Below are 121896 nucleotides of genomic sequence, written 5' to 3' on the forward strand. Positions count from 1 at the left end.
GGTTTTTTTTTAAAGGCCCTCAAAATATTATAGGTTATTAGACAGATTTGAGAGCCCCAAAAAAGAATTTCAAGCAGTGTTAATGTTGCCCAATATTGTGACCATGTGATTCCAACGACATAGGACGACAAGGACCCTACAAAATTGGTCCTCTAGGCTTGCTGAGAGGTGATGTAGGGACATTTTACAAGATTGATATTGTATGTGCAAAACTCAATGTTTGAAAACAGTACAAATATTTTAGTTTGTTCCCCATAATTACAGGAACTATATTGACATCATTAGTTCCAGAACACGTCTGGCAATTCCCCTATACAAATTTGTGTTCCGAAATGCGATGCTCACAAATTACTATTCTGCGCAACGTTGGATTGTTTAGTATAATGCTCATGGTAGAGCTTCGACCATATATCAACGAAATGCGTGGGGGCGATGACGACATCTGAAGGGGGGGGGGGGGGTAGGTAGATCGAGAAGTTAGCCTTGAATGTCAAGACAATGAGGCTGACTGATTCGGGTTGAGATGTTTAAGGCACCGGACCCCTTTGTAATTGCCACAGACCGTGTATTTTCATTTGGTGTATCCCAGCATAATACATGCATACAAAAAGTATGATTTGACTCAAATTGTCATCGAAGTTGCAAGAGAAACTAGAAAGAAAACGACCCTAGTTGCACAAATTTGTGTCCTTTCAATCCTTCAAAAGGCTTCAGGCCTGAAGTCTTCTAATAATTGAGTGAACAATTTCCTCTATCTCAAACTACGTTATTTCAGAGGGAGCCGCCTCTCAGAATGTTTTTTACTTTCAGCAGCTCTCCATTGCTCGTTATACCAAATAAGTTTGTGCTAGCCTTAGTGTCAAGTCTTTAAACAAGCTCAAGGTCTCATTGTGCGATAACGTCTTAAAGCCATTATTATACACTTTCCGTAAACAGTATTGTCCATGTCCCCCACTTCGTGTATCACAACTTATATAAAATAACAAACCTGTGAAAATTTAGGCTCAATCGGTCATCGGAGTCGGGAGAAAATAACGGGAAACCCAACCTTGTTTCCGCACGTTTCGCCGTGTCATGACATGTGTTTAAAATAAATCCGTAATTCTCGCTATCGAGAATTGATATTGTTTTAAATGTTTTCTCAAAAAGTAAAGAATTTCATGGAATAATATTTCAAGAGAAGTCTTTCACCATTACCTTCTGTAAACCCTGTTATTTGTAAATCTGTGAACTTTTTTTCTTCTTTTCTGTACCGAAAGTGTATAATGGCTTTAAGACATACAACACGCTGAAAGGCAAATTACTGTTTTATAACCAAGTATAGTGAATATTCTGCTTGGGATAGAGCAATCTTGGGATAGAGGTGGGTGGGGGGGGGGGGTGGGTCTGGGTATGGATCTGTTACTTTCCCCATGCTTTCCCTATAAAACCGGGTCCACGAATTGTGTATTTTATATGCACAAAGAATCTGGTACAGTCCATGAGGGTTACTGACTCGTCATACACGAGAGCGTTAATATATTCTAGAAGGCCTTACAACGTTAATTGGTCTTAACGGGTCGATGTAATTTTCTTGCAATTAATTCAAGTAGATCTCTGCAGGATACATCACTACAACCCAACATCGTATACTCAATACAGACTCCAGCCTTGGGCCGCTAGCATGCAGTTTCACTCTAACCTAACATCTTATACTGTACATAAACTCTAGCCTTGGGACGCTAGCATGCAGTTTCAGAATTAAGTGGTTTCAACTAAACGCAACTTCAATTTCCGATTTGAGATTAACAATAAGACCTTGTATATTAAGTATCTGCATGTAATTACTTCCAACAATAAAGACATAATTAAGTGATGCTATTGGTTAAAAAACGCTAAAAGGAGTTTTGTCATTTACGATTGAATAATATGACTACCAATGGTGATGATATTGGCTTCTTATATAGCGCATATCCGTCACTCAATGACACTCAAGGCACTTTAAAGGAACACGTTGCCTTGGATCGGACGAGTTGGTCAAAACAAAAGCGTTTGTAACCGTTTTTTATAAAATGCATATGGTTGGAAAGATGTTTTAAAAGTAGAATACAATGATCCACACAAGTTTGCCTCGAAATTGCGTGGTTTTCCTTCTACTGTGCGAACTATCATGGTCGGCCATTTATGGGGGTCAAAATTTTGACCCCCATAAATGGCCGACGTGTTAGTCGACGAGGTAAAAGGAAAACCACGCAATTTCGAGGCATGTTTGTGTGGATCATTGTATTCTACTTTTACAACATCTTTCTACCTATATGTATTTTATAAAAAACGGTTACAAACGCTTTTCAAAGACCAACTCGACCGATCCCAGGCAACGTGTTCCTTTAACATTCAGTATTTTCCTGCAAGGGGATGTGGGTATATGTTTGAATTATGAGATCTACAATTCCTTTTACAAAAGCAACATGTAATGGTTTACAATGCAATATGCAGCCAATCAAACTAGGAACACTGGGGCAACCCCTTCTCTTTTCGATAAGTGCACTGGGTTCTTTTAAATGCGTTACACAACACACGGGTCCAACGGTTGTACGTCCCATCCGAAGGACGAAGCAAAGTGAAGTGTCTTGCTTAATGACACAAGTGATGTGACTCGAACCAACACTCTGCTGCAAATTTAGAACTGACGATTCTTCTAAAAGGTTAACTACAAAACTATTTATGACAGAGTCTGTTAGTTAAGATCCTCCCATCCAGGGAAGGAACTTCGCAAACTCCCACAAGGGGATATAAACACCAAGCTGGCAACAGCCAATCTCTCTCATACAAACAACATTGGTTTCATGGCACGCCTATACTTACGAAGTTGTGTTTCAGTAACTAGACAACAGCACTTATTCTAGTCATTGTGAAATCAGTGGTTAGCTTGGTAGGATTCGAACCCTCAACATTGTGATGGCAAGTCCTGCGGTCTAACGATAACTTAATGTGATAAATATTTTGTTGATGCATGCACAACGCGTAACGGTCGATTATGTCCTTACTGTGCGGTTTCCATTTCATAGCAATGCCAACCGTCGCACTCAAAAGGCCATGCTACCCTTCGGGTGCTTACTGCACGAAATTGAATGACGTCACAATGTAAATCCACATCGAACATGCAAGATGGCCCAGGGTCCGATTACATAGAGCTGCAAAGCACAACAAATTGCTTTGCATAAAATGTCTTCATTGATAAAAACAGGCTTACCATCTAAATTTCCACGTGATTTTCAGGACCAACAAACAACAACTGATTACCAGTAACAAGTAATATGCAACTTTGGTTAGTAGCCCTGTTTTTATCAAGGAAGAAATTTCATGCTAAGCAAATTTTTGTGCTTAGCAGCTCTATGAAATTGGGCCCTGATCAAGGTGAGTCTATCCGATACGTACTTTATGACAGCCAGAGTAAACAGGCGCTTGACGACAAGAATCACGCGGGCAAACAAACGTATGTACACCAAAAGACCAACGGGGAACAAACGAGTAATCAAATCAAACGTGCGCTCGTGATTTCAAGATTTTCAAGGAAGTTAATATGCGGAAACCATAAAACCAATCAGGTCTAGACTTGGTTTCAAGTCGTTAGAGCTGCATATTTTGTAGGTAACAACATTTTCCTTGCGAGAAGCATTACACAGGGTGCACCACAATAAAGGGCAGACTGGTGCACCAAGCCTAACAATAATTTACTTTGAAATATTAACATGCACAAATTGTGATCACAAATTGTGTACTAAGGATAACAGCCGGGCGTGTTCATGCGTTTAAAGACAGTGGACACTATTGGTAATTGTCAAAGACTAGTTAGTTTTCTGCATAAAATAACAAACCTGTGAAAATTTGAGCTCAATCAGTCATCAAAGTTGCGAGATAATAATGAAAGAAAAAAACACCACTGGCTCACGAAGGTGTGTGCTTTCTGATGCTTGATTTCGAGACCTCAAATTCTAAACTTGAGGTCTCGAAATCAAATTCGTGGAAAATTACTTCTTTCTCAAAAACTAAGTCACTTCAGAGGGAGCCGTCTCTCACAATGTTTTATACTGTCAACCTCTACCCATTACTCGTCACCAAGAAAGGTTTTATGGTGATAATTATTTTGAGTAATTACCAATAGTGTCCACTGTCTTTTAACGTCTGAGGAGATTTGGTACATTTTGGCTTTTTTAAAGTTTGTCATATTTCGCTTGGAAAATGGAGGGATGTTTATGTAACAGACAAATGCAAGTTTGGAGAATCCTGAAACACAACTTGTGCGCCCTCTCGTGATACTGTGGCCAAATTATTTGTTTCATTAAAACAAATCATTTTTAAATCTGTACGACAGAATTAAGTTAATATAATTGAAGACTTTTGGACGCTAGGTGGCAGCATAATGATAATAATGTTGGATCCACTTTACCAGAGAGTGATACAGTTGGGTATTGGTCTGTATGTCTGATGTGCACGAATTATGAGTGAACATAGTTATTTTCGGTCCCTCAACCAAAACCCCAAACCTATCAACTACTACGGGACCTCATCTCCCTCCTAGATACATAGTGGAATGGTCCAGTATAAGATATCAAGTATCAGGGATATTGACTCGTCAATTAAACTTTGGAGAAAAAAGTGAAATAACTATAATGTGCCATGATTTAGTATTGAGAAGTGTGAGTGAACATAACTAATAAGAACCTCATCTCCCTCCAAGATACATAGTGGACCGGTCCAGTATAAGATATCAAGTATCAGGGATATTGACTTCTCAATCGGCCATTGCACTTCGGGCACTGCACTTTGGAGAAAAGGGTGAAATAAATAGTTTGCCATGATTTAGTATTACGAAGTATGAGTGAACATTATAAGAACCTTATCTCCCTCCTAGATACATAGTGGACCGGTCCAGTATAAGATATCAAGTATCAGGGATATTGACTCGTCAAAATGGGCATTGTACTTTGGAGAAAACAGAAATAAAAACCTTTGCCATGGTTTAGTATTACCAGCGCTCACTTTAATAAGATTTTTAACTTATTAAAATGTTAAGGCAAGTGACTCTCAGATTGTACGTTAATGATTTACCTCTTCATTTGGTGTACGTTGTGTATTGCGAGCTTTTACTTCTCGACATGTCTTGCAAGACATGAGTTCGGATTCAAACACAAGATATTCTCTCAAGGATTTCATACGGAACTGTTACCCTTGAAGATCTGAATCAAGACCAACCTTTAACATTGGAGTACTTTGAGACAAGACTAGACCCATCGCAAACGCTTGTTAAGACATTAATGAAGGGCGGCCTAAGTATTGTTTGAAGCTTTGCTCGCATGGTGTGGATCAGCTGGTGTGGATAAATTGAAAGACACTATAAATAATTAGTAAACTTGCGGGTACAACCATGTGTAACTCTCTTTTGTAGGGTGAGTGTTGGCTCTGAAAAGAGCCGGTGTGGTGTCGACGTTTCGAACAGTATACTCTGCTCGTCTTCATCAGGAGATACATTGGAAGAAACTATTTCATAGTAAGCTTGCGGGTACAACCTTGTGTAAATATCTTTTGTTGGAATGATGGCTCTGAACAGAGCCGGTTTGGTCTCGACGTTTCGAAGAGTATACTCTGCTTGTCTTCAGGAGAAGAAAAACAAGGTAGGCCTAAATGGATTTGTTCACCTATATTTTGTCAACTATTTAAACCTAAAAATAGTACCAGTCGTTTGAATTTCAGCAGATGTGTTGTTTCAGGTTAAGCGGATTAGTAAATAGTGATATCTTTATCATTATCACTAGGGACAGGCCGGACAGACTACTATATTATCATGATCTGACGGCATAATGTGGTTAACAAGTAACTCGGAGTATAGTTGCATCATTTACACAGCGCTGCCAGGGAACAAAATACGACGAGAACCATTGATGTGATCTTCGGCAGAGATGTTGTAGATCATTGTACAAGACAGACCTACAGAATATAACTTGGAGAAGTTGGCAGCTATATGAGTTTGCACATCACTCGAGTTTTACTTGGGCTGCGGTAGCTCACCAATGTGCTGAAGCCCTTGATGCTATCAGAAGCTACAGAAAAAACTGCATCTATTGCAATAGAGCGACATACATACAGCAGATGGAAACATTTTAAGGTCCAGGAAGACTTCTTGCTATAGAGTATCAGTCACAGACACTTATTCAGCATGGGTAGTACGGCAAGTGGCATTGCGAACTCATGCACACCTAACAACACATTGGATCTTTCTCTCTATGAGGACGAAGCCAATGAGTTCACGCTGTATAAGACAATCGACACCGTTATCATCATGATAGTCAACCCGTGTATTCTGGCTGTAGGCCTGCTTGGTAATCTAGGGTTCCTCTTCGTTATGGCACGCGTCCGTCGCATGTGGACGGTCACCAACATCTACCTGACCAACTTGGCTGTAGCGGACACTAGCTTCCTCGTCATCGGTGTCTCAGAGAAAATCGCCCGGTATCGAGCCAGCCCCTTGGCCGCTGATCAAGCCATCCTCGGAACAATGGGGTGTATTGTGGTGTACACGCTCTTAGACGTGTCGTATTTTGTTGGGCTGTGCCTCGTTACTCTAGTGACTATTGAGAAATACTACGCCATCTGCAGACCCATCCAGCACAGACTGATCGCTGGCAAGAAACGCACCATCAAGCTGGTCTCATTTGTATGGGGAATGGCATGGGTGTTCGGCCTTGGTTTACTCCCATGCTGGTCTAACTTCATGGGTTTGTGCACTATATGGCCCGACACTGAAGACTTCTCCAGACACCCAGCAGTCTTCGGTAGATGTCTACCAGAAGCATCCTGGTTGATCGACTTCCACAATGGTCTGCAAGCGGTTCCCTTCTTCGTCTGCCTCATCATCAACGTAACCCTATACGGCCTTATCATTAAGGCTCTCCATACCCGAATAGGCGTCGTGGGGACCGGGACTGCGAACGATCAGACCACGGCACAGAAGAATAAGAAAGCGGAACGCCAACGCGTTCGGAACCAAGTCACCCGAATGCTGATCGTGAACGGAGTGGTGTTCTTCACCCTGATGGCACCGTTCCAGTGTAGCTCCTTCGCCTTCGTCATCGTCAACCAAACACTAAACTACGTCTTGACTGTAGAACAAGTTGACAAACTCCTGGTGGTCAACCGTGTCTTGCTGTATCTCAACCCTGCAGTCAACCCGTACATTTATCTCATGACTAACGCCAGGATTCGACGTGCCTATAAACAAGCCTTCACGTTTTGCCGGAAGACTCGTCGAGTGGACTCAACCTCCATGCTGGACGTGACAACTCTCAATTCTTGACATTAAACAGAATCTTACAATTACTTTTCCTTCGAACTCGGGAAAGCACTGAGTATACAGTGCTAACAGTAACACATCGGCGTATATGGGTAAAACCAAAATTAGTATTCTTTATCCCCGCTGAAAATGTCCATTTGTTAAAGGATTTTCTGAGCAGGATAACTTTAACATCTCAAAGAACAGTTTTGCGGATTTCTCTTCCACATTAGAACATGAGAAAATAATCAAAATTGTTATTTAAATTGTATGTTAAACTAAAATAAATTTCAGACCTCAGTGGAAATTTGTCAAAAACATACCTTTTTGTTAGTATCAAAAGTACCATTTCGGTTCTACCACATTTCCCCCTCATTTTTATGGGCATCTTACTTTCTTATGTATAAATATATAAAATACACTGGGCTTGTCCCCTTCATTGCATCTAATGAGGTATGGTTGTTGCTACGAAAGCTTAATGCGTTGTTTTTATGTAGTTAGTTATAGTTAGTCATTACAGGCACCGGACACTGTTGGCAATTGTCAAAGACCAGTCTTCTCACTTGGTGTATCCAAACATATGCATAAAATAACAAACCTGAATATTAGGGCTTAATTGGTCATCGAAGTTGCAATAGAATAATGAAAGAAAACCCAACCTTGTTGCACACAATTTGTGTGCTTTCAGATACCTACTGAAGTACCTCAGCTGAAGTCTTTTATAATGTTTCGGTGAGAAATTACCTCTTTCTCAAAAACTTCGTTACTTCAGAGGGAGTCGTTTCATTCAATATTTGTTCTTATCAACAGCTCTCCGTTGCTCGTTACCAAGTAAGGTTTTATGCTAACAATTATTTTGAGTAGTTACCGAAGGTGTCCAGTGCTTTTAAGTGCTTATATTTTGTCCTTCCTCGGATTGAAAATGCAATCTCCTTTTTGCTGATCGAAATACATTGCAAAAAAATGTGTTTGTCTAATGACTCAACGGATGGATTTTACTTTAGAACCCAAAGTAATTGTATCCTTAAATCGTTTTATCTCACCATAACGGTTGAGTTTCAAGCTGAGGGAATTATTTATAATTAAAAAAAAAAATGAAATAATATTTTATCTCCACACCAATATTGATGATAATGAAGTGACAAGAAAACTTATGAATAAGTTTGTAAATTGCTGTAGTAACTCAGCAAAGTGGGTTCGAATCCCCAGCCGTGAGTGACACTTGTGTCCTTAAGCAAGACACTTGACCATTGCTTCATCCTTCGGATGGGACGTAAGGCCGTTGGTCCCATGTGTTGTGTAACGCATGTAAAAGAACCCAGTGCACTTATCGATGCACCGTAGCACCTTGTAAACCCTTATAAGGTGCTACATAATTGGGTCTCAGAATTCATCACTGCAATAACCTATCTTTCTGAAAGTTTGTATATACTCAGCGCCTTGAGTACCTTGTTTAGTAGATACGTGCGCTATGAGACTTTGATATTATTTGATTTCGATATTACTTTAAATGTCCCGAATGAACAAAGTCTACGAAATCTTCGTCCCTTCGATAATGTGTCAATATAATTAGAGGCACTTGACCCCTTTGGTAATTGTTAAAGACCAGTCTTCTCACTTGGTGTATTCCCACATGTGCATAAAATAACAAACCTGTGAAAATCTGGGCTCAATTGATCAGCGAATTTGCAAGCGAATAATCAAAGAAAAAACACCCTTGTTGAAAAAAATTGTGTTCTCTCAGATGCCGAAAAAGGGCACAATGTTAATATTTAAGTGAGAAATTACCTCTTTCTCAAAAACGTTATACTATATTCGTTTCTCACAATGTTTTATACTATCAACAGCTTTCCATTACTCGTTTCCAAGTATGTTTTTATTCTAACAATTATTATTTGAGTATCAATAGTGTCCAGTGTCTTTATAAGGGGAACATCGCGGCTTCGGGCGGGTTTTTGTGGGGCGGGCAAGGTGGGGGATGGAGGTAAGCAACAGATTGATATAAGCTTAATTTTCCTCCATGCAACTCACTAGATCAACCGTTCCGGGAATATAGGGGAAAGTGGGTCTGATTTCTTCTTTGAAAAATAGAAATGACATTTAAACCACGACTTCTCACCGTGCATATAAAGGAAACACAAACATAAATTATATGCTATGTTTGTTATCACCTAATTAAAACGCTCCTCTAAACAGAAGTAAATCAGTCTACAAGTACAACAGCTTTCGAAAGTAAAAAGCATTTTGAGAATCCTTTCACTTCGAAGTAATGTGGTTATGGAAATATATATCAGTTATTAAAGGCAGTGGACACTATTGGTAATTACTCAAAATAATTATTAGCATAAAAACTTTCTTGGTGACGAGTAATGGGGAGAGGTTGATGGTATAAAACATTGTGAGAAACAGCTCCCTCTGGAGTGCCATAGTTTTCGAGAAAGAAGCAATTTTCCACGAATTTGATTTCGAGACCTCAGATTTAGAACTTGAGGTCTCGAAATCAACCATCTAAACGCACACAACTTTGTGTGACAAGGGTGTTTTTTCTTTCATTATTATCTCGCAAGTTCGATGACCGATTGAGCTCAAATTTTCACAGGTTTGTTATTTTATGCATATGTTGAGATACACCAACTGTGAAGGCTAGTCTTTGACAATTGCCAATAGTGTCTACTGCCTTTAAATATCAAAATTGTAAACGTTACTGCCAAATTTGTACAGGTTAATTTAAATGGAATAATAAAACAATCGAAAGGTTCCAAAAGCCAAATGTATACTTTCTCTACAATAGGAAACTATTCTAAGTGTTCTGAGAAGAGCTGTTGGTCTCGACGTTTCGACCCGTATACTCTGCTCGTCTTCAAGACAAGAACGGTTATTGTCCTGTCATTTCAGAGGTTGTATACTTTACGGTGCAGGGGTGGCTTTCACAATTAGTTAAGACTAGTCAGTAGTCTTATCTCGAGTTAGGACGATTTACTCGTCCTAACATAGGACTATAGCCTTAATAAATCCTAGGACTAGCACCTAAGATCTAATTACGTTACAAATACGTTCTAAGTTACAAATACGTTACCCAAAAATTGTGTCATGTGTTAATTTAATTTGTACGGAGGCGTATTCTCGAATACAAGAACTCGTATCGTGTATGTCAAACTTATCATGTACGTACAGGATAAGTGTAGTTTATGTACAATTCAAGAGTTACCTTATACGTATACGATGACTTGTGCACGTACACAATAATTCAAAACGTACCTTGTGCGTACCTGATAAGATGTGGACGTACACAATAATTCCAAACGTACCTTGTACGTACAGAATGACTAGTGCACGTACACCACAATTCCAAACGTACGTGTACGTACTTGATAAGTTATGTACGTACACCATAATTCCAAACGTACCTTGTATGTACACAATACATATCGTGTACGTACACGATACTTCCCAACTATTGTACGCACAAGACAAATTTCAACTTGTCTTGTATTTATACATTAAGTTTAACTTATAGGATAACTTATCGTGTACGTTCACGAAAGTGTATGTACATGTACACGATAAATTATCATGTACGTACACGTTAAGAGAGATGTATTTGTTTTCATGTGGCGGTGCCAGCAGGAGATTATTCCCCCCCCCCTCGGAGATTCAGCCCCCCCCCTCCATATGGCAAACTGTGTACAAACGTTTTCTGAGAGCGCCCTCTTTGGATTCAACCTCCTACAGCCCATGTTAACTTCCCATGGGGGACAGAATTCCCTGAGACAGCGGCAATACTTTCCTGTACGTTTACACAAGTGCTAGCCAGATAAATTACTGTCAAGATTACCGGTACTAGAATTCGCCAATAAGAAGTTTCACCTTCACAATATAGAACACTCATCAACAAGCTAGCCTGGATGAAAAACAAAAAACCTAACAACTATCTCCCAGCAACTATCTTTGCTTAAAGGCGATTAGCGATGTGTTTCAGTGTATCCTTGGTCGGTCTGCATTTATAATACAGTCACTGATAGTGTGGTAGACCTAAACATGCTGCAATGTTAGCAACCGCCATAAGTTATACAGAGATAGTTGTCATGTCATGCTGATGCACATTGTAAACTGTGAATGTTTTCTTAAGAATGTGACAATAATTGGTTGTTTCAAGTACGCAAGAAGTTATGGTGATTCCTTCCTCCATGGTTTGATACAAAAACAATTGACTATTGTCACAGCATGGGAAGAGAAAATGTACACCAACCACAAGGCCGTCAATGACTCTTGAAACAAAATGGCGGACGAACACTGTGCTAAAGTAACAATCGGACTTTTGAATTTAACCGATGCGGATATCGCAGCTGACTACACGTACAACAACGCTGTTGCAATTTTAACTACAGTCATCAACCCTGTTATGTTTACCATAGGAATCTTTGGTAACTTTTGTTTCGTCTTCACCATTGCTCGTGTACGGTACATGTGGACAGTTTTGAATATCTACCTGGCGAATATGGCGTTGTGTGCTGTTTTGGTTTTAGTGTCGCTTCTATCGAACACACTGGTTCGGTATCAGGGTAGCGCAGTACCATGGGATTTCAGTCCCCTTGGCTCTATAGGATGTGTGTTCGTCAACGTTGTGCTTGATATAGCAATTTGGGCTGCGTTTGTTTTTGGCGGGATGGTCAACCTTGTGTTGTACCGTGCTGTACTCCGGCCGTTCCAGTTTCGTAGGCTTGGAGAACGAAAGAGCGCCATTGTGCTCTCCACCGGAACATGGCTGTGTAGTTGTTGCATTGGAGCTGCCTTCTCGCCGACTTGGTTACGTCTCGACACGCGGTGTGTTGCATGGCCTGACACGGAACAGTACTCCATGTATCCGGATTACATAGGAGTGTGCTCCCCTGTTGAGGAGTGGGTCCTCATTTTCCATGACTTAGCCCAGACTATTTGCTTCTTCGTCGGTGGACTCATTGGTACCTTCACTTATGCGACCATCTTTAAAAAACTCAAGCGAGTAAACCCTTCACCACCGGAAGGGAACAAGCAGCCATTACCCCGGGGGCGACAGCGCCACGTTGAGGTCATCAAAATGGTGATGATCAGCTCAGTTGTGTTTTACACATTCCCAATGACATACAAATGTACCCTGTTCGCTCGTTCCATAGCTAAACTGACAAACAACTACATACTTAGCGAAATGCAGCACAACTATTTGATGCTAGTTGCAAACAACATGATGTATGTTGCCCCCGCTATTTGCCCGTACATCTATGCGTTGACGAATTCGCGTTATCGCAGCGCGTTAGTTACGGCGTTTACCCGTGGATGCAGGAAAAGGCATCAACACTTTGTCATTAGGACAGACCGTACGTCAACCATGCATATGACGCAACAAAAATAACTCACACAATGTTCGCTAAAATAGGATACAGATTTCTATATGCGTTTTTATTGATATAATAATTCATGCATTAAGACTGTACAGCTGATCAGCTACAGTTGTTTGATTTGATTTGATTCGATTTGATTTAATTTAAAATAGTTTGAAAACAAAGACCATCGCAGCCAAGTGCTGAATTGCATTCATATTCAGGGGTGAGAATCATTACAAACGAAAAAGTCTGAAACTTGGATACAAATTCAAAGGTACGTTGAAATGATGGCATTTCTACCATTTGGTAACCCCTAGGGTTAAAGATTTCAAGGAGCTTGTGGGAACAGTATCCAAAGCATTAGAGAAGTCGACATAAAAAGGCCGACATAAAAAGTCTAAATTCAGCCAAAAGTCTGCACAATCTCATCCCTGCATATTACAAAGAGATACAGTCACAAAATTTCAATGAGTTACAAATACAAGAAAAAAATCTCTCTACCTTTTCATTCCCATTCTTTTAAATGTGCCACAGAAAGTAGGAAAAACACTGCACAAATTGTTTGTAAAAGGCATTTTCCTCTCCTTTTTGCAACAACAAAGTTTAATCTCAGTTATAAATTTGGTCGTCGTCGAGTCATTACATCAAAATAATAATAATAAAGTTGCCACTTATAATGCACCATATCTAAAAGACCCTCCTGGCGCAGGAGAGGTGCAGAAGCAAGTGTGCCTACAATGAGTTACAGAGATTTAAGCACAAAACTATTTTTTTCCAATTGAGTTTTAAAGCTGGTATAAGTTTAGTGACATGCTATTATTTTTGAGTAAAAACACATTTTTTATCAACTTAAAGACACCAGACACTATTGGTAATTGTCAAAGACCAGTCTTCTCACTTGGTGTATCTCAACATATGCATAAAATAACAAACCTGTGAAAATTTGAGCTCAATCGGTCGTCGAAATTGCGAGATATAATGAAAGAAAAAGCACCCTTGTCACACAAAGTTGTGTGCTTTCAGATGCTTGATTTCGTGACCTCAAATTCTAAATCTGAGGTCTCGAAATCAAATTCGTGGAAAATGACTTCTTTCTCGAAAACTACGTCACTTCAGAGGGAGCTGTTTCTCACAATGTTTTATACTATCAACCTCTCCCCATTACTCGTAATCAAGAAAGGTGTTATGATAATAATTATTTTGAGTAATTACCAATAGTGTCCACTGCCTTTAAGTGAAGATAGTATACTTTAGTATTGTTTATAAACAGCAGTTTGATAATCAACAAATTACTAATTAGTTTACAGCTTTTTATTTAAATGCTCTTGGATCCTTCGTCCTACTGAATGGTTACAGTGGGTTGGTAAAAGGGCCTGGTTTATAGAATAAGGGTATTCACAGGCCCTTTTCGAAACGACGGCTTCGACTTTGGATTCGGCTCAGGCTACCTTGGCCCCGCCGGTTGTTTGACAATTTGCGCGTGCTTTGCGTATACGCGCTCGGGGCTTCAGACGAGAGAATGGAGCTTCAAGCCGAAACCGTGGTTTCGAAAATGGGCCAGTAAGTAAGGGTGTTTAATTATGTTTTTTTTTTAGTCAACAACCCCAAAAGATAAACTGCCGTCACTCTAAATATTTTAATTTTGTAATTTATGCCACATAAATTTGTGGGGTACTGAAGATTCGTAATCGAAGATAGAGATGATATATGTTTTGGTGGTGGGTGTTGCTATTTGTGTTAAGGGTATGTTTTACAGTTGGGTTTGCATTTGAGGAAATGTATACATCATTCCGGATATATGTAACAAGAATATTGTGTCTATAAATTTGATTGTTGAACCAAGACTCCGCTCTACTATTTATTACCGCCGATCAATATTGTTCTCCAAATTACCAACGGCAGAACAAGTTCTGCAAAGAACAAGTTCTGCAAAGAACAAGCAAACGTCGCCGGTTTATCATTTCCTTATTGGTGGTCAGTATACAGAACCCAGTGTATTTATTAATACAATTTTGATACAACAAATAATACCACAAGAGCACTCAATGCCTTTAAATCCAATTGTATACGCTCTTAAAGCTCCCGGGTTACATTTGACCCAGATCCAGGGTCACGCGTGGAGCCTGACCCATCTGGATCAGTTTGACCTGGAAACTGGTTTTCAAAAAAATTGTATTTTAGCTCGGATTATGCTAATCAGTTGACCCATTCGTGGGTAATTTCCAAGTAAATTCCGGGTCAGAATGACTAAATTTGGGTCAATTCTGACCAAGAAGTTTAAACGACTATATTAGTGTAATACAAGGATTGGGAAATGTCTACTTGTGAATGTTTTACACATTCCTCTTTTAACTTAAAATTCCTGTAAAATAAAACAAACTACTTTGCGGACAAACACTTCAACAAACGCACGATCTAGTTTGTGATTTCCGCATTTGTACGAGCCTATTGTCCTAATAAAAATCGAACATAATTTCGCGACCATCGGAGTCGTAGCCATCCGCTACAGAAGCTTCCTGCAATGCCCGTTCGCGTTCCTCCCATCTGGCTTGTGCCTCCATGCTCTTTTTTACTCTCTTGCACACAACACATTTCTGTGTACGTAATCGCAGTTGATTGTTGCTGAAATCTGAGCGCTGGAAGTCCCGAAGACAACCGACGCACTCCTTGTTACGATGGGGAAAAACTAGGCTACCCTTTGCCGGAATAACATACATTGGTAAATACTCATTTGTTTCAAACTCGTCGAAATGCCTTCTTAATCGCGCTCGCTGAAAATCCAGGTATACTTTGGACGCAATGCGCAGGCGCTGCATTCCCTGCCCGTCAAGACCATCTTTCAGTTGACGGAACAGCTGGAAAAACCCTCTGACGTCACAGGCTGCATACTGTAACAGTACGTCTTTCAGGGGGCGGGCCAGCCAAACGCCGTCTGCAGACATCATGTATTTTCCCGCCTCCTTCTTCGCGATGAGGGTTTCATCTTTGACGTATCTCTTGAGACAGTATAAGAAGCTTCCAAGTAGAGGAATCTCATACCTATCTGGGTAGTCTGGATCTGGGTGTTCTTCACTATGAATAATCTACGTTTACAAATTGAGGAGAAAATTCAATTGAAAAAATCACCCCTACACACCAAACCATGCACATGCGGCCGTATTATTATTACACCATTTAATTTATACAGTACTAACCAATTTAAACATTTCCCGATCTCTGGGTAGGGGTGGCAATAGGGGGCGTACTGAGCATTGGGGAAGCTTCCCCTATAACTGTGAATAACATGCAAACTATACCTCCATAAGTTGCAGATCCAATACATTGGCCAGCCTGACACCAAACTGATGCCACAGACAGTCCGAGTCCTGGCGACAGTCGAACATGATCTTGTCTCGAGACGAGTCCTCCAAGATACTCTTCAAACCCTTATCAAAAACATCTCTACCCAATTTCTTGATGTCGAATAAATAGATGTCGTCATCTGTTGCTATGGAGACGATTGAAAGCTCTCCTTTGCGACTCAGAGATTCTCCTTCAAGATCGACTGCAAGAAATGGACTGGTATCCTGACTCCGAATGATTTCATCGAGGGCTGTTTTTATCTGGGAGTGTTTGTCGATAAGTTGATATTCAAGATGAGGTGTGTTACTGCATAAAGAGTGGGTACAATTGAGCTTATTTATTTCATGGCAGCGCCACATCCAAGCTTCGACTCTTTCTCACTTTTAAGAAACATATCACAGGCATTATTTTGCTAATATAGCCGCCGAAAACGCAATACGATTTACTGGCGAAGGATTTATTATTATGTATCAAACATCTGGATCAAATTTATAGACTTGCCCAGTCCCTCCGATTGAGCCTCCAGAAAATGTCGTTGTGCGCGCACCCTCTACAGGTGACTCTGATACGACCAACAGCGTATACAATCAAGGCTACATGTACCACTAAAATTAGACTTTGTTTCAAGTCTGCGATCGTGGTTTTTATAGTCAACCCGATAGCTAAAACATTATTTGTCTGAAATAGCGCACTCTTGTTATATTAACCTCCGTATAATAACCGCGACCTCAGACTTGAAATCAAGTCTACACTAACATTAATTTAGAGCAAACTGAACACAGAACGGTTACAAGTTTTTGTCTTCAAGGCAAAATACAACACAAATTTGGCTTAAAAGGCCATATTCAAATTTTTCTTGGAAGATCCCTAGACGATTTGAAAAAGCTTTCATTCAAAAAACAACGCCTCTATTTGTTATGATTATCATCAACATTCTTCAGATTTATATTAATTGTAAACTTACGATGGCTTGTTGCTAACACGACTTCTCACCGCGTCTTGTGAAGAAGCTGTGGCCATTTTAGACGGTCGTCTCAAAGGATTTAGTAACAGCTTTAAAGAAAAACATGGTTTCTTTTAAATTTTGGTTTGACACAGGGGCAGATATCACAAAGTAGCACGTATCATTTCACATTGATTTGCTCAAGCAATAGACATGTGTACAAATAAACCTACTAAACATGCATACGGTTAAAACTAGGGTTAAGCAATTGCTTTGAGTTACACCCGCATGCATTATGGGCTCGTTTACACTCTTGACATTCACTATTGAAAAAAATACATCTGAACGCATGCTGTACACACACGTACAAAATATTGATATCAAAAGTTAATCTTATTTCATCACAAACTGTGTAACTTTGCCAGCAACATTTTACAAACCAAGTAAATCAAGTTAAGGTGTATATAAGTCATTATTTCACATTTTTAAAACTGACCAGTCAAAAATATACTTTACCTTCAGAAAAACGGGGAAGAATCAGAGTGGTTTTGTACACTACGCACCAAGAAACAATAAAAGTGTCTGGTATTGCGTGCCCGGTTGGGGGAAAACCCGTAATCAAGGGGTTCAAGGTGACATACCAAATACTATAGAATGTATTATAAACAGCCAACAGTCATGTGATGCGTAGGCGTTCAGTTAATGGCAAATACATACATACATTTAATTATGTGAGTTGTGACTGTACATAAAAAAAACGCATTCGACCGTTTCCAAGTTTACTTCCAAATTAATCAGAAAATTAATATTGAGTAAATTTATTGTACACATTGGGCCATGGTGTTTTTTCTTCCACTCTTCTTGCAACTTCGATGACCAATTGAGATTACTGGTCTTTGATAATAACCAATTTTTCCCAGAGCCTTTAAGGGTTTGTTTTAGAGTTGCATTTGATGAAAGCTATACATTATTAAAGGATATCTGTAACAAAAATATTTTGTCTAAAAAATTGATTGTTACCCAGATTCTGTAATGTCTTGAGTTCTACAAGAGCTGTTGCTTCGATGCTTGCTTGGTTTATTGTGTCTCACACGTGTCTTGCTTATAATAGTACACATACAATGTAAGATATATACTTATCAATAGGCTACTGTTTCAAGGGTACAATCACTGTATATGCATTATTTATAGTTCGATCATGATATTGGAATAACCTGTAGACACAATGTCTATAGATTTGGGTAGCTCTATCAGTAATTATAGGATTTGAGTCATTGCATGGTGAGGTATCAATGTATATTTGGTTTGCGGTAACAGCATGTGTGTATCTACTTGCCAGGTAGAGTTGTTCTTAGGGAACTGTCTTGCTTTATTCTACTGCCGTGGAGTAGATAATCGGAGGTTCGGGAGACTTCTCAGTCTCCTGACGATGACTAGAGCAAGCTAGTCGAAACGTTGAGACCAATTCAGAACTGACTCCGCGGCAGTACAGTTATTACGATCCTATAAGCTAAAGTAGTAGTCCAGTCTAATTTCTATACCATCCGCCCTGGTAATAGTTAAAAAGCAGGACAGTTCTTTTCAGAACTGAGAAGTCTCCCGAACCTCCGATTATCTACTCCACGGCAGTAGAATAAAGCAAGACAGTTCCCTAAGAACAACTCTAACTGGCAAGTAGATACACACATGGTGTTACCGCAAACCAAATATCTATCAGTGTTAATGTGTAGTGCGAGGATACTACATCCCTCCCCACCTTGAAATGGAACTTTCCTCTGGGTGAAAGGTGACTGATATTTTAACAAGAGAACAATGTATAAAAGGGTTGAATAGAGAATAAACATGATGTTAAAATAACATAAACTTTAACCCATTGAAGAAGAGTTATTCAATGTTGAAGATTGATTAATCTTTTGAAGTTTTAGTGTCCATTGTTCAATATTCAAAGTTGGTTGAATAACTTTTGGATTTTAGTAACTTCAAAAGTGACCCAGTACTACACTCCTTAAAGGTTATGTGTACTTTTTCCAAACAAAAAACACAATGTCCACAGATTTACATTAAACTTACACAGTTTAAAGATTATGATAGCAGAAAGCTTCCCTTGAAATTTTACTTACCGAAGTGCTGTAGTTTTTGAGAAATGAGTAAAAGTAATAATTTTCGTCTCAGTTTTAGCATGTAAAAATGTATTAACCAGTTATGCTGTGGTTTTGGTATAATAATATCATAACTGATTAAGGGGATTTTACATGCTAAAATAATTTTGGTCTCATGAGACCAAAATTATTTTGTTACTTGTTTAACTCATTTCTCAAAATCTACATAACCTTAGATAGTACTATTTGAAGGGAAGCTTTCCACTATCATTATCTTCAAATCCTGTAAGTTTAATGTAAATCTGTGGACATTTTGAAAAAGTACCCGAATCCTTTAATTCTTTGTATAATAATATTAGTGTTTTGATCATTAGTGTTGTTATTACCACGCTTATTTGTTGTTCGTTTGTGTTGTCGTTAACACGCTTATTTAGTTGTTCGTTGGTGTTGTTATCTATCAGTGTTATACTGTGTAGTGCAAGGATACTATACATATTCTGCTCTTCTTCATACCACCTAGTGTTCTCCCAATAACAAGCAATTAAACTTCGCCGGTATATAACTTTCTTATTGGACATCACAGAACATTCATGGATTTATTATAAATTCGAATATGGAACACAAATATCACAAGATCACTTAATGCTTTTAAGGGGAAGGTATTCACTCTTAAATTTCATGGCAATAAAAACGTTTGGTATGAAGCTATATACGCCTCTCTTAATATTTATGCATGACGTCATAGTTCGTACTCAATATGAGGCAATGGGCGCACGTCCCCCATCACTTGCAGTGGCTGCGCCCATCGCCTCGTTTTGAGTTAGCATTGTGACGTACCTCATGCATAAATTTTATGCATGAGGTACGTCACAATGCTAACAAATATTAAGAGAGGTGTATAGCAGTTTTCGATGAGCACAAAGTATGTTGAGAGTAATTTCGCTTAAAGTACATGTAATGTTGTTAGCCTATGAAAAAAACGATATAAGTTTTCACCGTCAATACTATGATTGATGAGGAAATGAATATTTCAGACAGTTGATCCTCTTTCAACTTAAAATTCAAAAGTGATTGTAAAATAAAACAACTATTTCATTGTAGACAAACGCTTCAACAAACGCAGCATGACAAATACTGATTTCTGATCTCCGCATGGGACCTATAGGCAAATTCGGTACCCACTTTGGTGATATAAACTTACATTAATTGGTTTACAGAATTACAGGATTGGCAGTGTCAGTACTTTATGTAATCCACAGCATCTGACAAACCTGTAGAAGTTTGAGATCGATCGGCCATCTGAGCCACGAGAAAATAGTGAAAAACGATTACACATTTCTCGACATCGATTCAATTTTTTTCATTTTTTATAAAGCTCTCACTGGGCGATTAACTCCAAACGGGAAATTGGTTTTATTTATTTCTCATCAATATGACATTACAGACAGAATATTTCAAAGGATTTTTTTCTACTATCATCATCATAAGATTGTGTAAGTTTGATGTAAATCTGTGATCTTGGACGATTTTGTTTTCTTACCAATTCTATAATGTTCGTTCAATAACCCGTTCCCTCTAGTCAGAATCGGAGTCTAAACTAACCCCCTTGGCAGCTGCGGCATCGCGTGCCTGGCAAAAGAGCCAATACGCATGTGCGTCCATTCTCTGTTTGACTTTAATGCACACAGCACATTTCTGTGTACCATTTCGCAGATGATATCTTTTGAAATCTGAGCGCGGGAAATCCCGTTTGCAACTGATACACTGCGTGTCGCAAAGGGGCAACCGCAAGCTGCCCTTAGCCGGAATTACGTACATCGGTAAATACCGATTGCTTTCGTACTCATCGTAACTCCTTGTCTTACGCGCTCGCTTTAAGTCCAGGTATACTTTGGACGCAATGCGCAGGCGCTTCATGTCATGGGGGCCAAGACCATCTTCCAGTTGACGGTACAGCTGGAAAAACCCTCTGACGTCACAAGCTGAATACTGTAACAGTACTTCCTTCATGGGGCGGATCATCCAAATACCGGCTTCTAACATGATGTCTTTGCCTGCCTCCTTTGCGTCGATGAGGGCGTCATCATGGACGTATCTCTTGAGACAATATAAAAAGCTTCCAACTCGAGGAATTTTATCTTTTTCGGGGTACTCTGGATCTGGGTGTTCTTCATTATGAATAATCTACGTTTACAAATTGAGGAGACAAAAATTGGTTTCAAGTGTTATCCTAACACGCCAACCCATGATGAACATGCGGCCGTAAGAAGTATAATGAAACTTGAATACAGAATTACATACTTATTTTGATACTATACTAAGGAATGAATCTGTATTTTTGGGGTTTATACTCTATCTATTATTTCCAATCATTCAAATAAAATGATGATCATTCAAATAAAATGATGAACTGGGGGCTGACCCGGGTGAGCCCCGTCAAAGCTATTCGAACACCGGGGCAGACCAGGGTCGACTCAGGGAAGCTTAACGAACGCACCCACTATAATACGGTGCTTAAGCAGCTCAATGCAAACGCTTGACATGCTCCATAAGGCCTGGCCTGAGCAGCCCAGATATGTGGTGAGCAGAGCCGTGAAGTTGATAGACTTGATTCAAGTCCCAATCCCGTTAGAGTCCTTTTATTTGTATAGTCCCATCGCGTAAAATGATGATCATTCAAATAAAATGATGAACTGGGGGCTGACCCGGGTGAGCCCCGTCAAAGCTATTCGAACACCGGGGCAGACCAGGGTCGACCCAGGGAAGCTTAACGAACGCACCCACTATAATACGGTGCTTAAGCAGCTCAATGCAAACGCTTGACATGCTCCATAAGGCCTGGCCTGAGCAGCCCAGATATGTGGTGAGCAGAGCCGTGAAGTTGATAGACTTGATTCAAGTCCCAATCCCGTTAGAGTCCTTTTATTTGTATAGTCCCATCGCGTAACCCGTGCTGCGCCACACTCGGAACCACAATAGCTAAAATTTAACGGTGAGGGCGCACTGTTATACGGATGCTAGTTGGCGCGATAATTTTGCTCACGGACCTCTCAAACGAGACTTGAATCAAGTCTATGATGTTGGGCTCTAATTTCGCGCGTGTGTTTACTTCCATTATTTTTGTAGGCCTATAATTTATCAAGCTTACAGAGACGCACTTGAAATAGTAGGCTACTAATCGCTTTTCACATTTTCTCGATATCTTTTGGTTGGGGTTGGGGATATGGGGGGGGGGGGCGCAAGTGTACCGAGTAGGGAGGCTTCATGACAGATATGAATAACCATGGAATGACAAAATACCTCCATAAGTTGCAGATCCAATACATTGGCCAATCTGACTCGGAACTGATGCCATAGACAGTCCGCGTCCTGGCGACAGTCGAACATGATCTTGTCTCGAGATGAGTCCTCCAAGATACTCTTCAAACCCTTATCAAAAACATCTCTACCCAATTTCTTGATGTCGAATAAATAGATGTCGTCATCTGTTGCTATGGAGACGATCGAAAGCTCTCCTTTGCGACTCAGAGATTCTCCTTCAAGATCGACTGCAAGAAATGGACTGGTATCCTGACTTCGACGGATTTCATCGAGGACTGGCTTTATCTGGGAGTGTTTGTCGATGAGTTGATATTCAAGATGCGGTATGTTACTGTGTTATAAAGAGTTGTTAAAATTGATCTAGTTTGTTAGAAAAAAACGAAATAAGCATTTATTTCTTGTATTATTCATCACTATGACATTGCCACATCCAAACTCCGAATCGTTCTCGCATATTTTTTTTTATTTTAAAGAAATCACGTATAAGAATTAGTCTCGATTGGCGACGTTTATTTGTCATCGGAGTAACCGATATCGCAACACGAATTACTGGAGAAGATCTGTATTACACAAACATCTGGATGAAATTCATAGACTTGCCCAGTCCCACCGAGTCAGTCTCCAAAAACAGTCGACGTTGTGTAAACATGAAAAGTCATGTTTTGTAAACACAACAAATGTCCCGCAGGACACAGCTCGTTCAACTGGTCTTGACAATTATCAAACGTGTACCTTCCCTTTAAACATTAACAGCTTTACAAAATGAAACGAGTTATCTAGTTAATAATTACATTATTGTAAACTTACGATGGTGTGTTGCCTTCACGACGTCTCACCGCGTCTTTTGATGAAGGAGCTGCGGCCATTTTAGACGATCGTCTCAAAGGATTAAGTTACAGCTTAAAAGGAAATCATTATGAAGTTGATTTCAATTAGGTTTGTTGACATCTAAGATCATAATATCACAAAGGACCTATTATTTCAAATTGACTTGCCCAAATAGGCATTACTGTGTGCAAAAACACCCCACAAAGTTGCTTTGAGCTTTATAGCTAAACACGCAGTGCGCACGCATGGACTCATTTAGACATTGACAATCATTATTGAAATATGCATTGAATGCGTGCATTGAATTGAACATTTCTCAACCAACCATTACAATGATTGCCATAAAAAAACTTTTCTGATTATAGTGTGTATGATATTAAATTGCAATATCACAAAATTGATTGGTCGAGATGATTTATAACTAAAATAATGTATTGACTTGAATGAAGTAAATCAAGTTAAAGGCAGTGGACACTATTGGTAATTACTCAAAATAATTATCAGTATAAAACCTTTCTTGGTGACGAGTAATGGGAAGAGGTTGATGGTATAAAACATGGTGAGAAATGGCTCCCTCTGAAGAGCCATAGTTTTCGAGAAAGAAGTAATTTTCCACGCATTTGATTTCGAGATCTCAGATTTAGAATTTGAGGTCTCGAAATCAACCATCTAAACGCACACAACTTCGTGTGACAAGGGTGTTTTTTTCTTTCATTATTATCTCGCAACTTCGATGACCGATTAAGCTCAAATTTTCACAGGTTTTTTGTTTTATGCATATGTTGAGATACACCAACTGTGAAGGCTAGTCTTTGACAATTAGCAATAGTGTCCACTGCCTTTAAAGGCACAGGACAATTAATTTGGTAATTGTCATAGACCAGTATTCTCACTTGGTGTATCCCAACATAATGCACTAAATAAAAACTCCGTGAAAGTTTTGGGCACAATGATCATCAAAGTTGTAAGAGAATAATATTATTGAAAGATAAAACACCCTTGTTGCACACATTGAGTGGGGGTGCCTTCAGATTCCTGAGAAAGGCTTCCAGGCCTGAAATCTTTCTCAGTTTCAAATATTTTAGTGAGAAAGTCCTTTTTATACTACATTACTTCTTAAGAGGGAGCCCTGCTTTCATCTGCTGCCATGATAGGCACCATGGAGAAACTACATCTTTCTAAAAAATAAAAAATCACTTTTTCATGGAGCCGTTTCTCACATTGTGTAATACCATCAAACTCTCAATATTGCTCGTTACCAAATTAGTAAGCTTTTATGCTAAAAGTTATTTTTGAGTACTTAAAAATTAGTGTCCACTGTCTGTCCAGTGCCTTATGAAAGTCATTATTTCAACAATCAAAATAATTATATACTTTACCTTCAGAAAAAGGTGAAGAATCAGAAGGTTTTACGCACAATTGGAAGTGAGAAAAATAATTATCTGAAGTTGCGTCGCCCGATTAAATCAATAAGATATATAAAATTGCGTGCTCGATTTGGGGAAAACCCGCTACCCAAAGTTCAAGGTGTTTTGACCCATTACAAATGAACAGAGTTGCACTCTTTTTTTTAGAACTTTAAAGGGAGGGTACACTATTGGTAATTGTCAAAGACCGGTGTTCTCACTTGGTGTATCTCAACATATGCATAAAAATAACAAACCTGTGAAAATTTGAGCTCAATTGGTCATCGGAGTTGGGAGAAAATGATGAAAGAAAAAAACACCCTTGTTGGACGAATTTGTGTGCTTTCAGATAGGAATAAAATACTTCTAGCTAGAGGTCTTTTATTTTTTTAGTGAGAAATTACCTCTATTTCAAAATCTATGCTACTTCCGAGAGAGCCGTTTCTCACAATGTTTTATACTATAGTTAACAGCTCTACAATGCTCGCTACCAATTAGTTTTTAAGTTAATGTTTGTTTTGAGTAATTACCAAACGTGTACCTTCCCTTTAATGTGTATAACAGCTTGGGCCTACTTTGTAGTATGCATGTACAGTGTACATACAGTTATCGTATTCAAAAAAACACAGATTCTTTATACCGTCCACATACCCTAACCATGGAAACCATGTATAAACAACTTTTGGCGACCCTGTTTTTTTTTTAGTCACTGGTAGAAGGCGCTACATCGACTGTTTCAGGGCTGATATGGAAGGACTGAACAAGTCTACACATCTGATCCAGATGTTTGTGTGATACAGACATCTCTTCTCCAGTAATTCTAGTGTAAGTGTGCGATACATATAGCTCTATGGATATCGGCAACGACGTTAACAAAATGAACGTCGTTGAACAAGACTACTCAATAACAAGCTAAACAATACACGGCAGGCGACACACACCCCAAACTGACCAATTACTTTACATTAACTCGTTGACGTCATAACAAGTGGCCTTTTTACAATACTTTTAACTATTTGTGTTTCATATTTTATCCATTATTGAGTATCTATGACATTTCAGTGAAATTGAACGAAATTTCATCAATTTGAATTGCATGTAAATACTTAATCATGTTTTTCTCCGAAAGTTTAAAAACCAATAATTAAACGAACATTATGTACGTCAACCAAGGTGCAACTGTATACAACAGTCGTCGGCTTAATGAAGCGTTACATCATCTCTATTTTTGATCTCAACAGAAAAAGCTAGCTGGTTTTCGATTTTGTATCCATTCTACAATGCGTGCCCCGTACTAACAAAGTACCAGCGAAACACTACGGTGGCTCAACAAACCCGACAGAAAAAGTTCAGAGTAGCTCTCAACAATGAGAGTAAAATTAGGGGTAACAATTGATCCTCTACCCGTGATCTACCAAATAAAGCCAAGATGATGTGCAGGGGGTTTTACAGGGGTAAGTTTGATGGTGATTTTGTTACGTTTGTGCTCAAATTTCAGTCCAATTTGACGCGTGGATTACTGCCATAAAAACTCAACTTCTCCCGTCCGACGTCCCTCATCACTTTGTGTGACGTGTTTACCGTTCCATTCTCTACATTGGGTCATGTGATTTATTCCTAAAGTTTAATAAGGGATTTAAATTTAGCGAAATATTTTTGCCCTAGTCATGGTAGTCTGTAGTTAATTAAGGTATACAAATACCAACAATTAACATTGTTAATGTATTTCCAGAACAATATACATTCACGTGTCGTGTTAATGGAAGTTGCCTCTAGTCTAGCTCTATTCTAGCCGGCCCTGCGCTTTTTTTTTTTGGGGGGGGGGGGGGGGGAGGGGCTCTGTGTTGGCACTTGGCAGTCCAACATGCACTGATAATAATGACATGATTCAAATCTAGCCTAACTTGTTTTTGCTTAGGGTTGCGTTACAAGGCTCAAGCCAGCGGAACCCATCCCCCCTGGAATGGGAATGGCAGCCAGCAGAGCACCAGACCGGACGATAAAATCAGGACTGGTTTTGGAGCAGCGTTCTTGAACACCGAGTGCCCACCGACAGAAAATAGGTACAATAAAGGAACATCAAATATCAGGCTCGGAATTACACACAGGTCATGGCCTCTGTTGCCCCGGGTCTTACAGGCCTGTATGCTTACGTTTTGAAAGGGCAAGGGCACCAAGGCATTTTCTCCTTGGTGAAGGGCACCCCATGAGGAAGTTGTCAATATCTGCTCGAGCATTTCAAGGGCAGTCAATAGACATTTTACTATCCTTGTAACGTTCAAACAAGCATTTCAGATACACAGATGCACAACTGATTGTCTAGGTACTGCACGCTGTGTGATAGTCTTCGGACTATCACATGGCAAATGACTATCACACAGCCCCTGGGTTTCTAGTGAAACTAAGAAAAATTATGTGATGCGCTCTACACCAATGAGAAGGCAGTTTTTGTTAGGGGTGTTATAACAGAAACTTTTTAAAAAACATATCTTCCTGCAGAAAACAATGGTGTTTTTGTAAATTTCCTGACAAGGAAACCCATTTCTTGTATACAGCCATGAGACTACAAAAACCTGTATATTTTTTGTAAACATCAATGCATTGACTCTATGCAGGCAAGCCCATTTGTTGAACCAAAGTGGAACCTTTGACAGCCTTATAAGACCACTACACTGGAAATGGGATGGTTGGAGAAGCATTATACGAAAGAAGTGCTGGGAGTCATCCAATGGCAAAGATAAAAACCATACATCCCAGGATGCACTGGAATGGGTGAGTTGGTTTTATTTATATGATGTACCTACAAAACAAGGTGATGAGAAAACGGACTTCATTTGTTTTCCTGAGTGTTACGTGCAAGGGTGCAACAATGTTCAAACTGTATTGCTATTGGAGAAAGAGTATTAATCAAACGAATCAAGGGTTTTGTTTGACATTTTAATAGAATTCAAACTAACAAAAAAGAACTTTAATGCACCTCAAATTAAACAAAAATGCTGTTGCCCGTTTTAAAAACAATGAAATTGCTGTTTTTCCCTTTTATTCTAGAAAAAGCATGGGTGTCCTTTTGAACATATAGTTTGAGACCCGTTATTTCTTTAACAACCTCTGCAAGTCGCCAGACACACAAGGCTTGAAGGCCACTTCAGAGTGTGGGTTAGTGTTTTTCCAGGGGCCATTACCACCTAATCCTGGGGCTAAAACAGGGAAACCACCCCCCCCCCCCTTTACAGTCCATACAGGTGTAAGCTTTGGTATCATCCATCTATCATCCATCCATCTTTGGTTTCATTATTGAAAAGTGGATGATTAAAGTGTTTTTTTTTGTTTGTTTTTTTCAAACAGGGTACAGCTCTTATGTTTAGCCTTCATCTGTGCCGAGCAGTAACGGCAGCGACACTACCGGATGATAGCAGCGATGGGAAAAAGAAGCTCCTACATGCACTTGCAGATAAACTTCCTACCATACTGTCAAAACCGGCTAGGACCTTGAGCTTAGTGAGTCAACAGGACAAAGAGAAAGCGGTCAAGGTTGAGACTCCACAAAAAGAGGTGAGTGTCAATGAATTTTTTTTATTTTACAAACAGATTATTTAATTCTTTTGGTTAGAATTTCAACAAAGAAAAACAGTTGGCTGAAGAAAAATCCCCACTGGTGCTATGACAAGGTGGCTACAAAACATAATTAAAAACAGTTGGCTGAAGAAAAATCCCCTCTGGTGCTATAACTAGGTGGCTACAAAACATAATTATTTGTCACTACAAAAATATATGGTTTACAGGGATGAGATTGTTCAGACTTTTATCTGAATTCAGACTTTCTCTGAATTAAGTCATGCTCTTGGATCGACTTCTCTGCCAGTGAGAATCAGGCCGGATACTTCATGGAGGCAAACGCAGACGATTGCCTCCATGCCACCTAGGTGCCCTTGAAATTCTCAAGTAGAAATTTACAACTTCCTCATAGGGTACCCTTAACCAATGAGAAAATGCATTGGTGCCCTTGCGCTATTAAAAGCGAAGCACACAGGCCTGCAGGATACTGTTCCAAAAAGCTCCTTGGAATCTGTAACTCCTTTCAAAAGATGGAAGTGCCATCATTTCAATGGGTACCTCCTAAGATCTGGATCCCGGTTTCAGATTTTTTTGTCAGCAATGACTCTCATTGCAGGAGATATACTGAAAGCTAGTCCTAAGTTAGGACTAAATAGACTAGTCTTAACGCTTTGTGAAATTCACCATTGGTTTAACAAAATTTGAATTTGTTTTTTGTTTTCAAAGGTTCCCGAATCAGCTGCAGTATCAGCTTTTGATACGGCCATGGCCAAGCTCCTAGCCGTTACTGATGATAGTATTGGCCAAGCCCACAATTACCTTGGAGTGCAACAAGCACAAGAGGGCCACCTTGAGAAGGCTGTCCAGCACTTCACTCAGGGTAGTGAAGTGGGATTCAGCAAGGCTACATTTAACCTGGCCGTCTGCTATGAGCAGGGCAGAGGGGTGGATCAAGAGCTTGAAAAGGTAATAATAGTGGCTTCTTAGATAGCGCACATATCCATAACTCAGTGGCGCCTAAGGTGCTTTTACATACAGTGTTTTCCTGCAATGTATTTGGGACCAAGTATGAATTATGAGACCTACTTTTTTTACATACCACCGTGTAATGGTTTACAAGGTGCTGTGGTGCAATATGCTGCCAATCTAACCAGTAATACCCGGGCGAACCCCTTCTCTTTTCGATATTAAGTGCACTGGGTTCTTTTACAGTGTAAAGTCTAATAAAACTAAAACATGTGCTACACAACCAACAACTTAACGTCCCATCTGAAGCATAATCATGGTTGAGTGTCTTGCTTAAGGACACAGGTGTCACAACTGGGACTTGAACCCACACTCTGCTGGTCAGAAACACCAGAGCTTGAGTCCAGTGATTTTACACGCTAGGCCATGACACAGGTGTCAAGACTGGGACTCGTACCCACACTCTGGTGATCAGAAACACCAGAGCTTGAGTCAAGTGCTCTTAACTGCTAGACCATGACAAGCCAAATAACAAATGTAACCGACACTGATCTATTGTTAAAGACTAGCATTTAAAAGAAATGGTTTTAAGATAGTAAAAAAATATGGGTGAAATAAGTTGGGTAATTGTTTGTATTAACAGGCTGCTGAACTGTACCAGAAGGCTGCAATGCAGGGTCATCCTAGAGCAAACTACAACCTGGGTGTTTTCCATCTGAAAGGTATTGGTGGAGTCAAACAGGACGTCACCTTAGCCATGAAGTATATTCACTCTGCAGCGGCAGCGGGAATCAAACAGGTACAGTAAAAACTTTTTTAGTAAAAAAGAAAGGCCGCATTTTCAAATTTGTAATGAACCAGAATCTTTGTTCACTTAAAAGTGGCTTCTTATAATATCACGCATATCCATCACTCAGTGGCGCTCTAACGTACAGTATTTTCCTGCAAGGTATTTGGGACTGCGTTTGAATTATGAGACCTATCATTATAGCACAATGTAACTGTTTACAAGGTGCTGTGGCACAATATGCTGTCAATCAAACCAGGAACACCGGCGAAAACCCCTTCTCTTTTCGCTAAGTGCACTGGGTTCTTTTATGTGCGTTACACAACACACGGGACCATCAGCTTCAAGTCCCATTGAACACAAATGTCAAAACTGGGACTCGAAGCCACACTCTGCTGATCAGAAACACCCAAGTTTGAACCCAGTGTTCTTAACCGATAGACTATTAAACGCCATCACAGTTATCAGTTAAAACATTTATATGATTGATTGTTTTTCAGGCAAATAGTTACTTAGGCATCCACTTCCTGAACAGTACAAGTGACAGAGATGTGGGAAAAGCAGCTTCATTTCTACAGAAAGCTGTGGAAAAACAAGTGAGTATGGTTATGTTTGGTTGCAATTTGTCTAAACTTTTTGTTTGAAGTGTTTGCAAACACTGCAGGCCTTGCTCTTAAGCTTTTTGTTAAGTAGCCAACCGGGTTTAAATTGCCACAGGAAGTTTTAGTAGCCCTGATTTTAAACATGTATTTGTCATAAATGTATCTATCTGACGCATTAATGGTAGCAATCACAACCAGTGTAATGGCGTATAAAGTTACACTCGAAAATAAATTATTTCTCATTTAAAATAATGTGTTATTCACATCTGAATGGAAGAAATATGAGAATTTTAAAGTAAGTTGAGAGGTTGTTTTTACTAGCCCGTAGCATTTTATACTAGACAATGTTTGCCGGCCTAGTTTTAAGGGCAAGCCCAGAACTGTACCAGGGCCCAATTTCATAGAGCTGCTAAGCACAAAAATTTGCTTACCATGAAATTTCTTCCTTGATAAAAACAGGATTACCAACGAAAATATCCATTTGTTGCATGTTACTGGTATTCAGCTGTTGTTTGCTTATCCTGAAAACCACGTGGTTGGTATTCCTGTTTTTATTAAGGTAAAATTTTCATGCTTAGCAAATTTTTGTGCTTTGCAGCTCTATTAAATTGGGCCCTGCACAGTTGTGAAAGTGTTTGCAACTGTTGAACACTGCCATTTTGTTCCATACTGATTTTCAGTATTTGTATTTGTAATCTGTTTGTAGGACACAGAGGCTCAGTACCACCTGGGCCTTTGCTATGAACATGGTTGGGGTGTTCCTATGAATACTGCCATGGCAGCATCCCTATATCACAAAGCAGCTCAGAGCAGTCATCCAGTAGCTCTACATAGTCTGGCAAGATTCCATGAAATGGGCTTAGGAGGTGAGTTAAGCCCCATAAGGATAATGATTTAGAGATTTTTTAAGTGCTAAGTGAAGGCGTCCTGAATAGTTACAATAGTTGGTTTTCCAACAACATCATCACCCCTGGGGCCAATTTCATAGAGCTGCTTAAGCAAAAAATTTGCTTAGCACGAAAACAGCTCGCTTATTTTACACATGTTACTGTCAAAAAATTTATGTCATATACATTGATTGTGGCTGGTATTTAGCTGTTGTTCACTTAGCATAACAATTGAGTGGAGTCTTGGCCGGTAATCTGATTTTACTAAGCAAGGATTTTTTTGCTTAAGCAAAATTTTGTGCTTAAGCAGTTCTATGAAATTGGGCCCTGGTCACTAGGCCTCAATTCTTTCCTTGAACCATCTCAGCTCCCTTGGGAGTTTACAGCCTGTGCAACAAATAAGCGCTACTAAGCTCAATCAATCACAAGAACCATCTCTGCCCTCTACAAGTACCAATTTATCCCTGGGTGGAGAGAAGCAGATACATGTACAGTCGAGTGTCTTGCTCAGGGACACACGTGTCATAACCGGGACTCAAACCCAAACTCTGCTAATCAGAAACACCAAAGCTCGAGTTCAGTGCTCTAACCGCTCGGCAACAACACCCCTTACACACCCATTATGTCAGTCTCACCTACATGTATAAAGTAATTATTGTAACACAGCTCTTTCTATATATTTCATGTTTCACAGGTTTACCAACGAATAGAGAACAAGCGTTGGAACTTTACGAACAAGCCAGCCAAGGAGGACATCAACCAGCTTCAGAATATCTACAGAAACTCCAATGTACTAGATCCACTTCCAACACCCAAATATCAAATGTCAACACTGATATAGAATACAAGACAAAATCTTTAACGCACAATGACACTCTAAATGTATCAAAAACCACTGAACTAACAAATTCAGAGATTAGTAAAACTCTTCACATGTCCGTGTCAGCACCAAGCCTTCAACGGTCTGACCAAGCAACGGATATTCACAACTTGGAAGATCAGCGACTGAACTACAAGAACAAGACGTTTTCCATATCCAATCTGAACCTTCTGCTCCCATACTACTTCAATCTGCACTCCAGATCATCCTTGACAGTAGTACCAAGTGAAGGTCAGAGTTCACAGGTCATGTTTCAGGTCGGAGGTGATGATGAGAAGTCAAGTGAGGATAGTAGACTTGATGATGGAGCATTCAGCATTGCAGGGAAGGGATTCCGTGGATCTCCTCTACTACAGACAGTGTCATGAGTTTTTTATAAAATAAAACACAACGTACATGTATACACATGTATTAGGTGCTTAATACAGTTGTTTCTAACCTCACATTCAGTATTTTCCTTGTAATTGTTAACAAGGTGCTGCTGGCGCAATATACAGCCAATCAAACCAGGAACACCGGGGGGAACCCCTTCTCTTTTCGATAAGTGCACTGGGTTCTTTTACGTGTGCTACACAACACACTGGACCAAGGGCTTTATGTCTGAAACGAAGGACGGAGCATCATGGTTAAGTGTCTTGCTTAAGGACACAGCAGGTTTCACAACTGGGGTTTGAACCCCCACTCTGCTGATCAAAAAACACCAGAGTTTGAATCTGGTGCCCTTATTACAGCTAGGCCATGACATACCAACAAATCACAAATTTGTAACCTTAAATATTGTTACACTTCCTGGAGAATCTTACAGCATTATGGTACTCGTTACACATGCATTCGGATTCAGATAAATGCTTTTTAAATGCTGGGACCCATGCCAATGGACCGATCCGGCCTGTCAATCAAACTGTGCGCATTCACCCATTTGACCAATTACAGCAATGATTGTGGTCGGACAAACTCGGTCATGCGTGCGCGTATATTTGGCAAGCGCAGCAGAATCGTGCAGAATGTCATTGGGAGTGCTCGTACACGTGTCTTAATCACGTGCGCTGTGGGCGGAGCTTAGTGGAAAGCCGGAACGGTCCATTGTAGCTAGCCGAAGGTTTGGTACTGAATTCTAGGGTAGAGGACCAACCAATCTAAATGTACAGATTAAAGATCTTTGATGGAGGATGTACATGTAAAGTGTGGATTTATGTGTACATTATTTAAATTTCTGGGTGTTCTAGAATGGTTTTAGCCAGGATTTGGTCAAAGCGTGTCCAAATGGTATACTTGCAACTTACAATACAGTTTACACATGTTCATGTTAATGACATCTAGATACCTCAGGGTGTCAACATTTATAACGGGGTGTCCAAAAGACGCATCGACACCCATCTGGTCAACACTATGTGCTCTGAAGAGAAACTGGTGAAACATATTGGCAGAGCATAAAAACTTACAGAATAATATAGGGTAACACATGTACGATACATGTAGAGAGGTCTATTGCTGTGGATTTGCAAAATTTAGTTACAATTTTGGTTTTATCATTACTTTCAAATGATTGTAAAATGGTTTAAGATTGTAAAGGAGTCAAATTTGACTTTACGTTGTATGCAGTGAATAAAACTGTGTTGTTGCATGCGAATGCAACAGCCGCTTTATATGTACATAATAACACCCACAGTACTTTTTAACACTACAGAGAGAACTTTTGCATAAAGTACTGTACTTATAATTGATGTTAAGTTTAACTGCAACTTGGTTAATGCAAACAATACACTAGTTAGCAAGTATATTCTTTCGCCAACTCTCAAAATAAACACACCAAATTGGAACAAGAGAAAATTCCAAAATTAAAGCATTGTTACTATGGGACAAAAACCTTCAGGGATAAATTTATGTTGTAATTATCTAAGGTACGTGTATAATGCTACAGTATGACTTTCACTGTGAAAGTGACCATGGCCGCCAACAGTTCCTCAACTTCCTTTTACTTTCTCAAAAAACCTTTCCTGCATAAAGTATTCAAGTAACTTTGAGGACGTGATAGTATCTAAAGCCCACACATTCTTAATTGGCCAAAAAGACGAAGAATACAAATAATTAGAAAAAGTAAAGCATCTACATTTATCTGCTTCTCACATTCAATAGCATTAGCCAACACAAGTCTTAGAATCCCTTGTTTGAAGAAAAAAACAATCACGCACAATGTCCAAACATTGGAACTCAGTGACTTTTACAGTACACAATCTTTTTTAACAAACTTTGATTGCGTCGAGTTAAGATAATTTTACCTGTAAATAATGTTTTTGTTATTTTTTACACAGAATCATATTAGTTTTTACAAATTTTCACTAATTAACTCCGCTGACTCATTGAAAGTTTGTAATGCTCTTCATAAGTTTTTATTCTGGTAGTTTGTATACAAAATAATATTTTCAGATAAATACAAAGTAGTAAAGAGTTATTGACCGATCATGATTTAACAGTTGTGACTTTTGTTTATCCAACTCAATATAAACATGTTTTATTTTAATTTACAACTTCTTAGAAGTTTGAGGATTTACATATTTATATTTCCATGAATAAAAAGAAATGCTGTTTTTATCTTACTAAAACTTGATTTTTGTTTTTTATTGGTTTACATATTTTGAGGTCCGATTCTTTTTAACCTTTAACATATCATATGTGAAAAGGAACAATAATTGCTATAAACTAGATGTTTATGTAAGCAGGGTTTGCCCTAAACTTTTTCAGCGACTAGCCAACAGGACCAGCTAGCTTGTCATTTCGCTAGCTTTTTCACTGGTCTGTATTTTTCAACATCCTTTCAACATTTCCTAGCATGGGACTATGAACCAAAATTAGCAATCAGTGGTATACGTGTAGCACTATCAAGAAATCAACTAGCCAGCTGGAGTAGCTGTGTCTGACTTGGTGTTTTAACTTGCATTTGGCCAACGAACCACTGTTTTAAAACCCTTTAGAGACCAGAACGGCTGGTAACGGCTTGTACCAAAATGCCCTGAGAGGCCGACTTTAAATGGCTGCAAGAGCTGAACAACTTCCACTCAAACAAATAGATAATATAAAGTTCATGACCTGAAATAACATTCTCCAAGTTCTCCATGTTAACATATTATCTCTGTTTTTAAAACAATACAAAATTTCAGGGTGATTTGTGGGTTTTATCCGAACAAAACAAAAAAATGGTTTCCAAAAATCAAAAATCACACCATGATGTCTGGACATATGGTGATGCTATATAGATAATCGGTCTCTAAAGGGTCAAGGGAGAACACTGGTAGGGTTCTGAATTCAGAGTCAGTGACACAGTTTCAAGATAACTTGTGACCCGAATAAAATCAGATTTTCAAACCAACGACAAACGAGGAAAGTTTCCTCAGACAGTGCCTGACTTTTTGTGCGTGATAAAGATGACACTCTCTTGGTGCCTGAACTTTGAGGAAGACCTAGTGCATCATTTGATGCTTAGTCATGCTACCAAATATATTTATTGGTTAGCGAGTAGCGACTACTGGCGAACAAGATGATGCCATTCAAGGACATCTTGAATCAAGCAACTGGGTCCACCAAGTCAAGTTGACAGACTCTGGAACCTAGCCACGAACCGTGGACTAGGAGATCAATTAGCGCAACGGGCCCTAGCTGTCTAGCTGGAGTGAGTGAGTAACTACTGAGCACTGAAACACTGGTTTCCTTTTCCCCCATACAACTGGGCTTTATACCAGGTAAGGAGTTTCATATGTTGAAAGAGCAAGGCCATTTTCATTTTGCAAAAGGCACTTCTATTGGTAAATCTTAAAGTCAAAGTCAATGGGAAACTTTTGAAGGGCACCAAGGCCAAGACCAGGGGCAACAGAGGCCAAAGGCCTCCAAGGCCTGCGTGTTCTGCCAGGCCTGTTTATACTCCACAGGATAATATCCCAACTAACATCAAGTAAGACAACTTCCGCCACTGTCGCATCTACATCATACTCAGGTTTTCCTTCCGCCTGTCTTTCATATGCGCCTGAAGAATCGTGCCAAATTCTTTTCGGCCGAGGAGCATATACGCCAATGGTAGAATGTTCAAGATGATGCGATCAAAAGCGTCAGAGCCAAACATGAACAGATCGATTCCAAGCTCATACCCCTCACCATAATCGCATTCATCATTGGCAAATTGAACAAAACTGATGATCTCGTCAAGGGGTTCCAAGTGCTTGTTGCGTTCGTAGTCATTCTCGCTGTCAACAACTTTCTTGAAGATACGTTTCAGGTTGGCTGCATTGAAGAACAAATGCAAATCGTCAGTATATAGTAGCCGCTAAATATGCTAACCTAAAATTTAGAGGGATGGTACAATCATGAAGTCTTCACTTTTCAAATACATCAAACTCTGATAATGTTGAAATAGTTTCCCAGTAGATATAATCACTTTAAATACTAATGGATCTCTTTCTTTCTGATAGGCCGATCACAGAGGGTGGTGCTTGAAGAGCAGACATCAACAACAGCTGCTGTCTAATCTGGAGTTCTGCAGGGGGCAATTTTAGGCCCCCTGTTGTTCCTTTTGTATCAATGGTCTATCGGAGAAACTGCTGTCAACATCAAGACTTTTTGCCGACGATTGCGTGCTATACAGAAGTATTTCATCACCATGTTATGCCAGGCTCGCCCTTATGTACAAGATCAACAACAACTTATTGGACATGACCGTTACCTAATGCCAGCCACCCGACGCTCACGTCATACAAATAGTATCCTAGTACAGTGGTACGCCCTTGATGACTCATTAGTGAATACATCAAGCTTGAACAACTTTAAGCAACTGCTCCAACAAAATCCCATACCCAACAAACAAGCCTGGCTTTCAAATTTTATTTTAATTTCTTGCCTATGTGTAGAGTTCTCCGGTATTTTAATGTTTATGTTGTTCTTGTGTGTTGTAGCGGTTGGTTAATCATTTCTTTTAGAATATAAGACAGATTGTGATGAGAGTAGTTGGCCGCCATCTTTGATGTAACAATGGGATACAAAATGCAAGTGTGTACGCGCTACGCGCGACTCTCAGCCAGTGATGGCTCTTCACGCGTACACATTCATCATGGATGGAGGACGATGACACATGTTGCGATTCGTCTATTGTGCATTGCCTAATGTTTATTTTTAAATATTTTACGGTACACATATATACTGATGCAATTTAGCCATTGGCTACAAGTTCAATTTTAATAAACCATCAATAATAATCATACTCTCATCGAGACCAGCCAGTACAAGAGTGAAAGTGAGATATGCTAGACATGGTGAAATCGGGCGTCATTTGGATGCGTGCACACCTTCATCCCGCTCACAGCCAACGCATTACCAGAATTTAAGTGACTATGGTCACATTACAGAAATTTCCTGAACACCCAGCAGGGTGGATACGTGCGCATTACAAGTCTTATTATTATTATTAAAGCCTTACGCTCTAACCAGACCAAACCAGTTTAAAGATTTTTTTTCAGGACAAGTTCACATGTTTTGAGAACTAGGTTGGTGTGACCCAGCCTTTACCGTGTAAGCTCTCTAGTCAAAAACCAACAACCAATAATTGTATAACTGAGCTCCATTAACATTATTAGTAGTTTAGTAAAGAAAATAAAAGAACTTACCATCGGTTTCTGGAAGTTCCCGATACCCAACACCACTGGCGTCCACTGGTACCACAATACCAGCTCCATGGAATGTTCTCGTTACTACTTTCTTATCTCTTGCTTTCATGTCTTTAGTCTTCGTCTCCAGAGAGTGGCCAGACTTCTTGGCCCAGTCAGTGAGTGGCTTCTGAAGGGACTGGATTCGACTTTGCTCAGCTTTGTCTTTACTTGTTTTGCAAAGCTTGTCCATGTGTGCTCTGAAATTGAACAAAGTTTGAAATTGGGGGGTAATTGTACGTGTTACGGGCAAACTCAGAAAACATTGTGTTTAGATAGAGGGCACTATTGGAGTTCAGCTGTTACACGGGGCCTTTCTCAAACCTTGGCTTGGGCTCCTGCTCAAAGCGCCGTCGGATGTTCGAACCACTGCGAGCCAAATACACGCTCCTCGAGCTGCATACGCTGTGAGGATTACTCCATAGCATAACCAATACGAGGAGCCCAAGCCAAAGAAGGAGCCCAAGCCGGGGATTGAGAATAACCCTAGGGTTCTTAAAGAACATGGTTTTGACTTAATAAATGTGTGCAACTTGTGTGCTTATTTTGTAATGCAAAGTAACAGTCCCACCAATGTTTATTAAACGTTAATGATAAATCTGCCAAAGATAATGACAATGCTGTGCCTTATCACCATGTACAGCTATATAACTACATGTGTAACAGAAGTCTGTACTACAAAATTGGCCACTTGACTAAGACAGATTGTAAGATTTAACCTCCCAAGTTTCTTCAAGTAGTTGCCTCTGTCGGTGTCCAGAAGCCAATTGCCAAACCACTTTCTTGGGTTTGGATCACTGACCTCTGGACAACCCTTCCTCAATATGCCGTGATTGGTTGCAAAGCCTGCTACCAATCACCCGCTCATCACACACCACAAGGCAACCACCCACCCCTAGACCAACCCTAATCCGAGCAGGATGTAGGTATTGACCCAATTCACCTGACGTCATCATCAGAATAATCTTAGATGCGCCATTGTGGTGGTCAATGTCAACGTGTGTTATTCAGTGAAGTGCACATTTTAGTCGTCGCGGCGTTTACACGTAAACCTATTGACCACCAACATGGTGAGCGTGGCATCAGTCGCCGCGTGTGACGCGCAGGCAAGGGGTCAATACTAGGAGTAACAATAAAGGGGCCTGCAATATCATCCCATTACAAAAGTTTCTGGATTTCCAGCCCAGCATTGTCGTTAACTTTAGCACATTCAGTAGGGAATCATTAAAAATCTGGAAAGCCAAGGATAATCTAGTCATTAAATTTAATAAAAAAGTCAATTTGTTTCATTTTCTACATTTAGATCTTTTGTCTTTTATGAACAGAATAAAAATGAATACTTACTTTATAGCAGCAAAGATGTTTTCTCCTTGGGGTGAAATAATGCAGTTTTTCTTTGCAGAGTTGGCTCCCACAAACGATGGCAACTTACTTGGTTCATCCCTGAAGAAAAAAAAGTACAAAAATGTATTAGACTTATCTGTTGTGTCAGTATAAAAACTACTTGTTCCAAAGACCGTCTTTATTTAGCTATGCCTAAGCTGAATGTAACACTAACACACAGATCACATGTTTTTGGACAGATTTCTTCAACTGGGATAAGAGGACAAAGCCCAATCAAGATACAATAGTGCACCATACATCTGTACAGTCAAACAAAAGTTACAGTACAGGGCAATAACATTATTTTAGCATTTGGGGAAACACAATTGCCTTCTGAAGTTTGCTCTTATCACTAATTAGGCCTAACGTTTTTTTAAAAGATTTGGTCTCTTTGCAGACTTATTATAGAATAAACCATTAATCATATAAATTAATACTAACATAAATACCTAGCTAAACTAACTTGGAAACCTAAAGTCAAATGCAGAAAGCATTGTGCAAAACCAGTTTTGATAAACTATTCACACAAAAACAATCTGATTTGAGCACTAAACAGACCTCAAAATATGCAAAATATAAATTTCAAATTGTTAGTCAGGGTGTAGATTATAAAAACACACAAGCATTGTATATAAAAGACATGGAACCAGGCTAGAAGAAAAGAAGAAATCAAACATTGAGATAAATATTGACAAATAATGAAGTGGCACATCAAGCATACACAACATATTATAAATGCAGTACAAAGTAACTAAATTTCTTATGGCTTGTTTTGTCAACAAACAGTTTCATGACAAATAAACACAATAATGCAATGATAAATAAGTTTGTCAACACACCGTTTCATGATCAATTAAAACAATAATGCTTTGATCAAAAAGTTTGTCAATACAGTTTCATGACATCAATAAATAAAACACAACAATGCATTGATCAGAAAGATTGTCAATACACAGATTCATGATGAAAATACACACAATAATGCATTGATGAAAACAAAGTCAATACACAACTTCATGGCATCAATAAATACACACAATAATGCATTGATCAAAATGTTTGTCAACACACAGTTTCATGGCATCAATAAACACAATAATGCAATGAAAAAAAATACACAATTTCATTGTATTAATATCAACACAATAATGCACGATTGATCAAAAAGTTTGTCAAAACACAGTTTCATGATATTATTCATAAACACAATTATGAATATCGCATACAAAGATACAAAGTATCTAGACATGGTTAGACAATCACATGGTATGTAAAAGTCACAGGAGAATGTATTGTGAGCATGTCCTTTTTGCCCAGGACAAAAAGACTGCCATACACTAGTCAGTGACTAGTCAGTGACTAGTCACTAACTTGTCACTAACTAAACTAGTCACTGACTAGTTTGTGACTTGTCACTGACTAGTCACTGACAAGTCACCGAGTCATTTCATAGAGCTGCTTAATCATGCAAAGTAGCTAAGCACAACAAAATTATGCTTACCAGAATAAGGCTACAAGACAAACTACCAATCAACATGTACAATTTATGGCTGGTAGTCTGCTCACTTCTACTGAGCAGAAAATTGTTAAGCACTATTTTCTGCTTTTAAGCAGCTCTATGAGACTGGGCACGAGACAAAGGCCATTTTAAGTGGTCCTTGGTATTTGGCCAGTGGACCACTTTCAAGGAAGATCAACAAGACTGCATCTTTTATGTAGGTTTAGCTGCCTGTTCCACGTGAACAAGACTGTAAGAAAGTTGTGTCATTAAAATTCCACGTTTTAGCATACGTGAAGTTACCATTTTTCAGTCAGGTACGAACGTGCGCGCAGACGTTATGTGTGAGCATGCAATAAGCCCAAAGTGGCTACGACACCAACTACATGTAAGAACACAATTTTTAGACATCCATGTTCACGTGTTTGCTCGCGCAAAGTGCAGCTAAACCTCCCTATTATGGTGATAAAGAACACCCCTTTTAACACAGAAAACAAAGAGTTAAAGTACCCTCATGACTTTACCTGTAGTATCCAAGGTGATGCTGTGTTTCATCGTCTCCACGTACTACTGTCTGGAATTCTGGAGGATCGTAGTAGTACCTCCAGTGAAGGCAATAAGATGCTCTCTTAGAATCAGAGGTTCTCTTAAGGTCTCCTGCTAGAACATCATATGGACCCACCAACTGCAATCCTAGTGTCTCCTTCAGGGCATCTGCAGAAAAAATGAACAGTTAAGTTAGTATTGTTTGAAGCTTTGCATGGTGTGGATAAATAGGAAGAAACTACAAATAAATAGTAAACTTGTGGGTACAACCATGTGTAATAAACATGGAAGTGTTGGCTCTGAAAACAGCTGGTGTTGTCTCAACATTTCTAACAGCATACTCTGGTCGTCTTCAGGGGATACAGGACTTCTGTTGGTGGTGGAGCTTATAGCTGGCTCTAGACCACACCGGCTCTTTACAAAGCCAACACTTCTGTTAAGAGATTAACACATGGTTGTACCCACAAGTTTACTATTTATTCATAATTCCTTTCTAACAATTTCATTAGTTGATGAATAAAAACATTTTGTCAGGGTCCAGAATGAACAAAGAATTCCCTTGATGGGTCAATTTTCCCATTGTGCAAAAGACTCCACAAGGGGGGGGGGCACTCCCAAAAGCTCACACCCACACACACAAAATAAAATACTATAAACAAAGGTTAATATAATAAAATGGAAATAAAAACACAATAATGCAGTGGTCAAAAAGTTTGTTATAGCACAGTTTCATGGAATCAATAACCACATTTAGCATTGATCACAAAGTTTGTAAATACACAGTTTCCTTAAATAAACACAATAATGCACAAGTGATCAAAAAGTGAGATATACCGTAGGGCAGTTGGACTATAGGTATTACTTATAAAATAAAAAACAAGGTCAATACAGTGCTATGATATCAATAAACACAATAATGCATTGATCAAAAAACATCAAAACAGATTCATGAAATCAATAATTATGCAGTGATAAAAATTGTTGTCAACACAGTTTCAAGGAATCTATAAACAAAATAATGCATTGATCAAAAAGTTTGTCAATGCACAGTTTCATGGTATCAATAAACACAATAATTAATGCACAAGTAATCAAACAGTTTTGTCAATACACAGTTTCATGATAACACAATAATGCATAAAAGATACAAAGTATATGAAGCACACTTTTTTTCTGAACTGGTTAGACATGAAAAATCACAGGAGAATGTATGACAGGAGTCATGTGCTTTGTCACTGTCTAGTCACAACCAGTCACTGACTTGTCCCTGAAAACGAAGAAAACAAAGAGAAGAAAAAACAAACAAGTTTCTACCTTTAGGATTCTTTTTGTCAAGACTTTTGCAGAACTTCCAAAGGTCATAGAAATCTTCTGGCATCTTCATCTTAAACTTCCATTCAATCTCCTCCCTAGGGTTAAGATTGGTGGGTGTGGCAGGCAGGGTGATGTCTTCAGATTCGTCTGAATCATCAGATTCTTCTGCATCATCTAACAGTAAAGAAAACCATTTTACAAATTAACAGATTGGTACAAAACCACAGGCCAACATAAGTTATTACACAAGCGCGAGTGTAATACAGAAAAATATTGCGCTTCTACATCTCCCAGTCTCACATGCAACGCGCAAAGTTCACAAAATTCCGAACGTTATTATGAATGTTATTTTTGCACTGTCCGTATATGGAGCGTGATGCATTGACACTCACAATACGCACGGTGCAATAAAAACACTGAAATTAGTATAGGTTTTTATACCACCCTCCAGTTTGAGCATCCGATTGGTGGATTAGCGCGCACTGGAAGATAAAAGTATATAACGTGGACCAGGGAGGCCTTAGCCTTTTGAAAAGTCCTTTGTAGCTGGGACAGCTTCGTAGAGACGTGATCCCAAGCATCTGGAAGGAAAGACAACATGTGCAAGGCCACAAGGGCCTTTTACAACTTGTGTTCGTTTGGTGGATAATTGTTGTTTTCCCAGGCACTTGGGCAGTGTGCATAACTCATCACTTTGTATTGGTTTGGCTTTTTGCTACCAAAATGGAAGCAACAGAAGAGGAAACATAAGAAACCCCAAACAAGTTGTAAAAGGCTCTCATGGCTTCCCCACTCTGGACGTGATCTTCCCTTCCAGTTGCTTAGGATAGGCTTTACGAAGCTGTCCAAGCCACTAAGGCCTGGCTTTACCAAGCTGTCCAAGCCACAAAGGCCTGGCTTTACGAAGCTGTCCAAGCCACTAAGGCCTAGCTTTACGAAGCTGTCCAAGCCACAAAGGCCTTGATTTGGACTTGGTGCCCCATCAAAAGTTTTTCCTAGGCTTTAGCTGGAAGTGCACTATATGCAGAGTGAAAATGGCCTGTCGCCTTTAAAGATAAAATTCCAGGCCTGAAAGGAAATACAATTTATTTACTAAAGTGAATGTCACAAATGTTTTCCCATCATTTCTTAGAATAACAATTATGCGACAAAAAGTATACAAAACAAATTCAGCTGCAGCTGAAGGCATCAAAATACGATTACGATACAAGTAGTAAAAAGTACTACATAATCAAGAACAATTTGGTTCTTTTGTTTTCAGTTACTGCTACCATGCCCACCTGTAAACACACTTTCAAAAATTATTTTGTCAATGGAAACCTTATGAAACACTTGCTGGCAGTTGGCAGCAGACTATCAATGTTTTTCTTGAAAATGTAATAAGTGGATCCAGTTTGTCTACTGTCAACACATACATGTACATGCAAAGTGTCGCCAAGACTAAAAATTTGTTTGTACCTTTTTCTTGTATCTCATCAACCTCATCTTCACTCCCGTTTTCTGGGGAGGCGTTGCCTGCTTCTTCTTCGGAAACCTTCTCTGTCAAGTCCGAGGCAGCATCAATCTTTCTCTTTTTGACAGAACTTGCATCATCTTCATCCTAAGTTATACATAATTCGGGAAAAATTAATCATCTACAAAAACGTATGCAAAACATGATGTGAAGCCTTGCATGTTGACAAGATCAGAAAAGAGGCTTATAAATGTGATTTAAAATTACAACACAATAACACGTATCGAGTGTCAAAATACAACTCCATATAATAAGGGAATAAAACGGTAGTGACGAGTTCTTTAACGGCCGTTTAAAACCGGCAGGGTTGTGGCCATGCCATAAAGGGCCCAATCCTGCAAGGTTTTAAACGGTTGTTTAAGAACGAGTCACTTCTCTTTTATTTCAGTTCATATGTAAATGCCCTTTTGTTATAAACAAAACAAAAATACATAAATATATTTTTTTTAACACTTTGGACAATCAATTCGAGGTTGAACATATTTTTTCAAAAACTTTGTTAAAAATCTGTTTGGTGCGCATGGGTTGTACGCGCGTTTAGAAATAGATTACGCCCTCTTAATAGCTATGAATTGCGTTCGGTTTCCGCGAAATAAAATTGGCGTACATGAGCTTTGCGCCCAACATGTGGAAGCCCGCCAGTTATAAACAGCTCTAGCTGATCATTATCAACTGTTTAAACACCCCCACGTGACGTGTGCTCTCCACCAATAGGAATAGCAAAACTGCCTGGGGTGTTTATGAATATATAAAAAAATACATGTTTACAAAAGAGCCAGAGAGCCTAAGAATAAGATTGCACTGTTAAGATATGTACTTAATCTTCTTCTCTGCTAAACTCAGGCATGATTTGTGCACAGCTAGCTCAATGGAAGAAACACTAAAAATCATATAGGTGGGAGTACAGGCGCGTACAAGCTACTCCTACCTAGAACTATGAAGTTCGTTCCACTATCGTTGTAAGTGGAGACGATAGTGTAACAAACCTCCATATATGTAGTTCTACCTACCCTAGCCTGTGCGTCATGAAATTGGTTAACAATTTTGTACCAATGTCAATGAAAAGGCCCTATACAAATTGGAAAGAAGGGCACGCAAGTGATACAGACACTACACGCACGTCATATAAACCTCAAAATACCTATGATATTGATATGAGACTAAGACTGTAAAAAAGTGGAAAGCTTTATTATTATTGTTGAGTTTTTGTGATATTTTTATTTATTATTTATAATATTTATTTATTATATTTTTATAAAAAATAAATGAACAACTTCTCAGTAAATAAGACACTACATGTTTCAAATAAATAATAGTATAAATAAAGACCTAAATCAAGTGCAGTTAGAGAAACAAGGCAACTTACAAGGCCAAGGTCACACAAAAAAAGCGAGGTTTGTTGGTGTTCAATTCGAACATGATTTTTGCAACCAATGCATTGGCAAATTGCAAATGTTTTACTTCTGTTCAGAAAATTTGTCGAGGTACCTGAATATCACTCTTGCGTTTTCCCTTCTTAGGATGCCAGAAGTTTGCCTGGTGCTGTACATTCTCACGATAGCATTCTGCACCGTACTTACACGGTGGTTTTCCTGAATTATTTTCCTCCATTTTTTTCGCAGCCGAACTCAAAACACTCGCCATTCCCGCTGCTGGTCAACCTCGATTGCATTTTAACTATTTACTCGTCCCCGCCGTGCAGTTCTTTTTCAGTCAGTACACCCAACAGCACGTGCTTCGCAGTTTTTATTAAGTTAATCTATCCCTGGGAACGACGCAAGATGATAGCCTTCAACATTGGACTTTGACCTTACATGTGTGCACAGCACAGACTGTGTCGTGACGACCGAATCTAATTGATGGCTAGAAAAAAACCCTTAAATTTCACCCATTTCTACCAACAGATCGGACACAGATATTGTCCACAGTGAAATACATGGAAGTATGGCATCTCTGAGATGCTTGAAAAATTTGCACGCCGGAGGGAAGGTGACTTTACAAGCTGTTAAATTTGGACTTGAAAATGTCCGAACACTCCGAACAAGTTCAGCGTGCGGCGTTGAAAGACTCGTGGGGCGAATTCAGTCTTTTCACCCGGGACTAGTCAGGCTGTCGGCGGTCCCTCCTAGCGGCGGTTGCGTGGAATCAAATCATAGCTTAGTGACAAATAATTCCATACTGAGATCTTCGATATCACTTGAAAGGTAGGTTGGTAGTTTATCAAAGTATCTGATCTGATTTGTCCTGCTGTTTTTCTTTTTAGAAATAATTCTAAATCTAACTTTTAAAATAAATCTAGGTTCTATTCTAATTTCTAGCTACCATTATCAATCATAAATCTGCACGTTTTTGCCACTATTTTAAGCATACGCATAGCCTGCACGGGCTAAGTTTTTAACAGCTTGTAAATATTTTAGCAATCCTCTTCATTCTTTGACGTGATTTTAATAAAAAATAATGGCCGACTTTTTAATATAAATTATGTGTACAAAAGGGTTTGGGGTCAATAAACAAATGTTTTTAATTTTATGTTCTTGTCAAACGACATATTTATAGTAGAACTGATTAATTCATAGCTGTGATAATAAACAAAACCCCCGACTGAGGTATGCAGAATGTGACTAAAGCCAAGAGCTATAATTGCACTATTCCATCCACAACATTTGGTTTGCATGGGCCAATTTTTGCTGTAGTGTAAGGAATTTGTTTGAATAATTTTCAATCTTAACGAGATTTGACAAAATTGACTAGGTGCCGTTTCAAAACAAAAAAACATGCAGGCATACGCAAACAATTTTAATTATGCCCAAAGAACAATGCACTAAAACTTAAACACACACATAATATTTTGTACATGGCTTGTGGGGATATGAGGTAATGTTTGACAATAATTCATTTTTAATTACGTAGACCAGTCTTTTGGTGGTTTCAAAGCATACTACATTCTCATTTTCTGTTGATTATTTTTTCTTCCACAAAAGGCAACAACGATGTCTACACACAAGTGCTTATGCAATGAGCAGAAAGTGGGAAAAGCATAACCGGAAGTTGTACCCACCGCAAAAACCAGGGGACCCTCCAAGAATGGCTGTAAGTAGAGGCTTAAAACCTCATCATTAATCTGTGAATGATGAAGACTATGAACCACTGCGGGGCTTTAATTTTACTCTGGACCACTGGCCCAAGGCCAGTGATTTAGGTGTCAGGCTAGTAAATCAAGAAATGACCCCTCTGGTGGTCTTTTTTCAATTCAACTTTCTTGTCTAAAACGAATGAGGTTCAAATGTTGAGTTTGGGGCAATTTTTTTTCAATTCTGCAGAGTATCACCCATTAAACAGAAGAGGTCAATCTTCCCATACAAATTTTCTTGTTCAAATGCAACAGTTTAGATGATAGATCAGTGTTCGCATTTTGATTTTAGTCTCTTCTCATTTTTGACCAACACTTTGTATTTCATGGAAACAAATCCTACTCCTCGAAAATTGACAAAACAAATTTTAATTAATTTCAATCTGAAACAACCATTGCTGTATTTTGAAGTCGGAGATTAATAATTGCATTTAAAAAAAAATATTGTAAATAAAAAATGCCAAAATAAGAATGTAATGTAAAATTTTAGTTTCTATCCTCATTACAGGAGGTTTACTACTCCAGACAGCAAATTAAGCACAGCATGAGAAAAATGTGGTACATCGCTACATTTGTAAGTACATGTAAATCTAAGTTCTGAAATTTTTGGGCCATTCTGAGTAAAGAAAACAAAACAGAAATCAAGATACCGACATTGCATAAACTAGACTTTGAAACTGCCTTTTTTTACAGGCTAAAAACATTCTAAGACAATTGACAGTACAATGTTCTTTGAAGATGGTCAAACTGATTAAGAGCAATAATAAAGGTATACAGGAGATATTGACTTGAGTGCATCATGTCACAAGCAAACACGGTTAGGATTCGCACTGATGCAAATTGCAAAGCTCGCCTAACCATCTGAACGCCAAATACCATCCTTTAGAACCTGGCAATTTTCTGTCAGATGAAGCTTTGACCTTGCATGCGATGCCATGCACACACAAGCTGCACTCACTTGTGTACAATGTACACTATCAGTCTTGCATTTAAGTGTCATTGCATAGGGGGCATATCTATCCAATGAAACCATTTGGTTTGTAAGACCAGGGGTTGATTTCACAAAGCAATAACATCCATTGTATGACAAAGTGTCAGAATATCACCATAAGGATTTGCATTGTGACATCACAGTTTACTAAGCAACTACGATTGATTTGCAGTTACGATCAATCTTATCTCTCTGGAATATCAGCCCCGGGGGCTGATTTCACAAAGAGGTAAGGTTAATCTTGAATGCAAATCAATTGTTGTTGCCAAGTAAAATGTCACATTCTGACAATTTATCTGGCAATGAATTTTATTGCCTTTTGACTTCGGCCCCAGTGCCTGTACATGTACATTTGCGGATCAAGACAGGGGTTCAATCAAACAAGTTCTATAACTACAATTCATTTTTTTTTTTTTTCAGGTGAAGGGGATGATGATTGATGATGCCCTGAATCAGTTGCAGTTTATTAACAAGAAAGGCGCTGGTATTGTAAGAGAGGTACGTTATTATACTTGGATTATCAGGGCCCAATTTCATATAACTGCTTGAAGCACAAAAACAAGCTAGGCACAACAAAATTATGTTTACAAGAATATGGATACCAGCTAAAATATTATGCCACATGTACAATTTGTGTCTGGTATCCTGCTCATTTCTGCTAAGCATGAAATCATTCCTGCTCTATGAAATTGGACCCAGGTGTTTAGTACATGGTATGCTTGGGTTTGTTATTTTTGTCCTGGATATGAAAAATCCATTTTCTTACATTGCGAGCTTCAGTGATTAAGTTCACTAATGAGGAATCCTTGGTTTAATTACCGGACATTTGGTATGATCAGGGTTAAAGAAGCTTTATCCGTTGCATTTTTTGACTAGATCATAAATTATGAATGACTATTATTTTCTCTGTGTGCAGATTCTACTTGAAGCCCAAGAGGAAGCTGTTAAGAATCACAACGTGGAGTTCAAATCCAACTTGCATATCGGTAAGTACAGAGAATCCACTCACAGCTCTGCTGCTAAACTATGTTACTAAATATTTACATAAAATAATAAACAATTGATTTGCTAGAGCAGGATTTTAACCAAAGTCCCATGGTTAGCGTGCTGGCGCTCTACCAACTGAACTATCTAGGCCTATGCTGGCGGTTTCCCTATTTTTGTCAATACCTTTGTTTGGGGGAGTAAATAGAAAATAACTAGTGTTTGTGCAGGTCCTTTGTAAGTACGAAGCACATGAAGCTAAAGGTAGGTAGGGTGGCACAAGTTGCTCATTACAAACTTGAGTAAGTTGGAGTATGCACCATGATTAAATCAAGGTCGACTATATTGACGCGGACCCTTCGGAACATTTGGAACCAGCCTCAAGCCCATGGTTCCTTCCGTGGTCTCGGTAGCCTGTACCATGCTTACATGTGTAAAGTGCAGAAGGGAACCAGTGACACTACAGCGAAAGGCAATGAAGTGTTTCCAATGGTTGACTAGACTTTCCAACAAGTTGTTCGAGTGAGTGCGTCACTGCGCATGTATGTTGCTGGGGAGTGGTCAATCACAGGGCGACTAAATGCTCGCACTCAAACTTGCTCTTTGCTGCAGAACTTCAGACATCCCTCCCTGTGTTACATTATCTCTTGTATTCTGAGCACTTCTGAAGCTGTCCTGAAGTGAGTGACTAACTGAAAAACCCAAAAACATCTCTCTTCTCCACAGCTCAATCCTTCGTTGGTAAGGGAGAGTACGACCACGCCATGCGAGTTCATGCCAAGGGTCGCTTCAGCATCTTGAACCTTGTCTACTGTCATTACTTCGTCGTCCTGAAGGAAGGACCGCCACCAACGAAGATTGAGACCACTGGGTATGATCAGGCACAGCATTATATCGATGCACTCCGTAAACGGACAGTTATTCACTCTCTGTGAGTGTGAGAGATTCACATCAAACCCAACTTCCCTGTTGAAGGATTCCTTAGAGAAATACCAAGTGAAAAGTGTTCACTGAAGAAACTGTTTTGGGGGACAGTTTTGTCCCACTCAGACAAAAACATATATGTAAAGACAACTGGGCACAATTTCATTAAGTCTGTAAGCACAAAAACTTGCTAAGCACAGAAAAGTATTGCTTAACAGAAATAGGATACCAGCCGAAATGACATTAAGTTTACACTGTTGTGACTGGTGCCCCATTAAATTTTTGCTTAGCAAAGAAATAAGTCCAGCAATATTTTCTAAAATTGGCCTGGTGTTTTGTATGCAACTATGTTAGGAGAAATCAACTTTTTCTTTTTTTGAAAACATTTATGAAAGAGGTTAGACAACCCAATTGCCAATATACCCTTTGCATATATGATATTACAGGCCAGAACAGCACCCTCACTGAGGTCAAAGGAAAACCTAGCCCAGAGTTTTGCGCTGAGTTACACACATGCAAGTTTCCATTGATCGCTTGACCTTCCAATGTCAACTTATGCAAGGGGTCTAGGGTCATTTGTAAAAGATGAAAGAAATATCACTAAGAACAGGAACAAAACTTTGTGATGTTATTTGTACAAATTATAACTATGGAAAAGATGCAAGTTAAATGTCATTATAACTGCATGTTCGGTTTGGTTTGGTTGGACTGAGGCCTGCACTCGTAAACTGGGCCCAATTTCAGCGGTAAGCAAATTCTTGTGTTAACTGTAGCAGAACAAACAGGTTAGCAAGAAAATCTTGCCATCTTGCTGCGCGTTCACCAAGGCTTTGCATTGTGATGTCATTAATTTTGGTGTAACAGGCACCGGTGACTAGCAACCTTTTTGTGTGTCTACAGTAAGCAGCGCTATAATAATAATAATAATATCGAAGTCTTATATAGCGCACGTATCTACCAAACAAGGTACTCAAGGCGCTGAGTATATACAAACTTTCAGAAAGATAGGTTATTGCAGTGATGATTTCTGAGACCCAATTATTTAGCACCGTATAAGGGTTTACAAGGTGCTATGGCGCATACAGCAGCCACAACCAGGAACACCGGGGCGAACCCCTTCTCTTTTCGATAAGTGCACTGGGTTCTTTTACATGCGTTACACATGGGACCAACGGCTTTACGTCCCATCCGAAGGACGAAGCAATGGTTAAATGTCTTGCTCAAGGACACAGTGTCACGGCTGGGGATTCGAACCCACACTCTGCTGATCAGAAACACCATAGTTTGAATTCGGTGCTCACAAAATGAAATGCTATGAAATGGAAATCGCACAGTAAGCTCCAAATTGGCTGTTCATCATCTCTATGAAATTGGGCACTGTACTTTGCTGAAACCAAAGCCAAAGCTAAATACACTTATTTTACACACCACTGTTTAGTTTTTGATTATTGATACGTACACTATTTGTAACAAATCAATAGACAATTAACCTCCTAAGAAAAATAAATTATACCAGTTTGAAAGCAGAACATTATTTTCAAGTGTTTTATTAATACAGTAACAATTTCTGAATGAGGTCTTTGGATGTAAACATTGTCTTTTTATTGGATTGAATTCTAAGTATTCATTCCTTTAAACAGTACATTGAATAACAGTTGGGCAATTTCACTTTCTACATGACTATTTCAGATACAAGTAGCTTCCTGAAATATTTTATGTTATTGCAAACTTCATTGATACGAAAAATTATTTTGAATCAAAGAACTTATGACATTGACAACCTCACTAATTTTTTTACATGGAATGATTTGATCCAACAGTTTTGCATGGCAAAATATTTCAACTGAACAGATTTTGTGCAAACTGAATGGTAATGTTGGGTAGCAATTATGATGATTTGTGAGTAGCAATGGAGACATTCTGTGCAGCATTCACTCTGATACTGGTTCACTGATGTATACAGAAGAAACCATCAATAGGACTTTGAAACCTGCAGGTTACTGCAAACCAACTAAATTTGATAACAAGATTTTGTACTGATGTATTTCAGAATGAATTGTTTGAATATACATGTACTGCCTTTGCAGCTAATACATGTAGCCCTTAGCAGCCAATACAACTATGCGGCCCATAGAAATGAAAAACCTGAAAATTACTTCAAACCAACTAAATTTGAAAACAAGATTTTGTTCTAATGTTTTTCAGAATGAATTGTTTGAATATACGGCTTTTTGGCCAATAGAATGTTGCAGCCAATAGAACTTTGAAACCTGAAAGTTACTTTTAACAAAATTGTGTACTAATGTATACCAGAATGAATTGTTTGAATAGACGGCCAATATGATTTTGAAACCTGAAAACTACTTCAAACTGACTAAAATATGAAAACAAGATTGTGTATTAATGTATGAATTGTTTGACTAGACGGGCGACCTGATGGGTTAAGCTAGCGTGGCTGATGTTGAGAACCACATGTCCCAGACATTTGACCAGGATGGTGGTGGCATTCATAGTCATCACAACATACTGCCACCCTGGAGCACTGTGGAAAAGAGAAACCAAGAATGGTGCAATGAGTATCGTCTCTAGAAAGAGTATTTCTTAGTCTTTTTAATACACGATTCTTTTAAAACACTTTATTTAACAAACATCTACCAGTCATCTCAAAATGCTCATTATTTGCACTAAAGTTCAATGCAGAGCTATGATTAAAGCTATGACTTTGTGTGAGTGCTGTGGCTCCATGCTAGGGCTAGCATAGCTGTATACTTCGCTATTGAGAAAGCTGGGCGAGACCAGGGCCCAGATTCATGGCCCTGCTAACCGCTGAATTCTGCGCTTACGGTCACCATTCGCTGCTTACCTGCAAGCGCGGACTATCTGCGCTAGCCTTGTTGGTGTAGAATGCTTAGAAACGTGGTGTACGCACGTGCAGAAGCCAAAATTCGCTAACCCGTGAAATATTCTTGCCGTTAGCACAAAATTCCCTGCTGCCGTAATTTCTGATTCTGTGCTTATGGTAAGCAGAGCCATGAAATTGGGCCCTAATGTTCAGCATGTGGTTGACTGTGTTGACTCTAGTGTCCCATCAAACCCATGCCAATAGACAACCTTCCCATCATCTCTGGTATCGCTACACCAAACATTCTTTGTGACTACATGTCTGTAAAACTTGCTCAGAAAAGCCTTAATCCACACAGCTTAGTGCCCTCCATTTTTTGATCCGCAAATCAGCAGCAGGTTGAACGGCAATTGTTTTGTCTCAGAAGCAATCCAAATCGTCACCACTTACTCTTTCCACATCAATTATGGACTTTGAATTGATCCTGGTCAACAACAGTTCTGGAGGCTGGTCTTGGACTCAACACCAGTCTCCCCTTAGACCAGATTCCCCTTTTGGCTCGGACTTGGAATTGGACTCAGACAACAGCCTACAGGGACTCGGACTCAGACTTGGGTCGGACAACAGGCACTGGGACTTGGACTCGGCTGAGTGGATTGACCTACAGCACTGCCCATCAAGACTCCTTGACTTCATATTAACCTCCACCCTTCAGACACACAGGTAAGAAGTTAAGAACTTCATTGTGGGGCCTGGGTCGTACTCAATCATCTGTCATAATACATGTGCCTAATTCCTCCACAGAATTGGAGCTACCAAACTCAAAGCTGTGTCACTGTCTGCGTCTCTTTCTCTAGTATAGTGTAGATATTGACATTTGCCTGTGGTCTCTTCAAATAATACCTTGCCTGAATCACTGGTACCGCTCCCACCACAGCCTGTCTTTCCAGTGCTGCTGCCTCATGATCGGTGACATAAAAACTCAACCATTTTCAGATGTTGTCCACCCAGCGCAACTTTGGTCAGCCTACGGAACGATGGCATCCCTCCCTGCTGTCATTGATTAAGTGGTTAGACTGCGTGACTTGCAATCACAGGGTTGTGGGTTCAAATCCCCCAGCTAACCACTGATTTCACAATGACTAGAATAAATATGGTCGTCTAGTTACATTTTCTTGATCTGTTCAATTCATAATCATAGACGTTAAACCAATGTTTGTGTGAGAGAGATTGGTCGTTGCCAGCATGGTGTTTATATCCCCCTGTGGGAGTTTGCAGAGTTCCCTTGATTGCAATATCATCTCAACAAACATACCTCCTTGTCAGTGTGGCAGACGACAAACTATCAACAACATTACTGCTCCGACTTCAGGGCCCAATTTTATAGAGCTGCTTAAGCAGTAAAAGTAGCTAAGCACAGCACAACACAATTATGCTTGAAGTGAGTGGTTTTCACCTTGGTTCTGAAATCTTTTATTATATGAACCTAAACCACATGTACACTTTTTTTTAATTAAACAAAAATGTAAATACAGACGGCAACTTGTATAATAAATACAGGAACACAAGGGCAGACCCCTTCTTGTAAGACAGGAGTACTGGGTTATTTTTGTGTGCAATTGAACAGTACACTGGACCTACAGTGTTTCTTAGATATTGCATTTGCATCTGTTCAAAACTTCGGGACCAAACCGGGGATATAACCTTCCGTATCCTGCCACCACTTTTTCACGAATTTTTACAAAAAGAGAAACCTCATTGAGGTAAATTAGATACTATATTATTTGACATCGAATGAAAAAGTGGTGGCGTCATACGAAAACTTTTCCTAACTATTATTTACTAGTACATTTCGAACACAATGTCATGTTTTTCCTGTGGCTCTGAAAAGAACCGATACCCAACGTTTCAAAATAGTATGGTGCTCTGTTCGTTAGTCGTGCACCAAGGAGAGTGCAGGCATGGCAGAAATCAAAGTCAATGAATTCACAATCTTCAATACCATTTTGTTTTTAAAATTCCCGGGCCCTAAAAAGGAAAGTAAATGTTGGAATATTCCTTACCGTATCGCCAGTTTTGCCGCACTTGAATCTATGGGTTTCCAGTATTTCTCTTGCGTCTGCAACGGCGTTTTTCATGGCCTGAAAACGCATGTGGTTTATAACTTCGGCGTGTGCTCTTGCTGCCTGTTCATCTTTATCTGCACGTCTTACGATGGTACCCTGTACGGCTGGCCACAGTGTGCAGATAGCGGGTACCAGCAGGATCAGGCTCAACGTCACAGAATGCATCGCGCCACTGAACACAATTTAAAAGGAGAAAAATACATGAGGCAATGACGGGAAAACCTTTTCTGTGTCCTGCCACCACTTTATCAATAATTTTTACAAGAAATATCTAATTTTGAGTAAATTTGATACTGTTTTATTTTATAACGAATGAAAAAATGTGGCAGGATACGGAAGCTTTTCCCAATGATGTAGGCTGCTATCTAACAACAAAAGTAAAAAGCTATTCATTAATTAATACGACAAAATATCACAATTTACAATGCCTTTCAGATTCACCAATAGAATTAGAATATAGCATTTTATTAATATCATAGTTTTGCCGCTCTTAGTCGCAATAGGCCTACACTTTTTTAAGACAAACATAGGACCACAAACTGCCGGCGCGGCGCTTTAGTTAGGCCTACTCTTTTTGTTGACAAAAAAATACTTTTTTTATGACAGAAAATGTTCCACTTTTCTAAAAGAAAATTATCTTTCTGAAATATTAATTGTTATAAAATTATTATATTTCTTATAGGCCCGTATTTGGCCTATACTAATTTGATAAAAGACTGATCCAAAATCTTCCGAAACCGTCGATTCAAATGATGCACCGTCCAAAAGGCCAAGGGAAACTTTACGTTTGTGAGTTCAGGTCAAATTATACACCCCAGTCACAGCTTTCCCAAGTTCTTTCTTCACACTTCGCATTGCTTACAAAAGGCACATGATGCTTATCAACAAAACGAAATAATGTTTGTCTTACAGTTTATCTGAACGTTGTATTATAAATCCCGTTGAACTCCCGAAGGCTTCAAGAAAGATGTTTGGCGATGGTGATGAAGGTCCGATCGTACGATGAGCCTCGATAAAAAGTAAGCTTTGTCGTACGTACCGTATAGTTACTTCGATTCCAAACAGTTTTCTTCCATAGATATATAATTAAAATAACTAGATCGGCCGTGCGTACATACGCGCCATTGCCTGTGTAGAAAACGTTTTGGTTCGCCATGGACGCGGTAAAAATGTCACGTTCGAAAGGCGACGCGCGGAAAATGAACACGGGAGATAGGCCTTTGACGCGCTAAATGTCACGTGCTGACGGCAAAAAGTCACGTGCTGACGGCAACGCACAGAAAATGTACACGGGAGATGGGCAATGGCAGCCCCCATGCCAGAACCCGCGTATGTACGCGCGGCCGATCTAGTTGTTCTATTCTATATCTATGAATCAACCACGAAAGTAACAACGCAAAAAACGACACGCGGGGGGGGGGGGGGGGGGGGGACGGGACGCGTCGCATAGTTATGCAGATGCAATCGTCATAGATGAATTGCACATGACGTCATATACCACCATCTTTGATGAAGAAACATGCAGTGCTTACACGCGTGCACCTTTTCATTTATCATCAAATATGGCGGTCAATGACGTCATGTATAATCCATCTATCACTAATGACACTATGTAGGTGCTGGCAGCGATTCACATACACAAAGTAATGGACAAAATGTTTACTTTTTACTTTATGTGAATTAAGCGTCTTCTTGAATGATTTACACAATATTCCCTGACAGGAGCAGCTTGACAAGATGGTGTAGAACTTTATTTAATTGGTCTGTACGTTTGGAATAATGGCTCTTTAGATAATGGCAGCTTTTGGATATTATCCTTTTCACTTTTCGTCCTCAAAATTTCGAATCTGAGAAGCGTCACTGACAGTAACGATTCTCAGATTGAATCTAAATGAGAAAAACGGAATCATGTGTGTGCACGAAAACGTAAATAAGTCCAATAACAGTTCAAAAGAAACACTAGTTTGAGTGGATTAGGGGGAAATGCATGAATTTGAATGAGTGTATGTATTTTTACTGAAATTGGCTGGAAACCTTTATACACTACTACGGTGTGTTAGTTTTCGAAAGGAATTTGGGAAAGTACATAGGGCCCCTTAGTTGTGTTTGTTATTAGGGACTTTTCGTTTTCGACGACGGATGGTTCTGCGACGGTAAAGATGACATTTGGCGTCATCTGCGCATGCGTCGGCTTTGAGGACGGTCGTCCCTCAATTTCTACGACAGTACTTGGGATGAATCTTCGTTGTGCTGAAAACGACAACGTTTAGCTGAACAACCGTCGCAGAACCATCCGTCGTCGAAAACGAAAAGTCCCTATTAACTGTAACTCGAGACATAAATAAATTAAATTTGTGACATTCCAAAAACGTTGAATAATTGTTTCAAACTTGCAGTTCAGTTACATTTGACAGAACTTGTATTTTAATATTCACATATCACTTAATATAAATTGTACAACATTTAAAAAATAATAATAATACAAATACCGGTTTATGACCATAATTTTTGAATACCTGCTAACAGATTTATGTACAGAAAATTAATTATAGATAATATTACTGATTATCTGTTTAATGATGAAATAATGAAAAAAGGCATTTATTGTATTGATAAAAAATATGCACTTATCATGACAAATAAAGATATGGCTGCACAATTCTTTGCAGATTTAGTTAAAGTCTCCATTATGACTTTTATGAACAGTTTTTTATCAAAAAGAGAGGTTACATGAGTCAATATTTCATTTCGATTTTAAATTGAATTGATTTGTTGATTTTCTTCTCCAAATTCCACTCATTCTTCTTCAAATTCCACTCATTACAAAAAAAACCCAGAATTTCTGTTATGAAAGCACAGTTTCACTGTCCAGAAATGACCATTTACCATCCAGCCTCGCTATGGGCCAGTGAATCAAGACCCACTTTCCTTACTGCCCTTTTCGCACATAGAAAAATTGTAACATGAAAATAACTGTGCATGTACAGTTGGCGCTCATTATAAAGCGAACTGTTAAGAAGAGGTTCTGCTTATAAAGAGTACATTCTGAAGTCCTGAATCTCATTTCCACTTTGTGTTTCTTTGTTTTGCTGCCCTCTTCTAACAACTTTCCTGTGTTAACGAGGTTATTTGGTCAGTCCAAGCGACCGCGGCCCAATTTCATAAAGCCTGTAAGCACAACAACATGCTTAACACAGAAAAGTGTATACATGCAAACAATATACCTTTATCATGCTGACTCCATCTTGGTCATGTTCCTCGTATCGAATAACAATAATGAATGCTAACAATCATTTTACAATTTAGAACCAGACAATTTTGTTCGTCCAGCCTCGGTTTGGTAACATTGATATCAATGGGAGAAATTCAAGATGGCTACAGCATGATAAAGGTCTATAGTTAATGGCCTGATGTTTCGACCCTAGCTAGAAAGACTCTGCCAGGGTCGAAACGTCAGGCAATTAGCTTTTTAAAACATTGTCCAAATTGCAGCTACAATCTTAGCAACAGCTTGAGCCGCTAATTCCAACACGCTTTATCTTTATGAAGCGGTTTTCCCTTTTTTGGCATTTTGTGCTCTGAAAGTAAGCCATTATGGTTAAAGGTCAGTTGGACATTGGCAGGTTTTATGTGGCAGTTTATAATTACAAAGCATTGTTTCTCCACAGAAAGTTGGATAATTTACATGAATAATTTACTGATAATCAAGGTATACTGAAAATATAGATATGACATTGAGTAAAACTCTCCTACGTACAAGTCTCTCAGTTCAGTTTAGAAAAGCAAGAGTACAATACAAAAAGCCTCAGAAATACAGCATTTGTTTCTCTTGAAATAATGTTCGACTAACATGTTCACTTTTGATCATACTATATTGTGTACGATTGTTCCTTAAAATTTGGCTCTGCATGTGTTTTTAGTGAAATCCCACAAATTTCCTTTTCTTGATTGCTTTCTTGCACATCAAGGGTGTGGGTGTTCCTTTTTTTTACAAAACTTGAAAAAAGCTCATGCAAATTGCTCAAAATTTTTGGCAGCGTTTCCAATAAAACTAGTTCTATTTTAATCTGAAAGAGTTTCGATACCTTTTGTAGATCAATTTTTTTTCTTCTTCAGATGTGTGTCATGTAATTAACCTGTGGAAATTTCAGCTTCGTTAGTCGTCAGGTTTTTGAGAGAAAAAAGTGAAAAGCACAGAGCAATGTTTTCAGGTGAAGGTACATGTATACATATGGTAATCACTCTTAAAGGGAAGGTTCACGTCTGGTAATTGTCAAAGACCAGTCTTCTCACTTGGTGTATCCCATCATAACCATAAAATAACAAGCCTGTGAAAATTTGGGCTCAATTGGTCATCGAAGTTGCGAGAAAATGTTGAAAGAAAAACCACCCTTGTTGAACCAATTTGTGTGCTTTCAGATAGGAATAAAAGACTTCTGGCTAGAAGTCTTTCATTATTTGAGTGAGAAATTACCTCTTTCTCAAAATCTATGCTACTTCAGAGGGAGCCGTTTCTCACAATGTTTTATACTATCAACAGCTCTCCATTACTCGTTACCAAGTAAGTTTTTATGATGATATTTGTTTTGAGTAGTTACCAAACGTGTACCCTCCCTTTAAAATGAATGGCAAAAAAACTTTTTGGTTAGAAAGAAGCCTTAGAAACCTACATCAGCTTTCAATAGTATAAAGCAATTTGATTATTAACATTTTACTTTAAGGTAAAATGTAAAAGAATATCAGATTTTATTCTCCAAAATTTGAATCTGAGAAGTGTTACTGCAGTAATGTTTCTCAGATTGTGATTAGGGATTATTCTTACTGCGTGGACATATTCGCTCTGGGTTTTCAGCAGTATCTCAAAAATGCAATCAAATTTTCAGATGTTAGTTTTATTGTATACATTCATTATATAAGATTAAAACAACCGAACGGTTCACAAACCAAGGGTATACTTTGACTTTAAAGGAACATTTTGCCTTGGATCGGTCGAGTTGGTCTTTGAAAAAGGTTTGTAACCATTTGTTATAAAATGCATATGATTAGAAAGATATTTTAAAAGTAGAATATAATGATCCACACAAGTATCACTCGAAAATTGCGTGGTTTTCCCTTACCTCATCGACAAACACGGTCGGCCATTTATGGGAGTCAAATTTTAACTCTAAATGGCCGACCGTGTTAGTTCGCAAAGTAAAAGGAAAATCATGAAATTACAAGGCAAATATGTGTGGATCATTGTATTCTACTTTTAAAACATCTTTCTAACCATATGCATTTTTAAACAAACGGTTATAAACGCTTTTCAAAGACCAACTCGACCGATCCAAGGCAAAGTGTTCCTTTAAGCAAAAAGAGAAAATGAAAACAGTGATGTTTTTTTTCCTTCTAATTTTGTCACTATTTCGTTTTGACTCGGATAAACAATTGGGCTTAAATTGTTAAGGTTTGATATTTCACATGTTAAGTTAAACCAAGTATGGATACTGCTTTATAAATTTACCAATATAATACTGGCATCATGCAATTAGGATAATACCAATGTTAATTGTTCATTTCTTGAACATTTTGATATGAAAAAATATTACCGAGTTGTCGATCAACATTGATCAACATATCAAACTGGAAATGCAATTGCAAAATTGAAAGAAAACGAACATCGAAAAAATTCAACAGAAAAATAGATCGCAACTTCCTCTCGACTTTGTTTTTAAATACACTCTGTACATAAATAAATTGAGTATTGTTTAAGTCTAACTTGATCTTGTTTATACATGTACCTGAATACCCCAAGCTGCTTGTTTATACAAATTACAATGAATTAATATTCATTTACAATATTGAGTTTTTCCATACAGTATTTCAAGCTGTACATTCCTGTAATCATTGTCTCTAATTCATAATTCTGTACAGACGTGTTTACGTTTCCTCAACAAAAATATATATATTTTGTTCATTTACATGAGCACAATGGTAGTTGTTTATTAACAATATATGAAGCAGGCAAAACAAAAGGAGTCTTTAAAGGCCGAGTTATAATCGATCGCGCGATGGTCGGGTGACGGAAATCTTGACACACGATCATAAAAAGACACAGTTTTTAGGCCTCAGCGATGACTATAAACTGTGTGTTTGAGGATCGCGCATCAAGATTTCCATCGTGCGAAACTGTGTGTTTGAGGATCGCGCGTCAAGATTTCCATCGCGCGACCATCACGCGACCGACTATAAGCCGGCCCCTGCTGTCCACTCTCCTCTACACAAATTGTTAAGGTCTTGCGCTTCTTCAAACAATTTTTAGGCATCATTGTTAGCTTATCTGATGAGTCTCAACATTGAAAAACACACAAGACCTGCACAGTCTATTATTACAGGGTTTGACAACAAATTGCACCTGATCTCCGATACCAAAATGAAAGTTTTCTTTGCGATTATTAAAATAATCATCCACTACAAAAATACATTTTTAATGTAATGCAATCATTTTAAACTACCCCGGACAGTTTATCCATTCTGATTGGTTGAATTTGTGACACCAAAAAAAGCATCGCATTCGCAGGAAGTATGAACCAGGTTTTTGTGACGTGTGCACAATTTTTTGAGCGACTGTTTCTAAGCCAATAAATTCTTAGCAAATTATTTTCCTATTTAGGTAATAGCGACTATTTTTGAAGTAGTCATGGCGACATGATTAATCGAGTAGTTGAATATCAACTCGACTAAGCAATTCATAATCGTGACTGCGACACTAGTCGCACTCGTCGCCCAGGCTTAGCTTACTTAGGGATGTGACATTGATTATTCAACACCATTTACAATAAAGAAATGGATGCATTTATCTAGCTTCTTTTCTTATAACCTCTTTTCGTTTGACTCAAATCTGACTTACTTCTGTCATTTCGTTCTCTTGCAATTGTTTGCATTAGTTTGAAAAAGTGCTTAATTTTAATTGATTTGATGACATCTCTGTGATAAAAAATCAGGCCTGATACTTCACGGAGGCATCAACGGTGATTGCCCCCATGCCCCCCTGGTCATTGCCTTGGTGCCCTTGAAATGCTCCAGTCGAAATTTACAACTTCCTCATTACAGGAAGTCCTTTACGAAGAAGAAAAAGCCTTGGTGCCCCTTGCCCTAACAAAATGAAGCACACGGGCCTGAAAAATGTGTGTCAAGTTTGGACGCCACAAAATGTCAATTTGATATGTGATAATGAAGTTCCTTCCTTGGGAAGAAAATTCAGGAAGTTTGTAAATTTATTCCACAACACGTATGTAAAACAACAAAAACATAAAATGCAGCAATCAATTTTTCAGCATGTAGGTTTTGTCATGGATTGTGTAAACAATCCTAATGCACTTATTTAGTGTTACTTTTAACCAGAAAATACCTGAAACTAACAGAAAATAACAGAAAAAACTTCCCAAATCGCACCAGAAGTTACACTGATATTTGCTGTTTTGCAGTAGTTTTCCAGTGTTTGCCAATCAGTAACAACCACTTGTTTTGAGTTGGAAAATGGAAAATTTAAACTGAGTGCTGGTTACGAACTTTCCACGTCAGTTTGGAACTAGACAAAAATGTTTGTAATAACAAAAGCTGGAACAGATTAACCTTTATGATTCAGCCGTCGGGAAGAGTTTTCGAAGACGGACTATCTGCTGATAGATCTTCAGTGATGGAGCTACCTTCATTCCAGTTAGCTTTGCTATCTGCTCCTTGGTCAACGACATGAACTTTCTGCCATCAATGTTCTGCAAACAAAGATATGGTGCATGTATATTTTGAGTAAGATTGAGTAAGATGCTGTGGCGGGAGTCATTGATGATACCAAAGTCTGAAACTTGGCTCAAGATCTTAAAGGAACACGTTGCCTTGGATCGGTCGAGTTGGTCTTTGAAAAGCATTTGTAACTGTTTGTTATTAAATGCAATGGTTAGAAAGATGTTTTAAAAGTAGAATATAATGATCCACACTCAATTGCCTCGAAATTGCATGATTTTCCTTTTACTTTGCGAACTAACACGGTCGGCCATTTATTGGAGTAAAAAAAAAAAACGTGTTTGTCAACAAGGTAAAAGGAAAACCACACAATTTCGAGTGATACTTGTGTGGATCATCATATTCTACTTTTGAAATATCTTTCTAATCATATGCATTTTATAACGAACGGTTACAAACGCTTTTCAAAGACCAACTTGACCGATCCAAGGCAACGTGTTCCTTTAAGAGGTACATTGAATTGATGGCATTTCCATTTTGTGTAACCCCTGGGATGGGGTGGATTTCACAAAGTTAAGACTTGTCTCGAGTAAGGACGATTTAATAGTCATCCTAACTTAGGACTAGCCTTAAGTTTTTAATATCTCCTAGGACTAGTCCTAACTCTTTGTAAAATCGGCCCCTGGAGTTATAGATTCCAAGGAGCTTTTTGGAATGGTATCTTTAGTGCTAGAGAAGTAGATCAAAGAGCCTGACTTATTTTATTTCGAGAAAAATACAACATTTTATATTCACCCGGTAGACTTTTAAAAGTCTGAAATATCTGTAAGATGACAATGATAATGATAAAAAGTTCCATCCTCATGTACAAGAAATGTACATCTTGACACTTTGTGTATAATTCTGATCTTATTTCACTTGGCTAACAAGACAAAAGATAAAAGAATGAAACCATAACAGAACAAAATCTGTCACTAGTTATTTTTTCTTTCTTAAAGGCAGTGGACACTATTGGTAATTGTCAAAAACTAGCCTTCACAGTTGGTGTATGTCAACATATGCATAAAATAACAAACCTGTGAAAATTTGAGCTCAGTCGGTCATTGAACGTGCGAGATAATAATGAATGAAAAAACACCCTTGTCATAAGAAGTTGTGTGCGTTTAGATGGTTGATTTCGAGACCTCAAGTTCTAAACTTGAGGGTCTTGAAATCAAATTCGTGGAAAATTACTTCTTTCTCGAAAACTATGGCACTTCAGAGGGAGCCGTTTCTCACAATGTTTTATACCATCAACCTATCCCCATTACTCGTCACCAAGAAAGGTTTTATGCTAATAATTATTTCGAGTAATTACCAATAGTGTCCACTGCATTTAAATACATGAGAACCAGCTCAATTGAATTCTAAAGATTATGTTTCAAGTGTAAACAAAATGTTTGCGTCCCCCTAAACAATATGCAATCTGTCAAAAGACGAAATAGACAAGATAAAACAAGATAAAACAAGTTTAAACTAGAAAAAAACACTAAAAAACTAAACAATTATTTAGCTGAAAAAATATTCACCTGTTTGCTGAACGTTTCTACACAGCCTCTCTCCCCAGCATCAATAAGAAACTGGATGACTTCACAGATACCCCACTTCCATGGATTCATTATTCCAATCTCTGGTCTCACCATCCGCTGGAAAGTAAACTCCTCCACGATGCAGCCAGGTCCAGACTCCGTTGGGGTGCCTGGGGTTGGGGGGTTACTCCTTGAGGTGTTGGAGGTACTCTTGGGTGTGGCTGGGTTACTACGGGGCGAGCAATTGGACGAGGGACTTGTAGGTACCTTGGATGGGTTGGATGCTTCCGAGGAGGTGCTTCCTGATTTGCTGGATGGGACACTCATTGGGAGTGTACCTGAGGTAGGTTGAAAGCCTGTTAGCTTGAAGCTAGACGTGCAGGACGCTTGCGAGTTGGAGGGTGAGGTAGGGAAGCTTGGCGTTGCTGGTTTAAACGTGGAAGAGGTTTTGGGTCTACTTGATGTTGGATAAATCACCGGTGAGGAAGACGGATTCTTGGATTTGATTGGATGGCTTGAGACGGTATCACTGGTTACGGTTGAGGTGGGTTTCGGGATGGTTGTCAAGTAGCTTGCTGAGGAGTATGGTAAACTTGCAGTGGATGACGTGAAGTTATTTAATGATGGCGGACGATTTAAGGATAAGTTTGGGAAGTTTGAAGCATCTGGAAAGCTATGAGGTCTTGCAAGCCTTGGTCTGGCGGGTCGCAGAGAAGGCGACAACATGCCACCGTGACTGTTCATTGAGACGTTAATTCCGGGTGTAGGGCTGATCGGTTTAGTCCCAGCATTCAGGCTTTTTAAGAGTGTTTCAAGCGGAGGAAGTCTATGGGTTATGTTTGGTGTACCTGGAGGTCCTCCGCTAACTGGGGATTTGTGAGGGGCTGGACTAACATGGTGTTGCTCCTTCTTGGATTGCCCATTGAGAGACGTTAGAGGTAGTGGATGGGCTGCATGATGAGAATAACCCAGCATTATGCTTGGCGTTGAGTCCTTCGGACTTGAAAGTACCTGTGGTCTTGTAATGAACTGCTGATGTACCATAGCATGCGGACTGGAAATCGGTAACGTGTTCATAGTGGGGGAAGCATGGGGGCTTGCCACAACCTGTGGACTTGGTACATTATTCCCGCTAAGTTTTGAATGTAGACTGACCAAAGTTTGTTGGCTTAATAGGGCGCCAGTACTTGAGAAAGGTCTCTGATTTGACAAAGTTACATCACTTGTACTTGCCCTACATTTTGCCAACATGACAGTAGGGCTTTGCCTTTTCAAGGATGACATAGATGATATCAGCATGGGTTTGTTCTGTCCATCCACTATTCTCTGGAAATGGTGTGTTTCTTTCGGAGAGCTCACTGGCAACATGGCCACACCTTCCGGAAGGTTCAACCGTGGTAGTTGATCAAAGCTTTGCTTTTTGGGGTTTGTTGTCATCATCGGCATTCGGTGTGAGATAACCCCCTCGGCTGGGCTGTGCACTGGTGATATCCGAATGGGATTAATCAAAGGGGGAACCGTCTGAGGGCTTTGCCTCAGAGCAGATACCTGCACTGTGGGCTCTGAATGCTGGGTCTCCGCTAACTGGGAACTTGGCAAGCTGCTGCGACTTGGTACGAAGGGAGTTGTGGAGGTACTGTGGGTTATGAATTCACGATGAAGGTTAGAGTCTTGCCATTGGATGGCTCGCAGGAGGCGCTGAGCGTCCTGAGGGAGGATATTAATGGGAAGCTTCCTCAACTCCATCAAGGCTGGGGTATGCGTCCGCTCGACAAAGGACTTGTTGTTCACGAGACTTTGCGTCTGCGCTTTGGAGAACAAAGATGCGGATATTGTCTTTTGGGTCAAATGAGGGGTTGAGGGTTGGGTTGATAATATTGCATCTTCGTGCTTGATGGTTTCACTGAAAGAACGGTTGGATTCTGAAAATGACCCAGCACCCTGAGAGGCGGTCATTCCCGATAAAAGTTGTTGCATAGAGTTATTCCGTCGCTTGGGTTTACTCACTCGCTGTTTCTTAACGGTTGACTTCTTTGGAGGTACATCAGACGCACAACTGTTCAACGCGGCTGGTTTGACATGCGTTGTTGATGGCTTTGAGGCTACAGTTTGTTTTGCAAGTAATTTTTCCGCGATCTCTTGTTCCGTTTCAAAAGCGAAAGGATCTTGCTCCGTTAGATCCATAGTCTTTGGCTTTGGAGGCACAGAAGGTACACTGCTTCGAGATGATGCATTAAGGAAACCATTAATTAATGGCTTGTTGTCTGGAAAGTGGATTTGTCCAGGGAGATTCAGAAGAGCAGCAAGTTTACTCGTCTTGCCTTCTGGGGATGCTTTCTTTTCATAAAGTAGGCTCTTCTCGTGTGCCTCAGATTTCCGTTTCTTCTCTTTCTCCTTCTTTTTGCATTTCTTCTCCTTCCGGCTCTTATCCTTGTCGCGGACTTTCTTGTTTTTCTTTGACTTTTTGCTCTTATGCTTGGAGCCGTCATGCTTGGAGTTCAGAAACGGAAATTTGTGAGATAGTTCCGCGTGATCTTTATGTGAATGTTTGGACGATACTAGCACACTGTTCGCAGACTCGTGTGTCTTTACTGGTTGCTCTACTTTGATTTTGTGCATCGTATCTGAGTTGGTCATCAGAGAGCTACAACTCTTCTTTGCCAGGACAGACTGGAAGCCTGAATCTAGAGGCAGCATCTGCAACGGATCCAATTGCAGACCTTGATGGAGAAAGGAACCTGTACTTCCGTTGCTTAGTGAAGGGAAGGAGTCTAGACTTGGCGAGAGCGGAGAGTCTGGAAGCAGCTTCAGAGTCAAGCAGCTCTCCGACAAGGAAGTGTACATGCCGTCGCTGCCTTCCTTTGCCTTCTTGGATAAGAAGCTATTGACTCTGCCCAAGTCTGGGGTGGACTGAGAAAGCAGCGCTTGCAGATCACCTTTGGTGTTGATCTTGTTGTTCTTATGTTTGATCTTGGAGTGGTTCTTCAACTTGGACGACTTCTTATCCTTCAAGGATGCAGCTTTGCGCTCCTTCTTACTGTGCTTGGTTGATTTGTCCTTCTTTGAGACCTTGGGTACTTTAGCTGGGACCTGATCTTCAGTATCTGAGAAGGAGTAGATGGCTTCAACCATGCTGGAGATGGACTTGGTCATCTCAAGACTTCCTGATGAACCACTCAAGGAACGCTCTGTGGAGAGGAAACATTCACAATAATATTAAGTCAAAGTCAGTATCCCTTGTGAAAAGTTTTAAAGACACTGAACACTATTGGTAATTGTCAAAGACTGGGTCTTCAGATTTGGTGTATCTGAACATATGCATGAAATAACAAACCTGTGAAAATTTGAGCTCAATCGGTCGTCAAAGTTGCAAGATATTAATGAAAGAAAAAACATCCTGTCGCACCATGGTCTCATAAAGTTGTGTGCTTTCAGATGCTTGATTTGGAGACCTCAAATTCTAAATCTGAGGTCTCAAAATCAAATTCGTGGAAAATTACTTCTTTCTCGAAAACTAAGTCACTTCAGAGGGAGCCGTTTCTCACAATGTTTTATACTATAACCCTCTCACCATTACTCGTAATCAAGAAAGGTTTTATGATAATAATTGTTTTGAAATATTACCAATAGTGTCCACTGCCTTTTAACTAAAACAACTATGTAGGAACTGGACACCTTTGGTAATAGACCCTATCTATGAAATATGCACATAGCACGTGCGCACTTACATTTTGGTTGGCAAAATAAGAGAACAGCGCGCTGTTTTAACGCGGCTAATGGCTGTGCGACGCAGACGCGATTGTGCAGCTGCTTAGTGATCATCTCTATGGTGTTTGCCAACCAATAGGGTCTGTAAGCATGCGTGAATGTAATTCATTGGAAGAGTCTTTAAGACAGGCCTAAATGTTTAAGACACTGGACACCTTTGGTAATTGTCAAAGACCAGTCTTCTCACATCGTGTATCCCAACATATGTATAAAACAACAAATCTGTTAATTTTTTTTATCAATTTGTCATTGAAGTTTCAAGAGAATAACGAAGAAAAAAAAAACACCCTAGTTGCACAAATTTGTGTACTTTCAGATGTCTGAAAAGGCTTCAGGCCTGAAGTCTTTCAATATTTGAGTGAGAAATTACCTCTTTCTACGTTACTTCAGAGGGAGCCGTTTCTCACAATGTTTTGTACTATCAACAGCTCTCCATTGCTTGTTACCAAGTAAGTTTTTATGCTAACAATTATTTTGAGTAATTACCATTAGTGTCCAGTGCCTTAATGACAGTGGACACTATTGGTAATTGTTAAAGACTAGTCTTCACAGTTGGTGTATCTCGACATATGCATAAAATAACAAACCTGTGAAAATTTGAGCTCAATCGGTCGTCGAATTTGCGAGATAATCATGAAAGAAAAAAACACCCTTGTCACACGAGTGCTTTCTGATGCTTGATTTCGAGACCTCAAATTCTAAATCTGAGGTCTCGAAATAAAATTCGTGGAAAATTACTTCTTTCTCAAAAACTGTCACTTCAGAGGGAGCTGTTTCTCACAATGTTTTATACCATCCATCTCTCCCCATTACTTGTAATCAAGAAAGATTTTATGATGATAAATATTTCGAGTAATTACCAATAGTGTCCAGTGCCTTTAAATAGAAGAAAGTATTTTACACTTAACAATAAGTATCACAAGAAATGAACATAAACTCACTTCTTTTTACGAGTGAATTCAGGGACGAGGTAGATTTGAGTTTCTTTCCATTCTTGCAGACAGGCGTTGGAAGAATGTGATCGATTGGATCTGCAAGAAAAATAGAAGAACCGTTCTAGATTAAAAATATATATTTTGAAATTTTGCCCCCAAAACATCGCCTGCACCAAAAAAGAGGAAACTACAAAACTTCAATGATTTTGTATTGTATTTTTCAATTTTGAATGGTAAAACTGAGATTAAAAAAGAGGATATTAGCTGATCCGAAGAAAAATTGCATGCCTGTTATGAAAAACAAAGTCTTGAATTGTCTCAGAGAGTACGTTCCTATTTGTTCAATCTCATTAAAAAATGCAAGTGCTAAGAAAGTTCAGTTTTGCGCTCCATAAATTTCCCCATAATCATGATTTAGGAACGCGAGTTCTGCAGCCAATTTTACAAAACGCTAGGATCATTTCAATCTGGATTTGGGACGAGTAACTTGTTCTAACTTAGGATGCGTCCTAACTAGTATTGTTACAGAACTTAACTCGTCCCAAGTCCAAATATTAATCATATTTTAAGAAGAGTTTGGTGAAATCAACAGCAGGGGTCAAGGGAGGAGATGTCAAAGTTCACCCACCATGAATTCTGGGCGGTTGCAGCGGGTATCCGACCATCTCGCACCAACCAACGGGATAGATGTCAGGGGATAGACAGTTCAGCCACTGGTCGTAACTATGGTCCCATCCGTCAAAGTTTACTCTCAGCAGTGGGCCAGCAATCTTGAGAATTGTACCTGTGCAGATGTAGCCAGACTCGATCAAATCTACCGCTTCAAGCTTCTGTCCGACACGGAATGAAGGGTCGATTTTCTTCTACATTACAGCAAAAAGAAAACAAGTAAGTGATCAAAACAACAATTATCAGATGATAAACCTCAAGGAAAACTGAAGCCCAGTTCATACTTACTGCGAGTGTGAATGCAAAGCGAATGTTGACGTCATAAAAATCGCAACGAATATTCGCAGCAGTTCAGCTCCGCGCAACACACTTGCGAATATCGCTGCAAAAGGCATTCGCAGGAAGTATGAACTGGGCTTGACTGAGAAAATTTGAAACGATTTGGAATTAAAAATAAAATAAAATACAGAGCGAGATTGAACTACTGACCTCTGGATTAACCAGGGCTCGAACACTTGACTGCAGGCCCGATGCCAGTGATTTTAGTGTCATGCCAGTAAACTTACGCTCGTTTTCTCCTGAAGACGAACAGAGTATACTGTTCGAAACGTCGAAACCACAATGGCTCTTTCCAGAGTCAACACTCCCTCAAAAAATAATTTTACACATGGTTGTACCCGCAAGTCTACTATTCATATTAATATTTATAGTTACTCTTATTCTCCACACCATGCAAAGCTTCCAACACCATTTGTTTAGATAGTGTTCTTCTCATTTTGATACTGGTCTTGTATCAAGTTCTCTGGTCCAGTAAAAGTTTTGAGATTTACAGTCTTGTGGATTTTCCCCCAAAATTTGAACCCTGTTAACGTGCCGGCGCTTTACCAAGTTAGATATTTAGCTCTTTGTTGGCGGTCTCCCTATTTTGTTAACATCTTTTTTCTGTGGTGCAGGTCAGAAGCCATACAGACAACAATTAGCCTTAAAGCCATTGGACACTTTCGGAACAGGCAAACAAACAAAATTCACAGATTTACAAATAACCTACAGGGTTTACAGAAGGTAATGGTGAAAGACTTCTCTTGAAATATTATTCCATGAAATGCTTTACTTTTTGAGAAAACATTAAAACAATTATCAGTTCTCGATACCGAGATTACGGATTTATTTTAAACACATGTCATGACCCGGCGAAACGTGCTTAAACAAGGGTGGGTTTCCCAGTTATTTTTCTCCTGACTCCGATTATTGATTGAGCCTAAATTTTCACAGGTTTCTTATTTTATATACAAGTTGTGATACACAAAGTGTGGACCTTTGGAAAATACTGTTTACCGATAGTGTCCAATGGCTTTAAGTAAAAGAGTTCTGTTGATTTGTAAAACTAGAAGAAAAAAATGTGTACACCATGATGTTGTAGAAATAGTAAGAAATTAAAATCTGCAACATACCTGATGGAAAAGCTCAACTGGTGCAGCTATGGAGTTGCTTGCTCTGAGGTAGTCATCCCAATCAAATTTGCCATCATAACCTGCAAAAAATAAACATTACATCTGTGTATATTAAAACAAAAAATGAGACCGGGAAACCAACATACACGCAAAATATGCTGATCAAAATAACGATAATATTAGATTTATATGGTGCATAATAATGAATACTTAGTTCCATAATATGCGCTCTACAAATGGGTGCTTAACAATTTACAATAACATATACTAATAAGATTACAAATACCACCACTAAATGCACATCGACACATCAAACAAGAATAGACCGATCCATTAGGCTCTGCCCACAACGCACGTGTGAGCAAGAACACGTGAGCCTCTCCAATGCCTTTCTGTACAATCTGCGTGCGCCAAACATACGCACGCATGTCAGACCTGGGGCCGATTTCACAAAGCAACAAAATTCATCACAACACAAATTTTCAGTATCACCATAGTGATTTGTATTGAGACATCACACTTTACTAAGCAACTACGATTGATTTGCAGTTACGATTAATTTTAGATCTTTGTGAAATCAGCCCCTTATTTGTCGGACCTTCGTTGCGTTGTGATTGGTCAATGCGCAATGGAGCAGAGCTTAATGGATCGGTCTATTGGTACACTACTGTAAGAAAAGATGTGTCTTTAAGGCTCTCTTGAAATCATAAAATGAAGATGTATTCCTTATTGTCAAGGACATAGAATTCCACAGAGCTGGAGCCAAAACCACAAAGGATCAGTCTCCATAAGTACTGCAAGGAGGTGTTGTGATGATGAAATGATGAACAAAGTGAAGGTTCTGAATTGTGCTTAGATGGATTAAATCTGACATATAAGATGGAGCAAGATTACGCTGTGCTTTAAACCACATGATAAGAATCTTAAGTACAACACATTTCTCAACCGGCAACCAGTGTGTCTGGCAGTACGACTTTCTTCAATCATGATTGTTATACCTCGGTAACATATTGTGAAGTTTGATTGGTCAAGAACCAATCACGTGCCGTGCAACAAATACGCATGTTACATGGCTCGGGGGTCGGGTAACATGAAAAGTGATGTACACCGGTGTACATCACCTTGATCGTTCCCAGTGTTGGTTGATTTCCAGCGCTGTGTACGAAACACCCGCGGGTTCGAGAAAACAGTCAGGAATTATTTCTTGTTCATCTGCTTAATATTAAAGGAACACGTTGCCTTGGATCGGTCGAGTTGGTCTTTGAAAAGCGTTCTATAACCGTTTGTGATAAAATCGGTATGGTTAGAAAGATGTTGTAAAAGTAGAATACAATGGTCTACACAAATATGCCTCGAAACTGCGTGGTTTTCGTGTTACCTCGTCGACAAACACGGTCGGCCATTTATTTATGGGGGTCAAAAACTTGACCCCCATAAATGGCCGACCGTGTTAGTCCGCGACGTAAAATGAAAACCGTACAATGTTCAGTGCTACTTGTGTGGATCATTGTATTCTACTTTTAAAACATCTTTCTAACCATATGCATTTCATAACAAACGGTTTCAAACGCTTTTCATAGACCAACTCGTCCGATCCAAGGCAACGTGTTCCTTTAAACAATGAATACTCCGTCGTAATAATGGTTGAAGATAACAACAGAACTTCGAGAAGAGGAATATACATGTTACCAAGGTATAACAAAACAATTGTTGCACGCTGTGATTGGGGTCATGGGTTTTGTACACCCTCATGGGAAAATGGCAACCCTTGGTTTCGCCTCGGGTGTACAAAACGCCATGAACCCGGTCACAGTGTGCAACAATAGACCAATCCACTAAGCTCCGCCCCATTGCATATTGACCAATTACAACGCAACAAAGGTCCGACAAATAAGGTCCGACATGCGTGCGCGTATCTTGGTGCGCGCGACAGAGTTGTGCAGAAAGGCATTGGAGAGCCCCATGTGTTCTTGCTCACACGTGCGTCGTGGGCGGAGCCTACTGGATCGGTCTATTGTATATGCTACACAAGAAAAGAAGAAGAACCCTGGGTTCCTGTTCGATGAAAGGATGATTACTTACCTCGTGGAGGGATCAGCTCAATCTGGTGGTATTCACAGAAGCCGATCGGCAGTAGTGATGTCGACGTTGCATGGTAGCAGAACCAACTAGCGACATCATGTAGACATCCATCAATAGCTATCATAAGGTAGCCATCACCAAGGGTTTGTACCACAGTAGCTACACAGATACTACCGAGCTTTAAGGGGTCGATGGCTTCTAGCTTCATACCTACACAGAAGTTCTGCTCATCGGGAATGGGTTTCGGCTGATTAAAAAGAGAGAAAAAAATAATAAATGGCAATTTAGTTACTTCTACCCGGTGTGGCGGTTTCAGTCTTCCGCCGTGTTCAGTTTTCCGGGTGACGTAGTCGGACATATCAGCACGTTGTTCGAACGGTTTTAGCTTTCCAGCGTGTTCAGTTTTCCGGATGACTTGTCAGAACACCGCCGCGAGTACGCGAGTACTGTTGTTCTCTCAGCAGTGACCCCACATTGTTGATATTACGATTCTTTTCTGTGTAGTCACATAATCTCTTGCCCCATCTTTCTGGGTACAACTTTAGGCAGGTCACACACTGCTTGCATAAAAAACAACTCATACGATCCACGCGTTTGCCGCTAGTTGTACTCGACTCATGGACGCCGCCATGACAGCTACCGGAGGGTAACGGATGACTCAATACAGCACTAAAAATGGACTACTTTCGCTTGCTGTGCGCAGGCATCGCATGACGTAATGCTACCGTATTTGGTCATTCAGAAAACTGAACACAGCGGAAAGTTGAAACCGCCACACCGGCTCCAATCTTCCACATCTCTCACCTTCAACTGATGCCTGATCCTGATGTGAAAACATGCTACGGTGACAAAGCTTTCTCCAATTAGAAATTTAGGAAATTCAATACATTCAATACATTCAATCTGAGCAGAAGACTCACCAAATGAAAGATTTCCCATGGTGCATCGCGGGAGCCTCCTTTCTTTTTTCTTCCTTTGTCCAAAGCTTCAGCCTTATACGCTATAACATGAAAACAAGTCAAGACATTTCAAACTAGTAAAAAGGGTACACAGTTCTTATAGTGCACTTAGGGTTAAAAAGTGACTGAAGAAAATGTTGATTTTTGTACCAACACTATTCAAGATAGAATTTGAATTACATGCAAACCCCCTTTACTACGAGCACAGATATAAGAAATATATAAAGAAGTTAAAAGAGTGTCTATTCTTTGCATTGTTTTTTCTCATAGATACATATATATGTATGTACACAATTTCAAGGGGGGGGTCTCCACATACAACAAGCTTGCTTTTAAGAGACCTCCCCACCTTAATCTATTAAGGTTTATTTCTCCTGTAATGTTATATTTTGTCATTTTAAATGATTTGAGTGGAAATAAATTGAACTATGAACTACCCATCTTAAACAGATGTATAATGCCTGCCGTAACTTATCTAACTTTCCAAAGGTAAAACAAAAAACACTGCGTCTAATCTAACGGTGTGAAAAGGCAGTGATTTGTTTATAGTTCCCCATCCTAAATAACATAAAGTGTTGGTGGGCATTAACCCCCTCTCTCCCAGCGTGTAACAGAGTCATGGCCATGCGTTAAAGAACCTTGCCTTCGGCTTAGTCCTTTATAACACGACCATGACCATCCCTGTTCTAAACAACCTCATTCCCTACTGTTTTATTCCCTTAGTAGTCCATACCTGCTGTAGCTATGAGGGGATGATGTACTCTCTGTGACCATCCCACAGGATGTATTAATTGTGATGTATGGTGGAACCAGAAATCCTTGCTTGGATCTTTACAGTTCTCATATTGCACGTAGACTCGGTCCGCTATGACCTTCTTGACTGTTGCTACGCAGGTGCTGGACACCTGTCGTTTGTAGATTACTTCGAGCTGCATATCTTTCTTGAAGGGGCACTTTAGGCTCTCCTCCAACTGTAGAACAAGAAACATCCAAAATAAATAACGCTGCAATGCATACAAATTTCTTACAGAGACAAATTCAAACCTTGCCTAAGGAATTTGACATCGAATTCAAAGAACTGAATAGATGCTAGCTAAGCACAGTGTTGTCCAGAAGCGCATGATGCTGCTGTTAGGGCAACGCGCTTTGCGATCACGCTGTGCGCTTGCTCAGTCCTTTGTGAAACCAGCTACTCATATCTTTTCACCTGCTACTTCAAAAACTGTGGACAACCCTGATGTATGCATCGGGGATAAAGAGTGTTTTCACCCTTTGTTTTTATTACCTTTAGCCAGGCTAGCCATAAGGCTAGCCTGGTCTCGTGGTAAGGTATTTGCTGTACCAATGCAAAGGCCGTGGGTTTGAATCCCACCCAAGTGAATTGCCAACGCTTGTTTTTTTCATAGAGCTCTAGAATACATTTTTTTTTATACAGTGCTTAATACACATCAGTGTATATTATTATTATATATAGGTTTATTATTATTATTATTTTTATTTAAGGGTCTATGTACTTTTTCCTAACACAAAACACAATGTCCACAGATTTACATTAAACTTTAGCAGTTTGAAGATTATGATAGTAGACAGCTTCCCTTGAAATTTTACTTACTGAGGTGCTGTAGTTTTTGAGGAATGAGTAAGACAAATAATTTTCGTCTCAGTTTTAGCATGTAAAAACGTATTAACCAGTTATGCTATGGTTTTGGTATAATGTCATAACTGGTTAATGGGATTTTACATGCTAAAATAATTTTCGTCTTCCCGAGACGAAAATTATTTTGAAACTGGTTTTACTCATTTTTGCAAAAACTACACAACCTCAGTTAGTAATATTTTAAGGGAAGCTTTCCAGTTTCATTACCTTCAAACCCTGTAAGTTTAATGTAAATCTGTGGACATTTTGAAAAAGTACCCGAATCCTTTAAACACAAAATTATAAAGTCAAGGAATGTTGAGCTGCAAGTTTTACCTTCTCTTTGGAAACGCTGAATGTTGGACTTCCAGAGTGAGCAACTCTCGTTGTATGCTCTCGCCAGTTGCTGCCAAGTTTTGCTAGAACATCTGCAATAAACAAAGTACATACCAATGATGACAACAAGTAGGATTTGAAACTTTTCCAGCCATTGCTCTCGACCAATAAGAATGAAGAAACTGTCCTTGTAAGCACAGGTACAAGCTTGCGGGTCACGCCCATGTTTCATCACTTTTTACTGGTGTTATATCATCCGTTCAAACACCCCCAGGTGATGCCCTCTCGACCAATCCTAATGGATAAATCGTCTTAGGTATTTATGAATGGCAGTTTAAGGCTGTTGAAAACTTCCATTTGGAACAGGTGAAAAACAGCACACATGAAAAATCAGAAGTACAATTTTGACTTGAGATATTGTTGTGAAAAACAGCACACATGAAAAATCAGAAGTACAATTTTGACTTGAGATATTGTTGAATATTTACCTGCTGGTGGTTTTAATTGCTTGCCAGCCTTCTCTGCACCATTGACTGGATAACATTCAGCAGTACACAGATGCATCCAGAAGTCAAGGGTGCTGTCCATACCATTCCCTTCAAATCGCAATTTAGCTTTATACCCTACAGAGAGAGCAAATACAAAATTACAGATCAGTAAATCAAGGCATGGTAGTTCATCTCTGCGAGAGCAAGGCCTGAAAAACTCCTTCAAATCTTACGAACTAGGTCCACACTTGCTCTTATAATAAACAAATTTATGTATTAAAAGAGATCAACTGTTGGTTGCAGACGTCGATCTTGTCATGAGCCGAGCCAATGTTAATGCTATGTTAGATTTCGCCTGTCTGAAACCAAAATTTATATGGGTCGAACTACAGTCGATCATAGTCTATTTAGTTCGGTGCGCTCTGGTGTGCCTGTCTGAAACGGGTGTAATCTAATTTAAGTAATACAAATAATATAAACTGAATTGGGGGCAAGTTCTATTAAAGTTTGTGTCAATTACCTGCAACTTTGATGACTCTAGCGATCCAGAAGCAGTCTTTAGTGTCCCCTGGGTCTCTATTGTGGACCTCTATTAGAGCACCAATAAGGTTTGCCTTCCACTCCTTGGCAAGGGGAGCCTAATAGAAAATACACAAACACTCTTCAAAAACTTTGGAAAATGAAAATGAACAGTTACCTTTGTCCCCAGGTTTAGATAATGCATTATATTTGTTGGATTTCAAAAAGGTAAATATATGACACTGCTCTAGAATTGCAAAGGTAGTGGGTTTGAATCCCAGCCATGTAAAAATGCCTGTGATTTTTTTCACAGGACTCAGGAAAGTACTGAGTATACAGTGCTACACATCGGTGTATATGGGTAAAAACCAAATATTAATAAATATATTAATATACCTGGGGCGGATTGCACAAAGCGGTCTTAAACCAGTCTATGCGTATAGCCGGCTAACTTGAGATGCGCTTAGACAGCCTTTAATTATAGACCGATTGCAATAGCGCGGTCTATAATTTTTGCCAGTCTTAAATCTTAAGCCTGCTCCGAGCTGGCTATAATCGGTCTATGTTTTGGTTTTTTAGAGATGGCGCTGCATTTGTTAGGTGTAGATAATTTGATACAAAGAGCTCTAGGATTAGATTTTATTTTAGAAATAGATTACACCCATGGGAGGCATTATGATGATGATCAAGGTGATTGTATCGTAAATGTATGTTCCCAAAAGTAAAAATGATACAACTCACAGATTTGATATCCGATGATTTAAACCAAAGCAATAAGAACAATACGGAACCGCCAGTGCCTGCAGAGTGCTAAGTATTATGGGACATTTGTTCGTATTTCATTACTTTTCACCGACTTATCTATAAGACCGGCTTATTGCAACAGGGTTAATGACTGACTAAGCTAAGACCGTCTAAGGCAGACAGCCGGCTTTAACTGACTGGTCTTAGACTGCTGACTAAGACCGTGTTATTGCAATCCGCCCCAGGTATTCGTGATTGACTTTTTGAAGCCAAGCAGACGTCCAAGAATGCTGTAGTATTTACCCCTACTCATCTGGGCCCATTTTAATGCCTCTGCTTACCGTAAGCAAAGAATCGGCGCTTGTGGAAGCAGGGAATTCTGCACTTACATTAAGCGTGTTTCAGGGGTAAGCAGAGATTTTCTGCTTGTGCGCATGCGTACTCCATGTTATTAGGCATTTTTCACTTACAAAGCTAGCCCAGAAATTTTGATGCTTGCCCTGCAAGTGGAGAATGGTGATCGTAAGCGCAGAATACCGCAGAGCCATGAAATTTGGCACAGGCTTTAAACTTTCCTGAAACAATCTCAACTCCTTTGGATTATGCAGCATCGGCAACCAAAAGGGTGTACAGGTTGCTAAGATTCACATCAACAATCTCTACCCTCACAGGTAGCCATTTATTCCTTGGTGCCTAGAAGCACAATTAAGTATTTTAATTGTGGCTTAGGTAAAAGAGAGCTACTTGATACTTACATGATGGAAACATTTCACAGGCGCAGCTTCTGCATTGAGACTCTCCAGATATGAAGGCCAGTCAAAGTGCTTGATGCTCTCCCCGTTGCCAGCAGAGCCGTTAGCGCAGACGCCTAAGCGTTTACTTTCTCCCTCTGGAGGGGGTTGTGATGATGGGAAGAGGGGTCTTGGTTTGTGTTTCTCAAACAACGTTGGAACCTGTGGATTATTAAAAGATTATATTTGAAATACCATTATAATGACGATGACTAAAGCGTGGCCGAGCGGTTAAGAGCACTGAATTCAAACTCTGGTGTTTCTGATCAGCAGAGTGTGGGTTCGAATCCCCAGCCGTGACACTTGTGTCCTTAAGCAAGACACTTAACCATTGCTTCGTCCTTCAGATGGGACGTAAAGCCGTTGGTCCCATGTCTTGTGTAATGCACAGAACCCAGTGCACTTATCGAAAAGATGGGGTTCTCCCCGGTGTTCCTGGCTATGACTGCTGTATGTGCCATAGCACCTTTTTAACCCTTATAAGGTGCTACATAATTGGGTCTTAGAATTCATCACTGCGATAACATCATTCTGAAAGTTTGTATATACTCAGTGCATTGAGTACCTTGTTTGGTAGATACGTGCGCTATATAAGACTTCGATACTATTATTTTATCAAAGCAAGCTAGTCATAACGTTACGACCAATTCAGAACTCACTCCGTGGTAGTGGAGTTTATAACAAGGAGTCCCCTCGATACACTTAAGACACTTAAGACAGTTCTTTCCAGTAAGCTTGGGCGGTTCCAGAAATTTGGGGCTCGGTTCCGGTTCCGAAAAAAAGCTCGGTTCTGAGACATACCCGGTTCCAATTCAATAAAAAACATAAGCTGCCCGTCCAGAGCTCACACACACACACAAATGAGCCGATCTATTTGAACTGAAAATAACCAAGTTAATCAGACATCGGTTCCGAGCTCACACACACACAATTGGAGCCGATCTATTTTTAACGAAAATACCAGAATACCCACCCCAATGATCAGACATCGTGCCACCGAGCACCTATTTTCCCTGCTCTGTCCTTACTCTATGATTTAAACAAGTCTTTGATTTAGCCGGCAGTATGATCGTTGTGTAGCATATGTCCGTAGTGTAGTACATCCGTAGTGCAGTACATTCGTAGTGCATGCAGTGTGTCGTCTCTGTACATACAAGTGTACTATGCCTGTACATGCCTGTACATACATACCTACAGCACTGTGTGTTTTGTGCACGGGGCTAGCTTTTATGAATATGGATATATCGGCAGCCAATCACAACGTGCTGTCTATACATGTTCATGTATATGCATGACATGTACATGCATACATGTGGTGGTTGTAGAAGATGCCTATGTGTGTGCACTGTGTATGCAGCAGCCACATGTGATAGTTGATACTCATGTCGGCTTGAAGCCTTTGCACACTGTATCTGCGGTCACCGCTTTCAACATCAAGCCTCATTTTCTAGAGCCGGTGCGTCGCAGGATCGGCTCCACAGAGCCTTTTATAATTGGGACTCGGTCTTTTAAAATCGGAACCGACAAAAGCGGGTACCCGGTTCCACAGAAGAGTGGAACCGCAAGTCCGGTTTTCAACTTGGAACCGGGTAGAACCGGGTAACCGAAGGGACCGCCCAAGCTTACTTTCCAGAACTGAGAAGTCTCCCGAACTTTGAAAATCTACTCCGTGGTAGTAGAATATATTAAAGCAAGACATGTTCTCAAAAGAACATAATCTATCTAGCAAGTAGATACACACATGGTGTAATATAGACTGTGCAAGTCTCGCGCGCACCGGAGCGAGAAAACACGACAACTGAAGAACTTTATTTTTTTATGAATCAAATCTTTGCTTTAATTTATTCTAAATGCCGAATCTAAACAACAAAAATACCCATTAGAGCTTGTTTAAATTAGTTTTAGCTTTTGAAACAAATACACAATTATCGGCTAAAGTCTATGCATAGACAAAAGTAAAACTCTGGGACAAGGATGTTTGTTTGATCTTAAATTTTTTGAAACCCCTTTTGTAAATCTACGCCCGAATGTGAAACTACTCAAAGCTGGTTTATACGCGGACGCACGATGGTCGCAAGGGCGTTAGATGAACGCGTGACGCAGTTTAAAGAGGAAGCCGACGCCTAAACGACCAATGAAAAGGCTTTTCACCCTGCGCGACCAAAACAAGCGTCTGCGTAAGTTTCGTGATCGGAGATGGGCACAAATTCTTAGTTTTTTAAAAGTAACCTGACCTAAGGTCAAGTTTAAATATCGGTTTGTCTTCGTTATTTTGTTGACTTTATTTTTACTTTTTTATATGATGTTAATTAGTATTACATTTTTAACAATATATGTCATTTTTATGGTCATAAACTACATTAAACTAAAGTAATGGACGAAACAAAATCTCCCCAACGTAAAACTCCATAAGGCTGGGACCACAATGGTCCCGGAAGTTCAAATCCGCGCGAGACTTGCACAGTCTATTGCAAACCAATTTTAATGAAAGTTGTACTGCAAATTACCAAGAGAGAAAGTCGGAAGGAAACTTAAGCCTTGATGATCAGGCACAAAGCAAAGTACTTCCTTTTTAATGTCTTGTCATTGTAGTTGTCCTAAACCTAAACTAAGCCTTTATTGGGCCATTTTATAGCCTTCTACAGTATGGGCAGTAAGCCTGTGCTACTAGTTTTGTGGTCGCAACTATTGATTGCTTAATCAAATCACGACTACAGTTTTTCAACGGCTGGCATAACTACTACAACAGTCACAACTTCCTGCATGGTGAACCAATGGGGAAACTTTAGACTATCTGCCAATCACCAAGAGAGGGCGTTCTTCACCAGGTAATGTCAACAACTTAGGAATATGAGAAGCATGAGTGACGGTCACTGACAGCAAATACCTTGTGTTTTGCGTGTTTTTGATTTTGTATTTTAGATTTAGCCAAACTGTATTTTGTTTTTCATAACAAATTGCCAGCATTAAACCAAACTGTTTTGGAACAGGGCGTACTGGACACGAGTTCCCCAAGGATAACAAGCGGTGTGCATGAGTTTTTGGGAGTGTTTCTTCTAGGGTAATTAGCAAAAATTCCAAAATGCTGACATACCAAAAATTGAGAAGAAATCTGAAGTTTAGTTGTATGACAATGTATATGATTCAATTTTCAAGAGGCTGAGAGACTTCTAAATATTTTTAAAGTATTTTTGAATTTTTAGCATTTACCATTGTTTGCTATAGGAGTTGTGCACCCTTACCTGGTAGGTCTGCTGCCCTCTAGTGGCAGAGCTTTCAAAAAGTCTCCCATTGTTCTACGACTATTCCCGACAACATAAGTTACTTGCGAAACAATCAGACCATCCTTCAAATCCTTTCAGCGTAATTTGACTATATTGCGCATGCAGCAAACAATATGCATCTGGGGAATATAACATTAGTTGCGACTTCAATTTCACTAATTTTGCCCAGGCTTACTGGTCAGTCATAATTTAAATTGAGGGAATGAATAAAAACTACACCTACTTTGAGTTTCCTAATGGCTTTGATATCTTCTGGTGTCTTCTCCGACAGTTCACCCCTCTCCCGTTTATACACAGCAAACTTCTTGGTGCAATACACACTGCAGAATGGGAAGCGGCCACAGTAGGACATAAAGCGGATTGTCCGCCACAGGTTACAGTAGGCACAGGGACCTGTCAAGATTAATCAAACAATGAGATAAATATTCAGACTTTGTAACAAATGAACAGACTGTATTGATCTTCAGTAATTATCATTTATCAATCCAGGGTCCAATTTCAGAGAGCTGCTTTGTAAACATATAATATTGCTTAACAATTTTCTGCTAAGCTGAAACGAGCAGGATACCAGTCATAAATTGTACATGTTGTATGTACCAGTCATAAATTGTACATGTTGTATGGTAGTTTGGTTGGTAACCTTATTCTTGTAAGCAGTTTGTTGTGTTTAGGCACTTTTTGTGGTTAAGCAGCTCTATGAAGTTCAGTTCAGTTTGTTATTTATACAGGAACTATTTGAACTGTCCGAGAAGAGCTATCACAGACACTGTAGATAGCAATACATGATAATAAACAATTAACACTAACGGTAATCTATCTTGGGAATAAATAAACAAATCAATACATTCAAGTAAAGCTCGGGTAATACGCCTTAGGCAAAAAGTTGTTTTTGATACAAAGTTCGTTTTTGGGATGAATGGGTCAGTAGACATTGTCTGCCTTGGGGCTATGTCGTCATGATCACAGCAGGCCTATTGCTGTGCAAGGAATTATGACCTCTCACCCAGTTACTGTGCACACGTACATCTATTAAGTTAGTTGGTTAGTTTCCTGGTCACAGACCTGATACTTCACGGAGGCAAGGAAGGCGACTGCCTCGAAGCCCCTTGGTCATTGCCTTGGTGCCCTTGAAATACTCCGGTGGAAATTTACTATTTCCTCATAGGCTGCCCTTTACCAAGGAAAACATGCCTTGGTGCCCCTGCAGGACTGCGGTCGTGTCGGTAGTTTACCCAGGTCATTATTTTAAATGTTGGAATGTGAACCCAATCTCTGTAAACATGTTAGTCTAATGCGAACACGACTTAAGAAAACAAGATACTTACCGACTTCTTTTCCCTTGAGTTCAGTGAATGGCATGCCCTCGAATAACGCATCGTAATGCCCATTCTCGAGCACCTTCTCAGGGCTCGGGTCCTTCACCCCGTCCGTTTCTACATCGATCTCCTCATCAGTATCCCCATTGTCCTTCTTGGTATCTTTGGCAGATGCTGCCGAGGATGATAGAGACGTCTCCAAGAGGTTCTCGCTGGTCTTTAATTGCTCACTGCTGGAGTCAGAGTTGAGGAGATACAGACTGTAGAGGTTGCCTGAGTTCATTAACTTGTCCTCCGAGAAGTCATGGCCCTTGAGAATCACATGGAAAATCACATGATCAATCACAAGAACAAATCACATGGCAAATCACATGACCAAAATGAAATAAAGCGCCAATACTAACCTATAAAATACATAACTCTCACTGATAAAAGTGTACAGGTGTACAACTTTCTAATTAAAGAGGAAATGGCCAATTGTAATAACTTTTGTACAGTGTTTTTCAGTTTTCTATGGCCTGTTTTGAAAAGAAAAAGAGGAAACACTTTAGAACCAAAGATGGTGTGTCAACATGGGATTTTAACAGTACAGTCTTAAAACACTGGACACTATTGGTAATTGTCAAAGACTAGCCGTCACAGTTGATGTATCTCAACATCTGCATAAATAAAAAACCTGTGAAAATTTGAGCTCAATCGATCGTCGAAGTTGCGGGATAACAATGAAAGAAAAAACACCCTTGTCACACGAAGTTGTGTGCTTTCAGATGCTTGACTTCGAGACCTCAAGTTCTTAATCTGAGGTCTCTAAATCAAATTCGTGGAAAATAACTTCTTTCTTGAAAATTACATTACTTCAGAGGGAGCCATTTCTCACAATGTTTTATACTATCAACCTCTCCCCATTACTCGTTACCAAATAAGGTTTTATGCTAATAATTATTCTGAGTAATTACCAATAGTGTCCACTGTCTTAAAGCCTTGATGATCAGGCACAAAGCAAAGAACTTCCTTTTGAATGTCTTATCATTGTAGTTGTCCTAAACCTAAACTAAGCCTTTATTGGGCCATTTTATAGCCATTTTTGGGCAGTGAGCCTGTGCTACTAGTGTTGTTGTCGCAACTATTGATTGCATAGTCAAATCACGACTACAGTTTTTCATCTGCTGGCATAACTACTACAACAGTCACAACTTCCTGCTTGGTGAACCAAGCAGGAAGATTAAATGCTCTTTTCAAATGTATCAACAACAACAAAATGGCTTTGGTCGACCAGCCACTCATTTTGCTTGATCGCATCGCATTTTGACAACCATTGCAGCTTACCGATCTTTGAAATTCTACTTACCACGTCAGTGTCCATGAGGCTCGCATAGGAGGGCAGTACACTACCTGGCTCCTGACTCAGCAGCGGGTCAGCCCCGCCCTTCATTCCTTCATCAATTAACGAACATTGTCTCGACAGCTGATGCCGCCGATCAATATTTTGGTTGCTTTCCCAATCTGGAAATAGGAAGGAAATATTTATTTCTTTTTTGTTGTTTTTGTTGAATCTACACTACATGTTTGTTTGACTGATCAAAAATAAGGTTCCACTCACAATTTTTTTCTTCTTCCTTTTTTTCCGGGGGATATTGGTTTATTTACAACATTTAACAAAGTCGTACATCAGATCGTCAAAACAAACATACAGTAATAGTGAAAGCAAGACACAGCGTTTTTAAAGAGAATTAACACTTAAAACCTTAATCTTGGAAAAGAACAGAAAAGTAATCCCATTTATGATAAAAACTGGCCAACTTATTGTTACAAGTGGAAATAAATTTTTCCATGGCATAATAATTTTTGAGTTCTGTTTTGAATACTAAGAAGGATGGTTTGTTCTTGGACATTTACATTTTCATTTTGTAAATATGAAAACGGCAAATTAATAAAATAAGGTTAGTAGCTTTACACTTAAAGTCTGTTTTGCCAAATAAAAACGCTTCATGGTCAAGGATGATGTTTAGCTTAGTCTTATAATTAATCCATGAAGCAACAGCTGTCCAAAAAAAAATTGTGGCTGCACATGAGCAAAACAAATGGATAAGAGTCCCCTCCTGATTATTACAAAAAGTACATAAATTAGAGTCCGGCGTGTTGATTTTGAAAAGAAAACTGTTTGTGCCCAGAATTCTATGAATAAGTCTATACCACTGGAACCATCTTAGTCTAGTGTCTAGTGTGCAGTTGAAAGGAATATTGAAAATTAACGTCTGTTCCACTCACATATTACTGTAAACCATACTTTGGCCATAATCAATGCACTTTTTATGGAAACGTTAATCAACCAACCTCGACTAAACAGTTGGGCTAGCGTGTGGCCTAATTCTGACAGTATCCTTTTGTCCTATTTTGCTCCACACAAAATTTGTTGCACTTTGATACGATTGGTACTTGTACAGAGTTAATCTCAGCTCAATTTAAGCACTTTGAAAACAGTTTGTCTCCAATCTCGCTGAGATTCAACCAATGGCTTTACACCACACCAATGTTTATTGGGACAGAATTTATGAAAGCATTTGTTGTTTGGGTCCATAGCTGTGACCGACAGTAAAATATCACAAATAATTAATGACTAAATATCACAAATATTTAAAAGCAGTGAACACTATTGGTAATTACTCAAAATAATTATTATCATAAAACCTTACTTGGTAACGAGTAATGGGGAAAGCTTGATAGCATAAAACATTGTGAGAAACGGCTCCCTCTGAAGTGACGTAGTTTTCGAGAAAGAAGTAATTGTCCACAAATTTGATTTCGAGACCTCAAGTTTAGAATTTGAGGTCTCGAAATCAAGCATCTGAAAGCACACAACTTCGTGTGACAAGGGTGTTTTTTCTTTCATTATTATCTCGCAACTTCGATAACAGATTGAGCTCAAATTTTCACAGGTTGGTTATTTTATGTACATGTTGAGATACACCAAGTGAGAAGACTGGTCTTTGACAAGTACCAATAGTGTCCACTGTCTTTAATTACTAATTTTTTGGCCTGATTATTCTTTGGCAAGTTGCACCTGAAACAAACTATCTTACCTCTTTCTAGACAGCTGGTTTCCTGAAAGAGAAATAAAATAAAATAAAAAGTTTGTTTAATCACAGGAGTCTCTTCTGTAAGTATTGAACTATTAGCCTACAATCCAACAAATTGAAATGTTTGGTGACAATTTTTAACAATTAAAGAATGGTAATGCTAAGTTGAGAGACAAAAAGTGGTGCTATGAGTCAGGCCTATATGCTTTGTTTTTGAAAAGGCAAGGCACCATGGCATTTTCTCCTTGGTTAAAGCCATGACACTTTTGGAACAGAAAAAAAATTAAAAGTTCACAGATTTACAAATAACTTACAGGGTTTACAGAAGGTAATGGTGAAAGACTCTTGAAATATTATTCCATGAAATGCTTTACTTTTTGAGAAAACATCAAATCAATATCAATTCTCGATATCGAGAATTACTGATTTATTTTAAACACATGTCATGACACGGTGAAACGTGGGGAAATAAGAGTGGATTTTCCTGTTATTATCTCCCGACTCTGATGACCGATTGAGCCTAAATTTTCTATGTTGTTTTTTCTGCATTTATTTGTTTTTGGTCGATTTTTTAAAAGTATTCTTGATTGATTTATTACACATTGAAGATTCAATCCATGTTTGGGAATGTGTTAGTTTTTAATAGTAATTTTTACAAGGGGAAACAATTTTGAAAATATGGTCACTTGTCTTACAAAAATGATCAAAATAAAATTTGACTTTGCTAAAATTTTGCTAAATTTGTATGAGCTTTTCTTTGTAGTTTGTAATTTTCTGCCAGCACTACTGTTGTTGGGGGATGGAGGGTTACGGTTATTTTTACCAAGAGCTCACTGGGGAAATAAAGAATAAGTGAAACATACCCTAATTTTTAGAGGAAAAAATACACAAATTGTTATCAAAATATCAATTTAGTTAGACCGTGCTTATTAAAGACGCTATGTCAGATTTTTGGCCCCAAACATTAAAAAACAATTTTTTTTTGAGTGAATGGTTTTTCAAAGAGTATCACCCGCTCTAACGAAAAAAAAGTTTAACTTTTACTTTTGATGGTCAGGAACCATGACAACAATTTAAAACGTTTCTTATAAAACACATAAGAATTGGTCACGTGATATATTGTCGGGATCCCGACAACAAATAATTTTGAGCACTTTATTTCACTGCTACTAATAATTGGCAGACTTTTTCGAGCAATGGCTCAAATGAAAGCTTGTAACTTTCTCGACCCCCATCAAAATACCTATTGAATTTTAAATCAAAATTTTGGGGTCAAATCGGCCAAAAATCTGACATAGCATCTTTAAATTTAAAACGTGAAAGGCAAAAACAAACTTTTAAATATAAACAAAATAGACATGATGTTTGTATGACAGCCAAACCAACCCCCATGATATAATTCTAGGAGTACTGTGTATTGTATTAAAGTTAGTGTTACTTTAGACATGCCAGATGTTATATAAGGAAGAAAACCAATAAAAAAACAATTAAAGAAGGGGTGAAAACTGCATAATTTTCACAAGACAAGTTCTCAAAAACAATTTTGAGACGTCTTGCATCTCTTGCAATGTGCCAAAGTCAAACAATAATAATAATTAAACAAAAGGGTATGACTTATATTATTACTATAAATATTTATTAAAAAGAAAATAGATTTTACTATTAAAGGAATGAACTAAAATTGAAATTTTTATTGATCTCGGCGAACGACTCGACCATTAATCCAATGCGGCCATGCACTATCGAGTCATCATGATGGTGAATAAAACGTAATCTATCATAAAATTGACAGCATGTTTATCCTTCAAAATTACACATTACAATAAGTACATTCTGCTTACCATGGTAATATTGTTCTTGTACACCCTACTTTCGCCTTTCACGGCGTAAATCGCCGTCAAAATACTGGCTACATCGACGAAAGTTCTCCCGCATTTCGATTCGACTCCAGCTTAGTAAAAAAAAATAGTCAACAACATCTAGTGCGCATGTCCAGCCTGGACCGAAGACCTCTATAAAACCGTCTCCCATTGGTTACTTTTTCTCGGGCCTAACAAATTGCTCAATGTGTTTTTAACTCAAAATTACACATTTAAAAATAGAAAAATCTTCAACATGCAGCAAATACAACATTCAATCCTTTTTACTAAAAAGATTTTCATTTTGGGGAAAAAAAATCAGATTTTCATTAAAACGGGCCGCAGCAAAAAAAATTAACCAATGGACGACGTCGTCTGCTTTCTGTCGAGGCATTTCCCGTAATTTTGTACATTTTCCCACAGAAGTCAACTGTTGAACTTCTAAAATCTTTATTTTTTTATTTTATCTCTCAGTTTAGAGTAACCCGAGCTTTAAACTTCCAACTTGTGTAAAAATTTGACTCAAATGCGGTCCCTTTTTTTTCACTATTTGCGTGCAGCCGTGATGCGATATTTCTTTCACAAAAGTTTGTTAGGTTAATCTCGGTCATTGACCCAACGACGGTCAGAGGTCAACTCTTCAAAAATAACAACATCAAGACAACTCTTTGACAAAAACTCATCCAGTGAACTGTGTGTTACACATGTGTAACAAGTGACAGGCCTACGGTGTACATAGCAAACAAAATGTAAGTAAAGTATACTGCCTCCTCAATCCTATACGTTGGCAAAGTAGTAGAGAGCTGGTCTCTAGTCTAGTGAACTGTTGTGATGCTTGTTAATGTTAGTTCATAGAGCTTACTCTATTCTTCAACTAACCATAGTCTATAGAGTCTATAGACTATGGTTAGTTGAAGAACATGCACAGTGACAGTGCAAAGTGACTGACTGAATGAGGAGTGTAATTTGGGGATGGTGGGACTTGGAATGGAAGTCGAACCATATGAATTTTGGACTTAATTTATTTCCCTCAAGAAGGATCGTTGAGAGAAACAAATCAGAAAAAAAATAAAAGGTTAAAATACAAACAATCTAAACTAAACTTTTAATTAAATAAAATTATAATAATTAAGACTAAGACTAAGTGTAAGACTACCTAAAATTGAACTGTGGTTGGGGTAGCCCACCTTGTTGAGCTGTTAATGGCTCCGCTTTTAACATCGGTCTCATCACTGTCGACAGTGATGAGACCGATGTTAAAAGCGGAGCCATTAACAGCTCAACAAGGTGGGCTAGGGTTGGGGTGAAACAAACCAGTGATACTTACCATGGTTAGGAGGGAATCAGATACTGCGGAACATGTGGTTGATAATTGTCAGAAGGCTACTCCTTGGCTACTCCAATACGCCTCAGTTTTGCCGGCTTTTTAAAGTAAATTTTGTTATTGTAGGAACTGTGATTCTGTTCCCTCATATGGTGAACTTCTTCCTCCTCCGATCCAGCCAGTGTTAATTTCCCTCGGGGGGGGGGGGGGGGGGGGGGGACCAGAATCTACGGCAGACAGAATTCCCAGGGACATATTTTTTCTTTATTTAATTGCTGCCCTTCTGGAGTCCTCTGCTGTTTACATTACAATGCAGCAAAAGACTGAGGGTCAAACCTGGGCTAAACCTTCTCTACAATATATCTAATATTTTTTTATATCAAACTCCCTTTTTTTTAGGGCTACTTACTGGAAGTCTCAGCCGAAGCATCATTGTGATTTCTGCAAGTGTTGGATAGCAGACAACAAACCTGTAAGAAATGTGTTTGAATCTCTCCTTTTGTAGAGACAGGTTGTCAAAAGATCCCAAATTCTGATCATAACAACAATACAGGCCTGATACTTCATGGAGGCAACGAAGGCGATTACCTCCGTGTCCCCTGGACATTGCCTTGGTGCCCTTGAAATGCTCCAGTACAAATTTGCAATTTCATCATAGGGTGCCCTTTACCGAGAAGAATATGCCTTGGTGCCCTTGCCCTTTCAAAAACGAAGCATAGAGCCCTGCAATACATTTCATTTATTTACTACTATTTCGCTGTTATTATTGTTGAAGTTCTTCTATCAAAGTTATAGTGTTAAAGACTTCATGATTATTGATGTTACATCCAATGACTACAAACTGTTCTATGTAGTTGAGACATACTCTTAAACTAGAACGATGAGGTTTGTTTCGGAACGTGGAGTCGATAGAGGAATGAGCCACATAGTTCTAAGAGTTGGGACAGATCTACTCCTAGAACTATAAGCGTATTTTCGCTGAGACTATAGTGGATCCAATATCATAGTAGGACGAGTTCAGTTGAGTTTATTAAAGTTTGGGGAAGTCCAAGAGTAAACTTTAGAGTTATACAACTCGGTCAAAAGAATGCCGAATATTTACTCTATATTTTCTCTGTTGTTTATGATATCATCTTTGTAGAAAAAATTATACTTGTTATTGTGGCTATATACACACATACTTTGTACAAACTTCTTTCAATGAATTCATTTCATTCAGAGCATTGATTTCCATGAACGAGGCAAGCGACACAAAGAAAATGTGGAGAAGAAACTTAAAGATCTGCGCCAGAAAGGACATGAGCAGTTCAAAATCCAGCAGACACTGGACCAGGACTTGATCAAGATGGAACAAGTAAACAAAAAAATATTTTGAGAAACTGTTTTAATTATGGTGTTTTACAAGTGGACCATAACTAACTGCAATTAACAGATTGTGGTGTGGTTTTAGCTAAAGGATAAAGACCCAATAGTGATTGTGAGTCGTAAAAATTCCGTAGTCATAATCTTGTTTGAAGTTTTCATTAGAGTTGTAACTTTAGTTGGCACTTGACACTTTTGGTAATTAATCAAAATAATTTTAGCATAAAAATTTACATTGTAATGAGCAATGGAGAGCTGTTGCACTCTTTTCTTGCAACTTCAATAACCAATTGAGCTCAAATTTTCACAGGTTTGTTATTTTAAGCATAAGATGGGATACACCAAGTGAGAACACTGGTCTTTGACAATTATCATTGAAAAGGTGTTAAATGCCTTCAAGGATAAATGATGGTGCTGTGTCATTTTCTTAGTTTCTATTATGATCATCTAGGCCTTTGGTTATAAGTTTGCTGAAATCATACCCATTTATTTTTTATTTTCCTGAAGGAGGCTCTTAAGAAATTCAAGAAAGACTTGGAAAATGATCCAGCGCTCGCTGCAGAATACAGAGCTAAAGCTGTTGCTGCTGCGGCTAGTGAAGCTGCCGCAGCTAAACAGAAGGAAGGTAAACAACAACAATGATACTAGGTTCTTATATAGTGCTTTACCACAGCCCTAATGGCGTCTCAAAGTGCTCAGTATTTTTTCCTACAAGGTATGTGGAGCTAGGTTTTAAAATACAAGGCCTATTCCTTTAAAGCACCATGTAGTGGTTTACAAGTTGCTGTGGTGCAATAAGCTGCTGATTAAACCAGGAAGACTGGGGCAAACCCCTTCTCTTTTCGATAAGTGCACTGGGTTCTCTTACATGCAATACACAACACACGGGACCAACGGCTTTGCGTCCCATCCGCCGGACAAAGCAGTGGTTAGTAAGTGTCTTGCTTAAAGACACAAATGTCACACTCTGCTGATCAGAAACACCAGAGTTTGAATTTAGAGCCCTCAACCGCTCGATCACGACACTTCCATGAGTTGCCCAGTTTCACATCTGTGGCGTTAGAGTCACCATTCTTTTATGCTGGTTTTCTTACCATCTTTTTTTAATGTGCCTTTTTCTGTTCTTGTCTCTCTTTTTTTGATAGGGCTATTACAAGCAGCTAGAAAACTACACAAACAAGGGTTAGCCAAGAAGCAACCTGAACAGGCAAACACCAGTAGCACCGAAAAAGTCACGCCAAGTACAGCCGAAGCAACAAGCAAAGCAGTTAAATCTGAATCAGACGCTACCAGTTCATCAGTAGAGACAGCGGCACAGTGTGTGTGGCTTGAGGGAACAAGTCCTGAGGGAGATACATATTACTGGAATAGTGTGACTGGTGGTAAGTCTAACTCAATCCTAGTGCACTGAAATCTATCTAGGCAAAGCATGCTAATGGAAACATCACACCAACTTTTTGTAAAGAAGTCAAGGAAGAAATTTCAGACAAGGGACTGAAAAACCAAATCCAAATGCAAGGGACCGGTCTGGGCTGAAACAAGCCAGACGACCACTTAAAGGTGAGGTCTACACTTTTGGGCTGTCAACTGTCACCAGGGGCACATTAACACCTACTCCTGGATGGGGCTGAAAGAGCGTTCTTCACAGTCCATAAGGATGTATGCATTGGTATCACTAGGAGCCTGGCTGGTAGAGCAGAATGCCTTTCGTTCTCAAGAAACATCAATACCCTTAAAAACTTTTTTCTTCTTTGAATTGCAGAGTCCCAGTGGGAGAAGCCAGAGGACTACATAGCAACAGACGAGTCAACTGCCTTCAAGAACCAAGGTGTAGAAGACGCAGTCAATGAAACAACCGAGCAAGGAGAGGACAAGCTGGTCAGCAGTGAATCGGATGAAGAGCAGGATACCGGTGAATCAGATGAAGAAAAGGTATGTTGAGATTGAGAATCAATTGTTAGGTCAACCAAAAGGAATTTCATAGCTCAGAGGTCCAAGGTTCCTTTTTCTTCCATTAGTCGACTCACGATTGACCACTGACCAGCACGTACATGCGCAGTGACGCACTCACTTGAACGAGTCGTTTGGAAGCCTAGTTTCATCGGTACCATTGTATTTAACACTCCATTGCCTTCCGCCTTTTTGCTTTTGGCTATAGTGTCACTAGTTCCTTCCAAGTTGACTAACCATCTGAAGTCAATTACCTGCAAGACTTGGGTAGGGACTGAAAAACCCAATCCACATAGTGCCCCCGGTAGGATTCGAACCGGGGTCCCAGAGGTGTAAGGCGAGGCAAGACACCACTACGCCAACCTAACTCCCTCAATATATTTATTTACAGAAGACGGTGGTTGCTGATTTAAAACCAGCTCAGGCATCTCAGAAACTCCTGCCCCCTGGAACTGAAGCTGAAAAATCTGAAGAAAGTGACAGTGATGAAGAGAGTGAAGAAGAACCAGAGAAGATTGAGACTGACAAGAAACCAGCCAAAAGGAAAATGAACAACCCCTATGGCAGCTGGGCTACCATTATTCCAGATAACACGTAAGTTTAACATAAATCCAGACCCGATACATAACGGAGGCCACAAAGGTGATTTCCTCCATGCCCGACTGGTCATTGCCTTGGTGCCCTTGAAATGCTCCAGTAGAAATTTACAGTTTCCTCACAATGTCGCCTTTACAAAGGAAAAAATATATTGGTGCCCTTGCCCTTTCAATAACAAGGCATAAAGGCCTGTAAATCTTTTGACCCTGCCAGGTGAGGGCAGTCAACGTACACGAAATAAAAAATAAGTAGGATTTGAAACTGTTATTTACTGTGACAAGAACTATTGTTTGACTTCCCGGCAGACTAGTAAAAAATAAAAGGAAATGACACACCTGCCGCTGTCAGTTTAAAAGTGAAAGGTTGAAACAACAATTTGTCAAAGTGAGAGTTTTCAAAAAGTCTGAACTGAAAACAAAGACGTTTTTTTCAAAGTCCAAAAGTCGGAATTCTACCAAAAGGCGGAAGAATCACATCCTTGAGTAATAGAAAGTTTGAAGAACTGAAGGTGTATATTATAGTATGGTATCTTGACTTCTTCTTTGCTAACCAGACCTCCAGTAGACCTGCAGCTCCCCACGCCAGACCGGCCGCACTTCAAACCAGTGGTACCCCAAGCAGCACAATTTCAACCTAGAGAAAGAATGAAATTTAAAGAGCGTACTGTTACAACATTATCTACATCATCATCATCATCATCATCAAGTGGACAGACGTCGTTTAAGAAAAGGAAGTTTGGAGGGGGTGGACGTTCCATTAGACAGAGAGACTCGGACACGTGAAAGTCACTCAGTTTAAAATTTGCATAAAAAACTTACCCATTTTTTTTATTTAAACTTGAAAAGATGGAACATAAGTTCATTCAATTTTCTCAAATGGCTTCATGTTTTTTCAAGTTTTTTTTAAAGAAAGCCCTGTTGAGAGCGCCTTGAACTTTATCCTACAGGGTTATTCCTGCTTGCTTTAACTTAACATTTAAAGTAGGCACTTGATAATACGATTTATACAAAATGGGCAACAACTTGTAGTTTACTGTCCCTTTAAATAGCATACATGGCCCAATTTCACAAAAAGCTACGATTGATCTTGACTGCAAATAAATCTTATTTGCTAAACTTCGCTATGCAAAGTGTGATGTCGTATTACAAATCTCTTATTACTGTGAAATTGAATCTATAAACTGGGTGAGAGAGTTTGGAGGCTTGCAAAAACACTCAATCAGAAACATAATTACTTACAGTACCATGCCTTAAGAATTTAACAGTTTGTTTGTTTCACTACAATTTAATTTATGGTTATTGAAATGTTTCAACTGTATTTTATAAGCTGAAATTATGTAAGAAAAGGTTAAAACTAGAAGGCAAAATGTGTGAAGGCAAAGCTTTACTGTTGAAGTGAATAAACCAATGGGTGAGGAGAGTAGAGTCTGTTCTCGGTAGAATGATAGTCTTTCTGTTTCTTGATTTCATCCAAAAAGATAAGTACATTCAGCTCGCTCAGCGAACTGTCAAGTACAATAGAGATACTTCTCAGCAAAGATTATAAAGCACAACAAATAAAGAGCAAATTATTACCAACAAATTAAAGTCCCTTAAAAATCAAAACAGAGTGAGCTTGACGAATATGAGCTGGTTACCTGCAAAAGCATCTAAACTAGAGATTTCTCACTTTCAGAAGTTTCTTTCTTGAGTTTCAATGTCGTGCTTCAGTTTTACTCATGCGTATTTGTCAATTTGTTTATTCTGTTTGTAAAACCAAGGTCTCTGAAGAAAACCAAACTTAATCACCGTACTAACCAAGAACCAGATGGAGAGAAGACACGAAAGGAAATTTCAGTTTTAGATGTGTAAAGAAAACCCCAGAGAATTATTCAAAGGAAAACCCACTCCACATAGTGCCCCCAGTGGGATTCAAACCGGGGTTCCAGAGGTGGGAGGCAAGGTAAGATACCACTACACCAACCTGACCACCCAGGTCAGGTCAACAAAACTACAATCATACTAAAAATTCTTAACCAGTTATAATAATTTGGGGGGCTAATCATCCTTACTCGCAGCTAAGAGCTGAATTGCGAAGGACGCGGCTACAACGTGTTCGAGAAGCAGGCATGCAAGGGCGCATTCAGCTGCCAGCCACATCAACCCATTATGACCACGGAGCACAGCCAAGATCGAAAGTGTTTGATTTTTTCCTGAGGGAGGAAAACCGGATAGTCTGGAAAACCCTTGTGGCACAGCAGAGAACCAACGCACAACTCAACTCACATATGGGTGAGTTATTTACCTAACATAAAATATATTTAATAGATAGAAAGTACCCACTGCTAAAATATAGAATTCAAACTGCCTCTAGCTAACAGGGAAATCTTGGTGGTCTACTTGGCAAGACACTGCTCTAGAATTGCAAAGGTCATGGGTTCGAATCCCACCCGAGTTATATGCCTGTGATGTTTTGCACAGAGCTAGGAAAAGTACTGATTTTACAGTGCTGACTTATATCGGTGTATGTGATAAAAACCAAAATTAATATATCAAATATATATTCTTTAAAGTATAATAAAATATATTTTCCTAAAACTACCAACTGTTACTGCTGTCTCTTGGCTTTTGCTGCGGTGATCCATTTCTTAATGTACTGTTTTTCCGTGTTGCGAGCCGCAGTGACAGAAGGCGGGTCATCCTTGTTCTTAGAACGCAAGTCAAGATGGTGAGCTCCCTCTGGAATTATAACAGCCACTAAGGTATCTGAAATGGACTTGAGTACACCACCGCCAGACCAAGGGTCAAGGAGCCCATTACTGTAGGATGAAAATATGGAATTTTTGTTAAAATAACGCTTTAAAGGGACACGTTGTCTTGGATCGGGCGAGTTGGTCTTTGAAAATCGTTTGAAACTGTTTGTTATAAAATGCATATGGTTAGAAAGATGTTTTAAAAGTAGAATATAACGATCCACACAAATATTCCTCAAAATTGCATGGTTTCCCATAACACGGCAGGCCATTTTGCGATGTCAAGTTTTTGACTCCATAAAATGGCCGACCGTGTTAGTTTGCAAAGTAAAAGGAAAACCATGCAATTTGGAGGCATATTTGTGTGGACCATTATATTCTACTTTTAAAACATCTTTCTAGACATAATGCATTTCATAACAAACGGTTTTAAACGCCTTTCATAGACCAACTCGACCAATCCAAGGCAACGTGTCCCTTTAATAATAATATTATAACACTTTAACAGCACAACATATCCACCTAACAAGTAGGCGCTCAATGCACGACAAAAAGGAAAGATTACCAGAAAAACCACACGCAAAATCAAACTGTGCCAGTGTAGGCAATTACCATGAGATGGGTTTTAACGGAAGTTTTGAAGGATGTTGAGGGTTGAAATAGAGTGAATATTGTGAGGAATGTAGCCTTTAGTCAAGGCGCACGCGGCACCCCCAGATTTCAAGTATGACCCCCAGAGACCAACGGCGTAGCGCCTTTAGCAACTCGTCTTGGGGCCTTATGTTTTCATTTACTTTTTGCCACAGATTTTGGTGGGAGAAATGTAATGCAATATGCGTGAGCCTGATGAGATGTGGCCAATAAGAAGACAGAATTACCACAGATGACACGCCGCGTGCACGCCCCATTACCCACACACACAAAATGGTGCGCTAAAAAGTCACGCGCTGAGGGCAACACACCGAAGGTGCATATATGTATAACTGATTACATACACAAGTTGCTAAAGGCACTTTGCGGCTTCTCCGCTTATGCTGGTCTTTTTTTTGTGCGTGACATCTTGGGGTGCCGCTGCCGCCGCGTGCGCCTTGATTAAAGGCTACGAGGAAGGTGTTTTAAAGATGAGGAGAAGCAGTACAGACAGATCTATCTCCCCAGGAGTGATAAGATCTCGGTTTCGTCAGAAGATGTTGACTTGCTGAACGAAGACCAGCTCAACTGGAGTTATAAGGCTGGATGAGTTCAGATCATGATAGAGCAGTACCATGTATTGAGCGGTAGGTTGTTCAACGCCAGATCATCAAACAAAATTACCCAGTCAGATTCCCTTGTGATTTATAACTTGATCGATAAGGTGTTTTTTTAATATAAATTTGTTTTGCGGTAACACCATGTGTGTATCTACTTGCCAGGTAGAGTTTGTTCTTTAGAGAACTGTCTTTCTTTATTCTACTACCGTGGAGTAGATTTATCGGATGCTCGGGAGACTTCTCAGTTCTGAAAAGAACTGTCCTGCTTTTGAACTACTACCTTGGCGGAAGGTATAGAAAATTGGCTGGGACTACTACTTTAGCTTATAGGATCGTAATTAATTGGTTATTTTACCTGAAGATGATATTACTCGTTGTGTTTATACTCTTTCCCCAGAACTGTATAATCGACCATTCAGGTATTGGCGTTTGATTCCAGAATTCCTGGCAATTCTTGGCGTACAACTCATAGTCCCATGGTGCGGGCTCAAACATATCATGTATACCATCGGTGCAAAATGGCATCACCATCTCTGTACATGCCTGTGGATAGAGTAAAAATAGTGAGAGGAGTTTACTTGATAAATGTAAGAATTTGCATCTAGGATTAAGAGACTATTTTTTTTTTACCCTAAACTTATAAATGATAAGCACTGTATACTCGATGTTCCCCCAAGTCCCATAGAAAAAAATGTATCCTTACAGTACACTGATGTGTATTCAAGACACTGGACACGTTTGGGAATGGTCAAAGACCAGTATTCTCACTTTGGTGTATCTCAACATATGCATAAAATAACAAATCTGCGAACATTTTGACTCAATTGGTCACCGAAGCTGCAAAAGAATAATGAAAGAAAGAACATTTTTGTTGCACAAATTTGTGTGGTTTCAGATGCCTAATAAAAAGCAAAAGCCCTGAAGTCTATTATATTAAATATTTGAGAGAGAAATTACCTCTTTCTCAAAAACTATACGTTACTTCAGAGGGAGCCGTTTCTCACAATGTTTTATGCTATCAACAGCTCTCCATTGCTCGTTACGAAGTCAGTTTTTATGATAACAATTACCTTGAGTAATTACCAATAGTGTCCACTGCCCTTAAAGGAACATGTTGCCTTGGATGAGTCGAGTTGGTCTTTGAAAATCGTTCTGTAACCGTTTGTTGTAAAATGTATATGGTTGGAAAGATATTGTAAAAGTAGAATACAATGATCTACACAAATATGCCTCGAAATTGCACGGTTTTCTTTTTACCCTGTCGACTAACACAGTCTGCCATTTATGGAAGTCAAAGTTTTGACTCCCATAAATGGCCGACCATGATAGTTCGCGACGTAAAAGGAAAACCGTGCAATTTCGAGTGATACTTGTGTGGATCATTATATTCTACTTTTAAAACATCTTTCTAACCATATGCATTTCATAACAAACGGTTTCAAACGCTTTTAATAGACCAACTCGTCCGATCCAAGGCAACGTGTTCCTTTAAGACAGTACAGCCCCTTCACAATTTAGCAAGGGTACCTTGCTAAATTGTAGCATGGTTGTAAGATTTTACAAAATGCACCTCGTTTGAAAGGACAATAAATTTTGGAGTGCCCAGGGTCCCTTGTCAAATCTTGTCCAACTTTGCTATTTGTCACAGGTCCGGCCTACGGCAAAATCTTACACTAGCGGAAGTTTTGACCAAGGACGTGGGCTACATCATCGTGTGAAAGGAACCCTTGTTTATTGAGCGACGTCCTTGGTGAAAATGCCCATACAGCGCATGCTATTGTGGGTGCTATCTTGTCCAACTAAGGTGATCAGGATCACCAATTTGTCATATCACTCTCATGTCGCACAAGGGTTGTTAGTTTTTTTAACTTTGCAGTGTGAAAGCTCACACAATCAGTCACGCATGGTGATAACAAATAAACAATCCACGCTCATAAGTTTTGTAGCAAGGGTCCCTGGCTACATTTTGGCCGTGTGAAAGGGGATTAAGCAAAACAAAATCTCACCTGAAATGCCCATCCCATGTCTCCAAGTGAACCAGAGGAAGTCGCGGAAGTATTGAAACACTTAGCAGTGCCAGTATAGTTGTAATAGACATTTACAGCTGCAGCTAATTCTTCAAGTAACACTGTACCCGTAGCATTGGCAGTCTTAAAGTTGGAGCACACGGCCTGAAAAGACATACAACTGTTATACCTCAGTAACAAATTGTGAAGTTTGATTGGTTTTCAACGTGCGGCAAAGACGCATTTACCATGGCTGCACAGCCATGCAGGTAACATGAGTTTTGTTAACCAGTGTACATTACCTTGATCGTTCCCACCGTTGGTCGATTTCCAGCGCTAAGTACAAAACGGCCGGGGTTCGAGGAAGCAGTGAATAATTGTTTCTTATTTGAACAACTGTTCGTCCGCGGGTTCGAGGGAACAGTGAAGAATTGTTTCTTGTTTGAACAACTGTTCATCTGCTTTTTAAACTTCGCATATTTAATCATGTTACCAAGGGTGCCATATCCCCCCTCGGGTGTACAAAACGCCATGGACCCTGTCACAGCGCGCAACAATTGTATAATGTAACAGCCAACATGATTCCATGTTTTTCTGAAAGAACGGGAAACAAGCTAAATTTCATTTCATTTGTTCTGGACCCCGTTTCATAGAGCTGCTTAAGCAGAGAATATTGCTTAAAGAGTTTCTGCTAAGCAGATTTGAGCAGGATACCAGTCACAAATTGTACTTGTGAAATGGTAGTTTGGCTGGTAACCTTATTCTGATTCTGCTTAAGCAGCTCTATGAAAATGGGGCCCAGGTTGTCAATCTAAGGACTCTAAGAAAAGCTAACTTAAATACTGTATAAGCCATAAGCCCCATGAAGAGAAGACGAAGAAGAAAGTTTCAGTTTTAGATGTGGGAGGAACATAGAGAGTTTTACACAAGAACTAGGGGGCGCACTGGTGATGCTTCTTGCACAAACGCGACAGTACCGCAAGAACACACGCGCGCACCATTCTGTACGTGCTTTGAATATGAAACACACGTTGGAGTTTGTGTTTATTGAACGCTACGCGATGCTGTTTTTTCAACTTACAAAATGGCCGCACAAACACGGGCTAAGCAATGCCTGTTTTGTAAACTTAGAAAATGGGCGCCTGTGCGCATGCTGGGTCGCGTATATAGGCCAGTGCGCCCTCTAGTTCTTATATATAACTCTATGGGGAGGAAAGTTATTCCCAATCACGTAGTGTCTCTGGCGGAGTTCGTAACATTGTCCTAGAGGTGGAAGGCGAAGAAAGATACCACTACGCCAACCCAACCTTGACATGATTCCGGATTTAAGCCCGGTTCATACTTCCTGCGAATGCGAAGCAAATGTTGACGTCACAAATTTGCAATGAATAATTCGCAGGGGTTGTATTGTGCTCAACTCTCTTGCAAATATCGCAGCGAGGGCAGAGTTGTGATGTCAAATTCACATAGCATCGGCATCCGCCGACTGAAGGAACAAGAAACAACCTAGATCCTAGAATGCAATACTCCTGGTTCTGAATTATACAGTAGGAGACTTTGGGACGCTAGGTGGCAGCAGACTTACCAGGTAAATGTCAATTGTTTGCGTAGTTCTGAGCGTGCGCACATTACCAAGAACAGTGTATTTTACCTGGTAAGTCTGCTGCCACCAAGCATCCCAAAAGTCCCCTACTATGGTACAAAGCTCGGTTCCATAAGCATGGCACTACATTTTGGCTAAAAACGGTTTTTGCTTTACTTTATTTGCTTTGTTTGACTTGTTCACTAGTTGTAGTCTTACCTCTATAGGGAAGGCAGGTAGCGGTTCCAGAAAGGAAGCAGAGTAGGGGTAATCGACCATAGCAAGATTAAACCATGTTTCTGACAGCCACGACTTAACATCGGTTACTTCGTCCATTGTATCCAGACTATCGCACAACCGAAGTGACATCTGTAACTGTTTCCTTCCGCCAACTGCAAAGACACCAAACACAATTTCAATCTATAATAGTCACGCAGATTATGCAAACAGCAAACGGTGTTATTAAAGACACTGGACACTATTGGTAATTGTCAAAGACCAGTCTTCTCACTTGCTGTATCTCAACATATGCATAAAATAACAAACCTGTGAAAATTTGAGCTCTGGTCGTCGAACTTGCGAGATAATAATGACAGAAAAAACACCCTTCTCACACGAAGTTATGTGTGTTTAGATGGTTGATTTCGACACCTCAAATTCTAAATCTGAGGTCTCAAAATCAAATTTGCAAAAAATTACTTCTTTCTCGAAAACTGTGTCACTTCAGAGAGAGCCGTTTCTCACAATGTTTTATACCATCAACCTCTCTCCATTAATCGTCACCAAGTAAGGTTTTATGCTAATAATTTTTTTGAGTAATCACCAATATTGTCCACTGCCTTTAAAGCCATTGGACACTTTCGGTAAACAGTATCGTCCAAGGCCCACACTTCGTGGGCTTTTTTTTTTTTCTGTACTTTTTTTTTTTTCTGTACCGAAAGTTTCCAATGGCTTTAATGCATAATTACAAAGAAATGGGTAATGACCTGTCGCTTCGACCCTAGCAGAGTCTTTCTTATAGACTAAACTTATTGTTATTGCATAATTAAATGATAATATCAGAGTTGTCCCCCAAAAAATTCAAAAGCTTGTAAGCCTGAAGAAACTTTTAAAATAGGGTGACTGCTACGTTAACCAGCTAAACCAAGGTTCACCCCAATAAGAGTTATGGGTTCATTTGGGTGCAATAGCAATATCAGTGTCCACCATATCTCAAAAAGGTCAATGAAAGTTGGGACAGACTCAAATCCGGTTCATACTTCCTACGAAACAATATAGTTAAGAAGGGTGTCAGGACACTTCGTACCTTTGCCACTTCGTACCCTGGACACTTCGTACCTTTTCTCAATTTACGCTGCGGAAGCATTTGTTGCTGAAACAGCCCTGTTAAAGTTCACTTCACAAGTGCAGGAAGTTTGAACTGGGCTTTTTAATCCTACCTTTGAATCACCTTTATTTCTTTCCCTTTGCCTCGTAATAGATGGCACTATATAAGTATGTTTATTGTTATTATTATTATACACTTTTGAGAAGGATTGAGGATTTAGACGTGGGAGGAACATAGAGCTACATATAAGAACTAGAGGGCGCGCTGGTGATGCTTTTGAAATGATTTGAGAAAAATTCACCTGTTTTTGCGAAACTGTCGATGGTTGCCCAGCTCTCCCTAATTGTATCACTACAGATAGGGTTGATTTCAGTAAAGTCTTTAGTGATAATGGCATAGGCCGTGTTGCAGTTGGTCAGATTGTTGAGCTGCCAGATAGGGGCCGACGCCGCGATGGATCTGAAAGGACAAATTGAATAATGTTATAGTTATCATCATTATTGATCTATACAAAACTATAAGAAAATATAACACAATACAAGGCAAAACAAAGAAGTATAAAACCAAAACAGAAACAACCAAGCAACAAATAATAATAATAATAATAATAGTGGCTTCTTTTATAACGCTCATATCCGTCACTCAGTGACGCTCAAGGTGCTTGAATATACAAAGTTTTCCTGCAAGGTATGTGGGACTATGTTTGAATTATGAGACCAGGGGTGGATTTCACAAAGAGTTAAGACTAGGTTTACCTCGAGTTAGGACGAGTTACTCATTCTTACTTACAAAGGACTAGCCTAAAAGACACTGGACACTATTGGTAATTGTCAAAGACCAGTCACTTGGTGTATCTCAACATATACATAAAATAACAAACCTGTGAAAGTTTGAGCTCAATCGGTCGCCCAAGTTTCGAGTTAATAATGAAAGAAAAAACACCCTTGTCACACGAAGTTGTGTGCTTTCAGATGCTTGATTTGGAGACCTCAAATTCTAAACTTGAGGTCTCGAAATCAAATTCTTGGAAAATTACTTCTTTCTCGTTTAAAACTATGTCACTTCAGAGGGAGCCGTTTCTCACAATGTTTCATACTATCAACCTCTCCCCATTACTCGTTACCAAGTGAGGTTTTATGCTAATATTTATTTTGAGTAATTACCAATAGTGTCCACTGCCTTTAAATTTTTAATATCTCCTATGACTAGTCCCAACTCTTTAACTCTTTGTGAAATCGACCCCTGCTCCTTCAACATAGCACTATGTAAATGTTTACAAGGTCATGTGGTGCAATACGTAGCCAATCAAACTAGGAACACCGGGGCGAACCCCTTCTCCTTTCGATAAAGTGCACTGGGTTCTTTTATGTGCATTACACACCTTACGAGACCAATGGCTTAACGTCCCATCTGAAGGGCGAGGTATCATGGTTAAGTGTCTTGCTTAAAGACAAAGCAGCCGATTTCTTGAAACGCTAGGATTAATCCTATCTTAGGATGGAATCACTGCATCCTAACATCTATGGTTACACAACTTAATTTGTCCCAAATCATAAGATTAACCCTAGTAAAAGAGAATTCTGGTGAAATTGATGGCTGGTGTCATGACTGGGACCCAAACCCACACTCTGATCAGAAACACTGGAGTTTGAGTCCGGTGGTCTTAACCCCTAGGCCTCGACACGCCACAATGTCAATTCAATAAAGTGGAAAGTGTAAAGGCCCAAGGAAAAGGCGAGGGCCTTTATCGCGCGGCCAAGAACCTGCAAGTTTTTAAATGGCAGTTTAAGAACGAGTCACTACTCTTTTATTCCCATTCATCAATGGCTTTTTGGTTAAAATGCATAATAAAGTATGAAATTTCTGTATGTGTGTTGTATTTATATGACTGAGACAGTTTTCGGATATATGCATTCGTGCGCGTAGTAGTATGCATCTAAACGTTTCCGAAGACAACCGGTTATAAACAGCTCCAGCTGGTCATTATCAACCGTTTAAACACCCCCACGTGACACGCTCTCAACCAAAGGAATAGCGAAACTGTCTGAGGTATTTATGAATGATCCTTTTATTTCAACCTACCCAACAATAACATCAGGGTATTTCATCCTCATCCATGCAGCCAGCATGCCACCATACGAGCCTCCGAAGGCTACCACAGGGCTGTTACTAGCTCCTGGTATTGTTGCCTTCATATGTTGGATTAAGACGGCAAAATCAGCCATAGCTTGTTCAGCGGTCAGATAACCCAGATGCTCCTTATCCTTCAGAAGATGGACACAAGATGAAAACATTATTTGTATTATTCTTTACTCGAACACAAACTTTGGTTCCCAAATACTGTGTTTGAATAATAGTAATAACATGAATAATAATACTATTAATAATAATAATAACTGGATTTATATAGCGCCAAATTACCAAAGGATGCAAGGCGCTTAACAGGGAGACAGACAAAAGTAATGGGGAAACCAGGTACGAGTTGGAGAACAGGTGCGTCTTGAGACCCTTTTTGAAGGACAACACAGTCTCTGCGTTTTTAATGGGGACAGGAAGACCGTTTCATAATCGGGAGGCAGAAGTGGAAAAAGCTCTCTCACCGGCTTGTTTGCGTGACTTGTTCACCACGAGGGAGATTACATCATAGCTTCGAAGGGAGTATGGACAGTAGGTATAATAATCGTTTTTTATATCATGCATTTCACACCCGAAGCACTTCTCAAAGCGCTTCCAACATCATCACCCATGGTCACTGGGCCATATAATTATTTCCTCAAACCATCTCAGCTCCCTGGGGAATATACAGCCTGTGGAACAAATATGCACTACTAAGCTAAATCAATCACAAGAACCATCTCAAAGGTACTCATTTCCACCTGGGTGGAGAGAAGCAATTTAAATAAGCGTTTTGCGCAGGGACACAAGTGTCATGACTGGGATTAGAACCCACACTCTGCTGAAAAGACACACGAGAGCTCGAGTCCAGTACTTTTATCTGCCCGGCCCCAACACATTTACTCCAGGTCTGGCGAGGCCACAGAGACCATGGATTCTATTGCCCCTGGTCTTAGCCTTGGTGCTCCTTCAAAAGTTTCCTAAAGACTTTAAAGGGAAGGTACACGTTTGATAATTGTCAGAGACCAGTGTTCTCACTTGGTGTATCCCAACGAAAGCATAAAATAACAAGCCTGTGAAAATTTGAGCTCAATTGGTCGTCAAAGTTGCGAGAAAATAATGAGGAAAAAAAACACCCTTGTTGAACGAATTTGTGTGCTTTCAGATAGAAATAAAAGACTTCTGGCTAGAAGTCTTTTATTATTTTAGTGAGAAATTACCTCTATGCTATTTCAGAGGGAGCCGTTTCCCACAATGTTTTATACTACCAACAGCTCTCCAATGCTTGTTACCAAGTCAGTTTTAAAGTCAACATTTGTTTTGAGTAATTACCAAACGTGTACCTTCCCTTTAAGCTTTTCCATTGAAAATGCCCCTTTTCAAAATGAAAATGGCCTTGCCCTCATTCCAGACCTGACCAACACCCCACCGAAGAAAACAGACCGAAACTGTCAGAATACTGCCTGGAAAATAATTGTGCAGGCCTAATACTTCACGGAGGCATTGAAGTTGATTGCCTCCGTGCCCCTGGTCAATGCCTTGGTGCCCTTCAAACAGTATAAATTTACAATTTCCTCATAAGGTGCCCTAAACCAAGGAGAAAATGCCTTGGTGCCCTTTCAAAATTGAAGCATACAGGCCTGAACAAGCTTTTTTTGTGTGTCAACATACCTTATAAGATTCCTGACCATATGGAAGAGAGACCCCATAGTAGCGATGCTCAGCAAACACGATCATTGCATTAAACTCAGGTGCGATGTCCCACATGAAGCCCTGGGTAAAATAAAACAAGACATGCTGGCTTCATTTTCATCACTTAACTCAGGGTAAGGACAACTTAAGAGGTGGGCAATTAATCAACCTTTTTTTAAGCCAACAAGGGGAGCAGATCCACAACATTAAATTCACGTTTAATTATGGGACAATCATGGTTGAAGTGCAGGCTTAAGGCATGACGCCATGTTTCCAAACTGTTCATGTTAAGGGACCATGCAACTGCCTTTTTACTGTGTTATTTCTCTGTGACATTTGATATGCCTACTACTTATCATTAGCTGTGTCTCAAATCATTGCACAGTGGACAATATTATGATTTAATCTAGGAAAGTCTGTGCTGTATTTTGCTCAGAGTTCTGGGCAAAAATTGTGGTCCTAGACAGGCCTGCAACGCCCACTGTGGCTACAACAGTGCTCATTGTAATTGGCTTTTGTTTACAAACAAACTTGTTATTACATCGAGAAACTAGCGATTAATCTGTGAAAATTTGACTCAATTGAACATCGAAGTTGCAAGAGAAAAATGATAGAAACGCACCCTTGTTGCACAAATTTATGTGCTTTCAGATGCCTCAAAAAGGCTTCAGGCCTGAAGTCTTTTATAAGATTCAAATATTTGAGTGAGAAATGAACTCTTTCTCAAAAAAAACTGTGTTTCTTCAGAGGGAGTCGTTTCTCACAATGTTTTATACTATCAACAGCTCTCCTGTGCTCGTTACCAAGTAAGTTTTTGTGCTAACAATTTTTTTGAGTAGTTACCAATAATGTCCAGGGGCCGATTTCACAAAGCAATACAATTCATCGCAAGACAAATTTTCAGTATCACCATAGAGATTTGTATTGTGACATCACACTTTACTTAGCAACTACGATTGATTTGAAGTTACGATCAATTTGAGATCTTTGTGAAATCGGCCCCAGTGCCTTTAGTTTTTTTTTTAACTTACTGTATTCTCACAGAACCATATTATATCGCCCTCGTTTCCGGTATAGAAGAATATAGGGCCTCCGTTTTTATCCCAGAACTGCTGAGAGACGAGGTACCTCATCTTAAAAGTGTCATCACTGATGAAGCTGAAGTGGTCAATCTTTATTAAATCCAAGAAAAGAAATGTTACATTTTATAGCAGAATATTAATTTTGTTTAAAAACAACGGCGTATATTTGGGTAAAATTACCCAAATATACACCGATGTGAGTTACTCATCTGAGCTCTGCCAAAAGTAAAATCACAGGCACGTTCTCCTCAAGTGGGATACGAACCCACGACCTTTGCAATTCTAGAGCAGTGCCTTTAAATAGAGGTGCAGGGATGGACAAGCACCATAGTAGTCTTGGTTCAACACTCTCCTGTTGTTAATAATCTCTCCATGATCCATTACCACAAGAGGGTGCTCTTTCACCATGGACCGCATAACACAAGAACTCTATTGGGGTGAAGGTCTATTGGGAGAGAGCGCCCTCTTGTGGTCAATGGATCATGGAAGGATTTTAACAGCTCTACATCCTTCGCTCGTCCCCAGCGCCTTGCTTTAACCAAAGGCGCTGGGATGGGCAAACGTATCATGCACTGTCATTGGTTTAATAATGTGCAGTCCCATCATGCATCACACTCGCACTGCCCCATATTTCTATGCACTGTACGCATGTTGACTTCCTGAACAAGAATCTGTTCAAGCGATTAGCCCATCCCAGCGGTCCTGGATAGACTGGCCGCTGGGGCCGAGCGAACTCTACATCCATGCTTGAACCAACACTAGCACCATATTTATATTTGTTGAAGCTTCACCAAGGGTGCGTTTAGGACAGTACAACCTGGGTCCAACTTCATGCTCTCTACAGCTGACTTTGTGCTTACCTCCCCCCACCCCCACGCAATTTCCATTTCACAGCCCTGCAAAAACAGTGCTAACCACTAAGTACTTCTAGAAACTATAGGATAGTTTCTAGAAGTAACCACTTCTGGGTGTATATGCGACAACCCTTCTTCTTCAGTGGTTTTGGAGTTAATTAAGGGCGGATAAATTGGTGGCGAAGTGCGGAAAATTATCAAAAAAATTATGTACAATTGACAGAAAACGGTTTTGGATTCCAGCTCCATTAAAAACCAAGAAGTACAAATATTCAACTGTTGAGAAGTGGTGTGGTTAGGGAAGGAATTTGGCTGTGTTTGTACCTGTTATATAGTTCTACACCTGATTGGGCAAAGTTTGTTAGTATTTCTTAGATTATTGGATTATTGTTTATGTTGGGTGGAAGCAAATGTCTATAGGCCTAGTTGTTATTTAGAACTTAAAATTGGTTTACCAATTTAGAAAACAGTTATTGGAGTCTGAAAACAGTTGTTGAAGTCTGACACTGACAGAGACGGGTGACAAAGACGTCTACGCCCGACCATAACTCCATGGCCTGACGTATGCCGCACCAGTGAGTGTGGGCGGAGACTTCCGTATCCTGCCACCACTTTCTCGTTTTTACCATTCCAAAAAGATTTTTCTTGAAATGTTCGAGAAAAGATACTAATTAATTTCATAACGAACAAAAAAATGGTTGCAGAATATGAAAATTTGTTCCTCTTACCTTCTGATCAATGAAGTATGTGTCATATACACGATGTATATTGCCAGCAAATCCACCTTGCTTTCGAAGACCAAGTCCGAGACCCACTGGCCTACCACCAGGCAGGTGCCCTCCGAGGGTAACCGCGCACAGCGCCGCCAAGACGGTCAACGATACTCCCATTCCCATTGCACGGTGACCTTGCATTTTGCTCGCTGTTTGTTCTGCTCTAATACAAAACTTTGGCCCAAAAACTACTATTTTCCATGAAATAATGCAACTGCCACGACACTTAACAACTTGACTGAATGTTTTCGCATAGAATACGAACTGCCGCAGCCAAAGAAAAAGGTCAGCACATTATTTCTCGAGGATGGGTTGATGTCTTGTGACCGACATAACCAGGTCCGACATAACACACTAACCACAATAATCACACTATCACGTGTGTGTGAAATAAGCAAAACGACCGGCGCGACCGCCCTCTCGTGGTACGTTACCGCGTGACAAAAAGTCGCTGCGTTCAAAGGGACAGATGTCCATGAAAAAATCGCTGCGGGCAAAATTAATATTACCTTACTAAGTTTGAAGTGTAGGTCTAAGGTTTGGGTTAAAATGACTCTAGAATGGTTTGGAGACAAACAAATAAACAAGATTATCCCTTCAATGATTTTCCAAATTAATGCCTCCAAGCCGAGTGAAAACAATAACTCAAAGTGGAATAAATTTCTTGTTAACTATGCCGGCGTTTATGAAGGGATAAGTCCAAAGGGAACAACAAGTGTCTCTCGTTAGGCCTTATGGTTGTCAAGTCATTTTTATGGCGATCATTTTTCCATGAAATTAAAATGAACAGTTTTAGTTTTTGAATGTTTTTACCTATAGCCCAACAGGTAAACAATTATTTGCCGAAGTAATTAGTTTTTGACAATCTCACAAATTACAATTTTTGGTTACATAATGAATGTGATTTTCCATTTTGTGTAATTTCACTCATTTTCCCCATGAAATTAAAATGATCAAAATCACTTTTGTAGGTCTAATGTGATGTAAAAAAAGCTCATGGTTAATTCGCAAAGTCATTAGTTTTTGACAGTCTCATTTAATTACATTTTTGATTACAAACGGATGTGGTTTTCCATTTTGTGTAATATTTCACTAATTTTCCCCATAAAAATTAATTAGCATAATAACTCTTGTAGGCTTTTTACATAGGCCCTAGGTAAAAAACTCATGAATAATTTGCAAATTCGTTACTTTTTGCCGGGTAGTCTTATAAACTACATTGTTGTAACTAAATGTGCGTGTATGAAATGTTAAATTTGCGTCGGGGATAAAGAATATTAATTTTGGAAATTACACATACACCGATGTGTGTTAGCACTGTATATATAACTGAGCGTGGTGTTGTCATTTTGTAATTTCCGGAAGACCGAAAATTCCCTGCAAAACTAGCCTCTTGATATCCATCATTCTGTCTACCTCCAATGTTATAATGAAGTAAACTCCCAAGGAGGATAGACGCAGAACAATCTAGCATTCAACCTTGATATTTAATTGCTTTTTAGTATCCAAGCCAAGACGAACTATCCGTGCAACCAGCAACTTGTGGAAAATATCAACATGCTCGTCATGGTGTTAAAGGCAGTGGACACTATTGGTAATTGTCAAAGACTAGGCTTCAAAGTCCGTGTATCTCAACATATGCATAAAATAACAAACCTGTGAAAATTTGAGCTCAATTGGTTGTCGAATTTGCAAGATAATAATGAATGAAAAAACGCCCTTGTCACACGAAGTTGTGTGCTTTCTGATGCTCGATTTCGAGTCCTCAAATTCTAAACTTGAGGTCTCGAAATCAAATTCGTGGATAATTACTTCTTTCTCGAAAACTACCTCCCTTCAGAGGGAGCTGTTTCTCACAGTGTTTTATACCATCAACCTCTCCCCATTACTCGGAATCAAGAAAGGTTTTTAGAAGATAATTATTTTGAGTAATTACCAATAGTGTCCACTGCCTTTAAAGTAACATAATTAGCTTTTGCGCTTTTTATGATTAGGCCTACACATAAGGGAGTGTATTATGCCTCCACACGAATACAAAATAATCTCTCATCGTACACGGTAACTTTGAGACGGATATTAGGCCAAGTACCCCCCCCCCCCCCCCAAAAAAAAAAAGGGGAGGATGAGGGCCATTTTATCTTGCGAATATGTTGACTGGGCTGGTGGACTATATTATCCAACATTTAAAGGTATTATACAGGGGTGGATTTCACAAAGGTAGTCCTAACTTAGGACTAGTCCTAGGCAATGCTAAGAGATAGGACCAGTCCTAAGTTAGAATGAGTTACTGGTCCTAGTGGATTTCACAAAGGTAGTCCTAACTTAGGACTAGTCCTAAGCAATGCTAAGAGATAGGACTTGCCCTAAGTTATGACCAGTAACTCACCCTAACTTAGGACTGGTCCTATCTGTTAGCATTGCCTATAGGACTAGTCCTAAGTTAGGACTACCTTTGTGAAATCCACCCCTGGCTCTTAGCATTGCCTAGGACTAGTCCTAAGTTAGGACTACCTTTGTGAAATCGACCCCTGGGTATGTTTGGACACAAAACATCATTGTTGAATTTTACTCTGGGCTTGCTTATATGTTTATACAATCAGTAATCAATTATATCAGCCATTTTTTTCTGTGGACTACTTTCCTCTAACATTAAGTCATATTTTGAAGAAGAAAAAATGCATCTCAAAACCTAAAGAAAACAATGCAAAAGCTTCCGTTGTTCAAACGAAAATTAAGGACAATGTGTTTACATGCTGAATATTGCGCAAGGTTTTTATCACTAATTAATTTGGGCTTAATCCGTTGAGTGTGAGTCAGGAGATTCAAACAAATGATTTAACCAAAAATTTTACAGATTTTATTTTACGTCATGTATATTTATACTCTAGGCTAAATGGGACAGATCCAAAAAATTGTAGTTGAGGACCAAACCATCTTTAGGTTTAAAATTAAATCTTTTAGATTTAAATTTTAAATGCTCAGGGTTTACTCTTAAATCTTAAAGAGGATTGGTCCCTATATTGCAATATTTCGGATTAAATTTAGAGTGTATTGGCCTCACAAAACATGAACACTGACAATTTTTTGTCAACTCATTTAATCCTGTATACCCTTACTGTCTTAAATAACAAGTACACAAAGGCTAATTGAAGTTTCTAATACTATAGGCTGCATGCCGTGTGTTCACGATTTGGACTATTATTTACATAAGGAACAGAATCGAAGCGCCAAATCGTAACTAGTCTTGGCCCAAGACGACAGTGAGTGTACCACGCTCAGAGGGATGTAGCGTTTTACAACTGAGCGTAGTAGTACACTATCCACTGTTCATCACTATCGTCTTGGGCCATGACTACATCGTAACAAGCATCCCACAGAGATTACACTATTCTAATTTACCACAACGTGATGTCAAACCATGGAGGAGCTAATATATTATTCCTCCATGGTCAAACTAAGAGTATAAATTGAAATTATTTTGATCTTCTAATGCTAACAACCTCTCATGTCAAGTGAAATGGCAAACTCTACAGGTGACAACACTAGTTGTGAATCTAGAATGATCTAGCGGCCGCCAATGTTTTTTTATCCGGCTAACATATAGCAATCTTGTATACATTATTTCAAATGGAGTTGGCTAATTCACCAAAACGTCAAAGATTGAAAAGCACTGGCAGTTGTCATGAATAAAAAAAAATCTCTCTTCTCGTATACGTAAGTTATTGTGTACGTACACGAACAATCCGTGTTAACGTACACGATAAATTTGGAAATGTTAACTGTGCACTTGTCGCCATTCCAGCAAGCAAGTCTTTTGATGAAACAACTTTCCAACAATAGATATAGCTTCAGTTCCCCATCTTGGCCTTCGGCGTTCTATAATAGTTTGTTTCATTTAAAAGCACCGGGGTCGATTTCACAAAGAGGTTAGGCCCGGTCACACAGACCTCGATAACGAGAACGAAAACGAAAACGATAACGATAAAATGCACGCCCTCGATTGGTTGAATGAGTTTGCGTGGAGCAATTCAACCAATCGCGAGCGTGCATTTTTATCGTTATCGTTTTCGTTATCGTCATCGGGGCCTGTGTGGCCGGGCCTTTAGTCTCGGAGATAAGTTTGGACGAGTAGCTCGTCCTAACTCGAGATAAGACTAGTCTTAACTCTTTGTGAAATCCACCCCTGGACACCTTTGGTAATTGTAAAAGACCACTGTTCTCACTCCCTGTCATATCCATCAATTGATAACAATGTGAAAATTTGACCTCAATTGGTCATCGAAGTTGCAAGATGAGAAAAATGACAAAAACACCAATAATGCACAACTTTGTGTGCTTTCATAATTATGCCGAAAAAAGGCTTTAGCGTCTGAAGTCTTTTAACATTTGAGTTAGAAATTACCTCTGTCTCAAAAACGACGTTACTTCAGAGGGAGCCGTTTCTCACAATGTTCCATACTCTCCATTACTCATTACCAAGTAAGTTTTTATGCTAACAATTATTTTGAGTAGTTACCAATAGTGTCCAGTGTCTTTAAACCATTCCCATGAATGCCTGTGGGAATGTAGGCAGGCGGTCTTCTTGCACATTACTGATACCAGACAAGGCGCCACACCCATCCTTCAAATTATTAATGTTCTGTTTCATCTGATTCAGCATCTCACAGTAGCTGGTGTCTTGAGGAAGGGTGGCTGAAACTCCGGAAAAGGAGCATGGTGTGTCTGTGGGTGTAGGGTGAGGTTGGGGTAGATCCCACCCGATGTTTTCGTTTTGCGAGGGGGTCGGATAGGTGTATTCTTCCGCATGAGGGGGAGTGAAGTTGTGACTCCTGAAGTCGGTGTTGAAATTCTGCAAGGTGCTCGGTTCTGCGAAATAGTTTATGTTCGGGAAAGGGCTTGGGTTATGCTGCAAAGAGCTGTTTGCATGCTGGATAATGTTTTGTTGGGTGGTGATATTCTCTTGCACTGTACTAGGGTGGCTTGGGCGTGGGTTCTGCTGCAAAGAGCCGTTGGCATGCTGGACAATGTTTTGTTGGGTCATATTCGCTTGCACTGTACTCACACTATGGTTGGGTACAGCCAGGCTACTTGGTTCTCCATCCTCCCATGTCTTAGACATCTCTTTAAATAATGGATTCAAGATCTCATCCAAGTCAGCGGTTGAACACAACCAGTCGATGGTATCATACAAGGCAAGTTGTTCCTCGACGCCCTCAACGTCCTCATCTGATGACGGTACACCGCTGGATATCTCCTGGTGGTCCACACTAAATGGAGATAGCTCCTGGCTGGATAGAGAAGGCTCTTTAAAGAAGGAAACGGGAAGATTGCGCCCCCGCAAAGGGACGTCACTAACTTCTTGGATGTTGTTCTGGATGACATAGTCAGGTGCCTGTACAATTCCGGGTTTCAATTTGTTCATGTCGAACATGGCGGCTAGGGACTTATACTGGCTTAGACTCAGATGGGATTTGTTGTCTTTACTGCGAGTCATGTGTCTGGATTTTGGATTAGCGGCTCCCGGCTTAGATGTGGCTTTGGCTGACGTGATAACCTCTTCCTCGTTAGTTGTTTGATGGTGCTGAGCCTGTGTACGTTTCTTAATCTGTTTCTGTAAGTATTTACGATGGTTGACTTTTCGTCTGGATCTGACGGGCCTGTCCAAGGCATGTTTGATGTTACTTGAAGCCAAGTCGACAAAATGAAGGAGGTTGTTGCTGGGAGTTACGTCTGCTCTTTGCGAGGAGGATGGGATGTCATAGTAACCGTTGTTGTAGAACGGGGTAAAACCACATGAATTATAAGCCATTGCTGGACTGCCGGAAAGCAGGACTGGTCGATCACTAATGACAAATGAAAATCCACATTCAGTTTAGAAATGTAGAAGAGTCCGTTTTAGCACACAGGGTGATTTTGTTTGTATGACCGTCGATCACTGGAAACAGAACTTGTCGATCACTAATGACAAATGAATATCCACATTCAGATGATTTTAGAAGAGTCAGTGAGCAGGTAGAGTGATTTGGTTTGTACGGCTGTCGATCGCTGGGAAAACAGGACTGGTCGATCACGAATTACAAAATAAATGAAAACCAACATTCAATTTAGGGTTTTAGAAGAGTCAGTTTAAATAGCACGCAGAGTGATGATTTGGATTGTACGGCTGTCGATCACTGGAAAACAGGACCGGTCGATCACTAATCACTAATCACAAATGAAAACCAACATTCAGTTTAGAGTTGTCGGAGAGTCAGTTAGCACAGGCAGAGTGATTTAGTTTTTACGGCTGTCGATCGCTGGAAAACAGGACTGGTCGATCACTATTATGACACGAAAACCCACATTCAGATTGTAGAAGAGTCAGTTAGCACGCAGAGTGGTTTGTACGTCCCACCAAACTGCACCCGGCAAACTTGATAACTGAGGCTCGATGTGTCTGCATGCACTGTACGATACACACGGGAAAAAAGTTTTGTCATTTGCGGTTCCTTTGAAATGCGTTGAAGAGCACCCTATAAAAAGGCCATCGGCGTACGTCCTTGTGCTTACTATCTGTCGTGGTTTTATTCCCAAGAGTTAGTTATGTTGTTAGTCGAGGATTTAGCCTTGGATTGTTCGTTGAATATCCTGCGTTCATCTAGTCCTTGCTCAATGGTTAACCCCAGCACTCTGATATAAGTATTCATCAGCACAAACTAGTTCTCCATGGGATTGGGCGGGGTTGTTTCGCGTCTATCTTATGGCAGCCCAGATTCGGCAAATCGGTTTGTATTACAATATTTGCATAGCGAACTTGAACTGCGAATTCAAACACTCCATAGGTGTGACGTGCTATCTAGCAAGCTGTGTATTTAGTCCAGTTGCCTGGGTTCCTGTACACACTGTTCACTACGCAAGTACGGGTGACTGACATATCACGTCAAATTGTTTGCTTTGTTGAACCTTGGATGGGTTTAATTCGTGATCGTGTGCACTTGGAACACAAAAGGTTTCAGGATGAGATTTAAGGAACTTGAATAGTGGTTCGTGATTCCTGGGTTACTACTGGGTTTTTCCAAAGGTCATATCGTGCACAAACCCAGCTTGGTTTCTAACTATAGCGTATCACAGTACGTTTTCAAATTGATAAACGTGTCCAAATTGTTTTAAACGAAAAACGATCTCAAATAGACCTACACGTCAAGTTCTTAAACTAAACATTCTCGAAGGAATTTTAGCCTTGATATTATACACGTATTAGTTATAGATATTAAACTTTGACTTCACATAATTCGGACACCGTGGTATACTATTACATTATGTGATGTCGTTTTCCTTGTAAATTTCCTTGCTATAGGGGTTGAATTCACAAAGTTATTAGGACCAATCCTATGTAGGACTCTTTAGGAATTATTACAAACTTAAGGCTAGTCCTAAGTTGGGACGAGTAACTCGTCCTATCTCGAGATAAAATTCGTCTTAAAGGGAAGATACACGTTTGGTAATTGTCAAAGACCAGTCTTCTCACTTGGTGTATCCCATCATAACCATAAAATAACAAGCCTGTGAAAATTTGGGCTCAATTGGTCATTGAAGTTGCGAGAAAATGGTGAAAGAAAAAACACCCTTGTTGGACGAAATTGTGTGCTTTCAGATAAGAATAAAAGACTTCTAGCTAGAAGTATTTTATTATTTTAGTGAGAAATTAAATCTTTCTCAAAAAATACGTTACTTCAGAGGGAGTCGTTTCCCACAGTGTTTTATACTATCAACAGCTCTCCAAGTCAGTTTTTAAGTTAATATTTGTTTTGAGTAATTACCAAACGTGTACCTCCCCTTTGACTCTTTGTGAAATCCATCACAGAGCAACGATGCGACTGATGGTGCCAGTTGCGTGGGGAGGGGTGGGGGGGGGGGCTGTACTAGGCGGCTTCTAATCCAGTATGCTAAGTAGTGAAGAGCTACCGGTAAAACTGGCTTAATTAATACCATGGTAGGGGATGGGGTTGCGCTCAGTTTACCCCCTGGATCTGGCACAGCAAATGATATCAGTCCTGCAAAATGATCCATAATCAAACTACCCGGTTACCTCTCAACAGAACTGCCACAACTAAAAACTCAGAATATTAGATGTTGTGTTGGGAAACTCACAATAAAGTGTGTGCAAGTCTTGAGTGCCACACAGAGCTAGAGTCATGGAGGGAGACAACTCAATTAGGGCCTAGCCTTTGTGAGATATTGTGGACACACTAGAAGTGTACTGGTTGGTTTGGGTGTACAGACAAATTTACCCAAACCTTACAATGTTGTGTCCACCATATATCAAAATGACTTTTGGCTGAAGGCTGTAAGTTATTAAGTTTAATATAATAACCCACTGTGGAAAAACTCCATTTGTCCCCGTTGGCTGTTAATCAAAATAATAATATTGCTTACTTTTTCCTATTGCTAGTTTCGTCCAGGGCAATTTGCCTGATGATATAAACTAAATAAATAAATAAATAAAATACGTAAATTGAGTAGCTTCCAAGTTCCAACCAACAAACCAAATCCCGAATATAAATTTGACAGGAAGACCACCATCTTTGGGGTTATGTTAGCTGTTTGTTAAGTAAATCCGGTGACCACAGGTTCGAATCCCAGTGAAGTTAATAGTTACTTCTTTACCAAACAACATTTCCTCACATCACAAAGCACCACAAATCATTTATTTAAAATTACAGACTCTTTCCACCCTGTCGCAATTTTGGGAATCAATGTCGTCTTCTGCAGAAAAGAAACTTGTCTCAAGAAGACAATCAGAGTATACTGATCGAAAAGTCGAGTTGAAACCAACGAGTCTTTTCAGAACAAACACCTCATTTACAGATAGTCATTACATGGTGTTACTGCAAACCATGCAACATTTCAAATCATACTTAATGTTATAAAACATCGGTCAAGTCGTCAACTTAAACAAGATAGGACAAAGCCAGTTTTTTCTTTTAACTTCCAAAACCTACACCAACTTGTGAAAACTTCCAAGCAATATCGAATGAATTTTAGTATAAAGCAATCACTAGTAAAAACTAACATCAAGCGAAATTACAAGTACATACTCTGAAAGCATACGGAATGATTATGTTGAGTTCTTTATTTAGATCACTTCTATATTTTATGGGAAATCAAATTCTCGTTAACTTACATGTTTTTTTACACTTAAGTGGCTGCCATTATTATACAATGCAAATACTGGATATCAGAAACATGATACAAACTTTGTGGTGTTGCTTTTGGGGAAAATCTACGACAACTCAAACAAAACATATGCAATGAATATATGCATCAGAACTTCGGTCAGAAAGACCAATTTATAAAGACATTTCTCACAAAACTTATTTACCTCCATTATCAGCCTCCATTGAGCTATAAATATTTTTGAATTTGATTTTAAGACCGTAACCAATCTTAATTTGATACATATTTATTACAGTCTGACAATTATAAACATGTTTTCCCTTTTCACAAACACTGTATGGGTCACATCGGAATCATTCAATGAAACACTCCATTCCGAAGTACTGATCGAGAGTCAAGTTAAAGACAATGGACACTATTGGTTATTGTCAAAGACCAGTATTCTCATTTGGTGCATCTCAACATAGGCATAAAATAACAAGCCTGTGAAAATTTGAGCTCAATTGGTCATCGAAGTTGCGAGATAACAATGAAAGAAAAAACACCCTGGTTACATGAAGTTGTGTGCTTTCAGATGCTTGATTTCGAAACCTCAAATTCTAAACTTGAGGTCTCGAAATCAAATTCTTAAAAAATTACTTCTTTCTCGAAAACTATGTCACTTCAGAGGGAGCTGTTTCTCACAGTGTTTTATACTATCAACCTCTCCCCATTACTCATTACCAAGTGAGGTTTTATGCTAATAATTATTATGAGTAGTTACCAATAGTGTCAACTGCCTTTAAGAACAAATTCTGGACAAGTAGCCGCTCTTGTCTTTTGCTTTACTTTTAAAACTCAGGCCCTTTTTGAAACCACGGATTCGGCTTTTGCTTCGGGCTCCATTCTCTCGTCTGAAGCTCTGAGCGCGTACGCAAAACACGCGCAATATTGTCAAAACAACCGGCGGGAAATCCAGCCCTGGACACCTTTCGTAATTGTCAAAGACCAGTATTCTCACTTGGTGTATTCCAATACAATACATAAAATAACACACCTGTGAAAATGTTGACTCAATTGGTCATCGAAGTTGCAAGATAACAATGAAAGGGAAAAAACACCATTGCTGCACAAGTTTATGTGCGTTCAGATGTCTAATTAAGGCTTCAGGTCTAAACTATTTGATTGATAAATTACCCCTTTCTCAAAAACTACGTTACTTCAGAGGTAGCCGTTTCTCACAATGTTTTCACCATCAACAGCTCTCCATTGCTCTTTACCAAGTATTGAAGGAACACGTTACTTGGATCAGAAGAGTTGGTCTATAAAAAACGTTTGTAACCGTTTGTTATAAAGATGCATATGGTTGGAAAGATGTTTTAAAAGTAGAATACAATGATCCACATAAATCTGCCTTGAAATTGCGTGGTTTTCCGTTTACTTTGCAAATTAACACGGTCGCCCATATGGGAGTCAAACATTTGACTCCCATGAATGACCGACCGTGTTAGTCGACGAGGTAACAGGAAAACCGTGCAATTTTGAGTCATGTTTGTGTGGATCATTTTATTCTACTTTTACATCTTTCCAACTATACGCATTTTATAACAAACGGTTACAAAACCCTTTTCAAGGACCAACTCGACCGGTCCAAGGCAACGAGTTCCTTTAAGTTTTCATTCTTACAATTATTTTTTAGTAATTACCAATAGTGTCCACGCCTTTTCTTATGCATCTGGAAGCACACACAGTTGTGCAACAATAATAGGGGTGTTTTGTCTTTCATCATTCTTATGCAACTTCGATGACCAATTGAGCCCAATTTTCACAGATTTGTTATTTTATGCATGTTTGGATCCACCAAATGAGAAGACTGGTCTTTGACAACTAAAGGTGTCCAGGGGTGGATTTCTCAAAGAGTTAGGACTAGTCTTATATCGAGTTAGGACGAGTTACTCGTCCTAACCTAGGACTAGCTGTACGTTTTTGATATCTCTTAGGACTAGTCCTAACTCTTTGTGAAATCGACCCCAGTGCCTTTAAAGATCAGACACATATTGACGTAATAGTAACGCTCTGCATTCAACCATTCATGATCACACACGTACTGGGGAAGGAGAACTTTCCCTAAAGAGGCAATTAGTATTGGACTTATATATGGTCCCTAATGAAGTGAATTGTCAAGGAGTGATGCAAGCTCTAACATCCGTTCTCCTCAACAACACTTGATTAATCCCCTAATTGTCTTCTTCAATGCCAATCTGAACTTCTTATTTGCTCCACTGTAAATCAACGGGTTTATGCAACTACCTAGGAACAACAGCGTGGTTGTAATGGTCTCAGCTCGTAACGAAAACTCTTTATTCCTTTTAATAGAAATCAACTGCATGGTAACGTAAGGTACGCTCATGATCGTGAACATAAACACCACCACCATAGTGGTTTTCAGTACCCCCATCTCCTCTCGGCTGACCGCCCGTCCATTGTTCACTTTCACCGGCGGGTTGATGGAGGCTCTGGCGTCCACAACGGCATTCTGTATCCGTGACTTCTTGCGATGTACCTCCCTCGCGATGCCAAGATAGCAGCAAGACATGAAAATGTCCAGCACGAAGGCATAGGTGATAAAACAGACGAGTGAGTAGGAAGGACTCTGAAGCCAGTCCACGGTGCATGTGGGTTTAATCGGCACCCACTTATAGTCACCCCAACCGAGCAGTGGGCCCATCGCCGTCAACGAAGACACGGTCCAGGGTACCAACAGACCAATCGCAGTCTTAAAAACCGTTGTCTTATAAACCACCTCCGATCCTCTAGCAACATTTTTGATTATGATGTATCGATCCGCTGCGATGACACATAAAGTTAAGGCAGATGAAAAGAGACATGCTGTTTTAACAAAGGCAACCACGTGACACATGACTGGTCCGAAGATCCAATGCCCCTCCAGAAGGGTTACAACACAAAACGGCATGACCCAACCACCAATAATAATATCACTAAAGGCCAAGTTGATGATAAACACACTTGCAGGCATTTTGAATCTGTGTAGTGTTAAACATACAAGACAGTTTCCTATAACAGCTGTTACTGCCATGATCGAGATAACCACAGCGAAACTCACCCTCTCCCACTGCGACAAATTGTCGCCATCCCATGTCGAGTTGTTATCCATTGAGCCGGTCAACTTGTAACTTGATTAAAATTCAAAAATCCAAATTACTAGTCAGCAAGTAAAGACGCCAGTGTCAGGGAGGAGTCCAACCTGTGCTAGACAGATATACTCTCAGGCTTATTGATGAAGTTCGTGATCACTCAAAATGTCTTTGCAGTAAACTGTTACAAAGATTTGTATCCGAATAGCAGAAAGCATTGACAGACGATCTTGTGTTTTTCCTCACCTATGTTAAGTTGTAACTATTCGTCTCACTTCTAATAGCAGACAGCCAACAAAATTGACATACGAGATTGTATATCTCCCCAAAACGCCAAGTCGTAAACGTGTTCCTCTCACTTAGCACTAAGCAGACAGCTAAAACATTGGCATCTATACATCAGTCGTAGACTTGTTCCTCTCGCTTAGCAGACAGCTAAAACATCCACACGAGCTTAAATCTCCTCAACACAGTTAGTGGTAAACCTGTTCGTATCACTTAGCAGACAGCCAAAACATCGGTATACAAGCTTGT

At 39.4% G+C, this 121896-nt stretch overlaps 11 protein-coding genes and 1 long non-coding RNA gene across 16 annotated transcripts; 5 read left to right on the plus strand and 7 right to left on the minus strand.

The window, feature by feature from the left end:
* Nucleotides 1–5964: 5964 nt before the first annotated feature.
* LOC139936317 (thyrotropin-releasing hormone receptor-like) lies at nt 5965–8442 on the plus strand. Its single transcript, XM_071931112.1, has one exon. The coding sequence runs from the start codon at nt 6197–6199 to the stop codon at nt 7331–7333; it is 1137 nt and encodes a 378-aa protein (XP_071787213.1). The 5' UTR covers nt 5965–6196; the 3' UTR covers nt 7334–8442.
* Nucleotides 8443–11588: 3146 nt separating this feature from the next.
* On the plus strand, nt 11589–12698 carry LOC139935853 (neuromedin-U receptor 2-like). The gene has a single exon (XM_071930452.1). It carries the CDS (start codon nt 11589–11591, stop codon nt 12696–12698), a length of 1110 nt encoding a protein of 369 aa, XP_071786553.1.
* A 34-nt stretch (nt 12699–12732) lies between these two features.
* Nucleotides 12733–24697, minus strand: LOC139936312 (piRNA biogenesis protein EXD1-like). Of its 3 annotated transcripts, none has more exons than XM_071931108.1 (4): nt 24582–24607; nt 16976–17064; nt 15966–16317; nt 12733–15752 (listed from the first exon to the last, which is right to left on the minus strand). In XM_071931108.1, the coding sequence occupies exons 2-4, from the start codon at nt 17029–17031 to the stop codon at nt 15123–15125; spliced, it is 1038 nt and encodes a 345-aa protein (XP_071787209.1). In that variant the 5' UTR covers nt 17032–17064; nt 24582–24607; the 3' UTR covers nt 12733–15122. The 3 variants fall into 3 exon arrangements, with proteins under 3 accessions (XP_071787209.1, XP_071787208.1, XP_071787210.1); XM_071931107.1 differs by lacking the exon at nt 24582–24607 and adding an exon at nt 17471–17540; XM_071931109.1 differs by lacking the exons at nt 12733–15752; nt 15966–16317; nt 16976–17064 and adding exons at nt 18329–21237; nt 22354–22705; nt 23182–23273 and having other exon boundaries at nt 24582–24697.
* A 1235-nt stretch (nt 24698–25932) lies between these two features.
* LOC139935697 (uncharacterized) lies at nt 25933–32773 on the plus strand. The gene is made up of 9 exons (XM_071930233.1): nt 25933–26062; nt 26527–26671; nt 27224–27380; nt 27954–28160; nt 28890–29129; nt 29773–29928; nt 30417–30512; nt 31225–31384; nt 32100–32773. The coding sequence occupies exons 1-9, from the start codon at nt 26038–26040 to the stop codon at nt 32651–32653; spliced, it is 1740 nt and encodes a 579-aa protein (XP_071786334.1). The 5' UTR covers nt 25933–26037; the 3' UTR covers nt 32654–32773.
* Nucleotides 32774–35797: 3024 nt separating this feature from the next.
* On the minus strand, nt 35798–45875 carry LOC139935698 (histone PARylation factor 1-like). The gene is made up of 7 exons (XM_071930234.1): nt 45715–45875; nt 44172–44313; nt 42714–42887; nt 41378–41567; nt 39317–39415; nt 37934–38172; nt 35798–36557 (listed from the first exon to the last, which is right to left on the minus strand). The coding sequence occupies exons 1-7, from the start codon at nt 45868–45870 to the stop codon at nt 36259–36261; spliced, it is 1299 nt and encodes a 432-aa protein (XP_071786335.1). The 5' UTR covers nt 45871–45875; the 3' UTR covers nt 35798–36258.
* Nucleotides 45876–46050: 175 nt separating this feature from the next.
* On the plus strand, nt 46051–51755 carry LOC139935699 (large ribosomal subunit protein uL22m-like). Its single transcript, XM_071930235.1, has 6 exons — nt 46051–46430; nt 47208–47316; nt 47865–47930; nt 48768–48845; nt 49264–49333; nt 50058–51755. The coding sequence occupies exons 1-6, from the start codon at nt 46171–46173 to the stop codon at nt 50264–50266; spliced, it is 792 nt and encodes a 263-aa protein (XP_071786336.1). The 5' UTR covers nt 46051–46170; the 3' UTR covers nt 50267–51755.
* Nucleotides 51756–51834: 79 nt separating this feature from the next.
* On the minus strand, nt 51835–56294 carry LOC139935700 (uncharacterized). The gene is made up of 3 exons (XR_011785842.1): nt 56134–56294; nt 55161–55395; nt 51835–52797 (listed from the first exon to the last, which is right to left on the minus strand). It is a non-coding gene; the product is annotated as an uncharacterized lncRNA (long non-coding RNA).
* A 1321-nt stretch (nt 56295–57615) lies between these two features.
* Nucleotides 57616–88535, minus strand: LOC139935890 (uncharacterized). Its single transcript, XM_071930506.1, has 17 exons — nt 88410–88535; nt 86572–86593; nt 84840–84994; nt 83501–83801; nt 82399–82568; nt 78856–79053; nt 77358–77475; nt 76838–76972; nt 76350–76441; nt 75111–75348; nt 74339–74418; nt 73419–73665; nt 71337–71416; nt 69845–70079; nt 69223–69312; nt 64514–67701; nt 57616–62977 (listed from the first exon to the last, which is right to left on the minus strand). The coding sequence occupies exons 1-17, from the start codon at nt 88410–88412 to the stop codon at nt 62840–62842; spliced, it is 5490 nt and encodes a 1829-aa protein (XP_071786607.1). The 5' UTR covers nt 88413–88535; the 3' UTR covers nt 57616–62839.
* A 330-nt stretch (nt 88536–88865) lies between these two features.
* Nucleotides 88866–95084, plus strand: LOC139936275 (WW domain-binding protein 4-like). 2 transcript variants are annotated; one of them, XM_071931067.1, is made up of 8 exons: nt 88866–89176; nt 90151–90223; nt 90971–91105; nt 91621–91738; nt 92259–92495; nt 92876–93045; nt 93458–93657; nt 94214–95084. In XM_071931067.1, coding segments are annotated over exons 1-8 (1164 nt in total). In that variant the 5' UTR covers nt 88866–89174; the 3' UTR covers nt 94443–95084. The 2 variants fall into 2 exon arrangements, with proteins under 2 accessions (XP_071787168.1, XP_071787167.1); XM_071931066.1 differs by having other exon boundaries at nt 88868–89176; nt 93455–93657.
* On the minus strand, nt 94156–109417 carry LOC139936274 (lysosomal Pro-X carboxypeptidase-like). 2 transcript variants are annotated; one of them, XM_071931065.1, is made up of 10 exons: nt 109028–109417; nt 107395–107535; nt 106343–106444; nt 104639–104820; nt 102858–103015; nt 101449–101621; nt 99648–99812; nt 97997–98184; nt 96241–96457; nt 94156–94293 (listed from the first exon to the last, which is right to left on the minus strand). In XM_071931065.1, the coding sequence occupies exons 1-9, from the start codon at nt 109211–109213 to the stop codon at nt 96247–96249; spliced, it is 1506 nt and encodes a 501-aa protein (XP_071787166.1). In that variant the 5' UTR covers nt 109214–109417; the 3' UTR covers nt 94156–94293; nt 96241–96246. The 2 variants fall into 2 exon arrangements, with proteins under 2 accessions (XP_071787166.1, XP_071787165.1); XM_071931064.1 differs by lacking the exon at nt 94156–94293 and having other exon boundaries at nt 95237–96457.
* A 3763-nt stretch (nt 109418–113180) lies between these two features.
* Nucleotides 113181–115772, minus strand: LOC139936244 (uncharacterized). The gene has a single exon (XM_071931025.1). The coding sequence runs from the start codon at nt 114879–114881 to the stop codon at nt 113607–113609; it is 1275 nt and encodes a 424-aa protein (XP_071787126.1). The 5' UTR covers nt 114882–115772; the 3' UTR covers nt 113181–113606.
* Nucleotides 115773–119939: 4167 nt separating this feature from the next.
* Nucleotides 119940–121685, minus strand: LOC139936370 (rhodopsin, GQ-coupled-like). The gene has a single exon (XM_071931179.1). It carries the CDS (start codon nt 121380–121382, stop codon nt 120423–120425), a length of 960 nt encoding a protein of 319 aa, XP_071787280.1. The 5' UTR covers nt 121383–121685; the 3' UTR covers nt 119940–120422.
* Between the last annotated feature and the right edge of the window lie 211 nt (nt 121686–121896).

Source organism: Asterias amurensis, chromosome 4 (assembly GCF_032118995.1).
Source record: "Asterias amurensis chromosome 4, ASM3211899v1".
Taxonomy (NCBI): domain Eukaryota; kingdom Metazoa; phylum Echinodermata; class Asteroidea; order Forcipulatida; family Asteriidae; genus Asterias; species Asterias amurensis.

Excerpts from the sequence above, each read along its gene's own strand:
- LOC139936370 (XM_071931179.1), bottom strand. The coding sequence starts at position 121,382 with ATGGATAACAACTCGACATGGGATGGCGACAATTTGTCGCAGTGGGAG.
- LOC139936244 (XM_071931025.1), bottom strand. The coding sequence starts at position 114,881 with ATGGCTTATAATTCATGTGGTTTTACCCCGTTCTACAACAACGGTTAC.
- LOC139936317 (XM_071931112.1), top strand. The coding sequence starts at position 6,197 with ATGGGTAGTACGGCAAGTGGCATTGCGAACTCATGCACACCTAACAAC.
- LOC139935697 (XM_071930233.1), top strand. The coding sequence starts at position 26,038 with ATGATGTGCAGGGGGTTTTACAGGG. Across the intron at positions 26,672-27,223 it reads TGCCCACCGACAGAAAATAG|GCAAGCCCATTTGTTGAACC; the intron begins GTACAATAAAGG and ends GACTCTATGCAG. Across the intron at positions 29,130-29,772 it reads TGGATCAAGAGCTTGAAAAG|GCTGCTGAACTGTACCAGAA; the intron begins GTAATAATAGTG and ends TTGTATTAACAG.
- LOC139936275 (XM_071931066.1), top strand. Across the intron at positions 91,106-91,620 it reads ACTTGATCAAGATGGAACAA|GAGGCTCTTAAGAAATTCAA; the intron begins GTAAACAAAAAA and ends ATTTTCCTGAAG. Across the intron at positions 91,739-92,258 it reads CGCAGCTAAACAGAAGGAAG|GGCTATTACAAGCAGCTAGA; the intron begins GTAAACAACAAC and ends TTTTTTTGATAG.
- LOC139935699 (XM_071930235.1), top strand. The coding sequence starts at position 46,171 with ATGGCATCTCTGAGATGCTTGAAAAATTTGCACGCCGGAGGGAAGGTG. Across the intron at positions 47,317-47,864 it reads GGGACCCTCCAAGAATGGCT|GAGGTTTACTACTCCAGACA; the intron begins GTAAGTAGAGGC and ends TCCTCATTACAG. Across the intron at positions 49,334-50,057 it reads CAAATCCAACTTGCATATCG|CTCAATCCTTCGTTGGTAAG; the intron begins GTAAGTACAGAG and ends TCTTCTCCACAG.
- LOC139936312 (XM_071931108.1), bottom strand. The coding sequence starts at position 17,031 with ATGGCCACAGCTTCTTCACAAGACGCGGTGAGAAGTCGTGTTAGCAAC. Across the intron at positions 16,318-16,975 it reads CGTGTTAGCAACAAGCCATC|TAACACACCTCATCTTGAAT; the intron begins GTAAGTTTACAA and ends CTCTTTATGCAG. Across the intron at positions 15,753-15,965 it reads TGGATCTGCAACTTATGGAG|ATTATTCATAGTGAAGAACA; the intron begins GTATAGTTTGCA and ends TTGTAAACGTAG.
- LOC139935853 (XM_071930452.1), top strand. The coding sequence starts at position 11,589 with ATGGCGGACGAACACTGTGCTAAAGTAACAATCGGACTTTTGAATTTA.
- LOC139935698 (XM_071930234.1), bottom strand. The coding sequence starts at position 45,870 with ATGGCGAGTGTTTTGAGTTCGGCTGCGAAAAAAATGGAGGAAAATAAT. Across the intron at positions 39,416-41,377 it reads CATCACCTTGGATACTACAG|GGATGAACCAAGTAAGTTGC; the intron begins GTAAAGTCATGA and ends TTTTTTCTTCAG. Across the intron at positions 38,173-39,316 it reads AACATCTTTGCTGCTATAAA|AGCACACATGGACAAGCTTT; the intron begins GTAAGTATTCAT and ends GTTCAATTTCAG.
- LOC139936274 (XM_071931065.1), bottom strand. The coding sequence starts at position 109,213 with ATGCAAGGTCACCGTGCAATGGGAATGGGAGTATCGTTGACCGTCTTG. Across the intron at positions 103,016-104,638 it reads TACCCTGATGTTATTGTTGG|ATCCATCGCGGCGTCGGCCC; the intron begins GTAGGTTGAAAT and ends TTGTCCTTTCAG. Across the intron at positions 98,185-99,647 it reads ACATGGGATGGGCATTTCAG|GCATGTACAGAGATGGTGAT; the intron begins GTGAGATTTTGT and ends CTCTATCCACAG.
- LOC139935890 (XM_071930506.1), bottom strand. Across the intron at positions 71,417-73,418 it reads TGAGCTGATCCCTCCACGAG|GTTATGATGGCAAATTTGAT; the intron begins GTAAGTAATCAT and ends TATTTTTTGCAG. Across the intron at positions 67,702-69,222 it reads GAATTCACTCGTAAAAAGAA|AGCGTTCCTTGAGTGGTTCA; the intron begins GTGAGTTTATGT and ends TCCTCTCCACAG.